General features: G+C 43.2%; 2 protein-coding genes across 4 annotated transcripts; one reads left to right on the top strand and one right to left on the bottom strand.

Annotated features, from left to right (window-relative positions):
- Positions 1-2,932: 2,932 nt before the first annotated feature.
- On the bottom strand, positions 2,933-50,766 carry LOC117883756 (multidrug resistance-associated protein 1-like). 3 transcript variants are annotated; one of them, XM_034783466.1, is made up of 31 exons: positions 50,630-50,766; positions 45,935-46,111; positions 45,266-45,391; positions 44,459-44,596; positions 42,480-42,605; positions 40,625-40,686; positions 39,543-39,674; positions 38,551-38,763; positions 35,377-35,554; positions 34,683-34,844; positions 31,891-31,983; positions 31,141-31,344; positions 30,407-30,553; positions 28,341-28,428; positions 27,555-27,624; positions 26,089-26,215; positions 25,368-25,544; positions 24,763-24,930; positions 23,517-23,697; positions 23,014-23,077; positions 21,877-21,988; positions 20,459-20,666; positions 18,883-19,193; positions 17,173-17,372; positions 14,213-14,339; positions 9,043-9,144; positions 8,165-8,311; positions 6,321-6,479; positions 5,882-6,048; positions 5,052-5,246; positions 2,933-4,521 (listed from the first exon to the last, which is right to left on the bottom strand). In XM_034783466.1, the coding sequence occupies exons 1-31, from the start codon at positions 50,681-50,683 to the stop codon at positions 4,413-4,415; spliced, it is 4,524 nt and encodes a 1,507-aa protein (XP_034639357.1). In that variant the 5' UTR covers positions 50,684-50,766; the 3' UTR covers positions 2,933-4,412. The 3 variants fall into 3 exon arrangements, with proteins under 3 accessions (XP_034639357.1, XP_034639358.1, XP_034639359.1); XM_034783467.1 differs by lacking the exons at positions 18,883-19,193; positions 20,459-20,666; XM_034783468.1 differs by lacking the exons at positions 2,933-4,521; positions 5,052-5,246; positions 5,882-6,048 and adding an exon at positions 7,244-7,293 and having other exon boundaries at positions 6,402-6,479.
- Positions 50,767-53,584: 2,818 nt separating this feature from the next.
- On the top strand, positions 53,585-89,105 carry LOC117883714 (nodal modulator 1). Its single transcript, XM_034783361.1, has 31 exons — positions 53,585-53,799; positions 54,954-55,043; positions 55,680-55,725; positions 57,363-57,463; positions 57,574-57,680; positions 57,891-57,963; positions 58,604-58,756; positions 59,784-59,921; positions 63,349-63,438; positions 64,142-64,247; positions 64,700-64,850; positions 65,303-65,480; positions 66,754-66,895; positions 69,347-69,478; positions 70,308-70,444; positions 71,315-71,402; positions 72,330-72,393; positions 73,601-73,696; positions 75,684-75,893; positions 76,191-76,273; positions 77,475-77,634; positions 77,788-77,914; positions 78,301-78,414; positions 79,177-79,304; positions 80,273-80,414; positions 81,453-81,536; positions 83,813-83,923; positions 85,649-85,750; positions 85,982-86,101; positions 87,235-87,327; positions 87,945-89,105. The coding sequence occupies exons 1-31, from the start codon at positions 53,668-53,670 to the stop codon at positions 88,074-88,076; spliced, it is 3,630 nt and encodes a 1,209-aa protein (XP_034639252.1). The 5' UTR covers positions 53,585-53,667; the 3' UTR covers positions 88,077-89,105.
- Positions 89,106-121,896: the final 32,791 nt, after the last annotated feature.

The following is a 121,896-nucleotide window of genomic DNA, read 5'->3' as shown; positions in this document are numbered from 1 at the left end:
TAATCTCAGGATGGAGTGATGAGCAAAGAGGTAGTCTCCAGTTCAGCTTTGAAGTGATCCTCTTCTTTGTTTAATTCCCATGACCGAACAGCAACCTAGTGTCTTACCACAGAGCAGGAGAAAGAAGCTGATGAAGCAGAGATTCCCCAGAAAAGCCAAAGGGTGCAGTTGGGGTCTATTTTCACTCCTGCAGATCCTGTGTAAAGTATTCAGAGCTCAGTACCTGAAGAGCTCGCTCTTCGTGGCCCTACATGTTGTGCTTTTATTTTGCAGCCTGTATTTGAGGATGTAATTCATGCAGGTCAGCAGACCACAAAATAAATTCTGTGTTAAGGAAAAGGAAGTAAAAAGGTTTTATTTTGAGACTGAGTCAAGTTCTCAAGCTTGGAGACACTGATCACACTTCTCTTTTGTGGGGATGAGTGTCAGGTCACGAGGAGCCAATCCCCACCCTGTGAGGAATTAGAGCCGTATCTGTACAACTTATGAAAGCTGATTTGATACTGTGAAATTGTATTATGAAAAAAATTGAAGTCTGTGTGTGTGTGTATGTGTATATATATATATATAGAGAGAGAGAGAGAGAGACGGATGCTTCAACATACATATATAAAAAAATATGGTTCCACCATTGTTGATAGGAGCTGTAGCATGTATACCCTAGATAAATACCATCCCAAAAATTTTACTTAAAAACTCAGTATCTTCTCCAGACTATATTAAGCATAGTGCAGGGATCTCAAACTCAAATCACCATGAGGACTAGTACATTGGTCTGAGGGCTGCATCACTGAAACCTTTTTCATACAATGATACAAAAATATAGTAAAAAATGAAGAGTAATACAGTATGCTATTAAGTCAATGTATTAACTTTTTAAAACCTGTAATGCGAAGAGGGGTTTTAATAAAATATAAACACTCAGTAATGCACCTCCCTCAAATGACAAAACATGCATTTACTTTTAGAATGGCTTCAGTTAAAGCCCCCCCCCCCCGGCTCTTCTCCCACTCCACCACTTCCATGAGGCCCCGCCCCTGCCCTGCCTTTTCCCACCCCTTCCCCAGCCCCACCTCTTCTCCTGAGCGCACTGCATCCCCACTCCTGCCCCCTCCCTCCTGGGAAGTCCAGAAGTAAGGATGGCAATACCATGAACCCCCCTCAAAATAACCTTGTGACCAGGGCCATCCTTACCCTGATGCAAACTACGCAGCTGTGTGATGCTCCAGCGGCCAGCCCAATCCCCTGGCCGGCTGAGCTGGCCAGGAAGGCTGCCCCGCCCCCACTCCACCCCTTCCCCATAGCCTCTGCCCCCGCCCTGCCTCTCCCCACCCCGCTGTGCCCCAGCCCGGCCCCAGCTCCATCCCCTCCCCTCCCCTGAGCTACGTCCCGGGTAACTGCAGCAGGGGTCGGGCGCAACCTGCACTCACTGGGCGGTGGGAAGTGGAGCGACCTGACCCCAACCTGCTCCGCTGGCTTGTGCTGGGGGGTGGTTTCCCCCTGCCCTCCAAGCCTGCTCTTGCCCCTACAGACCTTGGGCACAGCCCCCACCCCATGGAGGCCTGGGCCAGCCTCCCCACCCATGGAGCGGGGGCTGCATATTGCACCAAAATGTCTAGGGATGGCCCTGCTTGCGATCCTCCCCCCCCCCCGCAAGTTCCTTTTGGGTCAGGACCCCCAATTTGAGAAATGCTTGTCTCCCCCATGAAATCTGTATAGTATAGGATAAAAGCACACACAAGACCAAATTTCACAGAGGGAGACCAGATTTCACAGTCCGCGATGCGTTTTTCATGGCCATGAATTTGGTAGGGCTCTAAAAAATTATTGCAGCCTCTGTTCCAAACCACTGCTTCACTTGCACTAGCACTGGAGAAGAGAAAGGGGTCTGATTCAGGGGTCAAGTGAAAGAATAATAAACTGAGTGCAGGCTGAAGGGATCTGGGCTGCTGCTAAATCAAGTCAAATTAAATCTTCCTTGAATAATATCGGTTTTCTTAATAATAATAATATAATAGCAAGCTCTTAGTGCCTTTTTCATATCATCAGTAGATCTCAAAATGCTTTACAAAGGTAAGTATTTTACAGATGAGGAAACTGAAGCACAGAGAGGTGAAAGTGATTTGCTCAGTCACCCAGCAGGCCAGGGGCAGAGCCAGGAATATAAACCAGGTTTCCTGAATCCTAATCCAGTATTTTAGCAACTAGGCAAACCTGCCTCCCAATTTAACTGGGTATGGCTAGCTTGCTACAAAACCCTAAAACACAAAGTGGATCTCCCCCCCCCCCCCCCCCGGGTTGTAGAAATATTTTATTGTTTAATGGGAAATGTTGCTTGGAAATTTAGTATTTTTGTTGGGCGGCATGTATTTCATGAAAGAATTTGAACCTATGGTTTTGACAAATTGTTGGGCTGGATTATTTCTTGACACCACTCCTCTGCCAGTGGGGGGAAAAGGTACCAAATTTCAGTTGAAATGCAAGGTCAGTAACTTTTCACAGTATCAGTCTTACAAATAAAACAGTTTGGCAAAGCCACCAAAGTTAATTTCCTTAGTCTTGTAACAAGTATAATCCTATCTTTTTACTAGAAACTACATATTCATGAATATACTTCCTCGAATTTCCTGTTTCAAAATACTCCTTGTTGCTGTGTTTTTGATTAAAGAGACTAGACCTATTTCATTCTTGCTAGAAGTGAGAATAATATATTATCTTATTCTCTTCACTGGGATTAAAGAAAAGGACTCTGAACAGCTACTCTGTAATCAGAGGAAATGTAACAATTCGGCCACATGTCCAGAGCAATAAATATTCAGGACAATTGTTTAAACTGAAATGGTAAATTAAGGTTGTGCTCACAAAGTATAGTGATAGTAACACTGCAAGGATCTGAAAGAGCTTTATTAGCTTGTAAGGAAGATAATTAGTCTAAAATGTCATTATCTTTATTAAATGTTAAGCAAAAATAAGCAATACATGGAATCCAGATTTTTGTGCTCCTGTTAATTAGGCTGTTCTGGGATTCAGCACAGGAATACACTTTACTTAACCTTTTTATTTCTTTTAAAGACACATTCCATTTGTGAAATGCTTTTGGTAATTCCTGGGTCACTGAAGCTATTCTAGTTAGTGCTCAGCACAGAAATCTGTTCTGAAGCTGGAAAACAAAACAGAATAACTCAATTTTCAATCTCTAGATCTCTCTTAGGTATTTGCCTGAGACATCTTTCTTCGGCAACCTTTCCTTCCTGCTTTTTCACCCAACCTTCAAGCCATAATCAAATCTCAGTAGTACATAAACTGCTTTATACACTTCGTTTAACTTTTGTGTGCAACAGATTTGAGTTCCTTGTTTATGCTTAGGTAGTGGGGTTTTTTGGTTCACATTATCAGTGGGGTCATAAAATCAGGCACTTGTATTTATCTAAAAAATGGTGTTTCATCACCATGATCAATCCCTTCCCAAAGTCCTCTCTTTTTCAACCTTTCCTTACAACTTAGACTAGTGGTATTTTGTCCTGCTGCATTGGCCAAACCAGTTAGAATATCTGTTCTGTTTTCAAAAGCCTGGTCGCCTCTGTGATTCACTGGGTTACAAATCTGCATAGATTAAAAATTACAATTGTGAAAGATTAGTTTTTATTTCATATGGGAGAGTGCTAGGTGAGCAGCTGAATCCACGGGTAACTACCTTATGGACATTTTAAAAATGGCTAACATATTCATTAAAATGTGCATGAGATTGAAAACACTTGTGTATCCATTTGTTACCAATTAAAATGCTATTCATTGTCTAATGGAACATTACCGATCTAGTATGATTTCTTTGGCATTCCCAGGAATATCCACAGCACTCCCATAAATGTTGCAATGTGTATTTTACCATTATTTATATTCTAAAGAGAGCTGATTGGAAAATTCAGTTACTTTGCCATAAATGCGTAAGATGTGAGTGCATATTTTTATGCTTACTCCAGATTTCTAATGGGCTCATCTGATTAATTGGACTTAACTGAGTTTTTGGTATTTCATTTTGAAAACGAAGCCAATTAATTTGGAGCTGCATAAAACTTTATACAGTGGTCATGACTCCGTCAAGAGAGTGACCATAAACTCAGTAACTAACATTCAGTTGCAACCATAATTTAATATACTCCAATGACTGAATGTGAAAACAAGACTTGTTCTCCGTAGCCATCATCTCAGCTATAGCATGTGATATACATGGATCATTTTCCAAATACACCAAGGCAGTTTCCCTTCACATATCCAGTGTAGTTTGGGGTTCAGTTTCAAATCAGATTTGGTTAAATATCAGGCATTTTCTAGCCAAACCAATGTAGCTGAATTAAGAACAGCTCTGTTCTCTCAGACGGTGCTGGTAGTATGGTGTGTTCCTTGGGTGACAATCAGACAAGGCCTGATTCTTCAACCAGTCTGTAGAATAGTCCCTTCTGAGCTATTAATTTCTCTGGAGAATCAAATTCAGCAACCTGACCGTTTTCCAAGACTAAAATCCTGTGAATATTAAAAAAGAAATGTAAGCACCAAGATAAACAGTCGCACTGAACTCAAACAATACCTAAGCTATTATTAGAGCATGCCTCAGTTCCACCCTCTGAAGAGAGCTACTACTTATGAGATACTCCCTTGGAGAGACTAGGAATGCAGTAAATGTGATCTTTAATTCATTGGATTAACTCCAAACCACCGAGTTGTATCCGAGCACGGGAGAGGAGCTCAAGTGAATAGACATTCAGCAGTAACGATTCATCTGTGAGTGGACAAAAAGGGCTATATAGAGCATGAAATGGACACAGATCTCACTTTCCCTCTGATTAACCCATGGTTAATGGTGAGAAGGCCCATCCTAAGGCAGAATCTTGAGTGGGGTAAACAAGAAATAGACAGAAATGAGACCTAAATGGTTCCAAGGAGATGTCACTCTCTAAAATGCTATGGGGTCTGTCCAGTTTTATAAAGCCTGCCTCTGTCTTCTGCTGTCCTTGTGAAAATGAATGTGAACAAATACACCGATGAAAGGTTACCTGTCGTAATCTAGGATGGTGTTTATACGGTGAGCTATTGTTAACACGGTCCACGCTTTGAACTGAGTCCTTATGGTTGATTGAATCTGAAGATCAGTTTCCAGATCCACCGCTGCGGTGGCCTCATCTAGCACCAGGATTTGGGCTTTCCGCAGGAGTGCCCTGGCCAGACAAACTAGCTGCTTCTGACCAACACTGAAAGCAAGAAGGGCAGATGGTGAACAAACAGGCTGTTGCTTTTCCTTGAGTTTAATCAAAGAATCATAGAAGATTAGGGTTGGTGTCTAGTGCAACCCCCTGCTCAAAGCAATGATGAGTCTGAAAGCAGCACAGCAGCTGATGGCCTTTCCCAAGCGAGGCAGGGGTCTGGGAATGTTAGGAGTGCACCTGGTCTGGTTCTGGGGACAAGACCGAGGGGCCAGATGTGCAATGTGTGTAGACACCATACTACCAGCACCATCTGAGAGAACAGATCTGTTCTTAATTCAGCTACCTGGTAGCACTGCAGATAGCAGCATGAAGCGAGCCAAAGAAACGAGGGGATTATTTGTATTGCAGTAGCATCCAGGAGCCCTCGGTGTTAGGTGCTGTACAAACACAGAACAGACTGCCCCTACCCCCAAGAAAGTTTGATTTAAGCAATTCCACAGTGCTAAGGGTTATACTGCTACAGCAAGCTTGCTCTGTGCTGACTATTGCTTTTTGTGCTTTACTAAATTAGATTTTTCTGTTTAAATTTATTAACCGCATTTAGGAACGTTTACTAATTGTGCACCCTCTGACCCTCAGATACAATGTGCACTGCCTTTCTCTTTCTGCATTTATGGTACCTCAGGTTTTCCCCTCGCTCCGAGCACTCATGGTTCAATTGATCAGGCAGATCCAATACAAAGTTCTTAAGCTGAATCAGTTCCAAAACTGTCCAGATGGCTTCATCCGAGTACTGGTTTAAAGGATCGAGGTTCATTCGTAGAGAACCAGCAAATAAAACTGGATCCTGAGTATAGAGACAGCGCAAAAGATTCCTGAAATGATTGTTACAAAACAACATAGCGCCTTAACTTCCTTCCACTGCAGGAATGCCAGGGTGAAATGCTACAGACAGTGTTATGTGGAAGATCAGACGGTGTGGTAAAGTGGTTACTTTTCCCTTTTAAAAGCAATGAATTTACCTCTCTCTGTGACCCACTTAAGCCTTCCTGTGTGTCATGGACATTAATGCAAATACCCTGCAGAATTGATAAAGGCCTTTAGAAATTAACTTCATACCTGGGGGATAACAGTTATTTTGGCTCTAAGGTCCTGGAGGCCTCTTTGGGCAATATTCACTCCATCAATTAAGATCTCGCCTTCTGCAGCTTCCATTAATCTCAAAAGCCCCATGGCAAGAGTTGATTTCCCAGCTCCGGTTCTTCCAGCTATGCCAATCTAAAAAAAATACAATGAAGGTTTAGGATGTATGTTTTACACTATTTGACTCATAGCCATAGTTAAATTTTAGGACCATGGAATTGACAGGTAACAAACCACTGGTTAAATCTGTCCAGCCTTTGACCATATCTGTCAGAGAAAAACACCCCATTAAGCACCTATTCCTGCAGTTCCTGCTCTGGATACAGGGGTGGTGCTGACACATGGACTTATAACTTTCCTTTGCATTTTCAACTACAAGCTGTTCTGCCTTCATCTGCTGTTCCCCTTGGGCCTCTTTTTGAAAGCCATCCAATATCTTTCACCAGTTTACAAAGTAAAGGCACTATTCCTCTGCTTTAATGGTGGAGAAGACAAGTGGATGGATCTGTGAGTGACAAACAGCCTGTCCTATGCAGATCCTGGGTGCAATATCTGCCAGTCTTTCCTGTCACAGGCCAGGGATTTAATTCCTTTTCACTACAGCCTCCTGGAATAGCTGAGGACTGGCATGAATTGGCATCACGTTTGGTTACAGGTTGGTGGTACACATGATCAGCCATGTGGATTCCAGCATAAATTTGATACATAGTCATTAGGACCAGGACACACATGACTTGCAAGGATCTGACCATTTCTCCAAGAACCTTTGGCCTCACGTTGTCAAAATATTCACCTAACATTCTTAGAGTTGGGTAACAACCCATAGCGAACTTTAAATTGTTTAATTACAGAGGGAAATCATTAAAAGCCTTAGATTAGGGGTCTCCAACTCAATTTACCTGTGGGCCAGTGCCAGTCCTCAAATCCTCCCAGCGGGCCAATAATGTCACTGAAGATGGTGTTCAGAAAAGAAAATGTTTATATTGTATTTTTTATTTTGAATTTCTTAGCAATAATAAAACTGTCATACAACTTTATACAATTCTTCGCCTGCCAGAGAGTTTTTAGTGTTTGCCAGACACCTGGCAACGCTTCAGTTCTGTCAGTTTGTTGATGTTTGGCCTCAGTGACTGAGCAGTTGAAACCTTCAGGATTGCAGCAAGGTGTGCATCAGAGAGCTGTGTTCGGTATTTTGACTTGTTTTTATTCATTGTGGAAAAAAGTGACCCTGCCTCCATGGCTGACTCTGCCCGGCAACTAATAATGCTGACTCTGCCTGGCGACTAGTGATGGTATCGCTGTTCCTCTTCCCCAGCCAATGGGAGCTGTGGGGGTGGGAGGGGTAGCACCTGCAGCAAACATTGCCAACAGCATGGCTGCATGAGTCTCTCCTCCGCAGTGGGGAGGTTCTCGGGCCGCAGATGCCCTGCGGCCGGGACTTTGAAACCCCTGCCTTAGATGGAGAAAAACCAGAATAGCTGCCAAATATAAAGGAGCTTTGATGTTACATTAAATTAAAATAAACATCGAATTCCTTTAGAGCTGCTCTGCCAACTTCCTATAAAACAATAGGATCTGACTCGGTAGAATTCCTAACACACAGTATCAAAACTGAAAACTAAGCCATATATTAAGAAGGGGTTCCTCAGTGCGCTAGGAGACTATGAAGGCCAAACGTACTGTGTGTTTACCTCAGTGTAGCTTTTGTCTTCAAGCCTTAAACTCTTTGACACAGGGATTGTTTTCAGTTTAGCAGCAGCTGCCTATTCAAAAGCACTGTTCATGCTTGTAGCTCCAAAGAAATAAATGGCCTTGCTTACCTTCTCTTGCCCGTTTATTTTTATATTGATGTTCTTTAGTGCGAACTCTAAATTTGGCCTGTACTGCACACCATAGTTTCTAAATTCAATTGCTCCTTCAGTTGGCCAAGCCTGACTTGCAGAATTACTGCCCAGAGTCCAGGGAGCCTGTGTAAAAGAGAAACAAATAGCACCTTCTTAAGCTGCTTTAAGTCTTCAAGTAATATGGCTATAATCAAAATGGAAAACTTCTCAGAGCAAAAATTCTTTCTGGATCTCTCTCTTTAAAAGCTTCTTTAGAGGGAGCATTTATTCTTCATAAAGGAATTGTTGAAGTTGAAATTAATTTCTTTATACAAAGATCCAGATTACTTTATGAACTGAAGTTTGGGGATAAGCATTTGTATGCACGTCAGATTAATTACATTATCAGGAAACCACACTGACTGTTCTAACTGTTGGCTCTGCCACACTCAGTTCAATCTATGTTGAAGAGATAGTACCTGTTCATTTTTAATGTTTATATAGCATAAAATAAATAAAAATGATTGTTGAGATTCTCAATCATTAAAGGCCAGCAACTGTCAACACTTATAACATCAGATCTGAGATGCCACAATTAGTCCCTATTCTAAGCATGGAGAAAACGCCACGGTGCATTCCATGGGTGTGGTAACTGTTAATAAATTATACTTTTTTAAAATGACAACTACAGCTTCACTGGTTTAAGGACATAAACTGAGCAGAGGTTATAAAGAACACCTAGTTATTTTAAAGTAACCTAACCGGGTCTCTGGGAATTAAAATGGGGAAGTGTTGATCCTTAGAATAGAAAAATTGCTGATCTGGTTTCTGACAAATTTCAGTTCAAAGGGTAAGAACAATGGTTGGCTAGTTACCTCTTTTGGAGTTTTTGAATACTCTCTCACTCTCTCCATGGAAACAATGTTGTTTTCTATTTCTGTCCAGGAGCGCACCATCCAGTTCAAAATGCCTGTTATCTACAAAAGGAGAGAGGACTGGCTAGAAATGAAATACCAACTTTGAGCCTGTTCTTACAAAGTACTTGGCACTTTGTAGGATCAGGCCCAGTGTTTGCACAAGGGGCCTCCCTGGATAAGCTATTAAGAGATTGTCTGTAAATTGTTTTGCAAGACAAAATAAAATAAAATAAATCCTGCTGACACCAGACCTTTCTGGAAAATTTTGCCCAGGCCACATTGGAGGAGCCTTGCCAGTTCACCCTGAGGCTACCTCAGTGCCAATTTACCAAGAATTAGATGTTACTGCCTGTCTTATGTTAAACTTCCAGCTCTTAAAAGTGACATGAAAACCGTTCAAGATAATCTGCGACTAGTCACATGAACATAGAAAATAAACACTGAAGAAAACCATTTGGCTGTTAAACTACAGTGACCATTTAAGCTTAAATTCAAAGGAACAAGAGGGATGTTGCATGTATTTGAGACTTGTTCTCTGTAAGGTCCTATAGTCTATAAATATCAGTGACAGGGTTACTGAGGTTTAAAAAATAAGGGAGTCTATAACAACTAGTTTAATGTCTGGAAAGGAATAAAAATATTTCCAAGCTTCTTTCAAAAGTCAATGGAAGCATCTTGTTTAAAATAATAAAAAATTCCCTTCCAGTATTTGCAACTCAAATGTTGCACAATTGTGCTGGTACTTGAGCCCTGATCTACACTACGAGTTTAGGTCGAATTTAAGAGTGTAGGTCGATTTAACCCTGCACCCGTCCACACGACCAAGCCTGTTTTGTCGACTTAAAGGACTCTTAAAATCGATTTCTGTACTCCTCCCTGGCGAGGGCTTTAGCGCTAAAATCGATCTTGCTGGGTCGAATTTGGGTTAGTGTGGACGCAATTCGACGGTATTGGCCTCTGGGAGCTATCCCAGAGTGCTCCATTGTGACCGCTCTGGACAGCACTCAACTCAGATGCACTGGCGAGGTAGACAGGAAAAGCCCCGGGAACTTTTGAATTTCATTTCCTGTTTGGCCAGGGTGGTGAGCTGATCAGCCCAGGTGACCATGCAGAACTCATCAGCACAGGTGACCATGGAATCCCAGAATCACAAAAGAGCTCCAGCATGGACTGAACAGGAGATAATGGATCTGATCGCTGTATGGGGAGAAGAATCCGTGCAGGAAGAACGCCGTTCCAAAAGACGAAATGCCAATGTATTTGCCAAAATCTCCAAGGGCATGATGGACAGAGGCTACAACAGGGACACACAGCAGTCCACGTGAAAGTTAAGAAGCTGAGGCAAGCCTACCAAAAAACAAAGGATGCAAACGGTTGCTCTGGGTCAGAGCCCCATACATGCCGGTTCTATGATGAGCTGCATGCAATTCTGGGGGGTGGCCCCTACCAGTACTCCCTCACTGTCCGTGGACACCTGCAAGGGGGCAGTCTCACGCAACAGGGATGAGGAGTCTGAAGATGAGGAGGAGGTTGAGGATAGCGCACAGCAGGCAAGCGGAGAATCCCTTCTCCCCGGCAGCCAGGACCTGTTCATCACCCTGGAGCCAATACCCTCCCAACTCTCCCAAGGGAAGCCGGAGAAGGAACCTCTGGTGAGTGTACCTTTTTAAATATAATACGGGGTTTAAAAGCAAGCGTGTTTAATGATTAATTTACACGCCAAGCCAGTAGCAAGTAGTCTGGATTCATTGCAGAACAAAACCTTGTAGCGAATGGACCCGGGCTTTGGCTCTTTGCCTTTGGCTGAAAATAAATCATCCCCGCTGTTAGCCACGCGGCGGGGGGAAGCCTGTTCATGGCTGACCGGGATCTTCCCTGATACTAGCCACGCGGTGGAGGTGTGGGGGTGTGAAGCGATCATCCCAGAGAATTGGGGTGGGGTTGGATTGTGCTGCACATTCACCCTAAAACCGCAGCCCCTCCTTTTAAATGGCCAACCCAATGGGCTTTTCTTGGTATGAGAAAGGAGGGCGCTGCTGTTTGAAACTGTTCCCACATGTTATGAAGGTTGAAGATGCCGAAACCCTTTGCCTTACCATGGCTGCCTGCAAGCCGAATTCTGTTGCCCAGCCGAGCGTGTGATGTCTCACACCAAACCAGCAGGCACTCAATATAAGAGGAAAAATGCGATCTGGTAGCAAAAGCACATGTGCTTTGTAATGTGAATCACTTGATTCAGTGTGAAATAGTCTTCCCTTTGTTCTCTAAAATGTATCTTTTTAAATACTACTCTCCCTTTTTTTCTCCCGCAGCTGCAAATGTTTCTACTCTCCCCCTATCATCTCCGTCCCAGAGGCTAGCGCAGATTAGAAGGCGAAAAAAACGCACTCGCGACGAGATGTTCTCAGAGCTCATGCAGTCCTCCCGCACTGAAAGAGCTCAGCAGAATGCGTGGAGGCAAACAATGGCAGAGTCCAGGAAAGCATTAAATGAACGCGATGAGAGGAGGGAGGAGCACGCTGAGAGGAGGCAGGATGCAATGCTGAGGCTAATCGGGGAGCAAACAGACATGCTCAGGCGTCTGGTGGAGCTGCAGGAAAGCCAACAAGAGCACAGACTGCCGCTGCATCCACTATACAACTCCCTGCCCTCCTCCCCAAGTTCCATATCCTCCTCACCCAGACGCCCAAGAACGTGGGTGGGGTGGCGGGAGACTCTGGGCACCCAGCCACTCCACCCCAGAGGATTGCCCAAGCAACAGAAGGCTGGCATTCAATAAGTTTTGAACTGTAGTGTGGCTTTGTCCTTCCCTTCTCCCCTCATCCACCACCCCACTCAGTGCTTCCCTCCTCATCCACGCCTCCCAGGCTACCTTGCGAGTTTTCCCCCTATTTGTGTGATGAATTAATAAAGAATGCATGATTTTGAAACAATAATGACTTTATTGCCTCTGAAAGCGGTGATCGAAGGGGGAAGGTTGGTTGGCTTACAGGTAAGTAGAGTCAACCAAGGGGGCAGGTTTTCATCAAGGAGAAACAAAGACTGCCTGGCCAGTCATGAAACTAGTTTTCAAAGCTTCTCTGATGCGCAGGGCGCCCAGCTGTGCTCATCTAATTGCCCTGATGTCTGGTTGTGCATCATCGGTCGCCAGGCGATTTGCCTCAATCTCTCACCCCGCCATAAAGGTCTCCCCCTTACTCTCACAGATACTGTGGAGCACACAGCAAGCAGCAATAACAATGGGAATACTGGTTTCGCTGAGGTCTAACCTAGTCAGTAAACTGCACCAGCAAACTCTTAAACATCCAAATGCCCATTCTACCCCATTCTGCACTTGCTCAGCCTATAGTTGAAGTGCTCCTTACTACTGTCCAGGATGCCTGTGTACGGTTTCATGAGCCATGGCATTAAATGGTAGGCTGGGACTCCAAGGATAACTATAGGCATTTCAACATCCCCAACGGTAATTTTCTGGTCTGGGAAGTAAGTTCCTTCCTGCAGCTGTTCAAACAGACCAGAATTCCTGAAGATGCGAGTGTCATGCACCTTTCCCAGCCATCCCACATTGATGTCAGTGAAATGTCCCTTGTGATCCACCAGTGCTTGCAGCACCATTGAAAAGTACCCTTTGCAGTTTACGTACTGGCTGCCAAGGTGGTCCAGTCCCAAGATAGGGATATGCGTTCTGTCTATCGCCCCACCACAGTTAGGGAACCCCATTGCAGCAAAGCCATCCAGTATGACCTGCACATTTCTCAGAGTCACTATCCTTGATAGCAGCAGCTCAGTGATTGCATTGGCTACTTGGATCACAGCAGCCTCCACAGTAGATTTACCCACTCCAAATTGATTCCCGACTGACCGGTAGCTGTCTGGTGTTGCAAGCTTCCAGATGGCTATTGCCACTCGCTTCTCAACTATGAGGGCTGGTCTCATCTTGGTATTCTTGTGCTTCAGGGGAAAGCAAGTCACAAAGTTCCATGAAACCTGCCCCATTACCACCATGATGTCCAAATTGCCAGGGCCCATGCTTTGAGAGAAGTCTGTGTCCATGTCCTCATCACTATCGTGATCACGCTGTCGTGTCGTCCTCGCCTGCTTTTGCAGGTTCTGCACATACTGCAGGATAATGCATGAGGTGTTTACAATGCTCACTGCAGCAGCGGTGAGCTGAGTGGGCTCCATGCTTGCCGTGGTATGACGTCTGCAGGAGAGCAGAGTTGCAGTGGAAGCGGTGGAGGATGACGGTTAGCACCGCGCACATTTCCCAAGGAAGAACACATGTACCTGGGAGCCCATGACAGAAAACATGGAAAAATTCACTATCAAGGCAATAGCAGCAGAGCAGAGTTGCAGCGGAAGCGGTGTATGACGATGGTTTGCAGACCTACTACACCATCTGCTGCCAGCAGCACCCAGGACACAACAGCGGCGGTGTGGGTGAGCTGAGCGGGCTGCACACTTGTCGTGGTATGGCGTCTGCACGGAAAAAAGTCGCAAAACAATTGTCTGCCGTTGCTTTCGCGGAGGGAGGGGAGACTGACGACATGTACCCAAAACCACCCGCGACAGTGTTTTTGCCCCATCAGGCATTGGGAGCTTAACCCAGAATTCCAATGGGTGGCGGAGACTGTGGGAACTGTGGGATAGCTACCCACAGTGCACTGCTCTGTAAGTCGATGCTAGCAGTGGTAGTGAGGACGCACTCCGCCGACTTAATGCGCTTAGTGTGGACATACGCAATCGACTGTATGAAATAGATTTCTAAAAACTGACTTCTATAAAATCGACCTAATTTCGTAGTGTAGACCTACCCTGAGAGTTTGATATTGCCTAGGAAATCTTAAAAATAAGAGGCTAGCTAATCTATTCTCATTGTCCAAGCTGAGAAATGTCCAACATAAACAGCACAACTAGTGGAAAGGACATTAGAGTCTTTAAAATTCTTCCACTTTTAATTCTCTAGAGCCTGATGCTTGCAATCTATGTGCTAATCAAACGAGTAAGGGCTGCAGGATTGGACCCATAGAGTTATTTGTGATACAGGTAAGGATTTTAAAAAATGATCTGTAACCTGACAGTCCCCTCTGATGAGATGGTAAAATCATGCACTGCTGCTTTGAGTTACCTGAAGAGCACACGAAATGGAAAAGCCAACAATCCCTGGACTAAGATGTGTTTTGCTAAGCACAGCGAACAGGGCTGCAAACAACACGATACCATTACCTAGAAACTCTAGGTTTGTAGCAAGCCACCTGCAAGTAGAGAAGAGAGGATTTAGCCCACCTCCATTCTCTTTATGTTCTCGTGTCCTCTCAATTTCATATATTGCCTGCAACTATTTTTGTAAAATGTATTTGAAGCCTTCTCGGTAAAGGATGTTAAATAAGGTCATTATGATCATAGGGTTGGCTTTTTACATAACCGCTAGCAAGCCTCTGGAATTGACAGCAGTGCTGGTCTGTAAATGGCCCATGCGCTGTGCCACAGCTCTTCCGCTGTAGCCTGAGTCCATCATTTCCACCAGATGAGCAGCTTTCGTTCAGAGCCTGGAATTGTTGCTCTGAGCCTGGCACCAGCAATGAATGGCTCTTCCCTTGGAGTTAGTTCTGATGTAAGCTGGGTCTGAAGGAGTTCCCCTCTTCTCCCCCTTCCTCCCTCCCCTGACATCTAGTGATGCACTGCCGTGGGGGATGGGGGAGGGGAGGGAAGACTTCAGGAGCAGAGCATGTTTGCATAGACATGGAGCTGCTTTGCCAAAATGATCAATTTTGGCTGGTTTGGGTTACAAATCACTGTAGTATTCAAATGCAGGGATAATGAAATAATGTTATCCTTATTGTATGAGTAAAGGGCAGCAGAACTGTGCTTAGCATGCCCTGATTGAGGGGGTCACCCTAAACTGAACCTCTCTTGCTAAGCAGGGGGTAGGATACCAAATTCCAGCGATGAGTGGATGAAGACAAGTGTTACTAACTGGTAGCGTGGACACTCCCTAAAGAGTCCTAGACACTTTTTGACCTTCCCTTCTCCAGCTTTTAATGACAGAGCTGCTTAGACTCAATTAAGAGTCCTTGTTTCCAGGTGGTGATTCCTAAAGCTTGTCCTCACTGCTGAGCAAGTCTAAGGCTAAGCCCTGGACCTTGTGTGGGAACAGGTAAAGGCAACACAGAAACTGCCTTGGCAGTGATGTTCCCTGCTACCTGCTGAAATCACTGAGAGCTGGGTGAAGTGGTAGAACCTCAGAATGTGACATTGCAGAAGCTCAGCAGCACCGAGACGCCAGACCGTGGGAGTGGTGGGACAGTGGGAGTGGTGGCAGAGAGACAGCGGTAGCAGTGGGAGGCGATTAGCAGCAGTAGAGCGTGGACCCCACCCCCTCATGAATGCACCTCTGAACCCTGGGTGTTCGCTAAGCAAAGACCACCAACTGTGAGTGGGGCGCTGGGGAGGGAAAGGGAGTGGTGTGTTAAGAGACATTTGTTTGTTGGACTTTGTGACATCTGATTAAAATATGACCATGCAAAATCATGGTTGCTACTACTGTTATATAATTGCAACAGATCTTATACCAAGTGTGACACGTGGCCAGAAAGGATTAAGCAGCTTGCAGGATAAATGGCCCAAAGGCAACCATTAGAGACGTGTTAAAGTATGTGAAAGGTAATTAGGGCCACTGCATGTTAGATTGGCTAGAACTTTGAAATGCAAACTTGTATTGTTAGAGAATTGGAGATGATACTAAATGTATGTGTGTACTTTTTTCTTGTAGGATGTTCCTGTCTGTCACTATAGCTATTGATTCAGAGATCAAAAGGACATATTAACATTTAAATGAACTGTAAACATAGTAACATCACTGCATTCATCTCTCTTTGAAATGTATAGCAAATAATCCGCGAATGGTGGAAAAATGGGCAATTGCCTTATGTTAAGCTGTGTAGCTAATTAGCGGCAATGTTTAAGAAATCAGGTCTACTTCAAAATCTCCATGAGTGCCTTTTGTTCGCCGAAGGACTCAGACCTGTCAAAGAAGGCTGGAAACTGTATAAAGATGTTTTGGGTCCCAATCCTTTGGATCTCAGATCTGCTTGATGCTTCATGCAGGGGAAGTTTAAACCCAAGATTGAGACCTCCAGTCCTAATCTGGAATCATCCTGAATATGAACATTGGACTATAACCTATGGACTATTTCTGAAAGAACTCTTTGCAACTACAAAGTTCACCATCTCTGCTATGAATTTAATCTCAAGAACTGTACTCATGCCTGTATGTATACTGATCTTTTAACCACTACTCTCTCTTTTCTTTTAATAAATTTTGGTTTAGTTAATAAGAATTGGCTGTAAGTGTGTATTTGGGTAAGATCCGGAATATTCATTAACCTGGGTGGTACTGTGTCCGATCCTTTGGGATTGATAGAATTTTTTTATATGATGAATAAGATTTTCAGTAATCCTCATATTTGATTTGGGTGTCTGGATGGAGGCCTATGGCTTTAAGGGAACTGTGTTGTTGGCTTCTGGGTAACCAGTGAGGTATTATAGAAGTTGTTTTGTGCTGGGTTGGTGAATCAAAGCATTGGAATAGCCACCAGCTTTGGGGATTGTCTGCCCCATTCTTTTGCTGTTCATCCTAATTGAGTGACCTCAGTTGTCTCCCCTGGGACTCGGGTCACAGACTTTCACCCCACAAGGGGAGAAACTGAGGCAAAGGATGCTGCCCAACCCCTCTGTGGGGTGAGTTTTTGCATATGGTCACATGCTTTTGTATTTCGATTGTGGTGTTTTCCCAAATTAATGTTGGACCCTCTTTTCCCTTTTAATCAAAGTTGTATTTGGTTGTACACGGACTCAATGCTGGCGAGAAGGGAAGTACTGCCACTTAGAGGCACCAAGTGTGGGAGGTGTTTAGCTTTCCCAGATTACTGAATGGGGACTCAAGCTGGTTCTATTGTCTTTGTTAAGAGAAACCCTTAGATACTGAACCTAGCTCTTGTTGCTGCCGACTCCACCTGGCAGAAGGGTTGCACTAATCTATAGCTTGAGAATAACATGATTGTATCCCCTATATTTGCAGCTCCATACCTGTCAGCGACGACCCCAGGGAAGCATGTTCTCTGGTTCTCATCCACTCTGGAATCATTCTGTAAAATAAATCTCAGTTGCTCCTTGTAAGCACGAATCACGCTGCTCCCTTGGAAAGTCTCTGAAATGTGGGAATAGATGGGCGAGCGACTCGCAGCTTCCAGGCGTCTCAGCTGGCAGGAGGTGGCAACGTAGAAGTTCTGAGACAGAGGGAAATGGAAAGGGTATGTGATTACCACTATGCTCCCCCCACTAGGCTAATTCATCAGGGGAACTGATCATGTTCAGAAAATTAGAAATGATGCAAAAAAATACAGCAGTGCACATTAACCTCATGTTATAAAACCAAATGTGCAGGCAGAATGTGTTTATTGGGTGAGATACTGTGGCATAGAACTTGTAGCCTGGGTGAGGTATAAGGAGGCCTTTGAGTCCTTGGGGGCATTATCTAAATTTTGGCAGCCTCTCCAGGTTGCCCTATGGGCTGCAGCATTACCTGGAATCTCCACAGTGCTACATGTTGCAATCCCATCCCTGGCATGCCAGAATTTGTGAAAGAGTCCTTGGAGAGCAGCTATAGGGCTGTGCTCCACATAACTGCATTGGGGGAATCTCTGGGTCCTAAAAGCCCTGGTTCTGGCTGTTTTAAGCGGGAGCAGGGGTCAGGATCTCACCCATCATTTCTATACTTCCTCTATTTTAAAATCTCTCCTGATCTCTTAAACTTTGCCTCTAGTTCAAGACAGTAGATTAGCAACCTACAGTTTAGCAACGTATTCACCCAATACAACAAGCGAGGCCCGAGAGCAGGGTGTCTTGCTGCAGACTGAGTGTGCCAGGACAAGCAGAGTTCTCCAGAAAGAAGAGAGTCTGTTGAAGTGGTGCATAGTGCTTCTATGCATCCGAAGAAGTGGGATGTAGCCCACGAAAGCTTATGCTCAAATAAATTTGTTAGTCTCTAAGGTGCTGTGATGGGCCAGATGATTTCCTGCCCCATTTCATTATGTCCTGGGTGACGGGTACACCGATCACAGAATTCCATGGCGTGAATGGAATTGCAGAGTTGTACTGACTGCTTCAATCCCATCCTTCCGTGCTCAGATGGGATTTCATGAAGAATCCCTTGTTGTTTACCTGCCTTATTCACTAAAGTAGCAAAGCAGACTGATCTTAATTTTCTGTAACAAGTAAAAGTACTGTACTCAAGACTTTTGATATTCCCCCGACCAGCCCCCTCCTCTGCCCCCAGTCCTCCCTGGCAAAGTTATTTGACATTTTAGAGAACCAGACTGGGAGAATAAATGGGTGCATTGAAAAGCATCTGCCTCTCTGGCACACGTTTTATGTTAAAGGTGGCACAGGAAGACTGGAGAAGAGGAAAAACACTTCGGGCCTTAGTCTGATCTCCTTTACACTGATGTCAATCAGGAATCTCCACAGAAGTTCCACCTAAAACCATCATGATATCTCAGGCCTTCTAATAAGGCTTCGGAGGCAGCTACTGAGAGCCTGGATTCTGTGGGAAGACTCTTCTTAAAATTAGACACGGTGGTTTTGATTCCAGCATGAAATCAGAGGTGAAAAAACACTGACTGAAAATCTCAGCCCCTCAAAAAGGTCTGGTTCAGGTTACTCTAAACAATCGGAGCAGGTTCCTGTAGGAAAGGGTGTGGCGAGTTCTTAGATCAGCCACGTATCTCAAAATCCTACCTGGAACACGGCATACAACGCTGTCAGTGGCATTATCGCCACCACCGCTATTGGCGTGGCCACTATAACAACTATGTAGATCTCCAGTAAACTGAACAAGAATCCCAGCAGGGACTTCAGTTTATCGGGGATAACAGAATCAATGGCATCTGTTTCTTTGGAGAATCGGTTCAGCAAGTTTCCGATGGGCGTCTGCTCAAAGAACATCATCGGGGATCTGGCAACGTTCTCCAGTAACTGCTGAAAGAGCTTGTGTGATGCAATCACTCCTCCTAGCAGGACGGCTGCAGTCGATCCGAATTTGCCAATGGCTGCAATGGAAGGGAAGGGAAGTCATACAACCTAGACTCAGATTTCTCAGCTGAAAGCATGTTAAGGGAAGTTTTTCTTGAATGTGACTTTGGTGCTGGTGAAAGGTGCTGGTCTATTATTATTGTTATTTTTTTTATTTATATTGAGTTGGTGCCTTGGAGCCCCAGTCATGAACCAGGAGTTCATTGTGCTCATCACTGTGCAAACGCAGAAGACAATCCCTGCACCAAGCGGTTTACAGTCTAACAGTCACCCCAGAGCCCATTGTATGGCTATTGGATCTGCAGAATAGCCATAGAATGGGCATCAGCAGGTGTAAATTTGATTGAACAATTAGTTCTGTCTCCTACCAAAGAGCCCTGAAGATAGAAGCCCTCTGTTCAGTGAACGGTGAATGGTGCAAATAACTGGGATTACTCTGAATTAAATTTACTCTCTTGAGTTGGGTAGACTCCCATGTACCCAGTTAGATTAACTATATTCTAATCCCCTATTTTAACTGGTTCAAAACTTTCAGATTTTGTTTCTGCCCTAAACTTATTTTTTGTTGAAAGTTTCAGCAAAACATTTTAGCTATTTTTGATTAGGAGAAAAGTTAAACAATATACACATTTCAAATAATACACATTTTGGCAGCCTTTTTCTAACAGCTTTTTAGATCCAAAAGGCCTAGGGTGGTAAAAAGATTAAATCTGGTTGGCCCTCATTGAGAAGTGAGATTTTAATTTGGCTATATTAAGATTTGGTGAAGAGAGGATGGGAAGGGGGTATGAGGAAGAGAGGGGAGGGGGATAAAGAGGGAGTAGTAAATAAAATTGGGAGAGATGGAAAAGTGAAACTGACATCATAATCTCCCCCAACATGTGAATTTTTCATGGGTATCAGATCATACAGTTCTGACAAAGAGAGGCAAGGTGGCTAAAGGTGGGGGAACCACCCATCATGCTCAGTTGCAATGCACACTAGAGAGAAGAACTCAATGCACACACAAGCAAGCCAGAGTTTTATGCAGTGACACTGGGAATATTGTTCAGATACCGTAACCAAAAAAACCCACCAAAAAAAATCAGTGCACCCTGTGCAAATGTGCGTCAGAGCTTGTTTTTTTAGGTCCTGTGCCAAGCCTTTTAGTTTGTTGCCAAGAGCCCAGCAGACTAGCACCCCTAGGACATGCCAAAATTTGTATGATGGGAAAATTTCCTGGGAATGGGAAAGAGGGAGGCAAATGATATGCAGAAGAATTAGGTGACCGGGTCAAGCAAACCTTGAAGGACTCCAAGAACACCGAAGACTCCAACTCGCAGCTCTGTGTGCTGCTGCGTTCTGTTATGAACAGGGTCATCTGCCCACATGCTGAGCCAGTAACCGCGACAAAACGAGGCAGCTTGCTGACACACAAACAAGAACACAATGTACAAACAGATCAGAGGCCCTGTGGTCCTCAGGTAGTCCAGATAAATGGAAATACTGACCTGGAGTGAAGCAATCAAAAAGAAGGAGGGAAAGAAGGGTCAGACTTGTTAAGCTGTCTGTTCCTAAGTGAAGGAATGCTCTATGGTGTATGTTCTCTGTTACGCATCGCATGCCATGACAGCCTCATTCATCTCTTTGTCCTATCAGTGCAGGATGAATAATTTGAAGCCATGTTGACCAAGCTCAAGGCTTTAACCAGTGCAAACAATGTACAAATGCTTATTGGGTTGAAAGTGTCATTATTTGCAGTAATGAATTTTACTATCTCTTTGAGTGATATTATGAGCCACTTTATTCCCATTGGTAAGTGGTTACTTGACAAGACGCATTGACTACTTGTGTGAGTAATTGATCACCAGCAGGAGTGCAGGGATCGCCATCTGGCCCTTAAGGTGAAAGCAACATCTTTTGAATGTGCTTCCCTTGGACACAACTCTCCTTAAGCACCCCACCCCCATACCTCTTTGGGACTTAAACCTCCCATTTGCCTCTGTTCTCTGTAACTGGGTTTACACCTTTGATCCTGACTATTCTTTTCCCTCCCACATCTCCTAAGTCTCCTCATCATCACCCCACATGGCCTGGGTATACTGCGCTCTGGACTCCACTTCTGCTGAAATCCTCATCCATGCCTGCATCCTCTCACCTGGGTTAACGCACATCCCCTGCTCTTGACCTCCACAAGCCCCATCTCTGCCTTCACCCGCAGCCATGGAAGAGTAACAACAGCACTTCTAACCATACATTTCAGGACATGGTTAAGCTGTCCTTCATGAACCTTATCTGACCTTGTGTCTCCTGTCACTTGTCTCACTTGTCCCTTTACACCACTTCCCCCCGGTTGACTCAAAAGACTTTCCTTCTGCAGCACAAGCCACTTGAAACAGTCTTGTATCTCTCCACCCATCATAATGGAAAGACTTTCCTCCTCATCTCTACAATTTTCTCTCCCTCTGTTGCTGTTTTATTCTAATTTTCTAGCTACACTTTAGCTCTATAAAGCATTTTGGGGAACACGGTTGGTATGAAAGATGCTACACAAAATAAGATTGAATAGGACCAGACCTTCCACTGGTGCAAATTGGTGTCGCTCTGACTTGCACGGGGTTATGCTGATTTACACCAGCTAAGGATTTTAGTGTAAGTTCCTGTTGCAATAACAGGTTTATTTTATATTTCATTACTCTAACAAGGAATTGCTGCAGTTACCCTGCTGGTTTGAACTTTCTCCCCTTCTGTTAATCTTCCCGCATCTTTTGGAACTCTAGCAGCTGTGCAGTCTTGATTTATGGCTTTGGCTCCATCTCTCTTAATAGAAGATCTGTCGATTTATAAAAGCAAAACAAACACCATTATTTTTTATCCAAGACCATGATGTTTTTAAGCATTACTAAGAGGGCTGTGGTTTCTGTGGTTCCCGGAATTACTCCGAGCATTCCGCGCATTCAGGGCACACCTCCAGCAATGTGAATCCGGAACAGATTGGTGACGAACAAAACTTTTTCGCATCCAACTGCAGACTGGATGAAATGTTTGGTCTCGGTCTGTTTCCCAGTGGCAGATGTTCACATTCCCCAAACTGGCAACTATTCTGGAGTCTCAGCAGAGAGGCCACGGATTAAATGGGTACAGAGACTGAAATACCCTCTCACGCAGGGAGGTGGCACGTTGGCAGACAGAGAAGCTTGCAGTGCTGCTGCTAGTGCTTTTACTGTTCTGAGGCTAATCCACAAGACTTCAGCCTTTAATGCTGTCAATCCAGCACCATCCAAAAGCAATGATGATTCAGTTAACTATGTGATGCACCGCACAAGTGAGGGCTAATAACCTTGATGAATCAAATATTTAAGCAAACTTTACTAATAACAGTTCACTTGTTAATGGGTCTGAACCTGCCTCCTATGGGAGCTGTCTGTCAGTTACTGTGATTGACAACCCATTATGGCTTCAGTCCAAAATGTCTACTCCTTGTTTACTTTGCCATCTCTTACCCATTTTCTCCCTGGCCTGACAGGATTGCTTACCTCCCTTTAACTGCTACTGGTTGATCTGTGGTTTTAAGACCAGAGGAGTATCTCTATCAACCTCATGGTATGGAAGTGCCTAGCATCTGAACTCTGGGGAGGAAACTTACAGCTCCTTGGGAAGTGTATAGAGAAAATATTATTAAAAGCACTCTTAGGTGGTGGTGCCTGTTCACAGCCATGCAATCCATCCATGTGCACATCCTGTTCATTTACAGCCCGGTCCAAACCCCACTGAACTCAGTAGGAATCTTTCCATTGACTTGAATGGGCTTTGGAGCAGGAGCTTGTGCTTTGGTGTCTAAGGCAGGTCTACACTCACCTGCAGAGCTTTCCTGGGGACACAGCATTTCTGGAAGCGACGATGTCCTTGGTGCTTCCTGCAGCTGTGGAATAAATATTCTTGTAATACCTTACATCCTCCTTTGTTCTGTTTAGCCTCGGAGAGAACGAGGGATCATTGGAAAGAACTTCCGATAAAGGTAAGTGTTTGTGAGTCACCTCAGCAAAGCTGCAGTGATGGCACAGGCATTGAATAATGTGTGTTAATAGCATTATCCTTGCCTAATAAGATGGTACCTTTCATGCATCGTGCATACATAGCCCCATTTAGTGGGATGCATCACAGTATGGGATCTCATGGGAAAATGCCTGAGATTTCATGAATAGAAAAAAGCTAATGATTATTGATTGGCTCTTCCTGATCTGTTGTTTCATTTGCTTTTCCCCTGTGTGAACAGCAGTGGATCTCCACTGAGACCACATTCATTAATCAGAAAACACATGAATCATGAAACCAAAAAGAGAGTTATTCAGTTGGTGTACCTTGTAAATCACCCTCTTTCTCTTCTGCATTGTTATATGAATGGAGAAAGTCTGCAAAAGCCCCGTTTCTCTGTAAAAGTTCTTGGTAGGAGCCAGTTTCGGAAATCTCTCCGTCCACCATCAGAACAATATTGTCCACTTGGGGCAAAATGTTGATTGCATGAGTCACCAGAACACGAGTCTACTTTAAATAAATAAATACCAGTTATAATTGCTCCAGCCTTCTGCTGCCCTGCGCAGCCTCTTTTGTCTACTGAAGGGACTGCACAGGTGAGCGCCGCTGGCAGTGCGATTGATCTAGTCCATTTCACCATTCATGTTACCACCAAGGCCGAACCTCTCAACTTGGATGGCATTCCTCGGATTCTATGTCAGATTTATTGTCACTAACTTGAATGTCTTAGAGCCAAATTCATCCCTTCTGCAACATTAACTTCAGTGAAGTTACACTTGGTACGAAGTTGCCCTTTGATTTGAAATTCTAAGGATATTTCCACACAATTGTATGTGGGAAGAAAGTCAGTAAAGCTTTTTCAAAATAAGACTTGAGCATGTCTCTATTTCTAATATACAATCAAACTCTTTGCAAGTGCTGATTAAGCCTAAAGTCAGTTCTGTGTGTGTCTTTCATAATTTCAATCTCACAATCTAATTGTGAATACAAATTTGACGTCTGTAAGCACTGATTGCTTGTTTTAATGTAGCCTTTTACTGAACTCTTACCCATACATCTTACACTAACTGGACTAATAATCAGCACTTCCAGAATCCATTCTACTTACACATTCATGTTGGACTTTAATCTTGGTTTTGTCAGAATGCTCTGCTCCATCCTTGTCCAATTAAAAAAGAGTGCCAACTAACAAAGCGCAGGCACTTAGAACTTACATGCTAACAAAACAAAGCCCATGCCACAGCATAGATTGCGAAACTACCATACAGCCGACCAATTCTCCACTCTATTGCACTGAGAGGTGATGCTCAGATTGTTTCTGACAAGAATAAGGACTGCCAAGAGCATCCTTCAGGAAGAAGAAAGTGAAGAGAAACACTTGGGATAGATATTAGGACAAAGTTTTTAACGCCACGAGGTGCCATCGCTGCAGATATTCAACAAGGGCATAGAGCAGACCAATACAACGTAATGATTATTCTTACCAAAGGGAGGCATTGAAAGAGGCTGGATGACCAAAACCATTTTTTTCGTTTATTATTTATGATGGGGGATATGAATTTGTTTACGTACCCTGTCCTTCAGTAAGCCATTGGGTCCAATGACATGTTCAAAAATATGCTGTCCAACCTGGGCATCCACGGCTGAAAGGGGGTCATCCAGCAGGTAAACAGCTGCCTTCTTGTACACCGCACGAGCTAGACTCACTCTTTGTTTCTGCCCTCCAGATATGTTTATCCCCTGTTGAAATACAATGATGTATTTCATATGCTCTTGTATGTGTTTTGACCCTCTTCACTATTTTACACGGAGACTTAACGAGTTTAATGGCACTTTATATATTTGCTGTATAAAGTTTCACATAGCCTTATACCTTCTTCATCCCAGAAGTGCTTTCATTACTAAAGGCGGAATCAGCCAATCAATTTCTGCAGCCGTGCAGGAGGGGACCCTATAACAGCTTGGAGTTATTGATTTTGGCCTACATTTTCAACCATTTCTCCTAGTTTGAGGTGCCTCAATTTTCAGGTGGCCAGTCTGACAGCTTTAAATTAGAGCCTGATTTTTCAGCAAGCACTGAGCACCTGCCCTCTCCCTTTAAGGTGTTTCAAGCTGGGCACCCACAGTCACTGGGCACGCATGGAAAGCTTGGCGGGGGATAGTAACTGGTCCAATACCTTCTCTCCTATTTCACTTTTACTTCCTGCAGGGAAGCTCTCCAGGTCTGGCTGCAGTGCACAAGCACCAATCACTCTGTTATACCAGCTTTCATCCATCTCTTCTCCAAAGATGATATTCTCTTCCACGGAAGCATTTTGTATCCAGTCTTGCTGGGGGACATAAGCTACTGTGCCCTATAAAATGGAAATGGGTGAAATCACTAATGCATTTGTCTCTTTCATAAGCCTCTCAGAGGCCCCCCAAAAAGTATTCTATAGAGCAGAAATCTGGTGTTTTATAATCACCTCCCTAGATTTACCTTACTGCCATTGTGTAATGCAAAAATATGAGAGCCCAAGCACTAACAATAAGTGGCTCTTATAGAGTGCTATTTCCCCATAGGTCTCAAAGCACTTCATAAAGTAAGGAAAGCGTCATTAGCCCCATTTTACAGATGGGAACACTGAGACACAGAAAGGTGAAATGACTCACCCAAGCTGTCACAGAAGGTCAGTGCTAGAGCAGAGAATAGAACCCAGCCCCCCCAGTCCCAGGTCATTGCTCAAGTCACTGGAGCAAGATGGGAGGCAAACTTGCAGCCAGCCCAGGGCTCCTTGCTGCCCCTCCTCCCTCAACGTTTGGCAGAAGATGGGTTTTCACCAAATATCAGCGACTCCATGTGCAACTTGGTCAGCTCATACGTGCTAATCGAAAGCAAACACCCAGGGAGGGCTTTACCTTAATAGCCACGTAGCCATCCAACTTCTGCAGCTCACCAAGTAACGCGGACAGCAGGGAAGACTTTCCAGCTCCCACCTGGCCAACCACAACAAGTAGGCAGCCTTGGGGCACGGTTAGATTTATCCTGCAAAAAGAGAGTCCCGCATCTCCCCAGATTAGTGCCGTCAGTACCTTTTAGATGCAGCATTTGCAAGGGAAACTAGCAACATTTTTGCTATTGTCTCTTAAAGAGAGAAGAAAAAAGTTGCTTCCCTTTCCTTCTGCCAGTTGTCAGGCCCCGTTATATGGGACAAACTATCTCCTTCTGCCACACTAACTTTCCTGACAGCTCCAAACTCAGCTCGTCAAAGCTATCTCTGGCCAGGATGCCATTGTCCCATTCTGCTCACTGTTGCTTTTTATCATCTAGAGATGGGCTCTTCTAAACAAAATCCCAGATCTAACCCCTGTTTGAGGCTATTTGAAATCTAGATCTAAATGTTGAAACAGGCCCATCTATTTGTGTAAACCAAAGTCATCGTCATTGTTGTCGTTGTCGTCGTCATCATCATGTTCCCATTACACCTCTGGCGTTTAGGGCAGCGACGAAGCTCCTCCAGTCCTGTCTGTTTCTGGCAAGTCTTTCAATGGCTCCCCAGCTGCGCCCCAGGTTTTTCAGCTCAGCCAAAGTACTGGATCTTAATAGCCTTACTCTTTGGCATGCTCAAAATCAGGATTCAGATCCAAATTTGTGACTTGAGCCCATCTCAGGTACTGTCAGCTTCCTACACCCCCCCTCTTCCACTGCATACGCTTAACTTTTTGTTATTGCATTTTATTATAATATCCATTTCTGGAACTGCTGTGCATTGCGAGGTCACAAGAATGGACCTCGCATATGGAATGGCATAAAATGGCTTGCACTGTAAAGGAAAGACATATGGCTGTTCCAGTTTTCAAAGGAAGCTATCTTACTAAAGAGACAAGATGGGTGAGGCAATATCTTTTATTGGACCAACTTCTGTTGGTGAGAGAGAGAAAAACTTTTGAGCCACATGAAGCTCTTCTTCAGGTCTGGGAAATGTACTCCGAGTTTCGCAGTCAAATGCCAGATGGAACAGATTGTTTAGCATGTTGTCTTATTAAGACACCCGAAGCTCATATTTGGACAAGTGGGTGGTTGAGCTGATAACAGCCAGTTTGACAAACCAATGTGCCTAATTGAGAATCTACTATAGAGTTGGAACATCCTATTAGTGTGCCACATTTGGACTGGACACAGGTACAGTAAATGTCCTGCATGGTTTGATTTTGCAATTTAAGCTGAACTATGTTTAGAAAAACAAAATGTAGGAAATTTAGATCAGAAATCCCTCTAACTATCCTGTACTGACCTCGTTGGATTCACTCTGCAGGGCTGTTGATCAGCACTGGTGGTGATCACTGAATCGCTGGAAATATTTATTTGAAATAAAAGCCTGTACCTTTTAATGCAAGGAGAGCTTCCTCTGCACCAACTGAATGTTCCATTTCTTACGGTGATACCATTCTGTACTAACATATAAAGAGACATGAAAGGCATACATGGGTATTTAGAGAGCTACATAAATGTACTTGTTTCTATTTGCATAATTATTTACTGCAATGTAATAAATCATCAATGTTCTCAATAGCTTAAAAAAGATTAATGCAGTTTAATTATCACCAAACTGAGTGCATGCAGTAGAATGCGTATACACTAGCAACTAGAGCGGGATCACCAAACCAACAGATAAAGTGACTTTTGGTCAATATCCACCAGTGGCTAGATTTGTCCTAGTGACTTAGGGATGAGCTTTTGTGGGTCTGGTCCTCAGCTGGCTAGCTATCCTGATTCACACTAGCCGAGGATGTGGCCTGCAGGCCCCTCACCACTTCCTTGAGTTATTCAGTGACCCTTAAGGGCTGCATTCTAGGAAGTTAATTATTATAATTAAGAGTATTTTAATGTTAACGCTATCAAATCTTCTCTTGACCCTCCTCTTAAAAGCTTAACTGACAGCAGTGGATTATTTCTTTTTGGGGGAAGAAAAATACACATGGAGGATAAAAATTGTATTTGTCAAATCATCAATATACTGGAGAGAGAACCGAATGAAACTAGTGGCTATAATGGCGATACAGCCACATTTTACATGGCGCACACTCCCTATGCTGTGTGTAACTAATACTAGTGGAAGCGGAGTGCTATGCTCTCCTCACCAGGGCAATCACCCTAGGGCAATGCTTACAGTGGTCCGAGGTAACTGTGCTCATGTTGTTTGGATCCAGCTCTTCAAGACTAAGAAAGGCAGCTAAACGGCTTAAGGAAACCTTGGCCTGAAATTTAAAAACACACAAACCAGTCAATGGATTTAAAATAGTAAATGGTTACAATTCAAGTGAATGCCCAGCTCAGGTCATTTCCCTGGCAATGGTATTGTCTGGGTGTTTGCAGTTTATTCGTGGAAAATTAAACTGACAGTTGAGCGTTCTTGGTGCTTTAAGAACAGGCGTACTTGTGGCACCTTAGAGACTAACAAATTTATTTGAGCATAAGCTTTCATGGGCTACAGCCCACTTCATCGAATGCATAGAATGGAACATATAGCAAGGAGATATATATATATAAAAATTACAGAGAACATGAAAAGGTGGGGGTTGTCCTACCCACTCTAAGAGGCTAATTAATTAAGATGAGCAATTATCAGCAGGAGAAAAAAACAAAACTTTTGAAGTGATAATCAAGATGGCCCATTTCAGACACTTTGACAACAAGGTGTGAGGATACTTAACATGGGGAACTAGATTCAATGTGTGTAATGGCTCAGCCATTCCCAGTCTCTATTCAAACCTGAGTTGATAGTGTCTAGTTTGCACATTAATTCAAGTTCAGCAGTTTCTCATTGGAGTCTGGTTTTGAAGCTTTTCTGTTGCAAAATTGCCACCTTTAAGTCTGTTACTGAGTGACCCGAGAGGTTGAAGTGTTCTCCTACAGGTTTTTGAATGTTATGATTCCTGATGTCAGATTTGTATCCATTTATTCTTTTGCGTGGAGACTGTCCGGTTTGGCCAATGTACATGGCAGAGGGGCATTGCTGGCACATGATGGCATATATCACATTGGTAGATGTGCAGGTGAACGAGCCCCGATGGCGTGGCTGATGTGATTAGGTCCTATGATTGTGTCACTTGAATAGATATGTGGACAGAGTTGGCATCGGGCTTTGTTGCAAGGATAGGTTCCTGGGTTAGTGTTTTTGTTCTGTGGTGTGTGGTTGCTGGTGAGTATTTGCTTCAAGTTGGGGAGCTGTCTGTAAGCGAGGACAACAATGGGCGTTGGTGCCCTTTCCCCATACCACTTGCCTTTGTTCCCATCCAGCTCCGCAATACCCAGTCATTCCATGTCCTTTCTTCCTCTGGAAGGGTGCTCCTCTCTCTGTTCGGAGGTCTGCAGTTGGCCATCGTTTCCCAAATATGCCCCAGAATCCTTTTTCACTGGCTCTAATGCTCCCTCAATGAGGTGTAATGACAGTCATCTTGGGAGACAGGAGGGAAGCCCAGCTTCCCCACTTCTGCTAGAAGCAGCAGATGTTCCTCCTCGTCTCCCTGGCTTGGGTGAGCAGTGCTCACTCACAACTCCCCCTCTTCTCATGGGCTAGTGCTAAGAACCCTTCCCCTTCTGTCTCAGTCTGCTTTAATCACCCCGCTCTGTATAATGGAGCCTGGGACATGTCCGAGATCTAGTGGTGCCTTCTGCACAGGAATGAGCCAGAAATAAGAAAATATTTCTGAAGCAGGAGTTTGGAGCTCGCCCTCTTCCCGGCTGGAGAAGCGTGGATTGGAATCAGCCCATTGCTGAGTCTGACCATCACAGTGCTATTTCGTCAGACTCTGAGATGTGGCATCCTGGGAGATATGGTCCCTTCTTGCTATATGGGATAGGTGGCAGCCTACTTAACCTATCCCTAAGACTGCCCCTGATAGTAATACATCCTTGTTGTTCCATGTGAATGAATATAAACCCAAATCATTAACATTACATTTCATGATGACAGCCAAAAAGGAGTGAAAAAACTGCTCTTGCTAACCCGTTCAATACACTATGGAACATTGACTGCATAGCAGTACCCAGAAGGCTCCACGCATCTGGATGACTGTATGCCCACATGCGCCACTCCCCGATTCCCATGGCCTTCCCCACGTGACCTAAGCTAGGAGTGTGCCGCTCCTTAACAAATCCCTACCTTCACCTCGGACCAGTGCTGTGCAAAAGAAAGTAATGACCAAGCAAATGAGAACATAGCCTGCAACTAACCTGTATAGTGGCATTTATGGAATATGGCAGGAAAGAGTGAGCAGTGTTGAGAATGTTGATAAGGGTCAAAGAAACGAAGGCTTTCTGAGCATCTAGGACATGCTGCTTGTCCACCAGGGTGTAGACCGCAAACATGGCAAATGCAATCTGCAAGGGAGCAAAGGGAAGGCAAACTAGTATTCACAGACCGGCAAAGCAGTGCTCAGATGGTGCGTCATTCTCCCAGGACTCATTTTATAAAACCTCAGTGGCATCCGCCACACCCATTTACGTTGTCCTGTGAGTTCTAGAAGCTAAGTTTTTATAATCTGGTGACAGTTTAGCCAATTTGATTGTGCCACTTATTGTGCTTTCGAGATCGTTGCAGCACTGCAACTACAGTGAGATAGTGACATGAACATTCCCCTCCAGAAGGCTATCCTAGATAATGTATGCTGCTGGGATGGGACAGCAGCAAAGGCAACAGTGCATTATAAAAAAATATTGAGGCCCTGATCCTGCAGTGAGCTTGGTGTGGGTGGACCTCTGGACTTGCACAGAGCCTCAGGCCCTTGTGGGCCCTGTGTGAGTGTAGGGATCTGCCTGCAGGGAACCCATTGCAGAATCAGGAAAATAGACAATTCATTTCTCTGGGCAGGCATCTGTCTATTGGATTTGTCTATAAAGTGCCATGCACAGCTATGGTGCTAAGGGAACAACAGGCTGTGTGCTGTAAAGGAGAGTGAACTGCTCACCAGGAATGTAGATGAGTGGAAGGAAGACAGAGACAGCGAGAAGAGGATCTGAGAGCTTTTTAAAGCTTGAAGCTCTTGCTTTCGGATACCGAGTACTTTCTCCATAAAGGCTTTCTCCCAGCCATAGAGTTTGATGATCTTAATGTCACTGAGGATGGCATGGGTGAGTCTTGCTCGGTTATCTTTATGGTTCATCTGGTCCTCCTAAAATAAAGGCCCATTGAGGCTGTCATTAGGAATGCTGAAAATGTCACTCTTCCATCTTTGTGAACACCACCTTGAACCTAGCTGTAAATTCGGAATGGATCTCCGGGCCCTTAAGTAACATGTGGGCCCTTTGCCTGTAGCTCTGTAAGGTTGGATATTTACTTTTGTAGCTTCAGGCAATTTAATTGTTTAGTAGTAGCAGAAAAACATTAAAATTTTGGTCTATGAACCTGCAAAATATAATCCTATTAGAGAGCTCACACTAAATCTATAAGCAATCTTCAGAGGCTTTGAATGTCTGGGATCCTTTCAAACAGCAACGATCAGCATGGATAACAAACACTGAGCTATCACTTAGTCACATCTCAGTGCAATTACAATATACCCACATGTAATCACCTCTGTTTTGTTCCTTATCCTTGGGCTCCATGGGGTTCTTACTTGGGTGAGAATGATGGGATTTAATCTGTGAGGCTAGATCTTGAATCCCAGAAATTCACATGCCAATGATAACATTTTGCAGTTTTAGGAGGCAAAAAGTACCTGAAAGTGACTTCTTTTCTTAGTGATCACGAAATTCAAAGGCAAAAGAATTAAGAATACAGCAATTGCAGTCAAGGCAGATGGTCCCAGGAGCTGCCAGGAGAGAAGAGGTGAGATTGCCGTAGAAACACAAGAAACATTGGTGAAATATTTGTAGAGATACTAGTTTTCCTGGTCACTTTGTTCTTTGCCTGTTTTCCCACTTGAGGCTTGTGTCTAACACCCTGTAGTGGGGTGGCTGCCCCACTCCGATAAGTCGGGGTTAAAAGCAGCCAAGCTAGGCTGATTGGGGAAGCAGCCACAGCTGGCCCTGATAAGAGGGCTGTGGGCCAGGAGCTGAGGAAGTCTCTCTTTCCAGCCCTGGAGGGAGAAGGGCTAGCTGCTTGAGAGGAAGGTACCTGAACTGGAGAAGTGCTGGGGAATAGGACAAGGGAGCTGGAGAGCTCCAGCCTGGCAAAACCCCAGGCTGCAGGCCTTGTTGAAGGCCCACAGAGGTACTGGGACTGCAGAGATACAGCCTGGGAATAGGCAAAGGCAGCAGGTCCTAACCCCTTTCCAATGATGAGTGGCCATTACAGACTGCAGACTGCCCCAGTGAGCGGGGGCTAGATGATGATTTGCAGTAGCCACTGAGGCAAGGTGGGTTTAGAGGGTTGGAGATTCCCCAGGGAGGGGAGACCCAGAGCATGGGGGTACTGCTGTGGCAGAACCCTGAGGTAAAGGGCACCCTGGTCTGGGAGGGACATGGGGCCAGCAGCAGGTGAGACACCTGCCTGCAGAGGGCGCACCATATGCTGGAAAAGAGCTAATTCCCAGGACAACCAGCAGGAGGCACCGTGCTGGTAAGTCACGCTTCACTGCACACTCCTTTGGGTAATCCTAGAACTTTCCTCCTCCTCTGCCTTCAGGAGTATTTTAATGAAGACACTGTGACCAATTCATCCTGCTGCCGCCTCAGACCTCCATGAGAATTCTGGAGTGATCATGGGCCTTACTCAACTGTGCTGCTGCAAAACACCTGAGTACTGAATTCAGAGGCAAATCCTCCTCTCACATACCCCGGGGGAAACTCATTGAAGCCAATGATGTGGATGGAGACTTGGCCCAGTGATTTTATTTTCATAGACTATCTCATAGGTGGTAATGTTTTTTATTTTGATGAATTATGTTTATTTCCCTGAAGGAACAAAACAAAGTCATGTCTGTGAGAGATCCAGAAACGTGCTTGAGAACCAACACTTCATTGCTATTTCCTCTAGCAGCCTTTGGATGCATTAATGGAGACATCTAGTGGCTGGCTTAGGAAAGTCACACGGGCCAATGCTGCAGGGTCTGGCTGGATTTAAATCAGCTAGCAAAGTGCAACAGCAATGTTTTATTGAACTAGCTTTGGACCACTGGATATATGAGTGCAAATTTGACGTGAATGGTAAATTATAAATGTTTGGCTCTCTTAGCGTAGTGTTTAATGGATCTCTGCTCCCTTTACAAACCACCTCAGTGTGCTGGAGAGGCCAGTACTGGAATAATCACAGTGATGCATGCCTGGGGCAGAGGTAGGGTGGTAGAATTGGCACTATGCCAGTTTGCATTACTCCTGGCTCTAGCTGATTATACCAGTCTCTGATGTTCATGTGAGCACTAATTACTCCCAAATGAAGAGATGGACCAACATCTCTATATCAGTTACCTGCAAGTAACCCCCAAATACCTCCGTGTTCCCCCAGACAACTAGCAACACCATCTCCAGAAAGGCGATGATGCTCAACATGACATACAGTTGTTAATTCACTTTCTGGTGCTGTAATGCCCTTCCAGGTGCTAACAAGAGCATGGGCCATCCTAGTCAGCAAAGCGGGGTAATGCAAGTCTCTCAGGACCCCAGTCTTCAAAGCTGCCTGACTTTACAAACATGATCATCCCACCCCACAGGGTGCACGATTTCATCTGGCAAAGAACCAAATAGGCTGAAACAGAAATGCTCGTGATTCAAAACTGGGGGCTTTATTCTGCAGAAATATAATACACTCCTCATTAAATGTAGGGATGGAAAGGTCACTAGCATTATCTAGCTCATCTCAGTCTTGCAGTAATTCAGGATCATTTATATCCTAACGTTGGCACGTAGTAAATCTAGTTTACCCAGTAAGCCTACAACGAACATTTCTCATAACAGTACCACAATGATCGCTCTCATCAAATTGTCTCACTGACTTCATGGGAATCAGCCTTTAGGATAAAGTGTAGGAAAGTTCACATTGCAGGTCATACTCATTGTTATGTTTTAAGGCAGTGCCAAATAACTGAACACCAGAACCATGAAAGTCAGAGAGCTGGAAACAGTTATAGTATTGATTGTGAAAGGGCAACATATTTTTCTTCTAAATGGCACCACCGGAAGGAGAGACCCCTTTTTTCCATGAGCAGGTTGTAAGAACAGTTGCATTCACTGTCTTTATCTCGGAGATCAGATTGAACACTGGAATCCACAAAATTAAGCCAAGAACTGTGTGTTGTGTGGGTGGAAGGATGAAGCAAAGCAAGGCATCCAGTGAAGAATAACAAACAACAATGAAAAGACACATTTAAATGTGTGGGGAAATTCATTTTTCCTTCTAATGAGTGTGTGTGTTTGTGTTTGCTTTATACCACAGAGCTCAAAGATGGATGGGAAAAGAGACAGATGGAAATATCAGGTTGTTCTGGGCAGCAAATTTCACACCTGACTCATGACAACTTCTCTTTACCATTGATCTCATGAACAGGAACACATAGACGTGACCATCTCTTACCTGCCACAGGAAGACAAAGCAGATGATGATCCGAATGGGAGCAAGCCAGGTCCCATTAAAATATATAATGAGATCCATTAATCTTTGCACATCGACACATACCAGATTGACAATTTCTCCTACAGTTGCTGCTCTCCTTGCTGCATTTGACATGACCAAGATGGGGGGGGGGGAGGGGGGGGGGGTGGGAGAAGCAAGAGCCCAAACAGTCAAAATCAGCTTCTGTTCAGAAAATAAATAACCAACTTCATGCTGAGGTCAAAGGGAAGAAGGATCAGGCTCATAAAGAGGCCAAGTACTAGTCACTGTAATATCAAGAACGAAAACATCATTCAGGGTCATGTGACTTCACCCTGCAGATGAGTCTATTCAGTGCTCAATAAAAAATGAAATAATGTCTAGCTTGCTCGGCAAAGCACACCTTTCACCCCCTGCTCTCCAGTCCTTTTTTTTTTTTTTTTAGATGTAAGGGCTACTCCATGAACCTCACAACAGCAAATGGGACAATGCTTTCCCCAGATCTCATGGAGATTTGTGCAGCTGCCCTTCACTTGCCGTGTAACCACAGAATTATTTGCTAAAAATAGCTCTTAACTATTATTCATATTTGGGGTAGAAGTTATTACGTACCATTGCATCAAAAACATTAGTGGTTGATAAGAAAAACAACTCCCCAAGGGAAAAGCTGGCTTACCTTTCTATACACTAGGCCTGTGACTGCAGTCTTCAGCCTCATTCCCAGTACAAGACATACGTACATGTAACGTTGTTCAAACAGAGTCTGGAGGCAAGCTAATAGGAATAGTAACGTTGCATAGAAATAACCTTTCCAATTTGGGGCTTCTCGGTCCATGATGAACTCCAGGAAAAGGCTGCAAGAGAACGTTGAGCGGATGGATACAAACTGAGATTACAAAATACATGTCCCTTACAGCAGGCAGTATTTTTAGAAAGGCCTAAACAGTGGGGATTTTTTGTCTTGTCTTTAGCAAGGCTACAGGCTTTGTAACCCTCACTGGCTGATATTTGTCAGTAAAACAATAGAAGGCTGGGCAAACAGCTCAGCATCCCAAGTATGTAAAATGGCAGCACCCAACCTAGTTTTTGTTTTATTTTACTGCAGGTCAGAACATTCAACTGCTCCTTCTCATGCTGGAGCAGAGATGTCCTAGCATAACACTTTCCCAGCACGGTACGGTGCAACTGCAGTGTAAAATGATCTACTGCATTTAGGGCTGTTGATTAATCGCAGTTAACTCATGCGATTAACACAAAAAAATTCATTGCAATTAAAAAAATTAATTGTGATTAATCACAGTTTTAATCACACTGTTAAACAATAGAATCCCAATTGAAATTTATTAAATACTTTTGGATGTTTTTTCTACATTTTCAAATACATTGACTTCAGTTACAACACAGAATACAAAGTGTACAGTGCTCACTTTATATTATTTTTATTACAAATATTTGCACTGTAAACATGATAAACAAAAGAAACCGTATTTTTAATTCACCTCATACAAGTACTGTAGTGCAATCTCTTTATCATGAAAGTGAAACTTACAAATGTAGATTTTTTTGTTACATAATTATACTCAAAAACAAAACAGTCTAAATCTTTAGAGCCTACAAGTCGACCCAGTCCTACTTCTTGTTCAGCCAACCGCTAAGACAAACAAGTTTGTTTACATTTACAGGAGATAATGCTTCTTATTTACAATGTCACCTGAAAGTGAGAACAAGCGTTCACATGGCACTTTTGTAGCCAGCATTGCAAGGTATTTACGTGCCAGATATGCTAAACGTTCGTATGCCCCTTCATGCTTAGCCCACCATTCCAGAGGAAATGTTTCCATGCTGATGACACTTGTTAAAAAAAAAAAAAAAAGCATTAATTAAATTTGTGATTGAACTTCTTGGGGGAGAATTTTATGTCCCCTGCTCAGTTTTACCCGCATTCTGCCATATATTTCATGTTATAGCAGTCTCAGATGATGACCCAGCACATGTTGTTCATTTTAAGAACACTTTCACTGCAGATTTGACAAAACACAAAGACTGAATCAATGTGAGATTTCTAAGGAAAGATACAGCACTCGACCCAAGGTTTAAGAATCTGAAGTGCCTTCCAAAATCTGAGAGGGACACGACTTTCAGAAGTCTTAAAAGAGCAACAATCCGATGCGGAAACTACAGAACCCAAACCACCAAAAAAGAAAATCAACCTTCTGCTGGGGCATCTGACTCAGATGATGAAAATGAACATGCATTGGTCTGCACTGTTTTGAATCTTTATTGAGTAGAACCTGTCATAAGCATGGACGCAAGTGCTCTGGAATGGTAGTTGAAGCATGAAGGGACATATGAATCTTTAATGCATCTGGCACGTAAATATCTTGCGACGCCACCTACAGTAGTGCCATGTGAACACCTCTTCTCACTTTCAGGTGACGTAAACAAGAAGTGGGCAGCATTATCTGCTGCAAATGTAAAAATGTTGTTTGGCTGATTGGCTGAACAAGAAGTAGGACTGAGTGGATTTATAGGCTCTAAAGTTTTACATTGTTTTATTTTTGAATGCAGGTTTTTTTTTGTACATAATTCTACATGTGTAAGTTCAACTTTCATGATAGAGATTGCACTACAGTACTTGTAATGGAGGAATTGAAAAATACTATTTCTTTTGTTTTTTACAGTGCAAATATTTGTAGTAAGAAAAAACTTAAAAATGTAGAAAACATCCAAAAATATTTAAATAAATGTTATTCTATTATTGTTCAACAGCGCGATTAATTGCATGATTAATCACAACAAATTTTTTAAATCACTTGACAGTCCTAATTGCATTTCTTTTTGGGTTGCATGAGTTGATCGGAAATATCAGAGAAATCAATGGCCACATTCATTGCTGATATAAATACCACTCTGCTGCAATCAATGGTGTTTCAGGCTCTTATGCCACCTGCGAATTGGGTTTGACTCGTCTGAAGTGATACTATAATGCATTTTGGTGCTGAACCAATACTGTTGCAGAAAAATACTTGAAGTAGTTTTTTAAGAACTGTAGGGGGCATTATTTTACTGTTTATAATTTATCATTGGATACAAAGCACAGAGTCTTTCAATTCTACAGTTACAAGTGCATTGTCTGCTCTCACGGTTTTATATGGAGTCTCATGATATCCAATGTGTTCCTTAAAGCCCCAGCTCCTGGAGTCATGCAATTAAGAGCCTCGGCTTTCATTTTAAAAACAAGTAGTAAGTTTCTAGTCCTCTGGTCACAGAGAGAAGCTTGAAAACATGACCTAGGTGCACTGCACCCTAAAAGCTCAAATCCCCCAAGCCAAGTAAAAAGAACCCTAAAGATATTAAACATAATTTTTACAACAATTTCCTGAAATTTAGGAGCCTGATTCATGATATTTAAAGACTTGGATTTGGCAATGCTGCAACAGCTTGAATCATGTTCCCATCAGTGTTGACGAAAAGTCACGGCCATCTGATGGCTGTTTGGCAGCCTGTGTGAAATGACTTTTGTGATGTGTATGTACTATACTGAAACCATTATACTGGCCCTAACTGCCACCTTTGGTAACAAAGAGACCAACAATTTTCAGGACTTGGAGGTTTAAGTCTCTCTCTATGTGACAGAGATTGGAATAACCTGGCAGAGAAGTGCAAGGAACCTTGTGTTATGTGGCCAGTGCCACATTTGCTTAGCAAATAAACAGAGGATTTAGCGATCCAAAGATGCCAAATCTGACACCTTTCATCAGCATAAAAAAATAACGTAAGGAAAAAGTAGTTAATGTAAGGGTATGTACAGCATTTCCTTCTAGACAGTCATTCCTGAATGTGCAAGTACCTCAGTATCTTTGGGACAGAAAACAAGAAGACGTCACAGATGACTAAGCTGAGGGTACCAAGAAGGAAATAGGTTCCAAACATGTTCCAAAATGCTTTCAACAGTGGCTCACTTTGACTCTGTTCTGGCTGCAGTAGAACCTGGGTCTCTTCTGTCTCAACCAAACCAGCTCCACTTTGTTGATCCTTCTTGTATTTGATGGATTCTGTGTTTCTAAAGAAATAAACACACAGAAAATTGGCTGCAAACCAAAGAAGGCCTGAAGTGTTTGACTTGGGCTGTCAACAGCACTATAAACACCCCACACTTGGAATCGGGGCTTCCCAAGTAACCTGAATAGTGAGTTATTTATTTGTATTGTGGCAGCACTTAACAGTTCCAGTCATGGAACAGGACCCCTGTAAAAATACAGAACAAAAAGATGGTCCTTGCCCCAAAGCAGTTCTGGATATTTGGACATTAAAGGATGTTCCCCAATAGATTTCAACATAGTTAAGGTCAGATGGCTTTAAATGATAAATGGCCAGAAGATCACCTGGCAGTGGAAAGAGCCCAAGGGAAGGGAAACTCCACAAAGTTCTCCTTGCCGAGTATTCCATCCACAGGGGCTGCCTTCCCCCTTCCACTAGTTGAATGAGTTGAGGATTCAATGGCAGTGACTCCATTGCCCATTCCCTTGTGCAAATAGGGAATACAATGGCCCTGGGGCTGCCTCATCTCTGAAGCTGCACAAACAGCAGCAGTGCAGCTTCCTTCGCACCCTACCACATTCAGCCCCCACGGCGATCTCCAGCACACAATCCCTCACATGGGCTGAGCCCTGATGTCCAGGATTTGGCCCTATCAGCATAAACCCCACGATCCAGTCTTTAATGAGAACTAGATGCTGTCAAACGGGGCTCTGAGGTGGTGTGTTAGCACCTGGGAAGCTGAACATGCTAGCTCTGCACTAGCTAGAGGAGAAACTCCCACCGTCTGGAACAAGTACTTACTGCTTGGCTCTGTTACAGTACTTTTTCCATTCTCTTTCAAACTGGGAAACAATTTCCTCTGAGGAGTTTTCTTTCATCAGTGACCATAAGTCGTCTGCTTGTAACGGCTGCCGATAGCCTTTCCAGACTAGCCTGTAAAATAAATGGTTAACGGTCCCAAGCACAGAGGATTGTGTGTCCAAGAAAAATGTTCAGTTGATTGGCCTTAAATTAGTCCTACATATTAAGCCTAATTCTCAGTTACTCCGTTCTTGAGCTTGGGGCAGGGACAGAAAGGGGAGGACAAAGGTGATTTTAAGCCCACTTTGCAACCTCCGTGTTCTTGGGGCCATTCAGCGGCCTTGTGTGTCCCCCTCCATCCCCCGCATAAATTAGATCAGCCCTGAGGTTGTTCAAACTTGCATTCTGCTTCCCATGACTCCTGTGAAACAGAGACAGGGCCTTGGCCTATCTAAGAGCAGGCCCATTGGTTGGGGGCATCTGGCACTGTCCTTCCATTCTGCATGGTTGCTGGCTGCCCCACCCCTAAACATTTACAAGAATATTTTAAGTATTCTCAAAAATTTCAGGAACCACTTTGCTCATGAAAACTAAGTAGCAGGATGGTGCAACTTCATGATCTCTAACTACCCTGGGGCCCTGTAGAGATTGAAAGAGGCTCTCCTGACAGAAAGCTGGGATGTTAGCAGAGTTGCAGTGATCATTTTGAAGGGTGGCTGGATTTTTCCAAGTCACAAAGTTACCTGGGAAAATTGTATACTCAAGTCCCCTTCAAATCCAGGTGTGAAAAAGGCCTCTACTGCGCTAGCGTAACTCAGAGCACAGTTTGAGCCCTGGGGAGTACACATAGGTGTCTGAGGAAAGAATTAGTCTTGTTGCAAGGAACTCTGAGCTTGTCAGCTTTGCCACTGTCCCTTAAACCTCAGCCCAGATCCTCAAAGGTATTTAGGCGACTATCTCCCATTTAATTGAAATGGAATTAGGTGCCTAAATACCAGCAAAGATCTGGGCCCTTCTGCCTTAAGCTGATGGAGCTTATCCGATATTTTAGAGTAAACGTCTCTTGCCACTTGTTTTCTTACCCAGAGAACCACCAGAAAGTGATTTTGGAAACAAAAGAGGCACCAAGTTCTGGACACGGACTCTGTGAGAGGAAAAACAGACAAGTTTCTTATGTAGAAATAGTCACGTACTGCATAATACACAATATCCTGGTTTTGCCCCACCAAGAAATGATGTGCAACTTGCTTGTGTTAAGGTACTAAGACTATGACTGCTGTAAGCAGCAGATCTTTACTAATTCAAATCTGAATAAGGCCTGAGCTGGGAGCAAGGGGTACCCATTTCTTCATATTATGATTTACAAACACTAATTTCATGCAGGAGTTGGGCTATGACTTGTTTATAAAAGATCAAGTATTACTGCCATAATTGTAGTGAAGGGAGATGTAATGCTGGCTGCACTGGGAAGGCATGTGGCAAATGTCAGCACGGTATGGTAACAGCACTGAAAATGGAAGTGAGATGCGTGGATAGGGATAGGTCACTAGTTTTTCAGAATGTACATATGAAGCATGCCATCAGTATGCCAGGTTCAGCACAGGCAGAGACATGGTCCTGTGGCATTGGTTATATAGTCTGTCTGGTCATTTGCACTGTAAACCCTTTTCTCTGATTTGTCCTGTGCAGGGCAAAGCAGAAGCATGTTAAAAAAATACACTTGATTCTCAGGATCAACTATTTCCAGGAGTGATTTTCCGTACTCTCCCTTTGGAGAGATCCACTTACATCTCTCCCTATCATCTCAGTTCTTCCTGAGCAAGGCAGTGAACATAACATGGAATGCGCCTCAATTTGCCATTAAGATCTAATTTTGCACTTTTAATAAGAGCTGTTGTTTCTAGATAATTGCCTCTATTGTGATACATTAACCTCATGTGGGACTACATATAGTATTGGTTAAAGCCGCTTTGTTTTGGCTGTCAGACACAAAATGGAATCCTAAGTCATTCTCTGTGTGTACAGTACAGAACATGGGATGCTAGTAGGAATAATACTTGAGGCCCATTTCTATTAATGCAGGCTGACATGGGACCTTCTTACATCAAATAATTTGTTTTAAATTGCCTCACTGGCCAGTTCTGTTGTTGTTGTTATTGTTTGTTTGTAATATTTTATTACAGAACTACTTAGGAATTTCATGCAAGTATCAGGGCCCAGACACAGGGAAGAAGTATAAAACCACAATCCTCATCCCAGTGAGTTCACAATGTGGGTGTCAGTCCGGATGCAATAGGTGGGAAAAACAGACAAAAGAAGGGTTGATGAATCAATACAATAAATAAATAATACAATTTTAGACTTATGTTTTCAACCATGTCCCCTGCCGTAGACTGCCTCTGTTTTTGGTACCAAACTCAGAGAGCTCGGGACTGCATCTCAGAGCTGCAGAGCATCTGCAACTCCAGTTGAAGTCAATGGGAACTAGAGCTGCTCAAAGAGCCAAGGGCTGCACATTCAAAATAGACAAATTTAGACTAGATACAAGGTGGACATTTGTAACGGAGAGGTTAATTAACCAGTGGGACAAATTACCAAGGGTGGTGGTGGATTCTCCATCATTGGAAATTTTAAAATGACGGTTGGATGTTTTTCTAAAAGACACATTCTTGTTCAAACAGGCATTAATTCAGGGAGGTCCTATGCTCAGGGCATTACAGGTTAGACTAGATGATCGTAGGTCCCTTCTGGCCTTCTAATCTATGAAACCTCTGAAAATCAAGCTGGGGACCCGGAAATCTTGGCATGCCAAGTTACTAGTTTTTTTTTTTTTTTTTAAATACTGGTCTATATGTAGGCTGCCATGTTTTCATCTCAGACATTCATCTGAACTGCCCGTTTCCAGTGGGCTCATTTGAAGAAGTCAAATATACTTACAGAGTCATTGACAGCTTTTGAGAAGAAGGGAGGCCAATCGGTAAAGAAGAACAGTACGACCTCTACTAGCAGCAGGATAAAATAAATGTAAGAGGTGACATGACGGAAGGGGTCCTCTGCGAAGCCCTACGAAAAAGAGAATTGCTGAGGTTGAGGTAAAATACTTAATGTGAAATCACTAAAGAAAGGTGGATTCACACACTGTGTAAGCCATAAGCTCTGAGTGTTGCTGTGGATGTGTGCCATGTGTATTTCTTGCACCAGTTTCTTATAGAGTGTGCTATATAAGAGTTAAATTACTGTTATTGATACGGAAAACTCATGCAATTTGAAAATCACAACACATGCACTAACAAACCACTGGGGGGAGCTGGAGTGTAACTATAGTTTAGACTAGAGTAAAGGTTTCAGTTGGAGTTTTCGAAGGTGCCTAAAGGAGCTAGATGCTGAAATCCCACTGTAATTCAGGGGGATTTGGGTCCCTTAGCCTGCTTTGAAAATGGCAGTGTCAGGCTTTGACTAGGCAGTTTCCAGTAAATGTTTATGGCTGCTTAATTTAAACTAATGCAAGGGGTTGAGTCCTGTGAGGATATAAATTCCCCATTCACCTATACTTCAAAATGGAAAAAGGCTATTCCCTGGTTTTATTCTAAATAGTGTGTTCTGGAGCTGTTTGGGGAACCTCCCCGTGGGCCTCATAATCCGCTCTGTGTCTGAGACAGGCAAGCAGTGTGGAAGAATTACATGAGTGGGAAATTATATCATGACAATAAAAAGAAGATGGCAATGTCAAATGCCTAGCATGTCCCTAGAGTGTGGGACTAATTAACATTAATTAATTCAATCAATATTAATTCAATACAATAGTGAGTTCCCACCATCCTTGTCTTGTGGGAGTGTATCATTCTTCTGTCTGTCAGTGAAATATAGGTGCTGATTGGAACTTCTGATCTTTCCCTGTTGTCACAGAAAGATTCACCTGTGGGGTTTATCACTTAGGAGAATGACCAGTACTGATAAGTATCAGATCCATAAATCTATCCAGTGAGTTTTAACATATAGACGCTCAACCTAATGAAAGCAAAACAGCTGATATAAAAGATCTACAGCAGAAGTGGCTCTCTGAAATCAAGTTGCTCTGCCTAATCTTGTCTACACGCCCATGCTGTACCTCTTTAATGATACCAGTATAGTTAATGCAGTACAACTCCATAGTATGGACACAGTCATACTGGTATAAATGTGTTTATACAGGTATAGCTATTCCCAGATGGGAAAGGGAATAAACTTTAACAATATAAGGTGCCTTTCTACTAGTAAAACGTATCCACCCTAGAGGCTGTACTGGAATTACTATACTGGTAAAAATCCACATGCCCTAACTGACACAGTTCTACCGGTACAAAATCTATGTGTAGACCAGGCCTTAGTAACAGCACTAAAATTCAAAGAGCATTTTTCCTTTGATTTGTGTGTGAATTGGGTGCTCAGAAAAGCTGTGGGGCCTGGAGATTAAAGTGCTCTTTTCACCCATAGAACAGATGCAGCCTGGGTAGTGGCAGTGCTCGTTTCTTTCAAACGGCCTGGCCAATGCTCCTCACGCATAATTCAGTGTGGCTACTTGGAGAGAGCAATTCAGTCTACTGCCCTCTTTAGTTCTTGGCCTAATGGCCAAGACGGCAAACAAGAGGGCCAAATGGAGCCATGCTGTTGTTAAGGCTATGTCTACACTGAACTTTTGTTGGTAAAACTTTTGTCGGTCAGGGTGTGAAAAAACACACCCCTGACTTACAAAAGTTTTACTGATTAAAAGCACAGGTGCGGATAGTGCTTTGTCAGTGGGAGACGCTCTCCTGCTAACCGCCTCTCATTGGGGATGGTTTTATTTTGCTGGCAGGAGAGCTCTCTTCTGCTGACAAAGAGTGGCTACATGGGAGACCTTAGCAGAAGCACATGCTGAAACTAGAAGTTCTGCTTACCCCTTCCAGGTCCTGTTGAATTTTAGAACTAACAGTCACAGTAGCAGCCAGGAATGACAGCAGCCAATAAATCAACAAGATGCCTGAAGACTGAACACCCTTCAGCCTCTCAAACTGGGTGAGAAACACTGCAGGGATCTGGGAAGAAGAGAGAAACAATGAACACTTTCAAGTTAATTTTCAGAGTAACAGCCGTGTTAGTCTGTATCCGCAAAAAGAAGAACAGGAGTACTTGTGGCACCTAATAAATTTGTTAGTCTCTAAGGTGCCACAAGTACTCCTGTTCTTCTTTTCAAGTTAATGGTCAATAGAGGTTATTGTCTGCTGGTGTCAGATCAGTTCAATGTTAATGGGCTGAACTATTGTTCCCCTTATGGTAACATTTAATTCTACCACATGTAGGTTGTGGGAAATGGAATCCTCTCTCCTTTTGCCTGGGGCCACTCTGCAGTCACTACTGCAACCTCAGGGATGCCATAGCCTCTGCTGCATCAGCTCCCACATGGTGCTTTGGGTCAGTGGAGCCATACAGGTGCAGACTAAGTGACCACACCACTGTGCCAACCGTAGCCTGCCACCATTTCATGCAGCACCACAGGTGAAGCCTCAGAGAACACAGCTTCACAGTGCACAGGTTTTTGCAGACAAAACCAGCTCACCTATAGAACCCCATCAGTCCTGCTGTCGATTGGGTCTTCTGCATCCACCAATGGTGAGGGGCAAGAGGGCCAAGACCAGCTTTGCCCTATAATAGTTAAATTGAAACTTATGTTTAAAAAAAAAAAAAAAAAAAAAAAAAGGAATTACCATTGTGATCCCCAGAACTGCTGGGCTAATGAAGAACACTGGAGCTCGTAGGGTTCCTTGATTTATTTCCCAAAGGGTATAGAATAGGTTTGAAAAACACAGTAATATCAATATGAATCCAAGTACCTGGGATAGGGAAACAAACATGTTGGAATGGACTGTAAAAGGACAAGTATGATAACAGTAGTCTGTGTACTCTAAGGTACAGTAAAGGGGCGGTTTGGGACACACTGTGATTGGGAGGGATAGCTCAGTGGTTTGAGCATTGGCCTGCTAAACCCAGGGTTGTGAGTTCAATCCTTGAGGGGGCCACTTGGGGCAAAATCAGTACTTGGTCCTGCTAGTGAAGGCAGGGGGCTGGACTCGATGACCTTTCAAGGTCCCTTCCAGTTCTAGGAGATGGGATATCTCCATTATTATATTTAAATACCCAGCCTCTAATACTAGCTAGTGTGACCCTAGTGGAGCAAGCACCAGACTGGGGTTCAGGAGATTTGCCTCTGCACTGGCCTACTTAGGGACCTGGGTCAAGTCCCTTTACCGCTCTGTGCCTCAGTTTCTCCATCTGTAAAATGGGAATAATGATATTGACCTCCTTTGCAAAGTGTTTTGAGATCTACAGATGAAAAGTGCTATGTGTCATAGCTAGGTATTATTTTTGATTATTACCATTTTAGTTTTGAAGAGGTGCGACATTCTGATATATCCTCTGCTGTGGTGCTCAAGAAACAGGTAATAGAATGGAAAACAGATCCAAAGATAGGCACAGGGAATCCAAGCAATGACTGTATTCTGAAAACACTGGGTAAAGCTTGGGTTATCTGTATACCACGTCTGATTCCAGTCCTGCAACAACACACACAGAGAAATGGTTTAGCACAGCCATAGCCTGCTATCGACCTTACCCCTATCTTGGACTGCATGGAAAAACAGAGAGAAGGGACCAGATCCTCAGCTGGAGTAAATCAATGTAGGTTGGTTGAGGACTATGCTGATTTTCACCAGCTGAAGAGCTGTTTTTAAACATTTACAGTTTAAAAGGAGTTTGAACAACAGAAAGATTCAAGGGGGGTGGGGGAATGACATGGTTAAAGAGATGGGAGAGAGAGGTAGATTTTTTAGCATTTTGGATGAACTGGAGGTGGGAGAGGGGAGATGAGGGAAGGCTAGAAAGGAGAGATCAGTAAAACTGGGACTTTTCAGCTTGGAAAAGAGATGACTAAAGGGGGATATAATAGAGGTTTATAAAATCATGACTGGTGTGGAGAAAGTAAATAAGGAAGTGTTATTTACTTCTTCTCATGACACAAGAACTAGGGGTCACCAAATGAAATTAATAGGCAGCAGGTTTAAAACAAACAAAATGAAGTATTTCTTCACAAAATGCCTGTGAAGGCCAAGACTATAACAGAGTTCAAAAAAGAATTAGATAAATTCATGGATGATAGGTCCATCAATGGCCATTAGTCAGGATGGACAGGGATAGTGTCCATAGCCTCTGTTTGCCAGAAGCTGGGAATGGGTGACAGGATGGATAACTTGATGATTACCTGTTCTGATCATTCCCTCTGGGGCACCTGACATTAGCCACTATCAGAAGACAGGATACTGGGCTAGATGGACCTTTGGTCTGACCCAGTATGGCCGTTCTTATGTTTTTGAGAGAGCTCCAGAAAGCAGAGTAAGAAATAACCAGGGAATGGCCAGGGATTTTAGCAGTTGAGATAATAAAGAAAGGACAGACTGTGGAAAAACTAGAGAGGAAAAACTGAGAGGATTAAGGAAGAAACTGGGATGTGGAGGAAAAAGAGAGGTTAGAGTCAAAGATTACTTCAAGGTTGTGGACCAGGGAAACAGGAAGGCTATGGAGAGTTGTTAATTGAGTAAGATAAAATAGGCTAAGGAGAGGATTAGGAGGAGAGATAAGGTCTGTTAAATTCAGTATATAAACTGCACTCTGTTACTTCCTTTCCCCCCACCTCCTGAAATCTTTAATGTATAATCTCTGGGAATGTATTTTAAAAATCCCATGATCAGATAGTTGGATTAGGGTGTTAGCATAATGAAATTGACAGTACAATGATTTTTTTTATATTTGAAAAATTTTAAGTAAGTATGTGGATTACAGAAATTACAGAATAACAGCAAAGGTTCCTTCCCATGGGGATTTACAGGGGGAAATAACTACCAGGCACACTGGGGACAAGTCTGAGCATGTGGTATCTGAAAGGGGTATTCAGCAGGTAACTGCTATGCTAGTCAGATGCTTACAGTGAATAATGCTTTGGTCCTTACTTTCATGGGCCCTGGTGTTTGTACAGAAATTGGGCCTGAAGGTGAGAGGAAGACGTTACACAGAGAAATAAAACCAAAACCTTCAAACATCAGTGACTGAAGTGAAACTCCCAAGTCTGTATTTAGGCACCTAAATAAAAGTGGCCTGATTTTCAAAGTGCTGAACATCTGCAGTTTAGGGTTGCCAATTTTGGTTGGATGTATTCCTGGAGGTTTCATCACATGACATAATCTTTAATTAAAGATTAATCTTTAATTCCTGGAGATTCCAGGACAATCCTGGAGGCTTGGCAACCTTACTGCAGCTCCCACTGATATGTGAGAGATTTGTGGGTGTTCAGAGAATTAGGCCCCTTTTATTAAGATGTCTAAACATGCATTTAGGAGCCTAATTTTAGGCAGCCATGTTTGAAAATTTTAGCCTACATTTCTTGAACTCTTCCTTCTATCACCAGGGTAGAACAGATGGGACTGGGTGGATATTTTTGGTTCTCCTGGAGCTTTTAGGGGGTAATGAATAGGAGGAGAGATAGTTATGGCAGATTCTAGTCTGGTGCTCAAGTGACTGCAGGATTTAATGTTGAAGCTTTTGCTGCCAGATATCTCTCTGGGATTGATAACCCAGCACTCGCCTGCATTGTTCATATTCAGTGGATTGGTTTCAGGTTGCTGCCTGTATGATTCCCTAAGCCCCTGAATGGTCTTGAGTCTTGATCCTGCGTTGTGATGTGCCCAGCTGGATGGCCAGGCCTGCGCAGAGCCCCATTGACTTGACTGGGATTCCATGTGAGCCCAACAATTTGTTCGTGTAGGTCACAGTGCACAATTGGAGCATTGGCTATTAAGAGCAGCCACCAACACTGGTAGGATCTGTGCTTGGGTTACTTTCAAAAGACCAGTGCTAGGATCATTTTCACAGGATTAGAGAGACAGCTGTGGATATAGCTGGGAAATCACATACATTTGTTTTAGCTCCATGTAAGTGGAGTCTATTATCTTTCCTTTAGCTGCTTGCTAGGGTGGTATCAGTGCTCTCATTAGTTAGGGGGCTACTGACACCTGATGTGGACCTTCCTATTCAGTATGCTGATAGGCAAGGCTGAGAAGAAAGCAATCACTTGGTGAGGAGAGAAAGTGGATGATGGTTTGCTAATTACTATGAGGCTTTATCAGTTTTTAGCAAGGAGACTGTAAAGTGTCCCCCTTTAGGTTTCTATTCACCATAGCCCTTTTAAAAGTATTTCTCTTATGAATACATAACATTACAGGTGTATACTGAAGTAAAGTTAACATAAGGAGGGCTAAAGCCATTTTAATATCCTTCCATCATGGACTAAGTTCTACTCTAGTTAAGCCCCACTGAATGCTTAGTGTAATTCAGAAAATAATTTGGTCCATTATATATTGATAGTGAAATCCTGCCCCATTGATGTCAACTTCAAAAGTCCCATTGACTTGAATGGGAAAGGGTTTCATTCTTAATGTTTTAATACTGTTTTTTGTAATATTAATGTATTTATTTCCAACCACCATTATTTCTTGCTCAGACACAGTATCAGTTGGAGGAGCTTCTTTCCCATATAAAAATTATTGCGGTACCTGTAATGGCTCCAGCTAACAGTAATTTTAGTGTCTTGACTTGGGCCACTACACGGTTAGGTTGACATAAACTGCCTTGCATTGATCTAGCTGTGGAAGTGTCTTCACTTACATTTGGCTCACACCCATGCAGATGCCTCTCTACACCAACTTAATAGCATCACCTCTCTGAGTGGTGCAGTCACGGTCGATGTAATTAGGTCAAAGCAGTGTCAGTGTTGATATTGCATTACTTACACTGACTGTTACTGGCTTTCAGGAGCCGTCCCATAATGCCCAAGGCTGACTATACAAGCAGGGGTGCTGGAACAATTTTTATAGTGGGGGTGCTGAGAGCCATTGAACCAAACTCTAAGCCTGGTATATAATAGAAATCACTTCAAGTCCGCGATTGCGGCAGAAGCCCCAGCACTCCTATGAATACAAGCGAGCCTGGTGTCAGCTCACCGCTGACCTAAGGAGCCAAATATGTGCACAGTCAAGCGATTTAATAATTGCAGTGGCTGTATGCCGACGTAAGTTAAGTTGACAATTTTGTGGTGTAGACATGGCCTTATACATTAGAAGGGTTGCAAATATTTTCACCACTGGTAATAGGTAGAGACAATGTATGATGCAAAAGTATCACAACCAGCATAGCGATTTATTACAGATTTTGACTGCTTTCCAGGTATGTTCTTGTAGCTTATACTTTCAAATATTAAAGTCCAGAGTGGTGTATTAGTTTTGGGCTGTGCCAAAAGCTAAGGGCTCATGGGAAAGGGTTTCAACTTCCACATGAGTCCAAAGTTTCTTGAAGTAACAAAGGTCACTGAAGCGGAGAGGTGCTATCTATGAATGGGTGGAGCTCTATAACACGGCTGGGCAGGTGTGGGCTTTCCTTCACTGTGGGTTCTAGTTCTCCTTGTTGGATCTCTCCTACACCCCCCACCAGTTGGTCTCTCCCCCCCATGTAACTGTACTTCGCTTTCCTCCCACCCCCTGCAGCAAGGGGTGATGAACCATTTGGCTGCAATGATTGAGAGGAGAAATGGCTGGAGAGTGGGCAAAGCTCCGGACTCTGCAGGTGGAGATAAAGCGCCCTGTCATATAACACTGCGAAGAGGAAAACCCGAGAGAGAGAAGCCAGCGGGCACTGAGTAGCTGGGAAGTTGCTGCAGTTATTGCATGGCTCGGAAGAGGGAATGGTCCCCATCTCCAGGCACTAGGCAGCGTTTAAGTGCCCCCCTCCCGCGTGCACAGACCCCAGCGTTGGGCTATGTACAAGCACTGCAACCGGGGTACCAGACAGAGCAGGCTCCACGGGTGGTAGCAGCAGCTGCAAGATCCGAACCGTGCCCAGCTGCAACGCGGGGCTGGGAGCAGGCGGTGCGATGCCCGCCCGCTGCAGAGCGATCGGCTGGGGACTGCCCGGGGAGAGGGGGGTTGTGAAAACGCCCCCACAGCCGGGGACGCGGGCAGCTCACTCACCCAGAGGCCGGCGAAGCCCTCCCGGGAGCCGCACAACCAGCCGCCCCCAGCCATGGTGCGTGCTCCGGAGCGCGGCGGGGCTGCAGCTGGCCTGGGCCCCCTGCGCTGGCTCCGGCCGCCCTCGCCGCGTGAGTGGCTTCCTGGCCAGGGGTGGTTAATGTGTGACGTTCCCGGGGCGGGGGAAGGGGTCCGGGGGCGCTGCCGAGAGCCTGGGCCTGTCTGCCTGGCAAATGGCCTTTGGGGTTGGGCCTGGACGGACCGGCCCCGAACCTGGGGAGAGTTTGGAGCGGAGGCCGCATCCCGAGGGGAACGTCCCAGCGAGTCTCAAAGAGCAGATACAAGCGCCCAGCTCCAGATTGGGAGGGTTGGGGGACAGACTCCACACTCCCTGCTCCATTACACCACCCATGTATCTCTGCTGACTGCTGGGGAGTGACAGACCCCAAAACTGCCTAGGATTGGCCCCCAGGGTCAGCTTTCCAGGAGCTTAGCTCACCTTGCAGCCCAGAGAAAGTGGCATCAATTTCACCAATTAACACTAATGATCTCTTTTAGGCCTGGTGTACACTGGAAAGCAATAGCAGCATAGGCATGTGGGTCAGGGCCCAGAGTGTGGAAAAACCACACCCCTGAATGACTTAGCTATGCTGCAGTAACACCTTATGTCAATGAAAGGGGGCTTCTGGCAACTAGCTAACTTCATTCAGCAACCTGGTGTTGCTACACCAACATCCCCTTCTGTTGGTGTTGGCTCTGTCGATGGGCAGGTCTTCACTACGGGGGGAGGGTGTAGATTTAATATACGCAAATTCAGCTACGTGAATAGCGTAGCTGAATTCGACCTATCGGAGCTGACTTACCCCGCTGTGAGGACGGCGGCAAAATCGACCTCCGCGGCTCCCCGTCGACAGCGCTTACTCCCACCTCCGCTGGTGGAGTAAGAGCGTCGATTCGGGGATCGATTGTCACATCCCGACGAGACGCGATAATTTGATCCCCGAGAGATCAATTTCTACCCGTCGATTCAGGCTATGCAGGTATAATCTCTGCAGTGTAGACATACCCTTAATTAACTCAGGAGGAATCAAACTAAATTGCTATAAGGCACTGCTAATCCGAAATCCATGGAGGTTGCATTGATTAAACTAAATCAGTTTCTAAGGGATTGTCTACTACAGTTAATATGCTACAGCTGTGCACTGTAGTGCTTAGTGTAGACATTGCTATGCTGATGGGAAGCATTCTCCCATCAGCATAGGTAATCCACCTCCCTGAGAGGTAGTATCTAGGCTGATGGAAGAATTCTTTTGTTGATTTAGTTCTGTCTACATGGGGACTTGTATGCTCAGGGGTGTGGATTTTTCACACACCTGACCAATGTAGTTAAACCAACCTAATTTTCTAGGGTAGATCAGCTCTAAGCAAGTTCAGTTAAATATGTACAATTTTCTTGTATAGACAAGGTCTTAGACGCCTGCATGAACTGGCCAGATTTTCAAAAGTGCTCAGGGAGAACAATGAGAGCTCCTAGGTGCAGAGCTCTTGAAAATCTGTCCCCTAATGTAAACCACAGAAAATATCTATAGAGGAAATGGGAGAGGGAAATGCATTCCCTAGCTGGAAAGTTACTGAGGGCCTGCAGCCTTAACTAAATTCACTGGGAAGAGTGGAAGCTCCGCACCAAAGAAAATTGGGCCTTCAGTATTGTTGTTATTAATAATTATTATTAATTTTTATTACAGTAGTTCATAGGGGCTAATGGATCAGGGTCCTAGTGAGCTAAGCACTATACCAACACATGAAGAAAGATGGTCCCTGCCTGATGAGTTTACACGCTAAGTAATGTCTAAGTCGGGGTCGGCAACCTTTCAGAAGTGGTGTGCCGAGTCTTCATTTATTCACTCTAATTTAAGGTTTCACATGCCAGCAATACATTTTAATGTTTTTAGAAGGTCTCTTTCTATAAGTCTATAATATATAACTAAACTATTGTTATATGTAAAGTAAATAAGGTTTTTAAACTGTTTAAGAAGCTTCATTTAAAATTAAATTAAAATGCAGAGCCCCCTGGACCGGTAGCCAGGACCCGAGCAGTGTGAATGCCACTGAAAATCAGCTTATGTGCCGCCTTTGGCACGCGTGCCATAGGTTGCCAACCCCGGGTCTAAGTGCTTAAAGCCAGTGAACAGATTGTTTGAGATAGATTCCCTAGGCTTCCCCTGATAGCAAATCCCAGGCTTCTGTACATCTTTTCATGCCTTGTTTTAGCTGGAAGATTTCTGCAGTGTCAGTGACTCCATCTAAAACATTCTGGTCCTGCTTTGACATTGGGCTGCATGAGGTTATCCAGAGCAAAGTATAATAGAGCTCAAACATCAGCTTTTTTATTTTTTTTTAAATACAAAATAACTCCAAATAATCTGGGCTGGTAAATTATTTTTCTAGGTGATGATGTTGATAATAGGCAGAGAGAGCACAAAGTTAGTGTGAACATTGGAAATAAGCGGGTTTAAAATGGTCTTAGAGAAGTGCTGGGTGTGTCATTGCCCAGTATTTGAATTTCATTAGTTTGTAGCAAATTTTAGGGCTTGTACCACTTGCTTAGATACACTTATATGACAAAACCTTAGGATGGGAGCTGGGGGTATAGGAACTGGAGGTGGAGGGGAAATGGAGCAGAATATAGGAACTGAGGGTTTAGGAGCCTGGAGTGGAGGGGGATGGGGTAGCTTTTAGGAGTATGGGGTGGAGGGGGATGGGGCATGGCATGGGATTAGGGGGTGGGACGGGGCAGGGTATGGATGTTCATGGGGAGATGGGGCACGGTTTGGGGGATGGGGCCGAGTCTCGGATCTCAGGTGCGGGAACCCTCCAGGCCAGCAGATGGCAGCAGGCTGCGGTTTCAGCTCCTACTCCGCGGCCTTTCGGGCCCTCTCCGCGAGCCGCCTGTCGCCGGGCAGGCAGAGCCCGGCTGCGGTGGCAGAGGCGCGGTGCGTGACTCAGCACCTGCTCCGCTCCCGCGTGGGCAGCCGGGCGGGATGCGGCGGGGCTGGGCGGCCGCGTTCTGCTGGGCCCTGTGCTGGGCCCTGGCGCGGGGCTCCGAGGACATCGTGGTGGGGTGCGGGGGCTTCGTCAAGTCCGACGTGGAGATCAGCTACTCCCTGATCGAGGTGAGCGGCCCGGGTCCCCGCAGGGTCCCCTGAGACGCCCCCATGCCCAGCCGTGTGCCCCGGGCTTCCCTGCGGGGGATTCCTCCACCACATCCCCGGTTCTCCTCAGTCCCTGGGTCCCTCTCCTCTGTGCCCGGCTCGGAGACAGCTGGCACACGCCCTCCCTCTTGCCCCACGGGCCAGCCAGGTCTCCCCTGGAGGTAGCAGGGTCCGCCCATTGGCTTGTGTGTGTCACGCCGGCGAGCCTGTATCTGAACTCGCCCAGAGTTTGAGGCTGTCTGGTTCAGGCCCCTTTGTGGTTTGAATGGTGGGTTTTATCTGCTCGTCCAGGTTTTTTTTTACAAGGTCACCGATCGCTCCGGTGTGTCAGCGCCTTCCATGGGAAATAGTCCCCAAACTATCCCTCTCCCAAGTTAGGGAGGATGCTGATGTGTTTGAAAGGATTGTTACTATTATTCTTTAAACGGGCTTTGTTGTCTTTAAATCCCATGTGTTTCTGCTGTCTTTAAGGTCCAGCTTATGTTTCAGAGGATTGTGGGGGTTTTAAATGCCCTATTAAAGGGAGGCTGTCAACTTAAAAATCAAACTTTGCCTGAATGTTTTTGCCTACCACAGTAAGATCTAATCTTATTTGAACTGGCAGTCTAGAGAGATTTTTTTTTTCCATTTTGTGCATTTGACAGCTTTTTGTGTTTAGCAAGGTTCATTGTTTTTCCCTGAATAGTCAGTCACTTAATTTCCATTTTGTTTGTCAGTTTTGTATCACAATAGGAGAGGGGGAGAGAACAATTTAGAAAAAAAAAAACCCTAGGAAAATGTGATTGTAAAACCACAAAAGAGATTGCGTGAGGATTTGGGAATTTGTGTGAAACCACGTTAACTATTTTTTTATGTTGACTATGTTTCAAGTTGACAGTATTCCTTTAACGTATTTTGCTCTTAAGTTGCATTCTTTTAAAAACATTCATCCATGTTTTCCCAAGTCTGAGATTCACCTTTTTGGGGGTTCCCCCCCTGTAAATTTCCTCTCTGTTATCCCCATGGAACTGTGTGATGGTTTTGAGGTGCAAAATTCACTGGGAATTCCTCTTTCAAACTTCACTTACATGTGAATTTTTCAGAGACAACTTTTCATCTTTTTCTCTTTCTTGTAGATTAAATTATATACAAAGCATGGGACTCTGAAATACCAAACAGATTGTGCCCCAAATAATGGCTACTTCATGATTCCCTTGTATGATAAGGTAAGAAGCCAAAGCTGTTGTGGTCTCTCTACCATGCAATAACATAATGGGCTAATTTAACTTTCAGTCCTGTTTGCAGCATGAAATGTCTTTTTAGAGTTTGATGCAAAGTTACACTGGGACAGCTGATGCTTACATTGGAAAAAAAATGGAAATCTGCTTCAGATGTTTAATAATAGCTTACTGGTTTTTTAAAAAAATGGTTAATTAAATTAAGTTATATTCCTCATAACTTGGAGGCTTTCAGATTTCCAGTGCTTAGGCCCCAATCTGACAATGAGCACTGCACAGGCGGACTCCTGAGTGCCTGTGGTACCCTGTTGACTTCAGTGGGGTTCTGCATGGATATATGGGCCTATCTGCATGGAGCTCATGGCAGGACTGGGGCCTTAGTATCTTCCATAGGCCTCCCGGGGATAATATCACTGAAATGGAAGTCCCTGTTGAGATTGGCCCCTGACCTATTTCCTGAATGGAGATACTCAAGCAGTCACAGGGATTTGAAAATAATGCTTCGGATGTTTTTAATGTGTTTTTATATACTGTCTAAAACATTGAAACTATGCACTGAATGTTTTTCTTTAAGCTGGATGATTCCATTTAAATCAACAGATCCTCATTATGCTCTTTTTCTAGGGGGATTTTGTTCTTAAGATTGAGCCGCCTCTTGGCTGGAGTTTTGGTGAGTACTTGATCTGTTGTAGAAATGGTGCAATTGCCCATGCAGCCGTTCCATTGCCTCCTTTAGACTGGCTTTGATTTGTAGGCAGGAAAAAACAATTGTTTCAAATGAGCTAAGCTCTACCTACGTATGTCCCAGTTATGGTTTAAATGTCTAAAATGTACTTTTCTTTGAAAATTGGTTTGGTTTCATCCCAATCCTTATTGTGCACCTAACAAAAACCACTAACTGGATGGTCTGGTCACCTGTATAGGCTATACTGCTTTAGGAGAATTGGGGTTATGGATGGAAATTAGAATGGTCAGCGGAATAGGGTATTTTTAAGTTTGACTTTTTTGTGGTTTGCCTTGGCTAAGAGTTAGGCTGCTGGATTTGTTATATTTTGCACTGGTTAAAATGCGTGCACTGTATAGGCCTGACTTTCAGAAATGCTGAGTGCCCATCAATTAGCTGAAGTCAACAGGAGATGTGGATGCTCTGTACCTTTGAAAATCAGACCTTGTCTGTTTTAAAGATGTCAGACATGTCTAGAGGTTGGGATAGCAGCTGCTTCTTTGTATATAAATAAATTGTAATAGGCAGTTGTGAGTGCATTGGTAGAAATAGTGACCATTTTAGAGTGTTTGTGGCATCTTGAATATGTTCAGTGTGTCCTGACACTCTTTTAAAGCTTAATTGTAGAAAGCGGGGACTACAGAACAGCAACACATAATGTGTTTTTTAGTTCTCGTTTATAAAGATGTTACTCTTCCTGCTCTGGGAAGAAAAATTTCCCAGAAGACACCGAGGTCTTTAATTTTATAGAATTAAAGTGTATGGAGTTTTGGCGCTTGTAATAGAAGCTTGAATGAACTGTGGGTGGGGGAAGGGGCTCATGAGGCTCTTACTATGGGCCATGCTTTGGGGTGGTTACTGCTATGGACTCCTTCAAATGTGGCAAATGGCTGCTGCAGTATTGGCACTCCAGTGAAACACTGAATTGTAGGTTGAAGAATGAACATAGGAACTAGCATTAAGGATTTTTAGTAAACTAAGTTTGGTTTTCCTAATTAAATATCTTGCTATCTAAAATGAACTCCCAGACTAAATCTCCAGCCACCAGACTTTCCCCTTTTACCACGTTATAGGAAAAAGTGCACATTGACTTTAACTGATTTCATTGAAGAAACTTAAGTTGCGAGATGGGGAGGGAAGAAGACCGACTAGCTTGACTCTAATGTGTCTGGTGGATATTTTCAAGGCAACTTCAAGTGGTTGACAGTGGTGGGTCTTTATATTCCAGCACCTCTCTAATTAGAACATTTTATGACTTCATTATTCAGTCACTTGTTTCTGAGAACCCAGCCCTTTAAATGATTTGCTTTTTAAAGAGGCTTACAACATTTCAGTGAATACAATCAAACAGTAAAAATAGTGTACAAAATAATGAGACCATTCACTCATTTGCCTGGGGAAAGTAACTTTTTGATTGGTGAGTTAAACATCAGTAGTTTCTTCATATGGTATGGGTTGGCAAGCTGATATTGTGCTTGGGCTAGTAAATTTCCATGATGATTCTGCAAAGCTGCAGTAAAATAGACCCACAATTCCCATGTCACTAATGGAGTTTGTGATTTCATTTTTTTTTTTCTCTCCAGAGCCAACTAGTGTGGACATCCACGTGGATGGTGTTAATGACATTTGCACAAAAGGAGGCGATATTAACTTTGTGTTTACAGGGTTTTCTGTGACTGGAAAGGTTAGACTTCTTTTATGTTCTTTTGCCACATCTCACTTTAACAATGCATGTCTATTTCATAGGAGCAGTTCACTGCTGCTCGGCAAGTTACTTTTTGTTGATCTTGACAGGTTCTCAGCAAGGGTCAAACATTAGGTCCTGCAGGAGTCCAGGTTGTACTGAGAAATCCTGGTACTGAAGTAAACATGCAAGCTACTGTGACCCAAGCTGGAGGAAAGTGAGTTTTGTGTGTGCTCGTGATTGATTGATTTATTAAGTTTACACTGCATTAGTAGATTTGGGAAGAAAATATTTAAATTATTTGGGATTATTGCTAATGATTTTGGTTTTTTTTGCTTAAATATTTTTTCTAATGTGTACCGCTATCTGTTTGTTCTATGAATATGCTGGAAATGCTGAGAAAAATAACACATTTCATATTGCACAGGTTTGCTTTTTTCAAAGTGCTTCCCGGAGAATATGAAATCTTTGCATCTCATCCTACCTGGACGTTGAAAGAGGTTAGTGCCCAGAAAGCATTGGTAAAAAGGAGGCGACTTTCTGCTTATTGTGGGTGTATATCAATGAGTGCACTCTGTTTTAAGTAATTAGGAATGAACACGAGAGAAGATCTGAATCAGGTAAACAAGTTTAGATCAATGTTTTTTGTAAATTTCACTTAGAGGGGGGTGGGAAACTGCCTTGTCAGGCTGAGCTTTAAAGGTACAGGGCTAGCAGGCTGAATGACTATACATCATCAAAAATGCATGTGCAGAGCCTGCATCTTCCTACTTGTATTTGTAAACAGAAAGTTTGCAGTCCTGTCTTATGTTGAGATGGCTGGAGGGTGACTAGGCCTTTGTAGTAGTGACACTTACTTCCCATGGACTTCTGTCCATCCCAGTCTCTTGTTAAAGCAACTTAATCGTGGTTTTTCAACAGGGTCTTCTGTCTGACACATTGCTTATTGCTGTGTTGAATCACCCTCCCCCTGAATAATGATGTTGTGGATTATAAATCCTTTTTGAATATTATGTATGTAGTTGCATTGTCGTTTAGCTGTCTTGGTTTTGTTTAACATTGTTGTGTCTTAGTGGTAGTTATAAAAGGCATCCTATTATTATTATTTTTGATGGAAATGTATCGGCTTCTAAATTTCAGGCAAACACAATGGTGCGAGTGACCAATTCTAATGCCTATGCTGCTGGCCCTCTAGTCGTTGCTGGCTACAATGTTTCAGGCTCTGTGCGGAGTGATGGGGAACCCATGAAAGGAGTCATGTTTCTTCTTTTTTCCTCCTCGGTCACCAAAGAGGTAGTGTAAGATCAGACACATTTTATTAATAATAAGGATGTAAATAGAGAACATTTGTAGTTTGATAATGAATAATGTTCCTTTAATTATTCTTTAACAAAAAGGCCATGATTTTATGAACACGTCTGCATGTGCTTAACTTTACTCACGTGAGCTCAGTGAGATTAAGCATGTGCGTGAGCTCTAAGGTTGCAGTACATGTAAAACTAAGTGTTTGTGTTTATGTCAGTCATACTATTTTTGTTGGGAGCGCGAGAAGGGGGATTTAATCCCCTACATTTTTCTAAAGTCATATTTGTCCAGTTACCTGTCCCTGCATGCTAAGCTCTGGGTCACAAATCTTGGGTTTCTCCAGCAACACACAAGCGCCACAGGGTCAGGGAATAACTTCTGGCACAGCATTGTGCAGCGCTAGGGTTTTCATCTTCCTGTGAAGCATCAGACCCAGGCCTCAGTTGGAGGCAGGATACCACACTTGATGGACCTTGATCTCATCTGGTATGGCAACTCCAGCCCCCCACCCACTGTAGCATAGGACTAGGAAAATTAATGTTCTGGTTCAGAAAGCATTTGTTCTTAAGTGTTTATTTTCAAGTGCTTATCACTCTTTTTTTTTTGGGGGGGGGACAAAACACACCTCTAGCCTAAAATATTAATCCTGTCCAGGGTATTACAAATAGTACTGTACAGACATGCAGTGCGGCTGTTAAATGTTGAATTTATTGATTCTTGTGCCTTTAAACTTGCTACCATAACATTTCATTCATGTAGTTTTCTCTGGTGTGTACACACTTTCAAACTCCACCCCTCAAGGCACACACAATTCTCCTGCCACATCTAAACATTTGCCACTCCCTCCCCCACAAAAAAGTGTGCACAAGAACTCCTGGGTGCAAATTTGCAGATTTAATTTTAGAGGCTGCTTTTGAAAATTTGTCCCTCTGTGTGAAGCGTTACTGTTTTTCTCCACTCAGGAGGAGACAGAACGTATGGGAGAAAGAAGTAATATTGCTTTTTATTTGCACAGGACATTATGGGCTGCAACATTTCTCCAGTTGATGGGTTCCAAGCAAGAGACGAGTCTCTTTCCTATCTGTGCAATGTTATATCAAAAGAGGATGGATCTTTCACCTTCCTGTCTTTACCGAGTGGGGAATACACTGTGGTAGGTAACTAGAAAGTTCAACCCTTCTTTGTACACTAGATTGCTGTAGGGTTTCTTATTTTTTCTAAACCAGAATTCATAATTTTATAGCTGCCAAAACAGCACTAATGGAAGCTTTCTGTATTGGATGAAATAGCTGGAAAAGAGTTGTGCAGTGTAAAAAGTTGGGCGCTGAAATAAGTTGGGGTGGAAGAGCTGTGTGGTGTGGTTTCTGAGGCAGTGCTTATGAAGCAAATCAAGTTCTCATCTGGATAGCTCAGCCAGTCACAGACCTCCCCTGAGGCTTGTTCTGGACTGGAAAGCTGCAGATAGCTGCTGCTGGATTGTATCCTTAAAGTTCTCTACTTTCACCACCCCTCTTTAGTTCACTCACAACTCCTAATAAACATAGTCCCTCTCAGCCAGGGAGGAAAAGACCTTGTAAGTCTTCTAATTAGGTCTCATGCGAGGGCCTGGTATAGAGCATTTTGGCATTGCAACCTGTAGAACGGTTGGAATGCACCATGCGTCCATTCCCTTAGCTTTTTCTAGTGGTGTAGAGGCACCCACAGCTATGATTGCACTAACATTGTACTTTCCTGTCAGCACATATAAGTGAGGCAGCTGCATGAGTGTATTTGATCCTCCCATTGAACTCCCAAAGCATTCCTGCCCACTGATCAGCGATTGTTCTGACCAGCATCAGTCACCTGGCAACCCTCTTCCTCTTGGCACAGATGGGAGAACTAAGCCCTGTTCTACACTACGAGTTTAGGTCGAATTTAGCAGCGTTAGAGCGATTTAACCCTGCACCTGTCCACACGAAGAGGCCATTTTTGTCAACTTAAAGGGATCTTAAAATCAATTTCTGTACTCCTCCCTGACAAGGGGACTAGCGCTGAAATCGACATTGCCGGGTTGAATTTGGGGTAGTGTGGACACAATTTGATGGTATTGGCCTCCAGGAGCTATCCCAGAGTGCTCCATTGTGACCGCTCTGGACAGCACTTTGAACTCAGATGCACTAGCCAGTACACAGGAAAAGCCCCGGGAACTTTTGAATTTCATTTCCTGTTTGGCCAGCGTGGTGAACTCAGCAGCACAGGTGACCATGCAGTCCCCCCAAAATGTTTCTACGCTCCCCCTATCATCTCCATTCCTGAGGTTATTGCAGATTAGAAGGCGAAAAAAACGCACTCGGGATGACATGTTTTCCGAGCTCATGCAGTCCTCCCACAGTGATAGGGCACAGCGTAATGCATAGAGGCATTCAGTGGCAGAGGCCAGGAAAGAATTGCTGTGTTTGCTTAATGGCAAAAGTATCATGCCTCGCTAGCGATCCTGTCTGAGGCAGGTCGCAGTGTCACATGCACTCAGCGCTGTATCAGGAAGACCATAGATATAGACATTGCATTAGGTAGCTTCTGTAGCTAGAGAAAACATTCCTGTGCATTCGGCAAAGTCTGTGGCAAAAAAAGAGAAGCCCGTAGTGTAGTGATCATCACGTTCGCCTAACACGCGAAAGCCCCATAGTGTAGTGGTTATCACGTTACCTAACACGCGAAACGTCCCTGGTTCAAAACCGGTTGGAAAAAGGTCACTGTTCTTTTTTCTGACTCCCCTCCTGCATTTTTAGTCTTAGTGCTGTGAAATTTTACTTTGAATTATATCAATTATGAGTTAAATAATATGGAAGCTCTTTCTAAGTTTTAGTCCCGGGTTCCTTACTCTTTCAGCTGCTCTGATAAATTAACATTTTTGTTAGGGTTAGGGGAAAATTTTCATGAAGCCTTTTATAGGGACTAAATGCTATTTAGGACTCTGAAAGAATCTTAACGTGGCCCATAGAGTGCGATCCTTCGTTCTGGATTTGTCATTGCACAAGTTGAAGTGCTCCTTACTACTGTCCAGGCTTCATGAGCCATGGGAGCAAGGGGCAGGCTGGGGTAGGTGCGACCGTGCGGTGCTGCTGGCTGGGAGAGCAGCCTGAGGCAGAAGCCTCCAGCTCGCATGCTATTCCAGGCAGGACTGAATCTCCATGAGACGAAACTTAAAGAAGAGAATGACCTGGAGTCACTCCCATTCGGTGCTCTAAGAGGAGGATAGCCATGTCAGTCCAGGCCACCCCGATTGACCTCTCCGAGGTCTGCCAGCTGAGCAGGGCTGGGCGGGACCCCGGCTGGCAGGAGCCGGCGGATGGAGCCCGCTGCCAGTCTGGGGTTCCGTCCGCCAGCCCCGCTCAGCCCACTGTCTGCCTGGGGTTCCGATCATCCAGGCAGGCAGCGGGCTGAGTGGGTCCAGCAGACGGGACCTAGGAAAAAAGGCGCGAAATGATTGTCTGCCGTTGCTTTCATGGAAGGAGGGAGGGAGGGGGACCTGACGACATGTACCCAAAACCACCCGTGACAAAGGTTTTGCCCCATCAGGCATTGGGAGCTTAACCCAGTATTCCAATGGGCAGCGGAGACTGCAGGAACTGTGGGATAGCTACCCACAGTGCACTGCTCTGTAAGTCGATGCTAGCCGCAGTAGTGAGGAGGCACTCCGCTGACTTAATGCGCTTAGTATGGATATATGCAATAGACTGTTTAAAATCGAATTCTAAATAAATCAACTTCTATAAAATCGACCTAATTTCGTAGTGTAGACATATCCTAAGACATGAGCAGTCAAGTGACTTGAGTGAGGTATACAGGGAGTCAGTGACAGAGTTGAAAAATAGGATGCAGAAGTCCTGGCTGTTTCCCTCCTCTCACCACTAGAAATTGCGTAAATCCATTCTTTGTATAAAACCTGGGACATCTTCAGTGCATGTTTGATTGTTATTCACCAAATAACTTCTTGAAAATATGTAGGACTGAGTACTAGGGTAAGACCCATTTTAACTTGAGGGCAATCAGTGAGGAAATGTATTTCCTCTTTACAATGGTTGCTTGCTTTGTAGCTGGGTGTGTTAGCAGGAAATTGCAAGTAGTGATGAGGCAATCTTCCCAGTGTGTGCTCTAAATCCTCCTCTGCACTAAATGCCGGGACTACTAGTGAAAATATTTTGGCTTGAATGCCAGCTTTTAAATGCCTAAGAACAGATATAACATTTATAGAACCGTTTATATTTGCTGTTTTTGACTGTGTGGACAACGCTTACCAATTCCCTGCCATGTGTGTTTGCGTGTGACTCTTACGATGGAGCTTGGGTTGCCTGATTTAATTTCTCCTTTATTATGCTTAAATGTAAGTCTGCCAGACCAAAACATTTCTGAAAGGTTAACTCGTTCCATTCCTCCATCCCTCTGAATTATTTCTCCAGCAAATTTTCAACTCCATTTCAGAAAGGCAAGAAGGCGTGCCAGATTTGTGCAGCGTAACTTTGTCTAATGTGCCACATAGGACACAATGCCTTGATTATACCACAGCTGCTTAGGACTCAAAGAAATGCATCTTCTTCCAGATACCATTCTACAGGGGAGAGAGAATTACCTTTGATGTTGCTCCATCTAGACTGGACTTCTCGGTAGAACATGACAGTCTGAAAATTGAGGTAAGGGGTTCATTGTAGATATTTACAGAGAAAAACTTCCCTGTAAATTTATACCTGTAACAACTGCATTTGTTTTAGTAGAAAGCAGATTTATTCCAACAGAGTTTTCTTCCTAATGATCAGTGTTAAGCAAATTCCTAATCCACGTTTGGGTATGAAGCAAACTGTAGAGCACATAAGCTGATAATAGGGGAAGATCAGGCACGTTTCATGTCTGAACGCTGTGACATGGTGCTTTGACACTTGAGCCTGGTTTTAAAGCAAAATTGGGAAAATAGTCCTACAGATCAGTGAACTGTTCTCTCTTTGTTGCAAATGCACAGTAACCTTTTAAATTGGTTATGTGAGCTCCTTAGATTGTAAACTCTTTCAGCAGGGACTATCATTTTGTTCGGTGTTTGTACAGCGCCTAGCGCAATGGGTCCTGCTCCATGATTTAGAGGCACTACAATAATACAAAGAATAAGGTGAAAGCTATCCTGCTTCTGCAGCTGTTGATATAAGCTGCTTTGATTTTGATCTGAATTTATGTAGCAAACACATCCGAGAGATTTAGTTCTAAAAGTGAAAAGAAATTTTTCTTTGTTTTTAAGCACAGGAAATTTATAATCTGTTCTAAATGCCCTAACTACAAATGTACAGCCAAACACTGTTTTTAACATTTGTACCCACCATATAACAATTTTTTTTTTCTCCCTAACAGCCTCTTTTCCATGTTATGGGCTTCTCGGTCACAGGCAGGGTGTTGAATGGCCCTGAAGGAGAAGGTGTTGCTGATGCTACTGTGACACTGAATGACCAAATTAAAGGTGCACAGTGATCTTGACCTATGGTGCTAAGGGAAAGTCTAAAGTAAGACTGAACTAGGGGAATAGGGCCTGAGATTGAACTAAAGACTAGAGGGCAATAAGACATGTTCATTGTGGTTTATTTGGCAAGTTAAAGGGATTTTCAGTCACTGGATTAATTTTCCATTTGCAGTCTGTTGTTATGAGAACAATAGCGCTGTAATCGTTGTATTGTTTTGCTTTTCTAAAGCTTTGTCACAATTTCTCTTTCAAAGACTTGTCAAATCAAGGACAGAGCTGTAAGAAACAAACAAAAGCTGTGTTAGTAAAAAACCCTTTGACTATTTCTTGCCACACAATGCTCGTTAAAAGTAACTTGGAGTTTTGAAGGCCATCTCAGAATTTTTTCTTAACTCTGACAAGAAAATGCACTTTACACACCTTTTCCTCACTGTCTTGTCTTTTTGTCATAGTGAAAACAAAAGCTGATGGCTCTTTCCGCCTTGAAAACATAACAACAGGCACATACACCATTCATGCACAGAAAGAGCACCTCTTCTTTGATACCATTACAGTGAAAATTGCACCGAACACACCTCAGCTGGCTGACATCATAGCAACAGGGTGAGTACAATGTTAAGGGTAGAAATGTGAATTGATTAAAAAAAACAACCTTTAATAGACAGGTTTAGATTTTTCACAGTTTTGAGTGCATGATCTGTAGTACCAGAGGCATAGATACTACTTAGCATTGTGCTAACAATGAGCTGTTGTAGCCAATGAGAAATGTGTTCAGTGTTTAGTTTTGGGAAACAGCTTATTATGGGATGGTGTAGGTCAATTTAAAACACACATTTTGGGCAGTAACTTCATGGTGACTCCATTAAGAATAAAGTTGATTATACAGTAACTTGCATTAATGCTACTGGAGTCTCTTGTGGTAACTAAGAGGAGTGCACTGCACTGAACATCTGTCTCTCCAACTTAGTAATATTTCTTTTTTAATGGGGTTTGAATGCACATATTTTACATGGGATCTGTGTGTTTTGGCTAATGGATGGCAATCTCATTTGTAGATTCAGTGTGTGTGGTCAGATCTCGGTAACTCGCTTCCCTGACACAATCAAACAGTTCAATAAATACAAGGTAATCATGATGCCACAAGACAAGGACAAAGCATCTTTGGTTACAACAGAGACTGACCCTCATGGAGCATTTTGTTTTAAGGCAAAATCGGGCACATACAGCATCCAGGTGAGAGCAAGCTTCAGTTTCTCCTTCTCCAGTGAAAAGCTGGGTAATTTTCTAGACACTCAAGAAAACCAATATTTTAATGTTTTACTTTGTGTTTAAGAATCTGAAAAGGTGTCTTCCCCAGTACTTTTATCCCCTTTACACTGGGCGAAACAAAGTTTGCTGTATTCTAATGGAGTTAAAGTTCCTATGCTCCTTTCTGCTTACAGCTGGCAAAAGTAGGAGACCAGGCTACACGGGATGAATGTTGTTTTTCTTCTGTGTCTTTGGTTTGAAATCCTGTCTGCCGGTCCATCTTGTCCTAGTATATTGCCGTGTGAGTAAGACTTGTCAGACAACTTGTTGCAGTCTGCCTGTTCCTGCTCTCTATGGCCTTGTCTATGCTGCTGATGGCATGTAGAGTATGTATAGCTACATGCGGCAGCAAAAGACTGGCAGCAGGGAGGCAGTGGGGAAAGGCTCTAGCAGCTCCCTGCTTTCACTTTGGCAGGGAAAGGTTTCAGCAGCGGGACGCTTCGCTGCTAAAAATAGCAGTATAGCTGTGAGAGGCACTGCTTGGGTGTGCAGAGAGCTGTGTAGGATACATACCCTATGGTTCTGACATGGCTTTACTTACCTAAACAGTACCTCACTGTCTACACTGCTATTTATACCTGTATAGGGGGAGAGCATTGTGTGTACTCTACACACTAGCATAAGTGTAGACATATCTCAAGCAGACACTTAGGCTACAAGGCGCAACTAAGGCTGACACACACGATTATCCCCTTCCAGCTGAGAGCTCAGGAACTTGCAGCTGTTTCCCGCTGGAAAAGGATTAGGAAGCATGCTTTTAGGAGATGGTTGACGACTCATAGATTCAGGCTGCCCTGGCCCTCACAGAGCTGACAGTTACCAAAGTGGTGATTCCTATCAGTTGCCACTTGTGGGATTGGCAGGTCATCATGACTGAACTGTTGGGTGGGTTCCTGGCGCACAGGTATCTCAGCAGTTTTTAGGAGGAGGCTAGACTGCATAGTGTAAGAAAGAAGAAGCTTCCCTCCATCCATTTTTCCCAGGATGTGGCCTCCCTCTCTCACCCCTGTGTCTCTATAGAACTATATTTTTGTAGTAGTGACCAGATAATCCTGAAAAGCAAATGCACCGAAGGGCAAGTTCTGTTTTCTCTAAGATATACAGTAAATTTCCAGCCACTAATCCCTGATAAATTGTGTGCAGTACAATTATTGTAGCATTTAAATAAAATCCTCTGGTGATGTGGTGTACCCTGCAGGTAATCGTTCCGGAGGCTGAAAGCAGAGCAGGACTTGCTTTGAAACCCAAAATGTTCCCTGTTACTGTTGCAGACAGGCCAGTGATGGATGTGACCTTTTCTCAATTTCTAGCATCAGTTTCGGGGAAAATCTCCTGTTTGGGTAAGACCTGCCTTGAAAGTAAAAGCACGGGTGGTGACTTCTTAGCAGTGTACGTGGTCAGTGTGATATCCCTGCACCTGAGCAGAACGTGAGCATTGTTCTGATCAGTACTAGTTACCAATCTGCAGGCAGGGCTAACCCAGGTAAATGCCGACTTCTTACTGTTTGGTGCCAGGGGATGCTTTGTGTTGTGCAAAACACTGACAGAGAGAACCTCTGCTCTGAAGACCTTACAGTCCAATAAGACTTTTCTTTGTTGGGGCCATTGGGGTGTCTTGCATTAGTAAAACTATGTATGTACTTAAGTGTGTGCAGGTAACTACCCAGGTAACTACAGACCAGTTAGTTTAACTTCTGTGCCAGGGAAGATAATGGAGCAAGTAATTAAGGAAATCATCTGCAAACACTTGGAAGGTGGTAAGGTGATAGGGAACAGCCAGCATGGATTTGTGAAGAACAAATCATGTCAAACCAATCTGATAGCTTTCTTTGATAGGATAACGAGCCTTGTGGATAAGGGTGAAGCGGTGGATGTGGTATACCTAGACTTTAGTAAGGCATTTGATACGGTCTCGCATGATATTCTTATCGATAAACTAGGCAAATACAAATTAGATGGGGCTACTATAAGGTGGGTGCATAACTGGCTGGATAACCGTACTCAGAGAGTTGTTGTTAATGGTTCCCAATCCTGCTGGAAAGGCGTAACGAGTGGGGTTCCGCAGGGGTCTGTTTTGGGACCAGCTCTGTTCAATATCTTCATCAACGACTTAGATATTGGCATAGAAAGTACGCTTATTAAGTTTGCGGATGATACCAAACTGGGAGGGATTGCAACTACTTTGGAGGACAGGGTCATAATTCAAAATGATCTGGACAAATTGGAGAAATGGGCTGAGGTAAACAGGATGAAGTTTAACAAAGACAAATGCAAAGTGCTCCACTTAGGAAGGAAAAATCAATTTCACACATACAGAATGGGAAAAGACTGTCTAGGAAGGAGTACGGCAGAAAGGGATCTAGGGGTTATAGTGGACCACAAGCTAAATATGAGTCAACAGTGTGATGCTGTTGCAAAAAAAGCAAACATGATTCTGGGATGCATTAACAGGTGTGTTGTGAGCAAGACACGAGAAGTCATTCTTCCGCTCTACTCTGCTCTGGTTAGGCCTCAGCTGGAGTATTGTGTCCAGTTCTGGGCGCCGCATTTTAAAAAAGATGTCGAGAAATTGGAAAGGGTCCAAAGAAGAGCAACAAGAATGATTAAAGGTCTTGAGAACATGACCTATGAAGGAAGGCTGAAAGAACTGGGTTTGTTTAGTTTGGAAAAGAGAAGACTGAGAGGGGACATGATAGCAGTTTTCAGGTATCTAATAGGGTGTCATAAGGAGGAGGGAGAGAACTTGTTCACCTTAGCCTCTAAGGATAGAACCAGAAGCAATGGGTTTAAACTGCAGCAAGGGAGGTCTAGGTTGGACATTAGGAAAAAGTTCCTAACTGTCAGGGTGGTTAAACACTGGAACAAATTGCCTAGGGAGGTTGTGGAATCTCCGTCTCTGGAGATATTTAAGAGTAGGTTAGATAAATGTCTATCAGGGATGGTCTAGACAGTATTTGGTCCTGCCATGCGGGCAGGGGACTGGACTCGATGACCTCTCGAGGTCCCTTCCAGTCCTATAATCTATGAATCTAGGATCAGAGGCTCTTTGTCTGTGTGTCCTGTACTGCACCAAACACACTGCCAGCACTCACTAACTACTTTATCTTTTACTGCTGTAACCCCACCAGCTGATAGATAAGTCGTCTTGATTGCAAGTGTGTATCTTTCCGGTGCAGGGATAGTGTATTGAAAGTAAACGCTGCCACAAGAATAAACTTCACAAATAGTTACTTGTGCACATGAGTGTTTGTAGGCTCAAGGCCTAAACCACCAACAAGCGTACTTACAGAGTACATGTGTTTGACTATGTCCCTGTTCCTCCCAGCGGGGTCCCTCAAGCTGCACATGGTGTCCTGAGATTCCCCTTAACCCCGAATCCCAAGCGTCTGCCAACTTCACCAGAAAGGACTGGGGTCAGAACTCTGTGGAATTGGTCATAGTTGCACCTAAATTGTTCCCCATGGTCCTTCTCCAGGGACTGAACATTCTCTCTCTGCAGTGTTTCTAGGCCTTGCAACTTGTGTATAGAGGATGATCCCAGGAGTCTAATCTGGGCTCTGCTTGTCAGCTCCAAATAAATCACCAGCTGGTCCCCAAGAATATATTGTGGTTTAATGAACTAAAACTTGCTAAAAAAATACAGCAAAGCTCTGGTAAATGAGTGCCTAAGAAATAATCCCCTTAAAAGATTAATTTCCTGTAGTCATAGTGCTCAGGATGTGAAAAACGGGGTTTGGTTTGCAAACTAGAAGCCATTGTAATTCCTTTGTCTGTCTTGCTTGTTTTCACAGACTCCTGTGGTGATCTGATGGTGGCTTTGCAGTCCGTGAGCCGCCAGGGAGAAAAGCGCAACCTCCAGCTCTCTGCGAAGATGGACTCTGTGGCTTTCACATTTGAGAATGTGCTACCTGGCAAATACAAAAGTAGGGATTAGAGAGAATTTCTCAATATGCTAGTTCAGTCACTACATTTGTAACTGTAATCTGCTTCCTTTCCTTAAATTGGCTTTAGTCCTGCTGTACTCCAGTACTTGCCTCCCAGGTCAAATACATGATGTTTGAAAGTGGTTTGAAAATATCACAGATGAATATCCTCAACTTTTCTTGCCCTTTGTATCCAACCCTGAAATCAATCTACAATCAAAGACCCATAGGCTCTGGGAATTATACATGCAGGCCTGGATCTTTAGCTGGTGTAAATCAAAGGGCCATTGACGTAAATGTAGTTATGCCAAAACTGATAGCATTGATCGGGCCCTAATTCTTCCACCTGTCATTCTCTCAACTCCTATAGTAATTGAGTGACTCACATTAACAGTGTTTTAGAAACCCTTACCAGGCCACTGTAAAGTGTTTGCTCTCTGAGATTTCCCTCTTAAACCTGGCAGTGAAACATAGTCTTATAAGGAGAGATTTTCAAAGGAACGCAACTCCTCTAGGCACATTTCACAGTGTCACATCCCCAGTGAGATCAGGACATGGGAACAGCTTGAAGGTTTTGCTGTTCAGTTTTTCAGTTGCAAAATGTGCTTGGATTAGCAGTGATGCTGCATGGCTACGTGCTGCTGGTTAGGCTGCCCCACACCTATTGTCACATCTGTGTTAGATGGGTTTAAAATTGTTGAGTAGCTGGGGTGGGCAAGTTTTTGTTGGGGAGCAATCAGAGTCATATGAGACATCCATGCAACAAGGACAACCTTTGTTCCCCCCATTATAAATCACAAAGAGTTTCTCTGTCGTGCATGTTTTCTAGTAAGCATTGTACATGAAGACTGGTGTTGGAAGAATAAATCTTTGGAGCTGGAAGTTCTGGAGGAAGATGTGTCTGGAATAGAATTTAGGCAGACCGGGTATATGCTGAGGTGTTCTCTTTCCCATGCAATTACACTGGTATGTACGTGACATGTTCTCTTATGTTTTCTTAAAAGCACAGTTTAACACAGTCCGACGTGTACACGGTTTGGAATTTTCTGCAGTTATCCTCCTGTTTGAAAGCATTTTAGAAGTGATAAAGTATTACGTAGACTTGTGTGAAGGTCAGAGTGGAAAATTGAAGCCCCCTGCCTTTTGCAAATGCAGCAGCTGAGGTCTGTATGAACCCATTCTCTTCTGATCACCGATCTGCAAGCACACTGTCAGAGAGCCTGGGTTTGCAATGGAGAGCGAACAGATCAAGGCTTTTGCAAAGTGGGTGGTAAAGTTTTTCCAAAGTGCACCATGGTCCTATGGCTAGAGCGGCCACATTTCGGGGGAACTCTAGGATATGGTTACTTTGACTCGGGTCTGCGCACTTTAGTGGATGCCAGATCCCTAGGTTTGAGCATGAGTTAGAAAAGGCTTAACGTAGGGTTAAAATACAAAGTAGACGATGCTCAAATCCAGGGTTCCCTAACCATGGGTCCCCTGACTTGAGTCCACTAACCTTGGGTTTACATTGTAGTGTAGACACCCATAGTTGCAGCGCAGGAATGGGAAACAGGAGATGTGAGTTCTGTTCCCAGCTATGCTACTGACTTCATATGTAACAATGACAAATGATCTCTCTACCTGTCACTGCCCCTCTCCCTGGGATTGTAAAATAAGGACAATATTTAATTCACAAGAGTATTTAGGCTTAGAGCTCTGAGATTTTCCTTTGTAAAGGGCTTAGAGATCTTTGGTTGGAAACTGCTATAGAAGTGCTGTAAATAGTATTTGCCATGTAAATGCTGTTGTGTTGGTACCTGCTGATAATCTTTTGTATTGGGGTCCCTCATTCAGGAATTTTACCAGGATGGAAATGGACCAGAGAATGTTGGTGTTTATAACCTGTCCAAAGGAGTTAACCGATTCTGTCTTTCAAAGCCAGGTAGCTTCTTTATAATGTTGATTTAAAACATTGCTGGGAGTTTAACCTCTTTTAAGGTAACTGATCTTCTGGGGTCTCTCAAAGCTCTGAGTGGTGTTTGCTGTAGTCCTGTTCATATAGAAATACCTTGTAAGGCTTATGCAGTCTTTCATACTATTTAGTTCTTCTATTAGGGGTAGTTTATTCCTCACAAACTAATTGAGGTCAGAAACTTTCATTGAATTGGATCAGAGGCACTGATCTTTGACCATTTAAATTTAGCAGGCTAACGGTTCATATATTTTGTTCATAACTGGGCTTTCCCTTTCTAGAATGTGACATCACAAATCCCATAGGTCTCATTGCAATCCAGGGTTCCTTCTGGGATAGGTTTGAAATAGAAGATACCAAAGATTTTTCAAATTAGAAAAAGGAACTTCAGAAAGTTTGATTTAAAACTTTTCTGTGCTGAATGCCCCTGATAGCCTGCTTAGTAGGGACATCAACACAACTCTGGGTTTAACTCCGTGTTAGGCCTTGATCTTCAGTTCACTGTTAAATTCAGTTGTCTTATTGATACTGCAGTCACTGCAGTGGTCCGTAACCAGTTGGAGACTGGTCACCTTAATGGGTTACAAGTAACCCTGTTCAGTTTGTGTCCACACCAGTATCACAACAGAATGTGCATGTCCCCACCTGCCATGCTGCCTAATTTTGTTTGTATCAGTGTGGTCTGGGAAAATCTGGGAACTAGCCCATAGTGCCTCTCTAGTGACTGGTATTCAAGTGAGATAAAACAATTTGTTAGTGCCCACAGAAGGGGTTGCACTGATTTAACTAAACTGCTTTAAATGGCGCAAATTTTGGCCATAAGCTGTCGTTAGAATTTCGCTGAATGTTAACATAGAAAACGTCAATTTTTCAGTGCTTCTGTTTTTGACTCTTCAGGTGTGTATGAAGTGACCCCACGTTCCTGTCACCAGTTTGAGCACAAGTACTACACTTACGACACGTAAGAACAAATATTACTCAATGTATTTGACATGTATCTTCCATAATACGCTTTCAGGATGCTTTCCTCACCTGAGGCTACATCTACACTACAGGGGGGAGTCGATTTAAGATACGCAAATTCAGCTACGTGAATAGCGTAGCTGAATTCGACATATCGCAGACGACTTACCCCGCTGTGAGGACCGCGGCAAAATCGACCTCCGCGGCTTCCTGTTGACGGCGCTTACTCCAACCTCCGCTGGTGGAGTAAGAGTGTTGATTAGGGGATCGATTGTCGCGTCCCAATGGGACGCGATAAATCGATCCCCGAGAGGTCGATTTCTACCCGCCGATTCAGGCGGGTAGTGTAGACCTAGCCTGAGACTCATCAAATCAAGCTTCAAATGTTGACAGTGAGTCATTTTAACCAGTAGAGGGAGTCCTTACCACAACAATGTTAGAAAGAGGAGAGACACATTCATGTTCATTAGATATGGCCAAAAACTTGCCTCATCCATATTTTAAGCTTTCAAAATGTTTGTCATTTTAAATTGATATTTTTGACAGCTTTGTTTCTCTGAATAATGATTTTTTTCTTTGTAGCAAACATCAAAATGGCTTTTTACATAGAACATTGATCACTTGTCAGGATTGGCATGCAAAAGACTTGGAACAAAGTGCACAAGAAGATGAATTGCTCTCTGTGTAACTACCCATAGTGTTGTGCCATGGTAGTTACATTCTACCTGTCTTGCTTTTGCCTGCTGTCTTTATTGAATAAAGTATTCACCTTAAACTGCTGTTGTGCAGTGGTGAGCTGCCTGGCTGGTGGGTGGAGTAGTTTTACTCTTGTATTCCACTCGCACCCAGAGATAGTACCAAGAGTCAGACTCCATTGTGCGAAGGCATAGCAGGAGACCTTGGTCCCAAGAGCATACAGTTGAAATAGACAAGACAGACAAAGATTGGGAGGAGGAGCAGAGGCCCAGAGTATGGCAGTGACTTGCCCAAGGTTATAGAACAGATCAGTGACAGCACTGTGAATAGACTTCCAGTCCAGTGTCCTGTTAGCTAGACCACACTGCCTTTCCTATATAACATATTTCCAAGTTTGTAAAGTGCATGGGACTTTTGGGGGCAAATTCAGCTAAATGAGATGCTTTTGTTTCAATTTTTTTAAAAGGAGGGAGATATTTAGTTCACCTCTTTGCTGCTTTGGTTTTCAGATCTTCTCCCAGTATCCTGACACTCACTGCAGTTCGACACCATGTCCTGGGAACAATAACAACAGATAAACTGATGGAGGTGACTGTTACAATTAAGTAAGAACAAAGAAATCTTGGGGTAAAAAAAAAAGACATCTATTGCATAAAACTTTATTCAGCTTTTTAATACTGCAGTCTGTAGCACAGCTGTGTGACTGCTTCTTGAGTGATCCCACTTTTAGCCACAGCATTCTTGAGTGGCAGGTCGTGCTGTGTGCTTGGGATTCTCTATGGATGTATAAGTGTTTCTTGATGATTTTTTGAACATTGTCTCCTGATTCCCATTTAGCCACTTTTATGCTTATTTGTACCAGGGTAAAAAAAACAACCTGGATTATGTTTTTGCAAGAATTTATATTTTTAGTGACTTGCCCCTTAGCTGGAATCTAAAGGGGAATCGACATATTAGCCTGTTCTGAACTCTCTAATCCTGGGATCTGTTTTTCTCTTTTAGTACTTCAAAGAGAGAGTCTTCTGTTTTAGTGGCCTGTTACTGATGTAAAGAGGGCTATAAAAAGAGAACCATGCAGAGTGATTACACACTAATGTGCCTGTTTATGTATAGCTAAACACACAGCGCACAAGGGAGCACTGATTTGTGAATATTTGTAATTGTTTGAGGTGCCAAATCTGGCTGGATGAGACTGCTAATGATCAGAGCTTTACTAGAGCTTTGCTGATATTCACATTTTCTAGTCCGGGGTTCTTAGGCTTACTTATGGTATGGAAATCATCTTAACAGAGAGTGCTTTTCCCTGCAGGGCCCCACCTCTCTTAGTATATCGCAAACCTGTGGCAGCTACAGCAACTACTAACATAGAAAAGTAACAGCAAAGAATTGTTAGCTTTTTAAAATACAGTTCTTAGCAGCCACGAACAAGGAGATACAATATCATGCAACCAACCAGCTCTCCACAGACCACCAGCAAGTGCTCTGCAGACTGCTGCTGGTCCACAGAACACGTCTGCTCTAGTCTGTTCCAAGCTTTCTAGAGAAAGTGCCTTTTATGACATAAAGGAAAACATGTCCCAGATCTTAAAGGGCCAGTTCTTACGTTAAAAACCATCTATTCGTTTTAAAAATTCCTACTTCCTGGGATCTGAAGCATGGGCATGACTATTATAATGGAACTAAATGTAAAAGAAGGAATATCTTTTCACAGTTATGGTTCACTTTTTCTATGCACATTTTCTTCAGCTTGGAAAATAAAGTAGACTAGCCAGTTCAGCTTTCAGGTTCTAGCTCATTTTCCCCAAGGGAATGATCATATCTATGTGTCTAGTTCTAAAGCACCACCATATATGCACCCAGAATGCTGTATAAATGTTAATACTACAGTGTGTGGGATTCAGGTGCTGCAAGGGAATGTTTTGTTGTTTAAATATATAGTGCATGTATATATTGTCTAAATAGAAATGTTTCTATTGATCTTAATTTCTGCCAAGTTTGTTTTCACGACTTGAACTGGTGGCCAAACCTGACTTGAAACGTTGTTTTTGTTTATGAAGGCTGGTGACTTGAAGTTACTGTCCTTCAGCATCAGCACTTGGTCCCCTTGATTTTATTTTGGCCATGCACGCTTTGCACCTCTAAGCAGGCTCTCACTGAGGTTTACACAGTTTCAGAGCACTGGCAAATGAAATATGAGCTCTCGCAGGTTTGCGTTTGTTCTGTGTAACTGAGCTGCTGTGGTCAAGTAGCTTCAAAATGTGAAGCCTCAATCTTTCCCCATTCTAGAGTAAACCAGGCAATTTCCTTTAGGCTGAGTTGATGGTAGGCTTTCTGTGTCTTCTGTGAACATGCATTTCTAGGACTAGCTGGCTGGTTTGCAGGAGGGAAGTTGGTTCTGCTTCTCAAGTTGCTTTAGTTTTGTTTACACTTGGAATAGGTAGTAGAATGAAAGAAGGATGGATAAAGAAAATGAGGAAACTGGAGAGATTTGAGCAGTATGGAACAAGGAGAGAGGCTTGTGTCATTGCAGATGTAACGAGCATGGGCCTCAGTTCCAAAGAGACTGTTTCATTTTCCCATTTCCACTTTCAGGTCTTCAATTGACAGCGAACCTGCCTTAGTTCTAGGACCCCTGAAGTCACTGCAAGAGTTGCGTAGAGAGCAACAGCTGGCAGAAATTGAGGCTCGCAGACAGGAGAGAGAAAAGAAGGGTCAGGAAGAGGAAGGAACAAAGCCACCAGTACAAGAAATGGTGGAGGAACTTCAAGGGCCATTCTCATATGAATTTTCATATTGGGCAAGGTACTATGGCACACAGATGTGCAGCACCATTTTCTTGGTGTTATTGTCTAATGTTATCCAACTTGCATCATCTCACACTGTGTGTGCACCACTGTCATCTGGGTGGAATGTGTCCAAGCTACTTAAGTGCCTGTGGTAATGTTCTGTGGCTGCAGCCTAAAGAGGAAATTTTACTACAGAGTGTTGGTGTTTAATAGCTTACTGTTAGTTAATTTTTCTAAAGTGTCTTGATGGGCATTCTGATCACTAGGCAGTATTACGAGAGCTGCTAATCTTGGTCTTGTTTGAATTATCTAGATCTGGAGAGAAAATCACTGTGACACCTTCCTCAAGAGAGCTGCTATTCTATCCACCCTCTGTGGAAACAATTGTCAGTGGAGGTAAATATGTGTAAGATAGTAAAACATATACAGTGTAAGCCAAGTCACATTCCCACAGATCAATTCATAAATTGTTCTTCTAGAGTTGTTCTGGCATTACGTAGCCCCTTTCAATTGCAGCACAGTTTCTGTATGGCCTGATTTCACTTATTAAGCATTGAAAATGTAGTGTTTGAGCTGCAGGATAATAAAGAGAGATGTTTTCCCTCAGGGGTCCTTGTTCATACCCACTAGGCGCTATAACAATATCAATAATAATAAATTGAAAAAAATGTGTGCAAGACGTGTTGTAAGGTAGGGTTACTAAAGCTATAGCTGAATGTTCAGGTCTTTTCTTTCATTAAACAGATGAGGAGAGTACATCTATAGTGGAACAGACTTGAGCTTTTGATCGTGATTAGATCTATCAGTTAGTTATTGGATAGATTTTTTATTTGTTTCTATTTTTGTATTTTTTCCTTCATCTTACAGTTCATCTGGCAAATCTAGTTTTCTGTTGCCAGAGAATTTTTTTGTAATGAATTAATAAAAAATAGTCCGCATGAAACAAATTAGTTCATAATATCATTGCCATCTACAGATAGTTTGCAATACAGTCACAAATTCTTTGCCTATGCCCAATATGCCATTGGTTCGTAGGTGAATTGCATCTGATATTTGATACCTCCAAGAAAGTACTGGACTGCCTGTGTGTCTCATACACATTTGAATGCTGTCCTAGGCTGCACTGTTTTTGATTCTTGCACACAAATGGGTTTAGGCTTTTTTTCCGGATAATGTTGTTGTTAATGTGGCATGAGGTGTCTCCCTCCCTCATGCTGCCTCCTCCCTCGCCCTCCCCCCCCCAAATAAATTCTTGCCAAGCTTTGAAATACTAAAGTCACTTGTGGGTGTATTATGGCTTTTTGATTCCTTTCCAAGCCTGTATAATACACAGTGCTTTATCTGAGAGTTAATCTAGTAAATCTAGAACTTCAGTGTTGGGTACATGTGGGTTAAGTTTTGAAATTCAGTTGACTGATTTGAGCATGGGCAATGTTAATATATTCTAAGGCCAAAGGGACCTTTATGATCATCTGGTTTGACCTCCTGCATAACTCAGGCCAAAGAACCTCAGTCAGTGACTTCTGATGATGCTGAGATATTGCTGTAGAGCACAGGGTGAGTGTATTGTTACTGTCTGTTTTCTTTCCTTTCCAAGAAAGCTGCCCTGGGAAGCTGATAGAGATTCATGGAAAGGCAGGCTTATTTCTGGAAGGGCAGATTCATCCTGAGTTGGAGGGCGTTGAGATTATCATTGGTGAAAAGGGAGCGACTTCACCACTCATTACAGTTTTTACTGATGACAAAGGTGCCTATAGGTAAACAGCACAATTGTTTCTGTCTTTTGGGTTGCCCTAGTTTGAATGCTGTGAGGACTATAAACTTGAAACTGTGTGTGTGTACTATTTGAATGCTTCTTGGTAGACTTTTTTTTTTCTTTTTAACTGGTTCTTGTTTCCTTTTATTTGCAGCGTTGGCCCTCTCCACAGTGACTTGGACTATACCATTACTGCCCAGAAAGAAGGGTTTGTTTTAACTGAAGTAGAGGGAACAGTTGGGGACTTCAAAGCTTTTGCTCTTGCTGGAGTGACTTTTGAGGTAATGTTCCTCACGCTTCAAGTTCCTCACAAGAGAGTATGCAGTCAAAGCCTCAAGAGCAAAAAACCCAAATGCAGAGAAATAATTGTGGGATATGGGGAGAATTTGCCCTGGGATGATTTTGGTGTCACTAATCAGTGGAACAAATCTCCCTGGTGGACCGTGACTTGCTATGCAGAAATTATCTTGCATGTATTACAGTGAAGGTGTTAAAATTGCTTACAAAATACTGGCTTTGTGTGTGTTTCCCTAATTTAGACCATTGTTTTCATAACTACTTTGATACCGTCAGTAATTTCCTGATGATGTTAATGCCTTATAAAGTAAATTGCAGAGTTCAGTAGAATTGCTGGTGTTCATTGATCATTGCTGCTTTTTAAAAACAGATTAAAGCTGAAGATGACCAGCCTCTTGCTGGAGTTCTCTTATCCCTTAGTGGAGGGGTGTTCCGGTCTAACCTCCTTACCCAGGACAACGGCATGCTGACCTTTTCCAACCTGGTAATGTTCACGCAGTTACGATTTTCTCTATTCTGGAAGTGTGTATGTATGTCTATGTTCAGTCGTACCTTGCCCTCCAAAATGGAGATGTTAGCAATACCCCACAGTACTGGGAGCCCATATTCTCTCTCCACTCGTCTTACCCATCCACGATAGACCTGAGTTCCCCTACAAGTGGTGTGTTACAGTTTTATAAGAACACCCCAAATTTCAGTGAGTGGAAATGGGAGAAAACTAACCAGGAAAGACTGTGCTTCTTGACTCCTACTCTGACCTTCTCCACATAGCTGGCAGACTAGGCTGGCCTGCAGTTCTAGATGCAGCTTGTAAACACAAAACAAACACATTAGTTTGTAATACTCTTGGATTCTTTGAGGCTGGAATCCAGTTAGAGTATTGTTCACACCAGTATTTACACACATGAGCCATGTTTCCTCCCATAAATCTCGTTTCCTGGTCACTCACCTGTTGTTGGGGTCTTGTAATAAAGGTGACACTGCAGTTCCCTCTCCCTTTGTATTTCACACTCTTTCCCAGCAGAGCTGTGTTGGCTTATGGTCCCATATGTTCCCTGTCTTTCTCAAGTGCTTCTCACGTTTTTCTTTCTTTGTTCTGAAAGACAGCATGGCATGTGGCTTTTGGGGGGAAACCTTAGCCCATATAGCATGGAACTCTTTAGGAAATGCAGTTGGCAGGAGCCAAGTGAATTATTATGGGTATATTAATGGCAATTAAACTGAAATTGCTTGATGCTGTTTGCAGAGCCCAGGGCAGTATTACTTTAAACCCATGATGAAAGAGTTCCGCTTTGAACCGTCATCTCAAATGATCGAAGTGCAGGAGGGACAGAATCTTAAAATCACAATAACCGGTCACAGAACAGCTTACAGGTGAGTAGAGCTGAGATACTTTATTGTCCCGCTTAGCTTGTGTACCCAAAACTGCCCCCTGCTCTGCATGGATGGACATTAAGCCAAACGTTCACATTTTTTCCTGATATACCTCTATACCAGTTGCTTATGGGGGCTTTTCAAGGTAGAACTTAACTTTCTCACACTGTGCATCATGAAAGCAGTTTTCATTTAAAAATGCATACTCCATGGATGTGGTTTTATGATTGAATGAGCATGGGTTGAAGCATTTCTAGGAAGGGCATTGCTTTGAAAGAGCTTTGGCAACTGCACTGAGTTGGGTTTGCACCACAGCCAGTGGGAGACAGAGATTTGTCTGTTAAACCATTTCCTTTTAAGGTGTGATTCCCATCAAGAAGTTTGGGACCAGCTAAAGCAGGGGTCGGCAATCTTTCAGAAGTGATGTGCCGAGTCTTCATTTAATCACTTTAATTTAAGGTTTCGCGTGCCAGTAATACATTTTACCGTTTTTAGAAGGTCTCTTTCTATAAGTCTATAATATATAACTAAACCAGGGATCGGCAACCCCATTGGCCTGGAGTGGCGAACTGCGGCCAATGGGAGTCGCAATCGGCCGAACCTGTGGACGCAGCAGGTAAACAAACTGGCCCCGCCCGCCAGGGGGCTTACCCTGGCGGGCCACGTGCTGAAGGTTGCCAATCCCTGAACTAAACTATTGTTGTATGTAAAGTAAATAAGGTTTCTGAAATGTTTAAGAAGCTTCATTTAAAATTAAATTAAAATGCAGAGCCCCCCGGACTGGTGGCCAGGACACAGGCAGTGTGAGTGCCACTGAAAATCAGCTTGCATGCCGCCTTCGGCACGCGTGCCATAGGTTGCCTACCCCTGAGCTAAAGTATCTGTTATAATAGTGGAGTGTCTTAATGTGTGCGTCAGCAGCAGCAGCCACATACTTGTAGTAATGGATCCGTCTTTTCCACCCCTAGCTGCTATGGTACAGTTTCTTCTTTAAATGGGGAACCTGAACAAGGAGTTTCAGTAGAAGCTGTGGGGCAGAAAGAGTGTAATATCTATGGAGAAGACACAGTAACAGACGAAGAGGGTAAATTCAGACTTCGTGGACTTCTGGTAAGGATTCTAATGCGTCCAGCGTTGTTTGCTTGTATAGTGTTGTGTGTTGTTAAAACTATAAAATGCATTTTATAGTTAGTCACAGCTTAGTATTTTCCTATTACAGTTGCCTGATCAGACTCCCTTGGGTCTGTCTGTGGTAGGAGACGTTGAGGTATAGTAATTGTTAACTCCAGTAAAAGAGAAACATTCATTAGTGTACATCCTACAGAACTTTCTGTCAGTATCCTGTGGGGGCCTTGGGAGAATCCTTTTGCACTTCCCTTGTTCAGCTAGAATAACACACAATGTGTGTGATATATCTAATGGGTATGAATATACACATGAATAGTACTAGTATCCTAGGCAAAGAGGAGTTTGGAGAGTGTTTACTTTCTTGTGTGAGATTATTACCTCAGTAACATATCTGTCTTATCAGGCAGTTGTGCATGCATATTTTAGATACAGTAAACAGTTCTGGATGAAGACCTGAAAGCAGAAGTTTTGGACTAGAATGTGTGTCTAGGATCAGCTATAGAATACTGGATCATAAACAGAACCCTTGCTTCCTGCATTTTGTCATGCTTTGCATAGCTATGGTTTCCTGCCTCAAGGTGTGCTGTCCTTACTTCATTGATGGCAGCTTAAATTAACCTGACATAATTATGCTTTTCAAAAGTCCAAATTGCACAGTGTTTATTGAATATAGGAAGGGACTATTTGATCTGTTTTTAAACCTTGTTTAATGCATTTTCTGTGTAAGTAAAATGTTGCATAGCAGACCGTTCCTTCTGATAAGCCAATGGAAGTACAGTCCTGGCCCTTAAAACTTCCGTGCAGGAATGGAGCCTCTCTTTTTAGATAGTGTTATTCAGTGACATTTTTGTGGCAGGGCAGGAGACGCTTTCAGTGAATAGGACTGCATCCATTTATGGTGGTGAATTATGAACTGAATTGTGCTCAGCTTTTTAAAGCCTTTTGAGTATCTCAGGTCTGTTAATGACAAAGGTTCTAACATAACTGAATAATGGGATTTGTCTGAATTTTGTTTTTTAGCCTGGTTGTGTGTATCACGTTCAGCTCAAAGCTGAAGGCAACGATCATATTGAAAGAGCCTTACCACAGCATCGTGCAGTTGAGGTAATTTCTTCTGGCATCTTTTTAAACCTGAACCTTTTATTAAAAGGCATCAGAGTTGCTGGTTGTCTCTGCTAAGTTTCATTTAATGTTGGATATTTCAATGGGAACTAGATTCTTACCCTGCTTAGATGCATTTGAAAATACCAATAGGGCCTATGTGCATCTTTAGGTACCTCATTAACTTTGAAATTCTGGCCCTAGACCTGAATTTTAAGAAGGCACATTGACTCAAACTGAGGCAGTCAGCAAGGGATTATATTCAAGGGAACATGGTTTATAACCAGAAATAAAAACAAGGTAACATAAATACAAATAGTACCTGAAGACTCCTCCATCCCTGAAGTTAAATGCACCTCTATGACTTTGGATGTGGAGCCCAGCCTTCCCAAAGGACACCTCTCCCCTCTGAATCCATTGTAACCAAACTATATTCCTTCCCTTCCCCTGAGCATCTGCATAAGGAAATAAACAAAAGGTTTATCTTGGCTCATTAGGGATGAGGTAGTACCTTGGTCACTATAATAGGTCATATTAGAATAACAACAGTGACAGGAGAATTCTTTGATAGCTCTGCACACTGATCTGGAATCCTGGGTCTGTCCTTGCTTGCACTTTAAGAAAGGTCAGATCTCTATATGAGCTGTACACATCTTGAGTCTGTTTTGGTATTTGGCATGTCCTCCATCAGTGGAGTAGCTGAGTGGATTCTGTTTTGAACCAGAGGGTTCAAACAAGGTATCCTCATCAAATCCATGTCTTCATGCTGGATATTAGCACTGAAGCTTAAACTAAATGAAGCCCCAATAGAAACCAAGTTTGAAATAAGTGATCTTCAGTCACCAAGTATCTGAGTCTAGGGAATTAACACAGGTCACTGTTTCTGGATTTCCTTTACCACAGACAATGAAACATTAGCTAGCAACTCTGAAGGATTTTGTTTCTTAGCATGTGCAAGTCTTTCAATTATTTATAGTATGCTTATATTTTACACTTAATTACACATGGTAGATATCTTTTCTGTTGTTTTTGTTTATATGGTCCAAATCATGAAGTCCTCTTGCAGGCAAAATTACTAGTTCAGCTTGGTTAGGGTAACCAGACAGCAAGTGTGAAAAATCAGGACAGGAGATAGGGGGTAATAGGAGCCTATACAAGAAAAAGACCCAAAATCAGGGACTGTCCCTATAAAATTGGGACATCTGGTCACCCTAAGCTCTGTAGAGCTCCATAAAATGTAATAAAAAAACCTCCTGAACTTAAAACTTATCAGATTTCATGAATATTCCTCAATTGTTAGAGATTCTGATTAGTTGCCTCTCATTTATCTCTTGACACCCGGCAAAGGTTAATTAGCCTGCCATTAGTTGTTTAAAATCTTTCTGTGGAGATGGTCATTACTCAAGCTAAAACGGATGGCTGACCAGGCTTTCCTTCACTGCAGCAAAAGAAAGGAGCAGAATTTCTTCAAGCATTTGCACTCTTCATGCTAATTGTGCCTGCTCCTTAGGTGGGAGGGAAGAGGCCACCTAAGTTACAGAAAACAAATCAGTGCCAGTATGCTGTGAATGATAGCCTATGTACACCAATTTGTCCTACTCTCCTCTTAGCTAGCACGCTATTTCCTTCCAGCTGGAGAAGGGCTCTGGGTTCTTTGTCTTTCAAATGTATAAGACCCTCCAGATTGAGCCTACTCATGATATCGCTAGTTTTGAGGTCTACCCTCCCCCCCCCTTGACCAGTGTCCCTTTTTGATATGGAAAACCAAGAAGCACCCGTTCCAACCACAGCCACTTTTTTTAATGAGGTTATTTAGAAAGATACTCTGGTCTGACATCAATCAGAATCTGGTGTTAAAAGCACATAGTATTTAAATTGTAATTCTGCCGGAAAGGCCTGGTGGAGAGGTCATGTCAGGTCTTGCTTCGCTGCTCCTCTCCCCTTTCTCCCCCCCCTCCCCTCCCCCCCCCTAAAGAGGTTAGACTGTTTCAAGGATGATGGTCTTACAATTTAGCCTACATGTTCTATACTTCTCAAATGTCTATGCTGGTCCTAGCGTAGTAATACAGTGCTTGTCACCATGGCACCAAGCAGCCTTATGCTGGTAATGCACGCTCTAGCAATGGAGAAAACCCAGTTATGATTGGAAACAGATTCCAAGTTTCCATGGGACTATGATAGTGGGAAACCCAATGTTTGTTTAAAATTCTGAACAGTATCTGTGTTCTGTTAATTTTCCCTCCTAGCAATGTAAATGTTCCAGTGTTTGTCTATTGTAGGTTGGGAACAGTGACATCGATGATGTGAATATTATAGCATTCCGACAAATTAACCAATTTGATTTAAGTGGAAATGTGATCACAGCTTCAGAGTATCTCTCTACATTATGGGTAAGTGTAAATCCAGCCCTCTGATCCTACTCCCGAGGATTTTCCTTCAACTCCAAGATAACTATGTCTTAGTTCGCTGGCAGTTGATCAGTAGCCAGACTATAAATTATATTCAGATTAGTAGTGACTAACTACTTACTAAAGCTGAATTTGCATTCTAGTTAGAGTTGAGATTTCTGTGAATAGAGACAATGAAAGTAAAGTGTTCTCAATGGAACTGTCCAGAGCTAAGGAGTAGTGATCTCTTTTGGACTGGCTCTCTAATCTAATGGAGTGCTCTCCCACTGGGAGAGCCTCTCTGTAAGGAGAGTAAAACATTAGAATTGAGATCTGCTATTCGGATCAGAGAACTGTATTTGACCCTAAAACAGCTATGTTGCTAGAAGTCTTGACACATGGTTTTGTTAGGGAAAAGAGATCACATGAATGAAAACTTATCGTAAGAATATGCACAGATAAGAATACAGTTACGGTATAGGAAGATGGGAGTATAGGGAATGAGTAGCATGGCTGAAATTTTTAAACTTGAGTGACTGAAGTTAGGTGTTCAAATTATTCAGTCTCATTTTTAGAGAAGGAGCTGAGCCACTCGCATTCACATTGGCTTCAGTGAGAGATGGGGGTGCTGAAGGCATCTGAAAGTCAGGCCAAATTGTTTCAGGGCCTGAGTGTAGGATTTAATGCTGTGTTCCCCAGCTTCAAACAGTTGCTTTATTTGGACTGTTAATGTGTTAATGGCAATAAAGAAAATATTAAAGTCAAGGTATAGGGTTACAAATAGATTGTCTCCTCCTCCCCTCAGTTACCAAGATCTTAGTTCCAGGTCATTGGCTTTTACAGGAAACCTCAGAAGCACCAAACGCACAGAACAGGAGTGAAGGAAAAATGCCTTGCTCTAGGGCTGTGTGTGTGAATGATTCTCTGCTCTTTTAGGGGAATTCATAACCTACAAGTTAGCCTAGGTGACTAAGGCAGCTTATTCTAGAATGAAATATATTTTCAAGTTTTTAAGCCTGCACATATGTTCTGTTATTAATTTTAATCTTACACACCCTTTGATTCTTGCATGCACCCTGCGGGTGTGGGCGACAATAGCCCTTGTTTTTTAACGCAGAGATTTTTATCCTGGAAAGAGATGCATTCGGGATTGGCATAAACACAAGTGAGAGGTTTTGTGACCTCAGTTTAGCCTGTTGTGGATGCATAAGCTGACAGAACAGCTGGCAATCGCTGCTTTGGTTGGAGCCGAAATCTCAGAGATACAGGGTGGAATTGATGAGAATAAGCTGTCCTGCATCGGAAAGGACTGTATGTGGCCCTACCAGCTGCCTGGTCAATGGAAAAGGAAGAGGTTATGTTTGAGCATGCAAAATTCATTAAATTGTAAGGGGAAATATAGAAAACAAATTACTGTGAAGCTGCTGAAGTAGTTTTATAAAATATAGAAAAATCCAAAGCCCTAGTAGGTACTTAGGAGCAGATGAGTTTTTTACAAGCCCAGAGATCTCAGGTTACAAGATACCAAGCCAGTTTGTGGGATTTTAAACTTCCGTAGTTTGACAGTACCAGGTGTTCTGAATTGCCAGGTTGATTTCAGCATTTTCTTTTAACATTTGTCCACTGTACTTTGAAGTGCTGTTCTCCCTTTTATAGGTGACATCTACAATATATATCACAGTACACCGTCGTAACTGTCTTTCTCTTGTGCTTTTCCCCCTCTCCCAGGTGAAGCTTTACAAAAGTGAAAATCTTGACAACCCAATTCAAACAGTCTCCTTAGGCCAGTCCCTATTTTTCCATTTCCCACCTCTGCTCCGGGATGGAGAGGTAATATTAATGATTAATTATTGGTTTCATTAATTTCAATTTTTTTAAAAGATGTTAGCGTTATTTCCCAAGTGCTTGTGGCACAAATGAGATCTGTACTTGTGCTGGAGCAACAGGTGTCTCGGAAGGCTTGGTGCTTGTTAAAATGACTATTACATTTAAATCTTCTCCTGTCTATGAACCTCATATTTTCTACTGGAGCTGGCAATTGATTTTATTTTTTACACCCAGAATTATGTGGTGCTCTTGGATTCCACACTGTCCAAATCCCAGTATGATTACACTGTACCGCAAGTTTCGTTCACTGCCACTGGATACCACAAACACATCACTTTGGTCTTCAGTCCCACTGTAAGTATCTAGTGTTCTAACTTGTTCATTTGCAAAGTTGAACTTGAGGTATTGTAGCTTGTATGCTTCTCTAGATCCGAAGAAGTGAGGTTTTTACTCACGAAAGCTTATGCCCAAATAAATCTGTTAGTCTTTAAGGTGCCACCAGACTCTTTGTTGTTTTTGTAGACTTCCATTGAAGCCTATGGCAAGACTTCCATTAACTTTGTCGTCTCCCGTGGAAGTCTTGCCATTGATTTCAGTGCAAGTTGGATCTGGTGCACAGAGGAACATGCATACATATGAGGCCTCAAACAACAAGTGACCTAATACTTGTCATATAAGCTGCCATACCTAGCTCCTGTGGAGTAAGTAATGGCAGTGGCATGAAAGAGTTGCAGCCATGACATTGTAATTCAGATTTGCTAATGGCTGAAATGTGTTGGGGTTTAAAAAGGAAAGAGGTTGCCATAGTAATTCCACAATGACTCTTAGGTAAGGAGTGTCACTTAGGAAAGTCCTTGGTTACTACTGGTAAAGAATGAGACTTGGAACCAAGACTGTCAGTTAAAGCGGGGGGATTCTCCAAACTAACATGGAGTAAAACTTCCATCTGTCCCGTGAGAGAGATCTTAAAATGTATGGTCAGGCTCTGCCTCTGCCAGTGTAGCCATGTTTTGTGTGTGTGGCACTTAAATGGATGGTTTCTTTTCTGCTTCAGTGCACATCTAGACCCCAGTGGAATAGGAGGGAAACATGAAATGGCAGTTTTGGGTGAAGGATGCAGGTGTGCCTGGATGCTCCTCTAGTAGTGTAGTTGTAGAATAATCCATGCGACTGGTGATATTTAGGTATCATGTCAGGTAAATCACAATGTACCTTGTTAAAAGCAGTGTAGTGACTTGCCTTAATGCATGAACTTTAAAAACAAGCTCCCCAGCTAACAGGCGAGCTGAGCTGAATGAAGATTGCTTCTACAGTGGAGGACGTAGTCCTCCTACAATGTCACTTGAACAGGAATTGGTCACATAGTAAGTGGTGAACATGCCACACAATTCTATTGTCAATCAGTTTTTAGTCATTTAAAGTTGAGAGATTTAATAGGTAAAACAGCAAGAAACGTTCTGAAAACCAGTGGCCATTGTTGTTTGCAGAGAAAGTTGCCTGAACAAGATATTCCCCAAGGATCCTACATTGCATTGCCTCTGACACTGCTCCTGCTGTTAGCTGGTTACAATCACGATAAGGTAGTATAAGTTCTGTTTTACTATTCTAATACTCCCCATAACATTTTGTACTGTGTTGCATAAAATGAGGGTACCACCGATGTGGATGTCTAAATAGAATTAAGAAAACAGGGTTAAATGTCAGGAAACAAAATGCTTTAGAGTTTCTTAAATACCTGCATATTTAGTTTTAGGGTTAGTGTTTTAGTCCCTATGCTGCTTCTGTGTTTTGGTCAGCTGGTCTGATGATGGTCCTGGAAAGAACAATGCCAGATAAACAATCACAGCTGTCATTGATGTAAGTGTATTTTACTTCCTTCATAGTGACCCAAATCTCTCTTCTCTTTTTGGGATCATAACACCAATGCCGTTACATGTTTTGCTTGCTGGAATTCAAAGTAGGCATTAATTATTTAATTTCAACCAGACAGAAACAATATTTGAGCTTTAAGATTTCCAGGAGGTTCGGATTAGACCCTTTCCCATTAAGAATTTACCATGGTCCAGTCTTTGAACCTATTGAAGGGCATGTCTACGATCTGTTTGTAAAAATGCTTGGCTGAGAAGTACTATAGAGTGTTGTAATTCTAAGTGCATATATCATCATAATAATATCTTGCTTCCCCTTTCTTTCCCAGCTTATTCCCTTGCTGTTACAGCTGACAAGTCGACTGCAAGGAGTGCGGGCACTTGGACAGACAGGTTCAGACATGGGTGGCCCAGAGGATGCAAAGAGACAAGCGAAAAAACAGAAAACAAGACGGACGTGAGGTGAAAGGAATGATTGCATGAAGTGACACTTCTGTCAGGTTGGAGCCCAAGGAGTTTTAGAAGCCTGGCCACTAAACCGTATTTTTGATGAATCTGTGGACTTTATTGACTTGAAATTTTCATTATACTATGTGAGTCCTTTCTCAGAGTCACTACATTTTGGTTGTAAATTTTCTATGGCATCTACAGATTGTCTTGTTTTAAAATAAAGAATTGAATGGCTCTGTTGTCACTCTGAACAGCTCTTCCATACCGAAGACAATATTTGTCTCCTTATTGGAAGCCTCCTATTGGTCTAAAAATGTAACACACTCATCTTCATAGATAACTTTGCAGGGACAGTTCTAATAAAAATGGTTTTGATTTACCTCTCAGCCTTTATTATTGGGGGAGGTGTCCGCTTCCTTATCTTTCCAACCATCCACTTAATTCCATTAGGTCAGCCATCGGGGAGTTCTGTTAAATCAATAGGTCCATGAAATATGAAGTTTATATGGATCTGTATGAACTGGAGAACTATATCTTGGGTGTGTAAATAGTTCAGAAACTCAATTTAAGGTTCGCTATTGTTTGCACAGCAATGTAATCAATGCTTGCCCAGTGAGTAAATTACCTTTAGTTAAATGCCAAATGTTTGCTTGACAAAGATGAAGACAGTCCTTGGCTTGATGATTAGTGTTAATGTCTGATATATATGCTTGTGTTCCCACTGCAAAAGTTGTGTAAATCTCAAGTTTATGTACGTAATGTGAACTCTGTAAACCTCCAATTTTCACGAAGTGGATGCAGCAAGTTCTACCTTCCTTCCTGAAGTTAAAATGCATCATAACTGCAATATGCATGGCCTATGGTCCTGCTTTTTCTGAAACTGTCACGCCACGTGTGACCATTTTGCCCGCTGGAGGGCTGCCTTTAAGTTGTTGTAATTTGTTTGTTTTATTTATTTGTTTTAATGAGCAGAAATTTGAACTGTTGGAATTCTCAGACAAATGCAGTCCTAGTAAAGCAGAGCACAATAATTAACCCTACTTCTTGATGACTGTCTCTTCGGATTCTTGTTTGAAGTGGGCAGTTAGGCCTATAGAGTTTAAATGTTAATGGGTTTTTTTATTGACAGGTACCATAAAGGTTTAGAACTTTTGAAAAATGCACATAAACATTTCTGAATTGTGCACTGACATTGATGTTGCCAGTGAGTGGCAATGTTCCTCTTTACAGGACCTGAAAGAAAGTTAGGTTACATTAAACATTTAAACCCAAAAGACATTACCATTGTCAGAAGAGATCTGGATGCTAAAGGTTTCATGATAGTTTTGTTAATACTTCTTACATTAGTGTGGGCCTAAATAATTAAAGTTCAGTACATTCAGTGAACATTCTCCGTCAGCAATTGTCATTGCAGCACACACAAAACCTCTCCTTTGGAGAGAACCTTTGTTAAGAATATAAAAATGAAGAATGTTGGGAATGCGATGGGAAAGCGTTTACAGCATTTGAATTTTTGGGATGCATTTGCAATAAATTATGCTCTATTTATTGACCTCTTAATTTATATTGCCAAGATGAAATACAGATCTTCTTTGTTTTCCTATATAATTTATTCTAAAAGCAAGCTTGAATTGTTAACATTTTGATTTTGTTTTTAGTGCAGTAAAAAGGCTGTTCTGGGGAGGACACAGATGTAGATTTTAAAAATACCCGAGGGAAGTTTAAATGTTCTAATTTTGGTCTTGTGGAATTTGCTGATGGATTGACAGTTTAAGTAGTATCCACTTGCCTCAGCCAAATACCTATCTTAGGGTAAATCTACACATGTGATTGTAGCACAGATAGGCACCCCCTGTCCTAGCTTCAACCTAGTTAGCATGGGTAGCAACAGTAGTGTAGGTGGGATGGGTGGCACAGGCTTCAGCATGGGTTAGCAAGCCAAGTGTGTACCCAGATCCCCATGCGTACTTGTATATGTGCAGCTAGCCCATGCACCACGTCTTAACTACTGTTGAGACCCATGTGAGGCAGATTGAAGCTGGCACAAGTGTAACGGCCCATGCTATAATCACATCTTGTAGACTAGACGTAGCCTTAGGCTCAACTCTGGCAAAGGACTTACATTCAAGGCTCTAAGATGCCATGAGGAAGGCCATGTGAGTGCAGTGTATGGGTCTGTCTACACTCTACAGACCTCTTCCCAGAATTGGGCCCACACTAAGTTTATACATAGAGCAATGTGTATCTTTCATGGTTGGGAACTGTAAGAAAAATCTGAATGCTACTAGCATTCTCCTATTACATGAACACATCTTAGAAGGGCAAACCTGAGGTTGAGAATACAAGACTGATGAAAATTACAGCTTCAAATCCAAAGAGGCTTCATTCCTTTAAATGTATTCTGTTGGGGGGGGGTCTTTCAAGTGACTCCTCAGAGAGGGGCTGTCTGTTGTGTATAGATACTGTACATCATCAGGCTCTCTGGCAAGGGATATGCCTCAATGTCTGTGACCAAAATTCCCTCTCCTCTTCCCTTCTTATAGCACATCAGCAGCCTATTCAGTTTAAAGTGCTTTGGCATGGAGGGTGCAGCACAAGTGTGAAAAATTAATTCTAATGAGTATCTAGCTCACTCTTTTCAGATTGGCAGAAAAGTCAGAATACATTTGCAGAATGGGGAAAAATAAAGCATGTGCTAAGAGCTAAGACTATTTTCAGAGGCTCACCTGACACACTAAAACCAAGGTACTCGTACCCTAGGTTAGTGCCCCCAATTCCACTCGTAAAACCTGCAATCAGATTTATAACCAACCCAAGAAGACTTTTCAGTTGAGTGTCAATCAGGGCCCTTTGCTTATTGAGTCTCTGCATCTCTCTCATTTACACTGTATGCACATATAAGACTTTTCAGAAATTCACAATTCAAATGCAGAAACCAGTGTTTCAGTTTAGGAGTACAGTTTGCATCTGAGTGCTTAAATAGATTTCCATGGTACCAGGTCTGCCTCTTTCTGTAGACTTAAATATGGGTTGGATTGGACCTTTGCCCTTACCATCTATTGAAAATGCCAGTGTTGCACATGGGTGCAAGCTCCTAAGTGGGTGGCCTGTTTGTCAGTTTGCATGTAGCACAAGGGTATCAGTTTGCTGGCAACTACACCTCTACCCCGATATAACGCGACCCGATATAACACTAATTCGGATATAACGCAGTAAAGCAGCGCTCTGGGAGGAAGAGGAGGGCGGGACTGCGTACTCCGGCGGATCAAAGCAAGTTCGATATAACGCGGTTTCACCTATAACGCGGTAAGATTTTTTGGCTCCCGAGGACTGCGTTATATCGGGGTAGAGGTGTATGTCAGATGGACGGGTGGGTCATGTACTTAATCGGCAGTAGGATGTGTGAGCATATTTCACTTAGGAGATATATTTTACCAGGAAAAAAGTCATCTGTTTTTCTCAGATATCCAATAATCTAAGACCTAGCTAATTTATTCACTCAGGTTACTTGAAATATGGCAAATGTCTTGAGTCCTAGTGGCAATGGGACTTAGAATTAGAGGTGGTCGTCAATTTTGTGTTTTTCCATAACATTTTTTTCAAATGCAACATTGGTTTCTGTATATTATTTGTGTGATTCTTCAGCAGTGTAACACATGTGCTTAATGATAGGTTTCAGAGTAGCAGCCGTGTTAGTCTGTATCTGCAAAAAGAACAGGAGTACTTGTGGCACCTTAGAGACTAACAAATTTATTAGAGCACTTAAGTGGGCTGTAGTCCACGAAAGCTTATGCTCTAATAAATTTGTTAGTCTCTAAGGTGCCACAAGTACTCCTGTTCTTTTTAGATGTGCTTAAGATTCTGTTGTTTAAAAATTAAATGGATCATTGAGATTGAATGTTTACAGTGTATTATCTCAATGATTCAGTTTAAATCACAATGCAGCCTTTTTATTACAGATGACAAATCAAGGCATATTCCAAAACCAAAAAATACTTTGTTTCAAAAATAGCTAATGTTGATTAGTAACACCTGTGTAGTTGTGACTGATAGGGAGATTTCCTGTAATATCCTTGAAAGACTTTATTTCATATAATTTATGTATTATGTGGGCCAGGATTGTATGTAACTACTCTAAGGAGGACATGTGAGGCCTGGGAGTTGAAAAGACTATATTTAAAATGTGCCAGACAAGTATGGACTTTGGGGATAATAAGTGTTAAGTGGATTTCCTTATGGAGGTTAAAATTCCCCAACTTGGATTATGCAAAAATCCAGCCCTTTGAAGGCTGAGGACAGAGTAGTTGGCTGCTGATTACCTGTTACAGAAGACCAAGGTCAAAGACCTGAGCTTTATACAGAAATGGCTGATCTGCCCAACCTTTGTTCTGGTTCTGGATCTAAGAGGGATGAACTTATAACCACAGGGAAAACTCAGTTATGGGGTTTGAAGGACTAAAACCTACCAGAGCCATAGGTTACAGTTAAGGGTGACTGTTGGTAAGTGTTTTTTAGCATGCGTGTAGGTTCTTTTATTGTCCTTAATATTGTCTCTGTAATGCTTTTTACCTTTAGAATAAATATGCTTAGAAGGAGCTATGTGGTAAAATCACTGTGGGCAACACACACTGGTCATAGCCCTCAGAGAGAAAGCAAAGCACAGGCGCTGGCTTTTTAGGCAGTCTGGTTTGCTGAGGGATATCACAGTGTCAGCAGGGAGCTGTCCAGCTTTAAAATCCCCAGTCAGACAGTAGTGAGGCACCGGTCTCCGCCCAAGAGAGGTGGCTGGGAACCAGTGAGTGCCCACAAGGCAGCACCGAGAGGGAATACAGGTGCAGTTACCCTGAAACTGTGATCAATAACTACTATAGTTATTTATAAAACAGGCATTTTAAAAGCGAGGCAATGAATAGTTAAAGATGTCAAGTCTTGTAATGTCCACGAAATAAGCATACATTTTAATCACATATAAAGAAATATGTGTTTCTTAGTAGTCCAGTAACCTTAACTCCAACCTAAGGACTTTAATGTACTTTCTTGATCTGGATTTCAATATGAGAATGTTTTCTAAATGAGTTCTCATTGAGTAGGAGAGAAATACATTTTTCAAATGACTACATTTTTTGGATAGCAATTTCTTGAATTTTATACATGTAGGTCAGGAGGAAAAGTAAGATTATTGATTTATGCTTGAATTCGGTAACTAATTCTGAAATACAGGGTAAAGAGTTGGCTCTAGTGATCGATACACGATGGGACATCCCAGCTTTACCAAGAGATCCCACAGCAGGAAATGAGGGATCCATGCAAAGCTGCCAAAACAAGAGAGAAAAATAAGGTAAGAAATGTGAGGCCAGCCCAGGCTGACCACAAATGCCATATGTGACATGGATAGCCAGTGTTGTCCTTAGGTGTTTTGATTTCTGCTGGTATTATGTGAACACAAAGGCTTGCTGTGTTAGTGCAACACCCTCCTCCATTTATCTAAGACTCCCATTTGAATCCTGCTGTACTTCTCTTCTTTCATTGCATAAATCATATGCTCTGCATAGTCTAAGTGTAGCTAGAAAAACTGCATACATTAATTTGAGAAATTCAAAAGCCTCCTCCCCAGCTCCAACCTGCTGAATTCAGGACTAGATCCCATACTACTGGTGTTATAGATTCTGTAGAATTTCTACGAAATCAGTGAGAGTTAAGTACCTAGACAGTTTTGAAAATCCCCCAGGGACCTATTGGCATTTTTAGGTGCCTAAATACCTTTAAAAATCTGAGTTTAAGAGATTTACTCAAGATCAGTGAGAGTCTGGGTCAGAACAGGGAATGAAACCCAGACTAGGCCCTTAACTACTGAACCATCCTCCCTCAACCAGTGTGGGAGTGTTCCCTCCAGTGTGTTTTGCCTGTACATTTTCAACCTTTAAGTAATATTATGAGCTGGGTGAAATTTTGTCATTTCAGGAGGTCGGTTTAGATGATCTGGTGGTCCCTTCTGGCCTTAGCCTCTATGATTTGTTGAGATTGATAGGTGTGAGCTCATCTTTCTGTTAACCTAACTGTAGGATAAGCCCACACATAGGACAAAAGAAGTGTGTGAACCTGCCCAGGAGTTTTTGCTGTGTATTGGGGCGTGTGTGTGTAATTCCTGCATATGCATTGTGTGTTTATCGCCTAGCTCCTTTGGCTTCCATTATCATTTTAAACTCTTTGTTTTTAATGGAATCAATATGACTATATTATTGCCCTCTGTTCTTTATATAATCTTCCATTTTCTTCCCCCTCAGTAGTGTCTGGCTTTTGAGGTCATTTGAGCTTAAGAATTTCATATTGCTTGACAATTGTCTCAAGCCTTTTTTCGCCCCCGGTTCATATTTTATGTTCCCTTTATAGCCTAAAACTATGTTTACTTGAAAAACCCAGTGATATATTATGATAAAACGTCAAACACTCACCAGAGGTTATAGAATTTATCATATCCAGACGCTCACTAAACAGTGAAAGATAAACCTGTTTTTTATTGCCTTCAGGAGCAGGCCCCGTGTCTCTCTCTTTACTACTTACTCTTGTCGACACCAGAGTAATTAAATCCCCACCACCAAGACTCTAGCTCCTTTGCTTACCATTGTGAGTTTAGTCACTTAGAATTTATAAAAAATGTTTTTTGTAAACCATAAACCATTAAACTTCCTCCAAAAGCTGCCTTAACATCTGGCAGGGGGGAAAAATCACAGGCATTTTTATTTAAAAAGGCAATTATTTTGGTTTTATGGTCTCTAGTTTTTTCTAAATTATAGAATATCCTGCAAATCCTAAGATTTCAAGTAAAGAAAGTTAAGATTTCCCCCCCCAGTTCTACAGTGGGAGGCATGGGGGTGAGGGTCTCAACAGGGCTTCGCCTAGGCACAAGGGTCGGCCTCTGCACATCTCCTTGCAGGATTGGGGCCTGGATTTCTTTCTGCTGTGAAGATATACTTGCCAAATGTAACCCACTGGCCAGCTGGCTCCAGCCATACTAGTGAGCAGCACTGTCATTAGGTGAAGTGGGACTATTTACATGCAGGCTTTATTAAGCAAAGGCAAGTTCTCCTTTTAAGAAACGAGGAAATCAAATACATAAAAAAAATTGTCAGAAAAAGTGTTTGCATTCTGCCCACAGCTGCACCCCATTAACCTTCAACGGGGACTTGGATTGGATTGTACGATAGTAAATAAGGGCAGAATATAGCCTGCAGAATCTCTGTTACTGGTGATGATGAATGGGAAGGAAAAAAAGCCGGCTTGACTATTAGGCCTCAGTCCTGCAATGAGCTGCGTGTGATGCCTACTGATATTAAATAGGCTCTGTGTAGACACAAGTCCACCCACATATTGCTCATGACAGAATGAGGGTCTTAGAATCTAGGAGGAATTTGCAGTCACTTTCCAAGTTAAAAGGATGGCTTCTCAAACTGAGACAAGCCATGTGGCAGTGAGACACAATAAAACTGGGAACGTTGTGATGCCACTTCGCAGAGGAGAAGCACACTTTAAATGTTGTAGTTATGTCTTTTTTCACATTATATATAAAATCTGTGAGGGCGTGGCGCTGTCTATATTTTCCCTCACCAGCTGTCTGCTGATTATTTCCTTTGTGCTTCCATAACAATTACCTGCCTGCAGACTCCCTTAGAACTGGGTGAGTCACTGTGGGGGCCCACTCCATCTGCTAGTTAGAAACATTATAGCTGTGCATTGTTTAGGGCTTGGTATAGTTTCATCTTTTCTATAGATGAAGTCCGATCCTCCTACATCTGTATGCTGTACCTCTGTGTAGCTGGGTATCTCCACCTTTCACATCTTCCATCATCAGGGCCGGCTCCAGGCACCAGCCGAGCAAGCTCGTGCTTGGGGCGGCAAATTGTACGGGGCGGCATTCCATCTAATCCTTTTTGTTTGTTTGTTTTGTTTGTTTTTTGTTTTGCGCTTCACCGCTTTGGCCGCCCCTGCAGGTTTTTTCTTTTTGGTTTGCTGCTCCCGCCACCCTGTAGGGGGTGGAGGAGGGGAGCGCCCTGCAGCAAGCCCAGCAGGGAAGCCCGCGTCCTTCCCTGCTTGCCGACCGGAGTGGCGCGGAGCCCTCCCGGCAGGCGGCGCAGCGGGAGGGGCCGCGTGGCAAGCACCCCGCTTAAGGAAGCCCTGTCCGCCCCCCTTCTCTCTTCCCCCCCCCCCCCCCGCTAGCTGGGGTGTGCACTCCGCTGCCCGGGGACTGCAGGGCCGGGAGTCCCCCTGCACCCATGCTCCCGCCGCCCCGCAGGTATTTTTTTGTTTGTTTTTTCTTTCCTGGTCTGTTCTCTTTCCCCCCACCTTCGCTGCTCCGGCTGGGGGCAGGTTTGTTTTCCTCCTCCCTTCTCCACCCCCCCTTGCTGCTCCAGCCAGCCGGGTGCTTTTTGCTTGGGGCGGCAAAAAAGCCAGAGCCAGCCCTGTCCATCATGCCTCATCCACAGTAACTTGTCATTCATCTCTGCAGCCCTGTTGAACAGTTTAAGAGCCTCCACTTACGTCTGTCAGTAACTCTAAATCTAGTACTTCATTCTTTTATATTTAGATACCTGAACCTTATCTTTGGTTTATGGAGGTGATGGTATGATGGGACTGCCCGCAATGGCATGTAGCCAATCTAAGGCTGCTAGCAGCAAATATTTCCAATGGCTGGCGATGGGACACTAGATGAGGAGAGCTCGGAGTTACTACAGAGAATTCTTTCCCAGGTGTCTGGCTGGTGGGTCTTGCCCAGATGCTCAGGATTCAACTGATCACCATTTAGGGTTGGGAAGGAATTTTTCTCCAGGTCAGATTGGCAGAGAACCTGTTGGAGGTTCGTCTTCCTCTGCAGCATGGGGCCTGGGTCACTTGCAGGTTTAAATTAATGTAAGTGGAGGATTCTCTGTAACTTGAATCATGATTTGAGGACTTCAGTAACTCAGCCAGCGATTATGGGTCTATTAAAGGGGTGGACGAGGTTCTGTGGCCTGCAGTATGCAGGAGGTCAGACTAGATAATCATGACAGTCCCTTCTGACCCTTAAGTCTCTGAGAAGTTGCTGTCTCATTTGCATTTTTTCCTATGCAACAAACTGAGTGCTCTCATCATTTTGAATTAACATGGTTATCCTATTCCTGATGTACTTTATCTTTCCAGCCAATAATTGGCAAAGCAGATTGGGTGAAAGGAGTAGCAGAGACTCTACAACTGCTACATTCACTGGCTCTCTATTGCTAGCCTTTTAACTTTTATTATTTCTATTCTACCTGAAACATTTGCCTTAATCTGCCCCCTTCCCGATCACCTTGTCTGTCATCACATCTACGGCATACAGCACTGCTCTTTTTTCACTGAGCCTCACGCTGCTCTAGAATGCTTTTGTTTCTGATAAGAGCCAAATGCCTGAGTGGACAAGAAACTGTCTATGCAACTGGATCATTAAATCTATCAAAAGAGGGACACAAATGAGGTGTCAGCAGGGTAAGAACAAGTGTACTAAACCTGGCCACAAAGAAGTGTATGGCTCCAGTCCCTGAAAGAAACTGCTCCTAAGGTCACTGATTCTGATTAAAGCCATTCACTGTTGACCTTGCTTATATGCTAAGGCCATGTTTCCGCAAGGTACTTAAGCATGTGCGTGATGTTAAGCATGTGAGTAGACTTACTGAAATCAATGGGATTATTCACATCATTAAAATTAGGCACTTCTTATGCCATTACTGACTCTGGGCTTAGTAAGGAGGCGGCTGCTATTTTTGCAGGACTGCACATGCTTTGCTGTAGGAAATGGCACCTATTTGGTGAGGACACAAGGAAATACCTGTCAAATTAGTTTGATAAACTTTTTGAGGCCAGACTGCAGAAGTTTAAGGATGGGATTCTCAAAAGAACCCAACTGATTTAAGAACACCAGTCCCATTGGCTTTCAATAATGCTTGTGCATCCAAGTCACTTAGGTGCTTATGAAAATGTCACCCTAACCCATTAAATAAATAGGATTCAGACTCTGGTGCGGGTACTGAGAGCTTTTGGGTGGTGTCTTGATTGTTTAGAAGGATGCATACTGGCTGTTGGATTGAAAGAAGAGAGTGAACTTTATTTTTATTGGTTGTAGGACCTGATGCAGAGACAATTTGTCTTTCCACGCCTACCCTTGCGTCTCTGTAAACTCCAATGTAAAGAGAGCCAAAGTTCATCTGACAGACACTATTTGTGCTTTGGAGATAATGTCTTTATATTGATCTGTGTTATTTTTGAACTATACAGTTTCCAGAGTATGAGTCAATGAGCTTACTATACTGATCGGAGAGTGGCATATGAAAACCAGTTTACAGGATTGGGTCTCATGTTTAAAAAAGATCAAGGTATTGCAAGGAAGAAAAAGAAATTCTACCCACTCACTTCCATATCATCAACATTTCAAAGAGGAGCAGTGACAGTGAATAAATTTATAATAATATGTAAATAATATGTGAAACAACAATATGCACCAGTAATTGTCAAAGTATAATAGGGTAATATTTTCAATGACTCATCACTGAATGTGATTTGCATGCACATATGAAAGAATCCAGTTTAATAAGAGCCAAAGGAATTGCTCCTGTGCTTCTCCAAAATGATAGTTTCCTACAATTTTAACCATTTAGTCTGGGATTTTCAAAGGTGTCTAAGGGAGATAGAGCCCAGTTAGCACTGAATTTCAATGGGAATCGGGCACCTTGCTTCTTTTGGTGGTTCTGAGAATCCCAACTTTATTTGTCCAGATTTCCCCCGGCTCCCCAAATCATGAAAAAGGAGAGGCTCCTTGAGGAACTGGCTAGCCAGCTCGCTGGACGCTGGTGATTTATTAGCCTGGCCCTTTATTTAAAACCAGAACAAAGGGTAGGCTCTTAACTTTTACTATAGCAAGGCTTCCTGGAGCATTGAGGGCCAGATTTTTAAAGGGATTTAAGCACCTAAAGATGCAGCTAGGGCCTTAGTGAGATTTTCACAAGTGCTTAAACAGATTAGGAATGGGAATAATAACTCCCATTATTAATAATACTTAGCTCTTATAAGTCTTGATCCTGTGCCATTACAATCAATGGGAGTTTTGTCATTGACTGCAGCGGGAGCAGGAGCACTTTTCGGTGATGAGTCTCAAAGCAATTTAGAAAGTGGTGGCGTTAAGCTCATTTCACAGATGGGGAAACTGAGGCACAGACCCTCACCCAAGATGACAGAGCAAGTCCATGGCAGAGTCAGGTTCCCTGATTCGCAGGCCATAAAAACAGCATTACTTTTCAGTGGCAGCGTTAGGCACCTGCCACATGCAATCGCTGGGGGCCTAAGGCAGCGAAGGAGCCCCCTGACATGGTGAGTCAGTTACTTGTCCCTGGTGACAAGGAGTTGTAGTGGAGCCAGAATGTGCCCTACCTGGGAGGAGGATGCCATTTTGCTCCCCACAGATAGGGACCCCAGAATTGACCTGCAGGGGGCCCCCACAGGACAAAGGCCACCACTGACACTCCCTCGAAAAGAGGGAACAGGAAACCTATATGTGGAGTACTATAAGATAAAAATAGGATCCTCAGCGTAGCATAAAAATCTATTCAGTGGTCCTTGAAGCTCCAGCTAGCTTCCCTGGTCTACCATTTTATTTCACACCCATTTATTACCTTTCTGGACAGGAGGGCCAGATGTAGCTACCTTTGGACCTAGTCCTGAATCAACCAGAAGTTTTTTCAGTGCTTTCTTCCCGCATGGGACAGGCTAAGGACTTCACTCTATTTAAAACAATGCAGCGACACTGTTGTAGCGCTTCAGTGAAGACACTCCCTATGCTGACAGGAGGAGTTCTTCCATCGCTGTCAGTACTCCATCTCCCCGAGAAGAGGTTCTCCCTTCGTCCTAGTTGTGTCTACGTAACACTGACAGACCCTGGTTGTCTGCGGGTGGGCTCGAACCTGGGACCTCTGGAGCTTAGTGCATGAGCTAAAAGCCGACTGGCTATTAAGCAAACTCATTCATCTCTCACTTTCTAAGTGGTCTCGATGCCACTAGAGGGGACAGACCACCACGCCCAGGAGGTGTGTTGGGTACATACTTCCCCTAGCTGAGGAAGTGTGTCCCAGGCTTCAGAGACTTCCCTATTGAAATCCTGGCCAAACCCCCACTTGTATCACCGACAGACCGTGGTCGTCAGTGGGGGGGATCAAATTTGGGACCTCTGGAACTAAATGAGCCTCTACCGCATGAGCTCAACTTGCTGTAGGGCAGACTCCTTGTTTGTCTGTCCGTTGCCCTTCCCTCTCCTCCCATGGGACAGAACACCACACCCAGGAGGTGTGTGTGGGTTACATCTACACCAGGGGTTAGGTCGGTTTAAGTGCATCACTTAGGGATGTGGATTTTTCACATCCTTGAGCAACGTAGTTATGCTGACATAATGTCGTAGTGTAGACCAGGCCTGAGAGTAAAAGTTTCTGATAGAACCTTATCCACCTCACTGAAAATCTCCCTCGTGTCAGTGAGAGCGCTTCTGGTTCCTAAACCCATATTGCCTGGATGCTGGCACAACATCTCCAGATCACTCAGGACTTGTCTACACGGAGACATCCAGGAGAGTTTATCCAACTGAACTAAAGGTGTAAATTTGAAGTGGATTAGTTAAACAAGTGGCTCGCAATCTTTCCAGACTACTGTACCCCTTTCAGGAATCTGATTGGTCCTGCGTGCCCCAACTTTCACCTCACTTAAAAACTACTTGCTTACAAAATCAGACATAAAAATACAAAAGTGTCACACTTTCTCATTTTTTCCATATACACCTCTACCTCGATATAACGCGACCCGATATAACATGAATTTGGATATAACGTGATAAAGCAGTGCTCCGCTGGGGGTGGGGGTGGGGGCGGGGCTGCGCACTCCAGTGGATCAAAGCAAGCTCGATATAACGTGGTTTCACCTATAACGCGGTAAGATTTTTTGGCTCCCAAGGACAGCATTATATCGAGGTAGAGGTGTAATTATAAAATAAATCAATTGGGATATAAATATTGTACGTCCATTTCAGTGTATCGTATACAGAGCAGTATTAAGTCATTGTATGAAATTTTTGTTTGTACTAACTTTGCTTGTGTGTTTTATGTAGCCTGTTGTAAAACTATCAAATACCTAGATTAGCTGATATACCCATGGAAGACTTCTGCATCTCCCATGGGTACACTTTGAGAACCAGTGAGTTAAACCACATGAAACCTCTGTGTGAACAATCTCATTCAAAATTAAAGGGGTATTAATTTGGTTTAGTTTAATTCCAAAGTGAATTCAATTGAATTTAATTAAGGCCACTTTAATTCTGAATACCCGCCTCCACACAGGGATTTAATGTGGTTTAACTCATCCACTTCAAAATCACACCTTTAGTTAATTTGGATTAATTTTCCTGGATGTCCCCATGTAGAGAAGCCCTGAGGTTCTGATCCAGCACTTAAGCACAAGTTTAAAGCTTGTGTTTAAGTGTTTTGCTGCACTGGGACCTAAGCTATGGCCATTTGTGGCTAATTAGGATGTCAATCTCCAAGGTTATCAGGTTGGTACCTTTTGTCAGCACCTAGACAGCTCTTCTACTACAGAAAATACGAACACTTCATGCAGCCCAGTTTTTCTGTAAACTAAGGCTGGACTATGCAATCAGAAGCTTTCCCTCTCTGTTTGCTGTCTTCATTCCGACAAGTACTGGGCAAATAAATGGAGAAGAGAAGTGATATGGAAGTTAGAAAGGCAGAAAAGACATAAATGCTCTTGGTTATTAGTTTTTATTCCATATTGTACCATGTAACATTTTTCTTCTCTGTCAAACTAATTAGCAAGAAACTCCATCCATAAAAAGTGCCTGAGCTTTTCGCTACGTCACGGAGTACATGTTCATTCTGGTAGCAAATGCTGTCTGTGATTATTGTGTTCATTAATTTTAATAATGGAAATAATACCCTTGTGTTGGTATATATTAGCACGTCAATTTCTGTCCCACATAGAACTTCCTCCATGTCCTTTGTCAGTGCTGGGCGCCCACAGCAGCTAATGCAATGTCAAATCAACCTTAAAAATGCAATTTTATTTTAACTGAACAATAATTTAGTGTCTGTTGTGGTCTGCAGGCTGAACTAGGGTAATAATGGGGCACTGTTATGTTTTTGATATATTTTTTAGGGCACATAAAACATGTAAAAAAAATTGTTAGGCTGTGAAAGCAAGATATTGAATATGGAGCCTTGTAACTTTGGTTTATGTCTACATACCTGGGTTCTGTTCCATGTGGGGTGACCAGACAGCAAGTCTGAAAAATCAGGATGAGGGTGGGGAGTAATAGGAGCCTATATTAAAAAAAAAAAAAAACCCCAAAATCGGGACTGTCCCTATAAAATCAGGACATCTGGTCACTCTAGTTCCATAAGCTTAAAATTCATTATTATATTGTTGTCTTATATGTCAGCCACACATGTTTTGGTAGCACCAAACATTGTAGATTCTTCCAAGAGATTGCTTCAGTATTAGGGATTAAACTCAGTGATTTGTTTGTTTAGTGCCTATCCCCCTGTAATGAAAATAAAGCTGGTTCCGAGAGAATTGACCACTCTGCCAGTCAAAGGGTAAAGCATAGGGGATCCAAAACAGTCTTGTACTTGGGTCAGCTGATTTTACAACAGCCAAACCAGATGAACTAAGCCTTGATGACATCTGCTCCAAGGAGAGGTTGCTGCAGCAACAGGGCTTTCCTGGAAGCAAACTGAGCAACTACTGTACAAGCTACAATACTACTGGGCCTACTCCACTCCCGTGAAGCACCACTGCAAGAGGAATCTAGCTGGATAGCCCTTGAACTTGTGTGTCCTGAGGGATGAAAGCACCTGTGGGCAGAGAGGAGGGAAGAGGAAGTGAAGAAGAAATGGGCAGTGCAGAGCAGCTGTAGCAAGGATCGGAGGAGCAGAGAAAGGATTAAAGGTGCTTCGTTATCTGATGTCATTCCCATGGGGTTCTAGCGACCACAGGACTTGTCCAATTTTTCCACACTCGCCTGCTACAGTGTGATCCGGTGTTGTGTACTGACCTACCTACTGCACCAGCAGAGAAATCTTGTTTACAGTCCCCCTCCGCCTAAATCCTACAGCATGCTCTCTGCTCAAGAGTGAAAGGTAACTTAGTTTGTGACCATGCTAGGAGTGGGATGTAAATCATATCACAATCAGTAGCAGATGTAGTTTAAAGAGCCTTCTTGCCATTGCAGTCCTTTAGACAGCTCTGGGACCAGGTTCATTTTGCTCTCCAGCCATTAGAGACTCACTCTGAACTATAAACTGCAAACTATGGCTTCCTCAGCTCTGATGTGGATCTGCTTAGGAGATGCTCTTCCATCCTCTTTTTGTGTATTTGTCTTTAATTGTTTAAACCTGGGATTGACTTAATCATACAGCTAGCAAGACTCCTGCTGCTGGTTCTGGTGATCAGAATCTAGATCTGCAGCTGAAATCATTTTTTGCTTAACAAAGCTCATTAAGTAAATTAGAAATTATTGTGCCATATTAATCTTCTTAATTTGAATAATTTCTCCAATAATTATATTAAGTGTCAAAGTCAAAATTCTACATCCAGTAAATTAAAATGGTTTTGCATATTCTGTGTGCCCTGAGAATCATCTGCGTTCATTTGCCCAGTGGCCTCATATCTTTAAGGGGTAACATTGTTATGGGCAATGGAAAGGCTACTTAGGAAGGATCTTTGACATCACTTTTCAGGATGAGGTCTAGTCATGCTCGGGAGGGAGTAGGAGGAGTGACCTTTGCTTTTCAGATACGGTCTTTTGAAAGACCTAGGCCCAGGTTTTTTAAAGGTATTTATGTTTTGCTGTGCTCAACATTGCGACACCTAACTGATCTAGGAGCCTCTATCATTTTCAAAAGGCATTTAGGAGCCAAACAGCCCATTGAGAGGATTTAAACTCCTAAGTGCCTAAATCCTTTTTGAAAATGAAATATAGGTTTCTAAATCAGTTGGGTATTGCAAAGCTGAGCACAGCAATGCCTAAATACCTTAAACATTGGGATTTATTAAATGTTAGATTTGTCTTTTGAAAATACTGGTTTGCATTTAATTAAGCTAGCAAGGAGCTGAGAACTGTGGCATAAATACTGTTTCATTATTATTGTTATTTAGTATTTGCAGTAGCACCTAACAGCCCCAACCGTGATGGAGACCCATTGTGCTAGTCTGACACTGAGGCCCATGGGTGGTTTGTTAATCTGTATCAACAAATCTTTTCAGGCCTGGCAAACTCATTATACTGTTTTCAAAGTGTTTATCCAAAAATGTGTCTTGTAAGGTATCTAATGAAAGCTGGTAGCACATTGGTCATTAATATCCCTGTGCAGTGTATGCATTACCACTGTATGCGGAATTATGTACACCTATTGACATTATACTTTAAAGTCTGTAACAGGGCAGAGTGGACAAACAGGTCTTCTGCCAGACAAAAGCTTGTCTATGCAACTATCCCTGTCTATGTAAATTAAGCACTGTGAGCCAAAGACAAGGGGAGTTACATCTGCAAGTGAAGTAAACAGAAAAAATGAGTTAACATGGGGACGTGGCACCAACACACTGCAGAACAAGTGACGGGAGAAGAGTCTTACTTGGTGATACGCTTCAAAAGGAGACATTTAAAAGATTTACTGGACTATAAGAAGAAGGAAAAAGAACCCCTTTGTTACCCATTTACTGAAGAAACCCCTTGTAGTGTATAGTGGAATCATGAAAGCTGGATCCTGGTCTGACTGAAAACCAGCCAGCTCTGCAGGAAAGCTTTGGTGAGAGACAGTTTTAGGCAAAAGATTATACAGTAGCTTGTTAAGGTTTAGTCTCTCAAAAGTGCATTATACTTCTGTTTTATTTGTAACCTGTTGCTCTCATTATTCTTGTCCACTACATCTTGGATTCTCTGTTCTTTATCACTAAACTTATCCCCTTTTTATTATAAACAAGGGTGCTGGAACAATTTTTATATTGGGGGGTGCTGTGAGCCATTGCACCAAACTGTAAATCCTGTGTATAATGGAAACCATTTCAAGTCAGGGGGTGCTGCAGCACCCCCTAGTTCCAGCACTGAGATTATAAATTCATCTCTCTGCTGTGATACTAAGTAAAACAGGCATCCTCAGTTGAATCCCGCAATCTGGTGTGTACACTGTCTCCAAGGAGACAGTGGCCTTGGTAATTACTGTGAATGTCCAGTGGCAGGGGCTGGACTCAACAGTGAAACACTTCTGAAGTGTTTGGGAACTGGAGTTGTTATCCGGGGTTATCTGAACCCACAGCTGGTAACTAGGTTCTGTTTTCCAGGTGGTGTCATCAAATAAATCAGTGGGGGAAACAACAACTCCGACTGTTGATTGGTACACACGAGAGCTTCCACCCCCAAATCCTTATTTTTATTGAATACAAAGTATACATCTAAAGTAGCAACTGGGCTACAGCACCCCCCTGAACCCCAAGAAACTTAGTTACTCAAAGTCTGAGGTGGTGTTGAATGACAGCAACAGGGTTCCAGTGGCCAGCCTTCCACCTAGCTGCTGTGGAGTTTTTATGGTAGTGACTCCTTGCTCGGAGAAAATCCAAACTTCTCCAAAGCACAATTTCTAACTAAACTCCTGATGTGCTTTGTCCAGAGAAAACCAATAGGCTAACAATTTCCTTAGCAACAGCCAATAATAATTCATTATTCTACTTAGCAGCAAAGCAGCTTCAGCCAAAAAAAAAAAAAAAAAAAAACCCATCACATTTAAAAACACAGACAACCAGAATCAAGGAAAGTTTTCCACCCCTCGCCCCTTCTCATGAATCTGTGCTTTCACTCTATGTATCCCTGTCAGTAAAACTGCAGCTTACAGCTGTTTGTGTTCTGTCTGACCCCAGGCCAGATTATTCCTATGTGCCTAGATGCTGGAACTGGGGGTGCTGCCACACCCCCTGGCTTGAAGTAGTAATAATCCAAATACATGGTTTCCAACTTCAGCACCCACACTATAAAAATTGTTCCAGCACCATTGCCTATGTGGTGTTCTTGCTTCCATCCCATGGGGGTTAAGTGCACAAAATGGCTGTGAGTTGCGTCAAATCTAGTTCTCTCACAACAGGGTACACCAAGTGTTACCTGCAAGGTGGAGTGAAGGCTGGCAGGGCTTCTGAGGAGATTGTTTGGGTGGCTAACAGACTGGGGTGAGGGGAAGCTGACACCAAGTTTAACCCCAGCAAGTCTCTCGCTCGCTGAGGCAGGGGGTTATCAAGTTGACTCTTAGGCCTGGTGCACCAAGAAAATGTCACAGCTAGGCACTCTACATACACATCGTAAGACAAAATCCCTGTGCCAAAGAGCTTACAATCTATTCACAGAATCTGAATATTGTCCCCATTGTACAGCTGGGGAACTGAGGTACAACAAGATTAAGTATCTTGCCCAAGGTCACACAGGGAGGCTGTAGCAGAGCTAAGAACTGAACCCAAATTTCCTGAGGCAGAGTCCACAGCTTTAACCACAGATCCATCCTTCCTGTTCTGTAAAGGATTGTTGCCTAGTGGGTAGAGCAATTAAATGGAAATCATTTTTTCCCCTGGCTTTGCTACTGATTGGTCATATGCCTTTGGCCAAGTGCCTTAATCCACTATTTTCAGACATGGCCTGTGACTTTGGCTGCCTGACCCGAAACACTCTGGGCTTGAATTTTAGAGGTGTTGAGCACCCCAAATTCCAACTGATGTCACTGGGAATTGCAGGAAAAGAGCAGCTTTGAAAATGAGATGCAAGTTGGAGGCTCAAAAAAACGAGGCACCAAAAATCAGGGTCCAGTTTTAAAAATGTGGCTTATACCGCTTTGTACCTCAATTTCCCTTTACCAAGGGATGTGGTGATACTTCATTCTGCCTCAGCTAATGTGTGTGCAACTCTGAGTGAAACCAGGGGGATTTGTGTGTGCAGATTGGAAGGCTGTAAGTGGCCCTTTATACAACTCCGTGAGATTCTCAGGTGACAGGTGCTAGGTAAGTTCAAAGTGTTGTTGTAATTATAAACAACACATTAATGTCATAATCACCTAGCTAAGGTAGCTCTGACCACTATAAATGATGTTTAGAAAGAAACCAATTTACAATGAATTACCCTGTGATGGAAAAAGTAAAGAAAAGAATGCAGGAAGGACACTAACAAAGCTTGGAAATACAGTTTGATTTATATTAAAAATTTTGATGAGGAAAGTCCTTCAGATAATAAATATTTAGGGCCTGATGTGGAGAGGGGCAGGGCAGCTGCATGTCTCATTGACTTCAATGGAAGTCATGGGTTCTTAGAAAATCAAGACCTTAATATTAAAAAAAAAATCCACTTCATCATCTAGAAATTTGCCCCCACTACCAATTTTATAGGCCCTTATAAAACACGATCTACTGTGAAATGAGAAGGTGCTAAGAACTAGGCTGTTCTGAGTCTTCTGTGCCTCACTGCATTTACTCGGCCTGATAGAAGTGCTGTGGCTGGCTCCTTAACTCACACAGAGCCTGATCATCAGCTCGTTTTCCTAAAGCAGAATCTTAAATATTTCCCTTCCTGTTAGCCGTGTCCCTTTTCAGTTGTGTTGACGTCATCCTTCACATCGCAAGAAGAGAACAGCAGCAGATGAATATCCTGCAATTCTGCCTTTCCATTCTCCTCACGGTCTTTTCCTATCTCTTGCCAGGGGGCTGTTTGCTAGTTTCTGGTTTCTTCTAATTCCCTTCTGTTTGACAGTAAAGGGTATAATACAAAGGGCCATCTGCACATCTGTACCTCTCTGCTGAGGATTATTTGGTTTGTGGGAAGCTCAATGGAATTCTGAAGAATCAAATCTGTAGGGCATGTAGGCTTACATTTCTGATTTAAAAATCCAACTAGAAAACAAAATCTATCCAGTGTGCTCAAATGCTTGCCCACCCCCAGGAAAAATGCATTTCTTTGACCTACTGGTCCTTTTGCCATTTATAAAACAGACCCCAAAATGATGGCTTTATGATTAAAACTGAAGGGAAAGAGTCCAGCTGAATCACCAATGTGTTCTCCAGCAGGTGTTAATATAATGTCTGTTAAGATGCCTCTGTTGAGAAAGGTTACTTCCATTTATGCTTTAGATGAAAATATTTCCTAGCTTTATAGCATGTAATCTCCAGCCTACATAAGTTAACCCCTCAGGTTTACAGCTGCTTGGCATATTTGACCTAATGAGGATGGAATGTTCTGATGTTTTCTTTCAAAACTACTTTTTGTTTCCAAATGATTTTGATGATATAAATTATAATCTAAAATAAAAATTGAAATTAAAAACATTTACATTTTATCAAGATGGGACATTGTGGTTGATCCAAAATTAATTTTTTTAAACAAATTTTGTTTCGTAGGAAATTTCAAAAGTTTTTGGTTTTGTCCCAACAAACTTAAAAATGTCAGAATTTCCCACAGAACAGATATTCCAAATCTTAACCAACTCTGAAAAAGAGTTAGGGATTGTGTGGGTAAGCAACTGAACATGAGCTCCCAGTGTGATACCGTGCCCAAAAGAGCTAGTGCAGTCTTGAGATGCATAAACAGGGGAATCGGGAGTAGGAGTAGAGAGCTTATTTTATCTTTGTATTTGGCACTGGTTACACCACTGCTGGAATACTCTGTCCAGTTCTGGTGCCCATAATTCAAGAAGAATGTTGGAAAAAGTGGAGAGGGTTTAGAGAAGAGCCATGAGAATGATTAAAGGATTAGAAAACATGCCTTATAGTGATAGATTCAAGGAGCTCACTTTATTTAGCATAACAAAGAGAAGTTTAAGGGATTTAATAATGGGCTCTTTAATGTAGCAGAGAAAGGTAGAACATAATCCAATGGGTGGAAGCTGCAGCTAGATGATTTCAAATGGGAAATAAGGTGTACATTTTTAACGATGAGAGTAATTAATCATTGGAACAATTTACCAAGGGTCGTGGGGATTCTTGCAATTTTAAAATCACGATTGGAAGTTTTTCTAAAAGATCTGTACTTGAATTATTTTGGGGAAGTTCTATGACCTGTGTGATATAGGAGGTCACACTAAATTATCATAATGTCCCTTCTGGCTTGGAATCTACAAATCTATGAAAACAATCAGAGCAAGCAGATCATATAGCAGAAGCCCAAAACTTTTATCAGAACCTTATTGTTACGAAGGACAGCCCTAAAAGCTGAGAAATTCAGCTGGATATATGATGTATTTGGGACATGCAGCCTTCATTGGTAGGTGATGGATTCCCTTAAATATCCCTTTTACCGTTATTATAAATAAATAAACTTCACCGCCTGCACAGGCCTAAGGCCTCACTCTCAAGCGGAGTGAGGAAACCGGGGGAGAGGATAAAGCAGACCAGCTGCAGACATCTCGAGGCAAGCCAATGTGAACCCAGGGCTTGCCAGGGCTGACACCAGTGCCTCTAGGTTTGGCAATTCATAGCCCTGGCACCTCTTGGCTTGCCACATCAGTTATGAAAGTAAAAAATTGCTTGAGCCCCAGCATCTCTTTCATTACAAATTAAGCACTGGGCTCCTTATTTGGAGACAAGGTGGATTGGTTGAGCACTCTGCTTACCAGACCTGTGGAGAGAGGCACCATAGGAAAATACCTCAGGGAGTTTTGCTTCTGACAGATTCACCGAAAGCTCCAAATTTGAAATGTCCCCCTTGAACCATTCTCAATTTTCAGGCAATTTGGCAAAAGGAGGAAAGCTGTTTTTTTGTAAAGGCCATGTTGCAAACTGAAATCTGATTAGTTTCACATAGTTCTGGGCTCTCAAACTCTACATGTTGTTGTCTGAGTTGGACCGATATGGTGCTTCTCTAGCTTCAAATCTTTGACACAGAGGATTAACTCTTGAGTTGCTTACTGTGCAGCCTACTTACTCTAGCTCTGGAGGGGGACTTCAAAGGCTTGGGTTCTATTCCCACCTCTGCCATGGTCTCCTGGATGACCTTAGGCAAGTTACTTCTCTTCTCTCGGCCTCAACTTTCCCATCTGTAAAAGGGGAATGATACTGACCTCCTTTGGAAAGTGCTTTGGTATTTACTGATGAAAAATGCTATGTAAGAGCTAGGTATTACTATTAATATACTCTCCTGGGCCTGGGTAGTGGGAGTTACATACACACACTGGGTCACATTCTGTAATCTTGGAAGTGAATAAGCATTTATGACAAAGAATTGAAGTGTTGTGCACATTATACTCATTATTCCCCCCTTTTCTCATAGACTTTAGACTTTAAGGTCAGAAGGGACCATTATGATGGTCTAGTCTGACCGCCTGCACAACGCAGGCCACAGAATCTCACCCACCCATTCCTATATCAAACCCCTAACCTATGTCTGACCTATTGAAGTCCTCAAATCGTGGTTTAAAGACTTCAAGGTGCAGAGAATCCTCCAGCAAGTGACCCGTGTCCCATGCTGCAGAGGAAGGCAAAAAACCCCAGAGCCTTTGCCAATCTGCCCTGGAGGAAAATTCCTTCCCAACCCCAAATATGGTGATCAGCTAAACCCTGAGCATGTTGGCAAGATGCCCAGGAAAGAATTCTCTGTAGTAACTCAGATCCCACCTCATCTAACATCCCATCACAGGCCATTGGGCATGCTTACGGCTAATAGTCAAAGATCAATTAATTGGCAAAATTAAGCTATCCCATCATACCATCCCCTCCATAAATTTATCAAGCTCAGTCTTGAAGCCAGATATGTCTTTTGCCCCCACTGCTCCCCTTGGAAGCTGTTCTAGCACTTCACTCCTCTGATGGTTAGAAACCTTTGTTTAATTTCAAGTCTAAACTTCCTGATGGCCAATTTATATCCATTTGTTCTTGTGTCCACATTGGTATTGAGCTTAAATAATTCCTCTCCCTCCCTGGTATTTATCCCTCTGATATATTTATAGAGAGCAATCATATCTCCCCTCAGCCTTCTTTTGGTTAGGCTAAACAAGTCAAGCTCTTTGAGTCTCCTTTCATAAGACAGGTTTTCCATTTCTCGGATCATTCTAGTAGCCCTTCTCTGTACCTGTTCCAGTTTGAAGTCATCCTTCTTAAGCATGGGAGACCAGAACTGCGCACAGTATTCCAGATGAGGTTTCACCAGTGCCTTGTATAATGGTACTAACACCTCCTTATCTCTCCTGGAAATACCTTGCTTGATGCACCCCAAGACCGCATTACCTTTTTTCAGGCCATATCACATTGGCGGCTCAGAGTCATCCTGTGATCAACCAATACTCCAAGGTGATCAACCAATACTCTCCTCCTCTGTTACTTCCAACTGATGCTTCCCCAGCTTATAACAAAAATTCTTGTTAGTAATCCCTAAATGCATGACCTTGCACTTTTCACTATTAAATTTCATCCTATTACTATTACTCCAGTTTACAAGGTCATCCAGATCTTCCTGTATGATATCCCAGTCCTTCTCTGTATTGGCAATACCTCCCAGCTTTCTGTTATGTGCAAACTTTATTAGCACATTGCCACTTTTTGTGCCAAGGTCAGTAATAAAAAGATTAAATAAAATTGGTCCCAAAACCGATCCCTGAGGAATTCCATCTTTTTTGGTTCTTGCCTAGTTTCCTGTCACAGCCTTAAATCTTCTTTTTAAAATAGTTTCCTTAATTGAGGGGAATCTTTTTGACTAAGCTCATGGTATCATTAAGCTTGCCAACTTCCTATTTGCAGAAAACTGAATACCCTTTCCCCACCCCTTCCCCAAGTCCATGCCCCTATTCTGCCCCATCTCAGAGGTCCCGCCCCTGCTCACTCCATTCCCTCCCCCTCCATCGCTTGGTCTCCTCCACCCTCGCTCACTCCATTCATTTTCACTGGGCTGGGGCAGGAGGTTGGGGTGTGGAAGGGGGGGTGAGGGCTCCAGCTGGGGGTGTGGGCTTTGGGGTGGGGCCAGGGCTGGCTCTGGCTTTTTTGCCGCCCCAGGCAAAAAAGCCTCCCGCCGCCACCCCCCCCACCTCCCGGCGGGGAGCGCGGCGAGCCCAGCCGGGGCCCCAGGGGATGGTGGCGAGCCCGCTGTGGCTCCGCTCTCCCCAGCGGCGAGCCCGGCTGGGGCCCTGCTCTCCCCAGTGGCGAGCCCGGCCAGGGCCCCGCTCTCCCCGACCGGCCGGAGCGCCAGGGGAGGGCGGCCCCGCTCTTCCCGGCTGGCCGGGGGGAGGGCGGCGAGCCCGGCCGCGGCCCCGCTCTCCCCGGCCGGCCGGAGCGCCGGGGGAGGGCGCCGAGCTTGGCCGCGGCCCCGCTCTCCCCGGGTGAGCGCCGCCCCTCTCCAGGTGCTGCCCCAAGCACATGCTTGGAGGGCTGGTGCCTGGAGCTGGGTGGGGCCATAAATGAGGGGTTCAGGAGGTTGGGGTGAGGGAGGGGGTGCAGGGTGTGGGCTCTGGGAGGGAGTTTGGGTGGAGAGGGCTCAGGACTGGGGTAGAGAGTTGGGGTGTGGGAGGGGGTCTGGGCTCTGGATGGCGCTTACATCAGGCAGCTCCCAGAAGTGGCTGGCATGTCCCTCCGGAAGGGCAGCCAAGTGGAAGGGCAGCCAGGTGGCACTGCCCCCACAGTTCCCATTGGCTGCAGTTCCTGGCAGATGGGAGCTGCGGAGCTGCGGGAGTAGCACGTAGAGCCCCCTTGGCCACCCCTGCGCCTAGGAGCTAGAGGGACATGCCGGCCACTTCCAGGAGTTGCGTAGAGCCGGGCAGGCAGCCTGCCAGCCCCACACCAACCGGACTTTAAATGGTCAAAAACCGGATGCCTGGCAACCCTAGGTATCATATGTTCTGCAAAAGTTTGTAATGATAATATCTCAAGCGTGTTTCTTTTAAGTAAGGATCCATTAAGTAGAAGTCTTTTAATGGTCCAGCCTGATGGGACCATGGGGATGTTTAATCAGGAACCAAAATAAAGAGCCAGATAGATTTATAACAGCTCATAATGTGTAAAGTACCAGAAAGGATTTTACTCAGTGCATGTGTGCCAGGAGTCTTCTGATAAATCACAGTGCATCACACGTGCTGCATACTGTACTAGTGAGATTATTTTATCTGCAATGTATGCACTGCAGTCAGATTGGGACAGAGCCTCTTGCCACTTCATATAATATTCTCTTTACACTATAAATGGCCTTATTGAATTCACAAAAGAAGAAATATCCCTTATAGTTCCCCAGCTTGCCCCCAGATCAGCAGTAAATGTGAGGTTCAATTTACATGTTCTATATGAAAATCTCGTGCAAAATAATAGCATACATATGCATGAAAGCAATACATTTGATATGCTCATAAAATTGCCTCCATAACAAACAAAAGAATTTCAGACAGGTGAAGAGGCATCTGCTTCCCCCTCATTTTTAATGTCTAACTTGCACAATTCTATTACCTGAATTCAGACCAATGAAATTTTGCTCCTATAGTATTTAGTGCCTTTCATCATCTCTCAGATTACATTGTCACAGGGATGTGCTGCCCCTTTAAAATGGCTGGTTTGACCCAGTATGTCCCAGTGCTATACTGGCCCTTTTTGGTATAGGCATTCTGGGAATTGTAGTTCTCAAAAGGGTCAGGTGACTGTGGGAAAAGGGGGTAGGTTATAAAAAGGCTGCTTGTGGTTGAAAATGAAGGGAGGATGGTGTCTCTTTATGATGAGTGGAAGGAGCCTGGGTCGGGGCTGTAGCTGGAAGCTGGATAAAAGGCCAGGACGAGGCCTAGAGAAACCTGAGGAAGGAACCTGAGCTGGGCTATCTGAAGGAAGCCTAAGGAGAGCTGGTAAGCCTTTCAACTTTTAACACTAATCAGTCACTCTGAACTTTTCAAACTCTAAGTAACTGCACCTTGTTCAAACTACTACAAATAAGCACCCTTTTGTTGGAAAACTAGATTGTAGACTGGGGACATGATTATTGTGGAACTAAGTTTTACTTACAAAACTGCAAGCTTTTTACTGTGGAATCATTTGAAGACTACATATGCTCACAAGTGCATTGCATATTATGTGGTTTTTGCATTTAATTTTATAACACCTGTGTAGTATTTTTTCAGATGTCTTTTTGTGTTGTTCTCTTTTCCTCCCCAAACCCTTATTCCTGGGAGGCGTGAACAGTAGATTGGTTTAAGTTTGAGGGGGAAATTGCAACAATCCTACTATTTACGCACTTTCATGACCTACTGTGATTTGGTGGAGTACTTGCTCTAGCAGGTAGTATTGCCACATGTGGCTGAACATATATTGTACTGTCATGTCATTCTCAGAACTAGCAGTGATGTCCTTTTTCTATCATACGTCTCACCCAATGTTCTAGTGCCTTGCAAATAACTAACGCTCGCAACAATCCTGTGAAGTAAATAGAGGATATATGGGAGACACCACTGAAATGCACCCTCCTCCACTTTCCCCCAATCTAGTAGCTGGCATAGAGGAGATGTTTAATAGGGGACAGCAACACTACAGGCCAGGAAGAGAAGAAGAAAGCCAGGGACAGTTAAAACTATAAGGGAATTTAGGTAGAATGTAATTAAACCAAGCTGGAATTTGCACAGAAAAGTAGGGTTAAAATTTCTAAAAAGTGCATTGGGTAAGTTAATGACTATAAAGTGGCCAGAAACCCTTGGTGTTTCATGTCACCTGAGAGCTGCCATCTTAAAGAGTATAGTGTCCCATTATACTATTTGTGGGCATTGACCCAGTGTGACTCAGAGGAAAGAGTACCATCTGTTCACCCAGCACAACTCCTTGTGCTTTGAGTGTCTCTCCTCTGCGCACAGACCCAGGTATGCCTTGCTCAGTTTGTGACTCTACCAGGATCTCAGTCTGAGATGGCATGATTGTAAGTGCTTTCAGGAAAGTACATGGAAAAACAAGCTCATATCAACAAATAGAGCCTCAAGTATCTGAATTCTTACATTATATGCACAGTGGTGGGGTCTCTGGTTTGCAAATACCTGAGGCTTCTTGGAGTGGTGGGAGGAATCTGGCCAATCTTTAAATGCAACCATTGTGGAGCAATGTTGGAACAGAAGAGCGCTGCCACCCTATATTGATTTCAGAAAAATAGACCACTCTCTGCTGACCTTTTGCCTTTTTAAACTGGCAAGCTGTGAAGAATTATGGAGATCCCTTCTTCTGTGTACATGTTCTGGGGACTGGCCAAAGATTTTTCTCTGACTCAGTTCTCTGTAAAAACACAAAGAAAACTTGTACAAATCAAACATTAGAACAGTGATATTTCCACTGTCTGGTGGCTCATTTAGTTATGAATATGATAAACTTTAAACTACAGCAGCTTCAATATGAAGTAAATTATCTGTGTGTAGCAAATTAAAATTAGACACATTCTCAAGGCTGGGAATTTGTCCAGATAGAGAATGAAATTTGCTTCCTATCAAAGTGCAGTTCTACTCTCCTGGGTTTAGAATTGGCTCTCCTCAGTTCTGGAGAGGCATTGATTTGACAACCGTGGAAAAGCATTGAATTCTCATTCTGTAGTCCAGCTGCAGGGCAGTTTTGCTGAAGCGAGAGCAATTGAGAAGACCCTTGTTCCATTAGTAAAAATATCGGGTGAAATCCTCACCCCACTGAAGTTGATGAGGGAGGGGGGGATTTTTCCATTGTCTTCAGTGGGGTCAGGATTGCACCTATTGACATAAGTCTGTAGCAGTTCGTACAAATGGTGCATTTAAAACACACTTGTGTTGCGGGAAATCCGAGATGTTCATTTCTCCATTTCCTTTTAATAGTGAAACCAAGTAAGAATAGGAACAGCTGAAGTGGAAAGCATAAGTGAACTCAACGGGCTTACATTTAAAAAGGAGAGACCCTGCCCCTTTCAATAGGATGTGTGTATGTATCCAGAACTATAGGTTGTTTTGCTGGTTTTCAGAAGTAATCGCTTTATCTATAATCTATGGAACAAGACTCTGGTAGAAGAGGGAGGCAATATGGTCTACTGTCTAGAGCACTGGACTGGGAATTGAGACCTGGGTTCTTATCCTTAACCTGCTCTTTGACCTTGTGCTTCTGTTTCCCTTCCTACCCTTTCCCTGTATCGTGCATCTAGACTGTAAGCTTTTTGGAGCAGGAGCTATCGTCTCACTTGGCATCATGAGGTCTGGTCTTGGTCATGGGATGGGGGTGTCTCCAGATGCTACTAGAATATAAATCACCATAGCATGCTTCAGCCATTCGTGTATAGAAAGATACACTGTGAAAACAGTTGAGATTTCCATTTTAATGATAATGGAAATTGATGCAGAGAAACCTGCAAACTGGGATTGGTTTTTCTTTATTGTATTTCTGTGGGATTTTTGTCCTTCCAGGAAATAATGTAGGAACTATTCAAGGAGTAAAAGGTTTTACCACATACTGTGTGGCTCAAATCCCCCTGGGGTTTACTCCCTGTCTCTTATAAATGCATAGTTTGTGTTTCCAGTGGCTTTGACAGAATATTCAGAAGTTGCCAGAACTTCCAGCTTCAATTCTGATTGAGTCCAGAGGGAAGAATTTTGAGCCCATAATGCAGTAGGTAGCGCTTAAGTTACTTTCTGATACTGCACCAATTATTTTACAACCTACCCAGCCGCTGGTCTTGAGACTGTCAATAGAAAGTATATCAGAATGAATCTGATGGCATTTGAGTCTCCCTTTATTTTTTTGCAATGCTTCTTTCCTCTTGGCAATTTGAGAGACGAAGGAGGTGTAGGAGAGGAAGGTCTGAAAGATTAAGTCAAATGAAGCATTCTGTTCTGAAAGAAAGAACGGGAGTTCTGTATTTCTTGTGCCCCAGGATCAGCCCCACACTGTTAAATTTATTGTGGTCTGGATTGTGTCTTTAGGCACAATCCCACCAACAGGTGTTGTGAAAGCTCCCTTCCCTTAGTGGTAGCCCTGGCAAGCATTGTATTTCAGCCATCTTTGAAATACAATGCTGTCTTGGCTCTCCCCTTGCTCCAGGGGCATGATTTGCTGCTGGCTTCCACCTCTGAAGGCCAGAACCAACTCTCCACCTATTCCTTGCTCTCCATGTACCTGGCTGACTCTGGTGGGGAGTAAGTGGGCTTAGTTCTGTGCACTTGGACTTGAGGAGGTCCTGGCAGCATCTGCAAGGCTGTAAGGGGGTCCTTATCTACATGTGTTGTCCAAGTCATAATCTATCCTGCTAACACACAAAAGATTTCCAAAGCCATGACTTCCTCCCTTCACGGTCTGCTTTTACAAATGAGAAAACTTACTTGGGTCCTGATTCAGCAAGGCACTTAAGCACATGCTTCAGTTGCTCATGGAATAGGCAGAGACTTATGCACTCAAATCCCATTGATTCTTTTGCTGAACTGGGGCCTCGGACTTGCAGTCCCATCTCTTGTGTTTGCTGATTAAACCTTCTCCTTGAATATAACTTTCCCACTATTTTGTTTGGACTAAAATAAATGACTTGGTATGCATACATACACCTCTACTTCGATATAACGCTGTCCTCGGGAGCCAAAAAATCTTACCGTGTTATAGGTGAAACCACGTTATATCGCACTTGCTTTGATACGCCGGAGTGTGCAGCCCCCGCCCTCCCCCGGAGCACTGCTTTACCACGTTATATCAGAATTCGTGTTATATCAGGTTGCATTATATCGGAGTAGAGGTGTATTTATGTTCTTATCCCATCCACTGGTGGGGAAGTCAGCATTAATCTTATCCAGTATGTCTGCATGGATTGGTTGCACAAAAACCCAAACCAGTACAGCATGATGGGAAAGTGGAGGGGAGTGTAAAATATTCCTGACATGAATAGAAACAAATGTAAAAAGTTACCCTCATCTCACTTCCCAGAATCCTCCATACAACCCATCTGCTCTCTGGGAACTTGGAGCTGAATTCAACTTCAGACACCATCTTCTTGGCCTCAGGCTTACAGCTTAAGGGGCAGAGAGGTAAGTCTATTACCAAAGAAAAGAGAAGCAAGCGTTACCACCTTGCACCGCAAGTGCAGGTTTTAATCCTGCAAAAAGAAACTTCACCCTGAGTTTCCCTGTATTGTGATTGTGAGCATTGCTTGCATTAGTGTAAAACACCAATAAAAATACTAGCCAAATGGCCAGCCAAGAGACAGAAGATGGGCAGCTTCTTCTGAATTGCTTATTTAAACTAAACAAGGGGCATGAAACTGAAAACAGAAAATCATACAAAATCTGGGTAAACAACCCTATTACTAATAAACCCATAGCATAAAACCTCAAAAAGCATCCTCCCACCTGGCACTGAGTGGTTCCACTCTTACCTCTGCCTTGATAAGATCCCCACCTCCCTTGGTCTTTGCTCTTTGTCAGAAGTTTGCAGTTAAATAGGTGGTAACAAAACCAAACCTCACAAAACATTTTAAAGAGTCAATGGGGCTGTGTGCAGGCCCCAGAATCTACCTGCATACGTGCAGTTGCAGGATTGAGGCCCAAGTTATTCTTAACTGGATAAGAACCATCCCTCCCCAGTGTGGATTTTTCTTAAATAACTGTGGTACCTGTGAATGAACAGTTCTTTTCAGACCTTTGCTCTGCTCATTTGAAATGATGTAGTTTTTAATGGATGCATGTCATACTATATTTTCACTTCTCTTCAGCAGGAAGGGAAAGAATATAGGAATACAGTACAGTCCTGTAAGGGTTTCTTCCCCCCACCCCCACCCCCACTGTTTCCAGGGGCAAAGGATGGATATAGGACATCTGCTTATAGGACACTTTTAGAGCAGTCTTGGGTTGGGGAGCTTAAGTAGATCTAAATTTCTCATGGGAAAGATTATATTATAATGCAACCATAGCTTTCCTGGCCCCTGGTCCTATGCAGGTATTTTTTCAGCAATCAGCTATACACCTTTAAAGAGGCTTTCCTGCTTTATATCCTTTCCAAGTTCAATTCAGAGGCACCTCCTCATTCTAGAGTTTTATGGGGTGGAAAATGCCCAACTGATCTGCTTAACTTAGAACTGGAGCCAGCTGTTAGGTCAGTGAGGCATTTGCTTGCCCCTAATAAGTAATTGGAAAGCTAGTACTTGATTTGTTTAATAGGAAGACAGTAAATCTTTGAAGGGGGATCTGTGACAGGACTTGATACCCTGTCACTCAAATCCCCACCAACGTGGGTTAAGTGGGACCTAAATAGGGGACCAACTAATGAGTAGAGCCACAGCTGAAGGGCTAATTAGAGGGAGAAGCAACCCCAGCAACTGGGAGCAGATAAATAGGAAGGAAGCCCAGGAAGAGGTAGGGGGTGGAGAGGGAGAACCTAGCAGAAGTAGCATCCAGTTCTGCCTTCCTCCCCAGAAGTGATGAAGGTGGCCTGGAGGAGTGTGGTGTGTACCTAAGGTCAGAGACACAGGGGGCTACCCCATGACACATCTTAAGGACAATAGGAGGGCAGTTATTAATTATTTTAATCTAAAGGAAACACAGTTGTGCAATCCAAAAATTATGCTACTATCCTAAGTATTTCAGGTTTAAGGGCTGCCCTATTCCAGTCTCAGATATGCAGGTGCATCTTGGAAAAAGCCAATATTGTGTGTCTATGGATCTAAGAGCGAAACTGCTATCTAAGTGAAACAGGAAGGCTAGGAAAGATGGCTATCTGCAGTTCTTCCCACTCTGAGTGAAATCCTTGCTAAATCGGGGTAATTCAGTTCTGTGCAAGGGAAGGGTGGTGGCTGAGAAGATGAAATTCATCCTTCAACTTGGAGTATCCACTATTTGCTGAAATAGCCACTACAGCTCCTTGGTGCCAGTTGTTTGTTGAAAATGAATATTTTCATTCTCCTATATTGTCTTGTGATGAAGCCTTTCAAGAAAACAGATGAAGTTGCGTTCTTTTTGTCTGTCTACCAATAGGAGACTTGCTGTGCCATTATAGCAGTAAAAGTTGTGTCAAATTAGCAAGTTGCTTGAGGGTGGCCTTTAAAGTGTGTCCTGTGAAGGCGACACTTAGCCTATGACAGCTAAGACTTCTTTTATAATTTTTTTGGTGAGTTCCTGTTTTGCCTCCCAGACTGCAGCTTTTCTCCTATCCGATAGCTGTGATGACAGTTTGTTCTTTGCACTTTGGAGATGTCAAAGGGCTTGTCACTCCCTAGAGGAAAACTTGGAATTGTCCGTGTTTGTAAAGTGTTCAAGGGAGACAAATATATTGTTCTTTCAAAAACCCCAGCACCTTGGTGCATGAGTGTTGAAGTTAAGCATTTAAAAGTCAGGCAATGACAAAGTTAAGTTTGGACATATAACCTTTACTCTGCCCACTTGTGCATTATGTCCCCATCCTTAATTACATGATTAATAATAGAAATGTCAATTTTTCTATTATTACTCCATATACACAGTTAACAGTTCTTACGCAGTAGACTACAGACTAAATATGACAGTACATCCTGCAAACACCTACTGCATGTGTAACTCTACTCATATTGAACTCAGTGGGACTGCTCATGTGAGTAAATACTTGGAAGGATGAGTCCCCAGTTAGCTTTATAGTTCATGGGCCCCACCCCTTAAACTGCATCTAAGAGAGGCTATGCTGCTTGTTGGAGAAAAGTGTTGTGTACATGATAGATGACTAAAGGCAGATCCCTGTGCCCATACAGAGCCCCAGTGATGCCTATGGCTCTATGAAAGCGTGCTGCCTGCAGTCCTAAGTCGATCAGAGCAAAGCCAGGTCTCACCACAATACTCACCAGAACTAGGTTGTCACAGTCCTTACAGAGCTTTGCAGGGGTGTAAGGAAGAAAGAGTGATTGCTGGAGTAAGGGTAGCCCAGATTGTGGCAGCTGGCACTATTTGTTTAATTCCTACCCCCATGCACAAGTAGGCAGGGAGGAATGGGGAGTAGAAGGAGCTCTGGCATTGTCCCTCCCCCACTCGCTGACTGGATTAGCTGTTTGGCCATATGGACAGGAGTAATTTGCTGACCAGAAGGAGTGAAGTAATTTCTTCCTCTTGCAGGGCATGGGACATGCTGGGGTGAAATTATGACTTGGAGTCACTGTTTCTTCTTTGGTCCTCTGCTGAGGTGATGCAGTTACATGCTGACCTCCATTCAAGGTAGGCTGTGATATTGCAGTCTAGCTATTGGCAATGGCTGTGTCCTTGACACATTTCAATTTCCCACCTTTTCATTTGTGCTCTAATGCTATATTTAAAAACAAACACAAAACCAGCCAACACCCCGCCCCCCAGGCAAATGGTTGATCCTCCCACATGAGTTCCCAAACTTTCTAGAAAGTTGTCTTCAGACAGAGACCAAGCACAGGAAATTTCATCCTAAATGGTGAAAGTTTGGGAAGCATCTTAATACAGGGACTTAGGATGGGAATGCTCATGCTACCTTTTGCTATTGGAACACTTTTTGGTATCTTCAGTTGGGTGAAACAGTGCTGTTTAACTGCAAAGTTATTTATGAACAAACTTATTATTCGGTCATGTATTAAGGAAACATACTTGAACCATTAGTTGTCCTGTATTCATAAAAGGATTTCTTTGTTCACTTTCTTGCTTTATAAGTTCTTGGGTTTTAAGAAGGCGTTTAGAAGTATAGCAGGGACACACACAACCTGCAAATCAAGTCCTGGGCTGGCAGGGAACCATTGCTAAGTGGCAATCTCTCACTTCGGGGGGGAAAATGTATTGTAGAGAGTCTAGCAAAGCTCTTATTCTTCTTGAAGCAATCTTGCCAGTCAGCAACAACTGTGGGCAG

Source organism: Trachemys scripta, chromosome 10 (assembly GCF_013100865.1).
Source record: "Trachemys scripta elegans isolate TJP31775 chromosome 10, CAS_Tse_1.0, whole genome shotgun sequence".
NCBI classification, from domain to species: domain Eukaryota; kingdom Metazoa; phylum Chordata; order Testudines; family Emydidae; genus Trachemys; species Trachemys scripta.
The sequence above is the reverse complement of the archived record's forward strand: the minus strand, read 5'-3'. Positions and strand labels throughout refer to the sequence as shown.

Bases quoted from the DNA above. Each gene is read 5' to 3' on its own strand.
- LOC117883756 (XM_034783466.1), bottom strand. From the start codon at position 50,683: ATGGCTGGGGGCGGCTGGTTGTGCGGCTCCCGGGAGGGCTTCGCCGGC. The intron at 39,675-40,624 runs GTAAGAAAACAA...TTTATTTTACAG, and splicing joins ACTTTCTGGTGGTTCTCTGG to GCTAGTCTGGAAAGGCTATC. The intron at 38,764-39,542 runs GTAAGTACTTGT...TTATTTCTTTAG, and splicing joins TACTGTAACAGAGCCAAGCA to AAACACAGAATCCATCAAAT.
- LOC117883714 (XM_034783361.1), top strand. From the start codon at position 53,668: ATGCGGCGGGGCTGGGCGGCCGCGTTCTGCTGGGCCCTGTGCTGGGCC. The intron at 57,964-58,603 runs GTTAGTGCCCAG...TCTAAATTTCAG, and splicing joins CTACCTGGACGTTGAAAGAG to GCAAACACAATGGTGCGAGT. The intron at 86,102-87,234 runs GTAAGTATCTAG...TGTTGTTTGCAG, and splicing joins CTTTGGTCTTCAGTCCCACT to AGAAAGTTGCCTGAACAAGA.